The 144,179-nt window shown below is 33.2% G+C and overlaps 6 protein-coding genes across 6 annotated transcripts in view; 3 read left to right on the top strand and 3 right to left on the bottom strand.

The window, feature by feature from the left end:
* LOC123668641 (ras-specific guanine nucleotide-releasing factor RalGPS1) overlaps positions 1–10,432 on the bottom strand; it is a 17,240-nt gene extending 6,808 nt beyond the window's left edge. The window contains exons 1-8 of the mRNA XM_045602355.1: positions 10,303–10,432; positions 9,800–10,200; positions 9,439–9,575; positions 7,108–7,384; positions 6,859–7,022; positions 6,636–6,778; positions 4,609–4,825; positions 3,820–4,029 (exon numbers count right to left, since the gene is read on the bottom strand). Of these exons, the coding sequence (XP_045458311.1) occupies positions 3,820–4,029; positions 4,609–4,825; positions 6,636–6,778; positions 6,859–7,022; positions 7,108–7,384; positions 9,439–9,575; positions 9,800–9,850 (1,199 nt within the window). The 5' untranslated portion in view covers positions 9,851–10,200; positions 10,303–10,432. The remainder of the gene's footprint in view (positions 1–3,819; positions 4,030–4,608; positions 4,826–6,635; positions 6,779–6,858; positions 7,023–7,107; positions 7,385–9,438; positions 9,576–9,799; positions 10,201–10,302) is intronic.
* Positions 10,433–11,712: 1,280 nt separating this feature from the next.
* On the top strand, positions 11,713–28,536 carry LOC123668847. The gene is made up of 10 exons (XM_045602537.1): positions 11,713–11,835; positions 11,920–12,102; positions 12,186–12,311; positions 12,382–12,587; positions 13,177–13,512; positions 14,940–15,104; positions 20,908–21,174; positions 23,080–23,342; positions 23,742–23,939; positions 24,158–28,536. Exons 2-10 carry the CDS (start codon positions 11,992–11,994, stop codon positions 28,534–28,536), a joined length of 6,051 nt encoding a protein of 2,016 aa, XP_045458493.1. The 5' UTR covers positions 11,713–11,835; positions 11,920–11,991.
* Positions 28,537–35,074: 6,538 nt separating this feature from the next.
* On the bottom strand, positions 35,075–35,732 carry LOC123668399 (prefoldin subunit 1). Its single transcript, XM_045602131.1, has one exon. It carries the CDS (start codon positions 35,588–35,590, stop codon positions 35,204–35,206), a length of 387 nt encoding a protein of 128 aa, XP_045458087.1. The 5' UTR covers positions 35,591–35,732; the 3' UTR covers positions 35,075–35,203.
* A 491-nt stretch (positions 35,733–36,223) lies between these two features.
* On the top strand, positions 36,224–60,729 carry LOC123668846 (WW domain-containing adapter protein with coiled-coil homolog). Its single transcript, XM_045602536.1, has 10 exons — positions 36,224–36,440; positions 36,548–36,581; positions 37,174–37,441; positions 38,370–38,681; positions 54,161–54,328; positions 56,908–57,053; positions 57,418–57,637; positions 58,965–59,107; positions 60,268–60,395; positions 60,654–60,729. The coding sequence occupies exons 1-10, from the start codon at positions 36,400–36,402 to the stop codon at positions 60,727–60,729; spliced, it is 1,536 nt and encodes a 511-aa protein (XP_045458492.1). The 5' UTR covers positions 36,224–36,399.
* Positions 60,730–67,581: 6,852 nt separating this feature from the next.
* Positions 67,582–129,075, bottom strand: LOC123668425 (dynein axonemal heavy chain 6). The gene is made up of 68 exons (XM_045602157.1): positions 128,814–129,075; positions 128,517–128,601; positions 128,228–128,321; positions 126,710–126,935; positions 125,601–125,742; positions 124,962–125,201; positions 123,625–123,842; positions 123,141–123,324; positions 121,600–122,171; positions 120,942–121,174; positions 120,619–120,767; positions 120,359–120,487; positions 120,082–120,188; positions 119,857–120,007; positions 119,010–119,219; positions 118,283–118,495; positions 117,728–117,874; positions 117,295–117,471; positions 116,798–117,052; positions 116,398–116,544; positions 115,806–116,059; positions 114,667–114,785; positions 114,175–114,348; positions 113,288–113,447; positions 112,223–112,368; positions 110,392–110,543; positions 109,946–110,138; positions 109,493–109,632; positions 108,232–108,417; positions 107,606–107,761; positions 106,895–107,122; positions 106,510–106,730; positions 105,806–106,017; positions 105,558–105,670; positions 105,175–105,317; positions 103,066–103,258; positions 102,503–102,726; positions 102,087–102,342; positions 101,166–101,356; positions 100,497–100,669; positions 99,981–100,164; positions 99,648–99,813; positions 98,630–98,791; positions 98,110–98,196; positions 97,941–98,030; positions 97,364–97,560; positions 96,159–96,321; positions 93,290–93,372; positions 92,906–93,017; positions 92,268–92,393; positions 91,555–91,715; positions 91,167–91,308; positions 90,500–90,685; positions 89,939–90,111; positions 89,023–89,203; positions 88,063–88,242; positions 86,990–87,223; positions 86,268–86,414; positions 85,699–85,889; positions 77,638–77,839; positions 75,696–75,936; positions 74,588–74,788; positions 73,820–74,061; positions 73,227–73,517; positions 69,341–69,493; positions 68,862–69,059; positions 68,088–68,208; positions 67,582–67,852 (listed from the first exon to the last, which is right to left on the bottom strand). Exons 1-68 carry the CDS (start codon positions 128,900–128,902, stop codon positions 67,623–67,625), a joined length of 12,246 nt encoding a protein of 4,081 aa, XP_045458113.1. The 5' UTR covers positions 128,903–129,075; the 3' UTR covers positions 67,582–67,622.
* Positions 129,076–130,479: 1,404 nt separating this feature from the next.
* LOC123669003 (ras-GEF domain-containing family member 1B-like) lies at positions 130,480–139,178 on the top strand. Its single transcript, XM_045602680.1, has 12 exons — positions 130,480–130,542; positions 130,835–130,936; positions 131,575–131,694; positions 131,891–132,115; positions 132,562–132,707; positions 133,135–133,279; positions 133,459–133,710; positions 134,640–134,783; positions 135,383–135,462; positions 135,690–135,791; positions 136,783–136,964; positions 139,093–139,178. Exons 1-12 carry the CDS (start codon positions 130,480–130,482, stop codon positions 139,176–139,178), a joined length of 1,647 nt encoding a protein of 548 aa, XP_045458636.1.
* Positions 139,179–144,179: the final 5,001 nt, after the last annotated feature.

The following is a 144,179-nucleotide window of genomic DNA, read 5'->3' as shown; positions in this document are numbered from 1 at the left end:
AGAAATGTATTGCTAAAATAATAGTTTAATAATATAAAAGCAAAATACATCGTATTTATAGTTTCATATTATGGCAAATAATATGAAATAAAAATTTCTGTAAGTAGCTCAGCGCAAGTACCCTCTATATGTTCTTGAAGAAGGCATATTTTAAAGAATTCTGGTATCGAATAGTACATGATCAAAAGAACCGGGTTTTTATAGAGAATATGAATTATAAAAAAAAAACAAACGTAAAACGAAATTAATAAACATAATAATCATGCTCCACAAAATGGTATTTATAATTTATGGTATTTATAAAATATAAAATTTCTAAATCAGACAAAAGAATTAAGTAAAATTAAAACATAGATATACAGATTGCTCGACTCCTAAATACTATCCTTCAAATGGGAGGTTCTGTGGCTTTTACGCTTTAACTTTAACGCTGCAACGCTTCTTCCCGCCTCTAATTTGAAGTCGCCCTTAGGATACATGACCTACTTTGATATACTCGCTCTGCATGATACCTTTCGTGAGCAGGTAAACAAGTGTTTATAATTGTGTTTGCTCGCAAACGAAAAAAACCTACTTCATCGACCACTAACGAACGCACTAGTCGTCACTACGATTTTCGAGGGTTTCTCTCGATTTCTCTGGGATTCACCTGGATATCCCATTTCTAATAAAAAAAAGAATTATCAAAATCGGTTCATGAACGACGAAGTTATCCTCGAACATACATAAATATGTATATATATATATGTATATATATATATATATGTATATATATATATATATGTATATATATATATATATATATATATATGTATGTATAACGGCGCGTGCTATATTTTAAAGGAAATAATTAAATTTTGATTTGATTAATACTGTTGCCATGTGAAATTACTTACGTTAATACCGAATTACGTCCTTTATTGCGATTACTGTATTTTGGAGCGGGTAAACACCGGATGGAGTTGTCAGTCAGGTGTCAGTTCGGTCGCTGGTCACTTTTTGGATTGAGTGCGGACGTGTGACTTGTACCCGCAAACCCATCTGCTCCAAATCAGTTTGTTTCTTTGTAATCTTTTCAAGTTCAGTTTCTTAAATTATTTTGCCAATTAAAATTAGTTCGATAATATTTCGTAGTGGTGTAATTATTTGTTTTAAAATCTTTATAAAACAACATCCATGATGGACGATTCTGAGGAAGCACCCGCTATGAATAACCATGATGAAGAGAGTCCGGTCTATATATACCTCCTCATTTTTTGAAGTCGGTTAAAAGGGAAAATTATTACTAACTGACGAATACAGCAGTTGTACAGTAGAGAGTTATATAGTGTTACTAAAGAACTGCGTATTCGAAGGAATTCTTTTGCTCGTAGAATGTTATTTTATTAGGAGTCTATTGGAAGGTTCTGCAGAAATATGCCAGAAGTATGCCAGCGAAGCTTCTATATTAGGATTATATAGGATACTAGCGACCCGCTCCGGCTTCGCACGGGTATAAAATATAATTATAGCCTCTGTCATTCACTGAAAAAATGATTAAAATCGATCAGTAGTTTTGATTTATTCATTACTGCCCGTGACCCGCACGCGTTAACTTAGAGTAAAAGCCGGCCGGAACCGCCGCAAACGCTACGTACCGCGATTTTTAAATCTGTAATATCTTCGAAAATATTCATTTAAATCATTTGCTGTAAAGGGCCATATAGATCTATATTAAATAAAAAATATATTTAAGGTATTTAATTGGATAAGGATTAATGCTGTATTGGTTAAAATCGCTTCGAAAATTAGCCATTATTTGTCGTAAAAAGTAAATGACAAAAAAATGTTATTGTGGGATATCCATAAGAGATAGGTATATACCACCGCGGAGTTTTCTGTAGACCTTTTCAATGTGTACAATACTTAGTACATTATTTTGATAAATCTCGTAGGGTTCAGCCTGCGTTTGCAATTTAAGCGAAAAAAAAATAATTATTTACGACATAACATTAGAAAACTCAAAAATAACAGTATTTCTCCACTATTTAATGGATGTTATTATACATATAAACGTTCCTCTTGAATCAATCTATCTATTAAAAAGAACCGCATCAAAATTCGTTGCGTAGTTTTAAAGATTTAAGCGTACATACATGTGCAGGGACAGAGAAAGCGACTTTGTTTTATACTATGTAGTGATATATAGGATTTTTTTCCACGTGGAATGTATTACACCTACAGAACCCCCCATTTGAAGGAATGCAGTTAGGAGTCGAACAACTTTTATATTTGAAATAAAAAATAATTACCAGTTAGTTTATGTAATTAATTAAATAAATTACTAAAAGCGCGTTTTATATACGTTGTATTGTTTTATGACGTTTCCGGCTCTTTCTGTCATTTTAGTACATAATGAATTCAATCATGCAGGTTGCGATTAAATCTCTCATGTAAATACCTCCCTCATATCACGTGACGGGCATTAAGCATGCATTTACTATTTGTATTTTCATATCTACAATACAACATAATGCAAGCCGTCATTCAATTAATCGTTATTATTAATACAATGCACTCACCCAACACCAAAATTGACCTTGTGAAAATTTCTCGGTAAGCTCGCGCTTCGAAACCTATGATCCGATTGCCACTTTCAAATACCTCTATACATGTGTACAATTTTTGAAAAATGCTGTCCCGCTTCAAACAATTTAAAACTCTACGTAAAAAAATCAACTGTAATATTGTGAGTTCACATTAATATGTTTGAGTAGGACAACATCTAGAGCTATATTTTATTAACAAAAATCGCACACAGAACAAAAGCATATTAATTATGTTCGAATTAATCTCGCTGTGGTATTAGTCAAATAGTTATTATCGTTTTAATTTTAATGTAGTACAATAATGATTATGTCTCGGTCTATATAACCACAGAAATATCGATTTCATGCGTTGGAATTGATGGTGAATTTTTAGTTAAACCCATCAAGAACAACACCATGAAGTACCTAATGGGAAAAATTCGAAATGATATGTTTTAAGAGAAGCGAAGTTTACACAGTTGACTACATTTATTATTTGCAGTAAAACTGAAACTGTCAACTTTATTATTCTTGTTCAAATTATTATTATTATGCATGTAGGTATAACATATGGATGTTCAAAGCAATCATGCAATGTGCAGAACTCATAAACGCAAAGTAGTCAACTGTGCAAGTACCAGGAAAACAGAAGTACCAATGATCATTCTCACGCATTAAAAAGTTAAATAAATGGACTGAAAGTAACAAAATATAATTGGGCATTAATAGGTCAACAAGTAAGATATGAAAACAAATAAATTAAAATTATTTAAAAAGAAACATATATTTTTACTTGACCACTTTTTCAAATTTTAAAACAGTTTACAATGCTCTTACGTAATTTTCATCCAATTACTGAGCAATTTATTTAGTTTTGCTTGTGTTGACGACATATCATTTGAAAATAGAGCGACGGCCCTGAAGATACTGACGTGTAAACAAAGTTAACTACTATTTTATCGATCACGCTGCATTTGGTGTGTAAATAAACAATCGTAAACATTTATCAACCTTAGACAATCGAAACATTTAAATATCATTAATTTATTTATAAATGTGATTAATATTACTATTTACACAAATTAGACTTCTTCAATTCAATTCAATATAAGATCATAATTATCAATGTTGTATTGATATTTATAAAATAACTTGAAATACATTTTATATGACATATTTAAACATTCCTATTTAAAAACGAAAAAAATAATAATTAAAAACTTACACTATTTAAAATATCATTTATACTTACTTAGAACCGAGCGAACGACACTTCCTGTGAGTTGGTATAAATTTAGTTTGACTGTACGAGCCTTGGAGTCTCAGTGAACCTGAACCAAGACGGTGAGATGGAGACAGAGTAAAGGGAGTCGAAGAACCCGGCAATTGAGCTTCTTTAACTGACTCTTTAGATCCAACGCAACTACCTATAGGAGAGGGTGGTTCCAGTTTCTGAGACAATCTGAAAAATAAAAATATTTATATTACATATTGAAGGTTATTTGTTCGTTTAAACATATTAAATCAAGTAGTGTCTATACTAAACAAATATAAAAAGGTTAATTTAACTTGTTTCCTTAAGTTATTACTGACAGATTGGTCTAGGAACTACGCTAGACACAATCTTCACCCATGTATTATGGATAAAAATTAATAATTATTTTATACCTACTTTAGTATCTAAAAATTAGGCTGTAAACGGTTTGGCTAAAAATTTCCTAGCCTACTACATAAACTGATCACGATTCAATCAATCATTGGTCTTCATCCATCTATTGCAGACGATTTAGACAGTGTCAGAAAGACACTGTGTTGCCTAGGACACTCTTCAGGAAAACGAAGAGTTGCCTAAGCTCTGCGCCACTGATGATTTGGAGCCAGGTTTATCCATCGGTCGCCTTTTACGACCCCCACGGGAAGAAAGGGGGTGGTGCTATTCTACTCGGCCGACACCACACGGCAAGATCACGATTAGTTGTACAAATGTACAATAATCAATTAAAAAGCTTAAAGGGTTTTAGGTAAATATAAATGCTCTTACTTATATTGATCGTCTTCTAAAAATTTTTGCAATTCCTCGATATAACGCACGCTGTTGAGATAGTTAGCGACGTGAGGAAGCGGTTGTATGTCGTATTCGGAGGTCTGATAGCGTTCCAGGGCTTTCAAAACCACGGCCATTTTAGCAACACGGTGAGGCGAACCCGAGCCCGCTGGATGCGCCATATCGATGTACACTAGATCTGTGAGAAATATACCTGAAACATAATATACAAGATTACAAAAATTTCTTTGGAAATATAATACATTCTGTGAATTATACGACTTAAAAATACTAAAAATATTTCCTTTTCAGATTATACAAACCAATAACACCAATAATAAAAAAAGTTGTTTTAATTAAATTTATCATAGATGTATACCCTTTGTAAGCACGTAAGTAGTACTAATGACATGATTAAATTTCAATTATGACCATCTAATAGCCATCTATTAAAATCCTAGGCGGGGTTTAATTTGGGTTAAAACAATCTGCTATATTTTTTAAATTTGATTGCACGTATTTGATTTGACTCGAAAAACACCAATTCATTAATCATTTATAAATTCTAACGCAATGTTAAAAATGCAAAAGGGACAAAGCAGGGCGACTGATTCATATCATTCGTTCAATATTAATTATCTAATAAATATATAAATAAATAAGCCTAGTAAATGATGTTTTACCTAGCAAGGTATACTCAATTCAAAATATAGTCCATATTGTCCTTCTCATCGATTTCGACGACGGCGACCCAGGGAGTCATGACTTTATTTCTATGATGGGCCCTAATATGGCTCACTAATCCACATTTAGTTTTAAATATCCTAGAGCAAGTGCGGCAGTAAAGCTGACCCGAGAGGGGAGTTAAGAGGGTTTAGGTCTCTGTTTATTAACATGGCGTTTTGAATCAAGCGCTAGAAGTCGATTTTCTTCAAATGATGAATATATCCCTGAACAAGAATAAAAGAAACAGTTCCCACGGTTTTAAAGATTATGAATCTTTTTTGTATTAAAAAAACTTCAGCAACCTTGATAAGTAATTCCATTTTAGATAAACTATTGTTTAAATTTTTTTAAAAATCACGATATTAATTACTGTTATTATTACTAATTTATCGCTTCCGGCACATGAAAATTATGTATTCCTAATACCTAACAGAAAGAACAACAATTAATATCACTTAATCAGGGAAATAAAATTATAGTTGGAGTAATATAAAGAAAAATAATAGTAAAATTATTTAACTCGTAGACAAAGTATTTACGTACCCTTTAAGGAGACAAAATTTAATACGGTAAAAATTTTAAATATTTAAAATTGTTCAAGCTAAATATCTATAAAACATACTGTCATGTGCGTGAAATAATAATGTCATCTTGCTATAGCTATGTACACATAATATACGAGCGACCTGCCCCGGCTTCACACGGGTGAAATACTGATACTAAATATACTACAGAACGTCTTGATATATAAAGTTTACGGCTTTTTTGACATTAGACAATACAAACATGTTTTCTTTAGAGTTTACTCTTGAATTGATAAATTACGATTTTAATCTAATCCTATCCAATCTAATGCGGTTTAAAAATTAACCTTAGTGCCAACTAAAGTACAAATATACAATTTCGAAAAAATTGTCACACCGACCTTCCTATAATATTCACTTAAATTACATGCTGTAAAGGCCCTTAGCCTACCACGCAAAATAGGCGCACTGAGACGTCGAGTTGCGGAGAATAGCCCGTGAAAAATCAATCAAATCAAATACATGCTGTAAAGGGCCATACTGATCTATATTAAATACACAATGTATTTAAGTCTATTAATTGGATAATGATTAATGCTTAACATTGCTTCGTTAATAAGCCATTATTGTTCGTCAAAACTTTATACCGGTAACTTTATACACTTGAAGCTTATGGCATTCTTAGGAAACAAGATTAATTATCGTAATTAAACAGAAAAACCTGCAGATGTATAGCCTAAGAAGAAGACGAAGAAAAGAAATTAAAATACATACCAAGGTAAGGTATGCATGGTAGAGAGATTGTCCGCATATAATCTCTAAGTGCAGTCCAATTATCTTTCTCGCCGAATAGCTCTGCAAGCTTATCAAACTGCTGCTTATCCTTTTTAGACAAACATGCCCAAGTTTTTGTCAACCTGTAAATTAATTATGAAATACCAATATAAAATCACACTTAATTATAGTGTATTATACTAATGTAGCATTGATATATTACCTATAAATACTAGCACTATGCAAAGCTGAGATTACTGCAAAAAGTGAGTGGAGATTATTCAAATCATGCAACTTTTTTGCCACCTTTATGAAATGGGCCAGTGTCTCAGCACGAGCCTTTGGTGACTGGCCATTGAGTATTTCTTGCACGGTCCAGAAACTGACCTGCAAGTGTTTGAAAAGTATTAAATATAAGTCGGAGATAAGATTAGTAAAAAAAAAAAGAAAACAACTTTATTACAACAATTACCCTGTTAAATCTTTTTGTAAAAGCTACAACATTCGGGGCTACTGTGAGTTTGTTCAGTTTTGTCCAGCCACATGTGGTAAGCTCTTCTGGTTGAATTGATTTGAAACATGGCAAGTCAAGAAGTGATAGTTGGTTGGCAATATCTTCAGGAGCTATCCGCAATGCTGAGCACACTATTTCGTCCCAGGACTGATTGATCGATGAGGCAGCTGGAAGACTACTTGTCTTATATTGATATAGTGGATCACGCTGACGGTTGGCAGCACTGTCACCTAGACTATAAGAACATAAAGTATCAATCTATGGATCTTATCATATAAACTAAAGTTTGCTATATCACTGCATAAACCAAGGATCTTATGTATAAAAATAATAAACATAAATCTATTAAATATGTCTATCTATTTGAAAGGAATATAATATATCCTTTTTAACTACACATAAGGATTTTATATCAGACTATAAAAATGACATTATTAACATGGTTGCTATAAATTATTGTTTAATATTCTACGGTCTAGTTGAGTAATTTATATGAACACTAGCGACCCGCCCCGTATGCGCACGGGCGCAACGCTGATACTATCGTTAAATATACTACAGAATGTCTTTATTTATAGTGTGAAGCTAGCTTATAGCATGGTTATTAACATAATAACGACAACATTCAAATATGCGTTGTTAGATTACACATTGTTACAGAATGCGTTGAAGAAATAAAGGTTCACTGCTCGTTCCCCATAGCGTGATTATATGTAGCCTATATGTTGACCAGACTTCTTAATAAAATTCGTGCCAAATTTGAAGTAAATCCATGCAGTACTTTTTGAGTTTATCCCAGACATACATACAGACAAACAGACAAAAATTCTAAAAACTATATTTTTGGCTTCGGTATCGATTGTAGATCACATCTCGGTAAAGCTTTAGATTAGGTAAAACCGAATTTCGGGACCGTGGGGGGATGGGGGGGGAGAGGGTGGGGAACGCTACCCCTGGTACCACTGTCACACCTCGGAACCCCATAGTTATGGAGATATCCATGGTTAAAGTTTTGAGGTTAGAAGAAGAATTTCGAAAGTTAGAGGAACGCTTGGCTCCGGCGCTGCGGGAAGTGCAGCCCTTCCGCCCTTGCGTGCGAAAGCAAGCGTGCCCTCCCTTCGCGCCTCCGCGGCACAAAAAAAACACTCTAGGGGTAGGACAGACCAAGACCACGTGGACAGTGGGGTGCTCCGATTCGGTTTTGGGTATTTTTCGAATTTCTAAACCTATATTCTAGCACGCAATGTTACTAATTTTATTAGAATATTATGTCTGACGCGTTATTTTGTTTAAAAGTGTCGATTTGTCACACAATGCTAACACTACGAGCTCAAAGGTATTATAATAGCTTTAAATTCTTCTTCTAACCTCAAAACTTTAACCATGGATATCTCCATAACCATGGGGTTTTGAGGTATGACAGTGTTACCTTGTATAGATTCCCCTACACCCTCCACCCTCCACACCCAAAAACCCCATAATTCGGTTTTTTTTGTACGGAGCATGAGTGAGCGTGCTTTCGCACGCAAGGGCTGCACTTCCCGTAGCGCCGGAGCCAAGCGTTCCTCTAACTTTCGAAATTCTTCTTCTAACCTCAAAACTTTAACCATGGATATCTCCATAACCATGGGGTTCCGAGGTGTGACAGTGGTACCAGGGGTAGCGTTTCCCACCCTCTCCCCCCCCATCCCCCCACGGTCCCGAAATTCGGTTTTACCTAATTTAGATCTTAGCCCACATCTCAAGTATTCTTTTTAAAAAATATTCAATGTACAGTTTTGACTTTCCTACCATTTTATTATATGTATAGATATTAAAGTCAGAGCCATTTGTTATAGTGAGTTCATATGCAAAGTTATATGTAGGATTATATTTTTGATTTACTTAGTGACCAACTCTTCCTCAAACAGATTGTATAATTTTGGGATATTACTATAATCAATATGTTTATTGGTTATTTTAAAAGTGAAGAGTATACATTTTTCTATACTAAAACCAAGGAATGTTTAGTATATATATATATATATATTTTTTTTTTTTTTTTTTTTTTAATTATCCATATATGGTTTTTACAGCATAAATGTGATTTTCCTTGATTTATTAATAAAGTCATATATATATCAGTCCAAATATTTTACAGCTTAAAATAAGTTTGAAGTATCAGTTTGGAATAAATCCAAAATTGATTGGCAGTTGTAATAAATGCTTTGGTAGAGTATTCTAATATACTGATAAAAATATGTATGATTTCTATTTTTATTTTAGTAAGTATTCTTAACCAGTACTTACGCATAGTTATAATAACATGCACAGTCGTCTTTAGTATATGGTTGTATACTATGTGAGTTTATAGGAGCATTTGCTTTTTTACTATTCTGTTTGCACGATGACTTATCTTCTAGAGGCCAATTTTCTTCATCTTCGTGCTATAAGTAGTTTTTTTTAATATTACTTATTAAAGTAATTATATTATACTAAAGTCAAACAAGAAACTTTCAACAAATATACCAAATATGTAGCTATGACATCTTTTCGCAAGAACAAAAACTATACGAATTAAAAATGTATGCATTGCAGCTAAATTGAAATAAATGTTTCATTTCAATCCTAACAATAAAGTCCCAAAATTAATTTAAAGAAAATTTCATACCTCTACAATCCTAAGAACAGCCAAGCTATCGCTCAAAATATCCCGCGGCATTTCTGGCTATCGTAGATATGGCACATAATTTAATAGAAAGATTTTTCAACTTTTTTTAATGACATCTCAATAACTGTTGCATGTTACACTGACCACACACTGATACGCAATAACTACGTTGAAGGGTAAAATATACTGTTTACAATAGTAGATAGTTAAAAGTGGACGATGTGATAGCGAAGGAGAAAACGAATTTGTAAATACAATTCTGTAATGACAGCGATATGATAATCACTACGAAATTTATCACAGCAGACCAATTGTCAACTATTTATAGGTTTCTTTAACTGTAAATTTATTAAACAGTTTCAAAATTAAAAAGGAGCAAAAATAGCATCCGCAAGAGATTTCTGAAAATATATTTTTTTATCTTAATATTTATTGATTAATTCTTAAGTTACCACTTCTTAGCATAGATGAGGTAAAGGTATATTTAGTATTTTATTTTCAACCGTTTAAAACTAAAGGAATACATTATGATTATTGAAAACTACAAAATTGCATTATTAAAATTATTAAATTAAACCAAAGAGAATTTTATATCAAATTGCAAATTGAACTTAAACAGCTTCGTTCAGAAATAGAATCGATATTTTAGTACAATTGTATAATCTGTTATCTTATTAAGTATAGGAAAAATATAAACAATAATTTACACAAAATGTTTGAGCTATTATTTATTAAATATTTAACTTATTTCTGGAATATTAAAATTATCTAAAACCTATTTCATATTGTTGTTAATACTACTGTTGTTTTTCTAATGTAAAATTCAATGATATAATTAACCTAATAATAATTATAGAGGTGATAACATAATTATTATTTTTATGTCATCTCTACACTATTACAAAATTTATTGTTTTCTTACAACATTAGACATTAGATATAGCGTATGTTAGAAATTAGAACGGAGAACTATCGTTAAATTTTTTAATCTTATACTTTTACAGTGTAAGTCCTAAGTAATGAACACGGGAATCATGAACCCATTGGAAAAATAATATATTTTTTTTCCCTATGAGTGCAAGATATAAAAGAAGTCATTGATATAGAATAAATTAGTCACACTTTTGTATTATCAAAAGATATCAGTCCCGTAAACAATAAGTTAGTAAAATATCGGTATTGTCTTTTGGGCAGTTTAAAAGATAATACTTTACATGTTCATTTCGTTTTAAGCATTAGTACTAAATGCATTTGTTGTAACATTAAAGGCATGAAGTACATAATTTTTTCTCAGTAATAAAAAAAGAAAAAAAGTAGTGCCTATTTTAAAATTTTATAAAGTATTTTTTATGTTTGATACCTTATTACTATCTACCAATATACATTTTATTCTCTTCGAAAAACGTTAGAATGATCTCTGTATATTAGCAATATATGATGAATATTTTAAAATAGTGTATTGAGTGCATTTTAATGTGTTTTTATATATTTTTACTTTTTGTATTTTAGACAAATACTGACTGAATTTTAATAATAGTAAATAATATTGCTAAATTAAAATTCATTTCACTATTTAATTTTGAATAACCCGATACATCATAATAATACAAATATTCAAGTTCTCTTAATAAAAAACCAACTCAATCAATATTATTAGGCATAGATACCTATCTATATGAAAATAAATAGAGCAACGCAACAGCAACGGATAAAAAAAGTAATGGCCGAATAAACTTCCGTTGAAAGTAGTAACGTTTTCTTACGTTTTTATTTCAAAACTTTTAGAAAAGCATTATCTACAGTATATAACTAAATTTTTAATAATAATTTATTACCAAATTATTTAATAATAAATTAGTTTGGCTAATCAAACTGGATTAAAAAATATTTTTTTATAAAAGTTGTTCAGTTGTTCATTTTGTAAACTGTTATGGCGTTTGTGTTCTGATACACAACGCACATAGAGTTTTTTCGCGATTATTAAAAACGTAATCGGCTGTTAAATTAATATTTTTTTCGGAAGTGTTTTAACATGGGTATTTATTCAGCATTATAGTTAAATAATAGTAGTGGATTATTGAGATTTTAGGTTATCTTTTCGTATTATATAGATAGTTTAGGTGTGTTTCAGTGAATTGGAAGAACCAGTAGGCGTTTTTCTCCAGGCCAGTATCCATGAAAGTGATGTCTGAATGAATTTCTCACGGTTTTTAGACATTCAATCATGGTGGGAAGTCCCCAGCATTGCATACTTTTGTTCCTTATTCAGGACTGCGTTCAATCTTCTGGATTTTGACATCGAAGTTAGTAACATGAGATTTGTTCATTAAGTGTGGTTTTGACTTGCATGAAAAAGTGTGTAACGCAGTTGTTATTGGTGTTTTAGGAATTAGAAGAAGCTCTTCTGACAGATGGCACAGAAGAAACTGGTAATTCTCTTTTGACTGAACTGATAGTACGACTCTTGAACGGTTGCTTAGGCAACAATGACATCTCGGCTTTTAATTATCAGGTATTAAATGTTTACTAATAAATAAACCTTAGATTAATTTCTTTATCTCATCTGCATAATTAATTTTCAGATGTATTTGAGGCGTCTGTTTAGGAGAAAATGTCAAGAGCATGGACGATACAACCCTTTCAATACTGACATTGATTTTCAATTTTTGCCTCTTCGGACAAAAGTTGAGATATTGTATGCATTATGTGATTTTCGCTTAGATGCTGAAGATGTATTTGACTTGTTTAAGAACTTGGAAGCTGAAAGTCTACGTGTTGAGCCTCTAGGGTAAGCAATTTACTGTATTTATAATAAAAACTTAATTATTTACACCTGATAACAGATGGCACTATACGGTTCTATTTATAGAGTATTGTTGGAAGTATTGATTTTGTACTTGTCATCAATACTTGTACTGAACTTAAGCTAAAATTTTGCAATTCAGTTTGGAAATTTTAAATGAATGGTATTATAAACAGTTAATTAAAATAAATTTCAACTTTAATTAATGAATTTCTGTATACTTTTGACATTACATAAAGAAATGGTTGATTGTAAACTATTCATTTTTTTGTATTCAGCTAAAACATCTACAATGATTAAAATTTTGTATCAAGAAATGAAATGTATAATTAATTCTCAAATGTCATTCTTTACACAGTTTTTTTTATGAAATTATCATTTAAACTTTAGTCAATTATTAAGTATTTACAATCTTACAACAGTAACACTGCTTTAGTAAATAGAGCCTGCATGTATAGTGTAATAATGTTTTATTATTGCCTAACTTTTGTTATTATCACTTTTTCTATTACTATGGAAATATTCAATTTTTATAAGAATTTTCAATAATAATATTAATATTAAATATTTGCAGATGGGACAACAATGATTCAGCTTATTGGTATTTTTATGGCACAAGATTGTATAGAGAGGATATTATAAAGAAATCGAGGGCCAAAAATAAGAAAAAGAAAAAAGAAGAGAGCAGAAAGAGAGGGTGGTTTTATGGAGATGATTGGCTTGACGACGAAGATACAGATCGTGTTTGGCAAGTGGTGTGTTTTACGGAAGAAGATTGGACCCACCTGACAGAGAAGTTCTGCGATGCTTCCACCAAAGTTGAAAGGGAACTTTATAGGTCACTCTCACAGAATTTTCTACCAGAAATTCCAAGGCTATTTGAAGAAAAGGAGCGCTTACAAAGGAAAAGGTTAGTTTCTTATTAAAGCTATATATTTGTTTGAGCTTGAAGTATTGGGATTTGAACTTTGTTACTTGAAATACAACTGCAATTTGTTTTGTCTACTATTAATTGTTATTATTAATTTAGCACAATGCGAATGTTTCAATGATTCATATTGTAAACTTAGTAGAAATTTCTGATGTATTTATTTATTTATTAAGAAAACCAACAGCGTTTCAGTTAATACATACTATAACCAAATTACACAACAAATAAGGCCAATAACAGGTTTCCTTTATAATATTTATAAGTATAGTTACATTGTTGCATTTGGAGCGATGGGATGGCGCGCTTACAATAGTCACAGCTATGGATCAATTTTTTATTATTGTTCAATAAATTTATACGAGTATTATATATAAAGTACAGCGTGTTTGTCGATGTTTCAATATCATTATATTTATTATAATCACTAGATAATTAAATAGGTATTAGGCAGACATTTTATATGTGTCATCACATAGTGTGTTGTGTGGATTAGGAATTGACGCCCTAGCCCTACGATGTCAATATCTTGGGATCGGTACATGACCACTAGGGAGCTTTAGCTTGCAATAATGGTTATTATCTCGATAGCTAAAGATTCAAAAATATTTAGCGAGGGTCTTGTATTAAAAATAAAAATATACCACTGTTCATATTTTCAAATTTATTTCTTTTGAACTTAACATTATTAAATTGACTAGTTAATAAAATGTAAAAATAGTATATTTGTGCATAAATTTTGCAGTTTAGCTGAGCATAGTATTAAGTTTTATATAATTTGCTGCGAAGTTCATTGCATTTTTAATATTCTATTCTTTCTAATTAAATATAGTTAAATATTCATTTTTCTAAAGCACATTAAATTTTTTGAATGTTTTTAATAGTAATAATATGCTTAAATAAATGGACAATGTTTAGAAATTAAATTTTTCTTATCTTTCCTTTAAAAAAGCTTTGCAAGTCAATTGATATTAATAGCCATAAAAGAATTTCACTTCATGTTATTTGATGCTTTGTGGAAACATTAGAAATAAGAAATAAAATTAAACATTTTTCTGTAATTATTGAAAACTAGTGTAAATTTACATCTGTGACATTTGCGACTGCGAAATTTATTATAATCTAGCCGACTAGCAAACTTTATAACACCTATTTTTTTTTTGTGAATATTTTAGCTCTTTCTTTAATTTCTTTTTTTTTACTACAGTTACCCTGATAAACACAAATACAAAAATAAATTAAATTGGTGGTAATTATTTGCATTATGTAAAAAAAAAAAAAAGCATTTTGGACCTATTTGAAAATTATTAACATAAATGTCAAATAGCTCTCAATTGTTTATTTTAAATAAACTTGCTTTGTTGAATGAGAAAACAAACGGTAATATTTTAAAAACCATAACATTAAAGGTTACTAGAACTCGCACCCCGTCGTACGTCGAGTCGCGTGCTGCAGAAGATCAAGCAGAAGGAGGAAGACAGCAAACAGAGTGTTTATGACTCTAAGGACGAAGACAGCAAGGAATCACCGTCTGCCGCGCGAGATAATAGAGCAAAGCGACGTGAACAACTGAGGTATTTAATGCCTAAATCAATTCTAAAATGATTCCAAACCTAGTATATTATATATCTAACAAATTACTGTAGTAAATATCATCTTTTTTGATGTTGTTTGCTAAAAATTTGATTTATTGTTTATTGATTATCATTTTACTAATGAAGGATTATCCTTCATTAGTAAAATTATCAGCATGGGCTCTCCAATTTAAGCAAATTATATTTTTCTTAGTTAATTTCTGTTTTTCCACCATTTGAATAGAAATTCATTAATTTAATTTAAGGGTTGTTTTCAAACTTTTTTTGGTTTGAAAATGTGGTTGAAGAAGTATTTCTTATAAATAAGTAGATAAAAGATTAAGAACCTTGATTCATTACTTAATTTTTTTTATTTGAACTGCATATTATACTCAGTGCTCGTATATAATTTATTTTTTCTCACAAAAAGCTGTATTAAATTTACATTGATAAGTAATAAAATGAGAATACAATATACCCATTCTTAGGAACAACTCAAACACCACTCGTTAATGTCTAATCTTGCTCATTTCTTGTCTAAAGTAACAAACAAAATACATATCAAACTAATAGTATAAAACCAGTACAATAGGAAGTATACTAACTTGCAATATAATATAGTCTGTATGTAAAAAACAACTGAGTTAAATCTTGGGTTTCAATTACATCCATAGTGAACATAGAACTTGGTATCCGCATTGATCTTTATTCTTTTGTCTGTTAAGTTTGAGCATGTCTTTTTGGTTTCTAGTGCTCTCATAAAGACCCTTATTATTGATTTTTTAATAATTAATAAATGTCTTTCATGAAAAGACTTGTACTTCTTACAATATTTTTTATATATATAATTATATTTGTAGATTGTGTCATCATATGGACATGGAATAGTTCTTTAATTTTCTCTTAGCACATTCATTTCACTACTGTAAACTGTGTACCATACCAAAAACTTTAATGTGTATTTGTATTATTTGAGAGTATAGATAGTATAGTAGGAGTGATTTTAACCAATAAACAATAAGGTATGTAATTAAGTTGATGAAATAGCCTGTAAATTTTGGAAGATTTCTAGAACAAGTTTAGTTAATGTCTTTGTTACCTTGTATTTCACATAATTTCATGTGGCATTTTATTAATGCCGAAAAATAAATTTTATACTAATTCATGTGTATAATTTACTTCGTTTTTAAAACACAACGATGATATTTTATGAAAATACATGTCGTAATTGAGAATTCAATTAAAGTTTATCCTAGAACTTCAGAAAATGCGTGGGTTGTACCAGGTCAATTTTGGTATTTTTTTTATATCACTAAGTCGGCAAACAAGCCTACGGCTCACCTGATGATAAGCGATTACCGTAGCTTAGACGTCTGCATCACCAGAAGCATCGCAGGCGCGCTGCCGACCCTATACCCGATTTCCCCCAGGAGCTCTGGTCATCTTACTCACCAACAGGTACACAACACTGCTTGAAAGCAGTATTATTAGCTGTGATCTACTGTAAGGTCGAGGTACTTCCCTAGTCGGGCTGCTCCATATTCGAGCAGAATTTTTTTCTGTTGCGCCCTACCTCAGTTGATTAAAAACAATCTAATGTTGCAAACGTCTTCAGTCACGGGTCACCTGTAAAATATACCTGATGTAAATTTCATAGATTAGCATATTTAAAGAACGAAGGTCTTCTCACTTTCATTCCCGACTTCGCTCGAACCCTTGTTTACTCACTAACCAGTACTAATCAGGATTTTCAAGTTACGAGATCGTTTAACCCAGATTTTCCATAGTTATTTTGAAAGTTGCCGTTTGTTCGAAGTTCCTGGTTATCACATACATTATAGCAACTTTGTATTCGATTCTGAATTTCGTATCGTATGATCTTGCAGTAGAGATCGTTTTTACGAAAATTTGTCCGAAAATAACGTGTGAAAGTCGCGGAACGGAGCATGAGTGCACTTCCCGCAGCACCGGAATCAAGGTAGAGTCAGAAATAACAAAAAATTAACCTCCCATAATTTAATCACGGGCTATGTACATCATAGCCATAATTTTTTAATAACTCTCAAATTTCACTAATTTACCAAACGCATAAATCTAGTTTTGCATAATAATTGAAGACTTGTTGTGTTAATCCGTATTACGTATGGTCACATATTCGTATCAATACGTTTATAATAATACAGGAGACGAGGTATCTATATACACTAATTTAATTTATGTCGAAAAGTAATACGACGTAGCTAGTAGAAGAAATAATCAAATGAACAAGTCTTATTAGAAAACTCATAATAGTACTCGTCTCACCTCGAGCAAATTAAAATGAGTACCGAAAATTTTGTTTGCGTTGTTATTTGTCCACGCAATAAAAAAAAAGTCAGTTTTACATAAACTGTAGTTCGTTGCACACTCAGTTGACTCAGCGACTACCTGTGCGTAGCTACGTGTTTTAGTGGGTAAACCAGACGTCGTGGAGGATATGTTTACTTACATTAAGCATACTTAGCACCCTTATACAAACCCCCACACCCCTATACAATTTATTTAAATCACTTAAAAATTCTGATTGTAATAGATAACAAAGTAAAATTGCCTAGATAATATCAAGTTCAATAGGAATTTATGTCTCTACAGTGTAACAAGTTAAACATTTTTACTTAATTGAAAATAACATTATAATATTATAATTATTTATTATAAATAGATGAATTAATTAATAATAATTTTTTTTTTAAGATTTTTAGAAAAAACACCGAAAAAGAAAAGAAATCGCTTGAATAATAATATATCGCTTGTATAATAATAAACAAATAATTATGATGATTTTACCAAATACGTTCTTCGAAATTTGTGCACATTTTTTTTTTTTTTTTTCAAAATGAAATGCGTACAATTAGATAGAGATTAGATACAATCCTAAATATAATAAAGCAAGATTCTGATTTTTTCACGTATAAATCGACATTCTACGAAGCTCTAAAAATTTGGCTTTTTCCTATAATAAAAGAGGTAGAAATAGTATTTTAATAGAAAGGCCGGAAATAGTTCTATGGCAACGACAATATTTAGCTGAAGTAAAGGTAGACAGACAAAATGGAACTTTTATATGTTATTTAGATGATACGTGGATAATACATAAACAAAGTCTAGGTTGATAATACAGTGACTACATCGAGATCTGCATTCCTAGGTAGGCTATCAACTGGATTGGAAAATCTGTCAGGTAATATATTTATTATTGTGTTTAATTTTGTATTGTCTTTTTTTATATCTTGTATATAAAATTCTCGTGTCACAATGTTAGTTACCATACTCCTCCGAAACGGCTGATTATTATGAAATTTTGTGTGCATATGTGGTAGGTCTGAGAATCGGCCAACATCTATTTTTTATACCCGTAAGCTATAGGGGGGGGAGGGGTTAAGGGACTTATTAATATATATGGCAAAACAACGTTCGCGGGGTCAGTTAGTTTTTTTTTTTTTTTTTTTTTTTTTATAAATAATTCTACACATGCTATAAAAACACGTTATATACAGTCATTATAACAAACATTATTTCACTGACGGATACTTTATTATTATTGCAGGAAAAGGCAAGCGGATTATAATTGTAAATATTGGCAGTATTAATAGATTTATAGGAGGATTGAAATATTTTGTACTAGCTTCTGCGCGCGACTTCGTCCGCGTGGAACAGAGGCGCGCGCAATACTTGATCATTATTTTGCTGCGATGTTATTTTAAAACTGCGATATCTCCTGAGATACTCATTGAAATCGAATTATGTAAAGGGATTTTTTGTTTTAAATTAAATACTTGTGATGAATCATGTTAATAAAAACATCTTCGCAAATAATGCACTATTTTAGAACAAACTTGGTTAGCATAAAAAAGGGTTATTAGTGAGCCAACCTTAAAAGATAGATATATGCTGTTGCGGACTTTTTTAGAACTTTTAAAGAGAATCAATTCCGTCATATATAATTTTTGCGAAACTTTAACTGTTTTCACAGCGCACGCAGCGGAAGCTCTCCAAAGGAAAAAAGAACCCCCGATTTTGAAACATTCTTCATTGGTGCTTCGCTCTTTTTGGTTTTAGCGTGATTCGATAAATGGGCTAGCTAACACTAAAATAATTTTTCAAATCGGACCATTAGTTTCTGAAATTAGCGCGTTCAAACAAACAATCTCTTCAGCTTTATAATAGTATAGATGTAATAAAACTGGTGACTACCACCAATAAATAGACGCCTAAGTGTTTGAAATTGGTTCCAAGACGATTTACCAAAATTGGATGAAAATGCAGTTATTATTTTAGATAATGCATCGTATCATCCTCGAAAATTTGACAAAGAACCTACAACTTCATTTCGCAAACAAGACATTACTGAATGGCTACTAAAGATGCAACTTTAGGATTTAGTTTAGCAAAGCATAGATCGCTTTGAAAAATTTGTCGTAGACGAGATGGCTAAGACTTCATCGTCCCTTCATCGTGAGCTCAACCCAATTGAGCTTTTTTGAGCTCAAGTAAAGGGCATTGGGCAGAAAGTAACAAAAGTTGAGAAATTGATGAAATTCAAATAATTTTGTTCGAAGGAGTAGCTAAAGTGTAAAGTAGCCAAGAATGGTCATCATTTGTCAATCGTGTGATATAAACCTTTGTTTGAAACAAAAATTTACTAAGTTGACAATCATGTAGGAAATATGTTAGAGCAGTTCATCAGAAGATGACGATAGTTTATAAGATTACAAGAATTATATAACAATTTTATTATTAATAAGTTCATGTGCAATATATTTTATACTATATATCAATAATGTTTTATTGTTATTTATTTATTTATAAAAGTCATTCAATTTTAATATAATTCAATATGAAGGAGCCCTTACGATTTCAGAATAAAAAAAAGGGTGTTGGCCCCAGTGACCCATCTCACTCTGTCAGTATGGAAAAGTGAGCGAGAGACTTACTCAGTACTCGTTTGTTAAAAAAAACAGACTATAGCTTTCGATTGTATAAAGAATCGTCAAAATCGGTACACCGAGTAAAAAGTTACGAAGTAACACAAAAAAGTACAGAACCTCTCAGAATTAATCGAAAATAATTCGTCACATTTTTGTAATTGTTATTAAAATAATATTTGAGTTTAACTATGTTTACTAAATAGTGAAACAAAAAAAATCTTGCCTTTTTCATACCATTTTTTGTTTGTTAGTCATATTGTAAAAAAATAAAATGTAAATGTTTGGACAATCCAAAAGTGTATGCCTCCACGTACTCCTCCTTGTGGGTTCCCTTTAACACGATGCTTGTAGCTTATACATAGCAACGCCTGGTTGTTTAGGAACTACAACGATGATAAGTTCAATTAATTGAATTGGCTTAGATAATTACAAGTGGCTCTGATTCATTCACATTCAATTCTTCTTTTCTTAGTTTATAGTTTCCTGACAATAAAAAAAAATATCTCAAGTGGTTCTCACGTTATTTTGCTATCATGTGTGCGTCCAAAATTTGATGTCCAACATAATATTTATTTAATCGATTTTTTTACTATAATATTATTCAAAAAGTCTTCAAATGCTATTTAATTTATAGTTTGATGTGTATTCTGTATAAAAGTGTGTATTTTATAGCATATTAATGCATTGTTTTAAAAATGTAGAGGTTTAAGAATAAGTCTTTCCCGTACTTTTCATTTTGTGACAATAAAGCACAGCCTCTTGGAGGTGTATAATAATACTGTTATGGTTAATCAAGTATATATTAGTTTTTATTTAATATTTGAATATATTTTTAGATCAAAATCTGAAACATCAGATTCTTCAGACAGTTCATCTAGTGATCAAGAAGAAATGCCTCAGAAAGTCACTAGACCATCCAGATCGCGAGAAAAGAAATCAAAAAACTCATCTGCTACCGATAAAGGCGAGCCGCCACCAGAGCCTATTGTTAAAACCGGAAGAAAAACTAATAACTCACTAGCAGCTGCCACTGGCCAAATAGTTATACCAGACAACGATGAGCCGGTCAACAGTACCCGACGGAAACTCAAGACGTCACAAATGTAAGAATAGTGTTTGATTTTGCTTATTAACTTGCTACGCTTGACGTTAAATTATGTCGTCGCAGACAAAGATTTATTTATTGAACAATTACAATGTTGGTATGTTTATTTTATTATTACAAGGTACGCCATAAGTTTATAATAAAATTTTACCGTTTACATTTTATCGCCGACATTTGTTATAAATTTGAAACTACATCTAAATAACACACTCAACTGAAGACAACGATCGGCATGAGTTGCTTGTGTCCATGTTTGCGATTATGATTACGCGTGCAATAGGTGATATACCTGCTGCTGCTACGAAGCAAACCGATCGCATTCACCCGCATCGGATGGATATAAAGTTGTAATGTGTTTTCAGTTGCAATTTTTTTTTCTTTTTTTTTCAATTATTTTGCTATTTCAAAAAATATACATATTGGAATAATTAATTTAAATATTTAAAAAAATAATTATAATTGTACTTCAATCACAATCACATCAGCCTATCGCAGTCCACTACTGGACATAGGCCTCTAAAAGTTCGAGCCAAAAATGGCGTGAACTCATGTGTTTTGCCCATAGTCATCACGCTGGGCAGGCAGGTTGGTGACCGCAGGGCTGGCTTTGTCACCGAAGACGTTGCTGCCCGTCTTCGGCCTTTGTATTTCAAAGCTAGTAGTTGGATGGCTATCCCACCATCGCTTGGCTTTTTAAGTTCCAAGGTGGTAGTGGAACTGTGTTATTCTTTCGTCGCGTCTTAAGACAGTCAAGGGAAGAGAGGGGGTGGCTATATTCTTTAATGCTGTAACCACACAGCAATTAATAATTTTATTTAATTTTTTAAATATCTTAATATATATAAATTACGCGTCACGTTGTTTGTCTGCGATAGACTCCTACTACTAAACCGATTTTATTCACATTTGCACACCATGTGCAGTTTAATCTAACTTGAAAGATAGGGCTATATTTTATTTTGATATATGCTAGCTATACCCGTGCGAATAATTTGCACTAAATAAGTATAATAATTATCACTTTATAAAATTACAAAAAAGTATTACTATATGTGAGTTGATTTGAAATTGAACAATAAAAAAATTACCGACCGTCAATCATGTTGACGCTGTTTCAAATTTAAGCCGTCTTGTGTGAGTTATTGTGAGGTTTTACAAAAAAGGGAGGGAAACATCTTAAACCTTAGCATATTAATATATATCATTATTATATTTAAGAAAAAAAAATATAAGGCGATACGAAGTTCGCCAGGTCAGCTAGTAATTATATATAGCACTTATTTTTTATTTATAAGATAAAATTATACAAATAAATATTAATTTCTTTATTACAACATGCAGTATTAAATTTTTGTGATCATTCTTGTTGATTTGATATTAAAATAATATAGGTACTATGTTATAGAAACATTAATGTTGAGTAACGTAGCATATGTGTAATATTTCAAAATAGGTTTGATCAAAAGAAATATACCAGTCATCACACCTAGCTTGTTATAATTTTACACTAGCCTAAAAATTATTGTTTAGTGCTAAGTAAAATTGATTTGTAAACTTTTATTCAAACTGTGACAAAAGTTATGGTTGGGCACAGAAAGGATTGATAATGTTAAGTTAAATATAAACAATCACCATTGGCTAAAGGTCATGACAAAATATGTTAATAGTACTCCCGTACACTATAAAAATGCAAATATTTTATAACTATTATCTGTCTATGTATGAGTGATATTTCTTGATGATATATTTTTAAAATGTTAGTAAAATTTTAATAATTTTTATCTTATCTACGTCTTTTAAAACAAAGCTATATACTTCAAATATTTCTTAACTATAACATTTAGTTATTTAAAAAAAGTTAAGTACACCTTTTATGAACACGGAGAGTTCAATTTATTTTTAGTTTCAGTCAAACTGAAGAAGATGTCCAAACTGATATGTACAAAGTGCTGGAACAACTCACAGCACATGAAGATGCATGGCCGTTTATGGACCCCGTGGAAGAGGAGTATGCTCCTAATTACTATGCCGTAATTCGGCGCCCAATGGATCTCCGTAAAATGGAGGAACGTCTAGACAGTGGATATTACACAGATTTTTCTATGTTTAAGGCTGATTTTAAGCTAATTGTAAACAACTGCCGATTATACAATGGACAAGACAATGGTTAGTTGTATTTAGTTTTAGTCTAATGTTATTTATTTAAACTTAATTTTTTAAATTTTATTTAAAATAAATCAAAAAAATATACTAAAATAATTTAAAGTGGGATATTTACCATTTTTTTTATAATTATTTTGCGGAGTTCGATATTTCGACATTATCTACGAATGTTTTCTTCACGAGACTGAAGTTTACGAGTAGATGTTGAAGTGTCCACACTTCTAATGCCGTCAACTCCTCAACAACCAGACTACCTCCTTATACTGTTTGCTCCGCAAAATAAAAATAAAGACGTGGTAAATATCCCGTTTTAAATAATATTAGTAATAAAAATAACGATGTTATTTAAAATCAATAAAATATATTCATTACCTGACTTAAATTTACTTAAATTTTTTTCAGAGTATACGATTATGGTAGATAACTTACAAGTCGCATTTGATAGACTAACGGAGAAATATATACATCGGCTTTCTTCCTCTGATGAAGAAATTGCTGTAGAATATCAATTACCGACGCCGTCACGCAAACATAAATTAAAAAGTAGTGAATCTCCAACACGTCAACAAAGGAAAAAACGAAAATCACAATCTGATCCAGGTATGTTTTCAGTCTTTTTTTATTCAGAATTTTGATACTGTTTCATGTACAGAGAAAATATAAGAAGTAACTAACGTTCAATTTCTTGATCATGCTTGAGAATTCGTTCAATTTACTTTTTTTAATAATTATAATAGTTTAAGGTTTGGTTGAAATGCTTATGTATTATAGCTTGCTAAGTAAATTTCCTTTATCTAAAATTTCATGTAATGTTGCAGTTGAAGCTCAATCAAGTACATCAGAAATAAAACCAGAAGAGGAACATGAAACGCCGATTGAAGAAGAATGTGAAGAACCTGAAGTTGAAATAAGTAAAGAATCTCACAAAAGCAAACACGATAAAGTAAAGAAAAAACGTAAAGGTCATCGTCATGGTAAACATTCCAAAAATCACAAAAAAAATAAATCTGACTCTAAAAGACACAGTAAAAAACAAAAACATGGTAAAAACAAAGACAAAGAAGGAAAAAAATCAAAAAGGTCGAAAAAGAAAAATAAGCACCATGATGTTGAACCACCTGAAGAAATAAAAAGAAGTATATCTCAAGAATCTTTAGAAAGTTCAAACAGAAGTAGAAGTGCAAGTCCCCTGCCGTCCATACACACTCCATCGCCATCCCCTACAGATCTAGATAGACCCGAACCAAGTGATAAACTTACCGATCCAGACTTTTTAAAGGATAAATATGATAAAATTAAAGAAAGAAGACGACATGCTGCTAAGGATGCGTGGGAATCCCTTTTTGACTATAAACAAAAAGTTGATAAACAGAAACAAACTTTAAATTTACCAGAAAAGGATAAAAATCAAAAATTAAGGGAAACAATTGAGAAACTAAAGGCAAAAAATGAAAAGTATAAAGAGTCTTCACTTTTCAATAGTCTTTTTGCACCAGGAGGGTCAAACAGTGCCAAGTATAAGGAAAGTAAAAATAAGAATAGAGACGATGATGATGACTTCTCAGATGACGATACTATCGACAGTGTTAAGGAGAAATCTTCTAATAAAAAAGTTAAGAAGAGTTCAGCTAAAAATGCATCTGCTTCTGAAGCATTAGAACAAGCCGTTAAAGATATAAGTAAATGGCTTGATGAAGCACCCAAAGGATCAGCAGCTAGTTCGCCTTGTGATAGCCCTGCTCAAACTATCTCAACAGAAGAACAAGATAACAGTAGGTTAGATGATGAATCATCGCAAGGTGAAAAACCGATTTTATCTCGAAAAGAATTGTCTCGTAAACGACCGTCATCTCGTGAACCAAAAATTTTAAAACGGAGAGAAATTCAAAGAACTATTGATAGATTACAGCCCGGAAAAAGCAAGGGTAATTTGTTAACTAATATAAGTAACAAAAATACTGACAGAACTGAGGAAGTCTCCACTCTTGGTCCACTTAGTAAAGCTCGTGATATAACAAAATTAGATGAATGTAGTCCTAAACTCAGTTTAGGTTCTGTTTTACCATGTGTTGAGTTTTCTCTTGGAAATGATCACAACTTTAAAAATGGAGATATAAAAAGTGATAAGCCAAAAGAAATTAAAAAAGCTAAAGATCCTGTAAAAGACATTAAAAAGAACGAGACAGTGGTTCAAAATAAATCAGAAGAGAAAATCGCTCCAACTAAAAAAGATGCTGAAGTAGAAACAGATCTTTTGCCTATAATGAAACCAAGTCAAGAAAAAGCGACTCCAAATCTTAGTGCTTGGTTTAAAGCTTTTGGTGCACCAAAAACTACAAATGCTTCAAATAATATTAAAAAGAAAATTGATGAAACAGAAATTGACGATAAAGCTCTGGAAAATGCTAACACTGACACCAAAACAACGAGTCCACAGAATACAACCGCTAAATATGACTCTCCAAATGATCTTAACTCTCCAATTCTTGATGGAGGAGATAGCCCACACCCGAGTGTTACTGCAACGCCACGACAACGAAGAACCAGCACAGGAAGTTCAATTTCTGAAAGATCATCATTTAGTCAAGACTTAGACTCACCTAGACATCAAATGTCTCACACTTCACCACTCTTACGTTCGCCTGCTTCTCCAAGGACAGATGATTTCCAGAAAATTACTTATCCAATTATTAATGGCACTGTACGTGCTGGATTTTACCAAGACACTACTTCTCTTAAAAGTAGTCCTGAGAAAAGTTGTAGTCCTAGGGATGCGCCGCAGTCTCCTTACTCACCGTATTCCCAACACGTGTATGCTTCAAACAGTGCCACTGGTTCATCAACGCCTAATTATTTTATTGATCACAACACAAGCCTTTTGCCAACATATGGCCAAAATGCTCCGCCTTATTACGACTCATCTAAAGCACCTCTAGTCAGTAAACCTGCTCGAATTCATGACGACTACACACAATTAGGTCCTGATAATTTTCAAACAACTCATTTTAATGGACCTTTTTCACCAACGCCATCACCATATCCATCCACACAAACAAGTTATTCCCAACCTCAAGTATCTCCAGAGCCTACTATTACACAGCCGCAACCACCAAATGCAGGGCAACTTCCACCAGACTCAAAGACAACATTATTTCCAGTCAAAAAGCGTACATACAGTGAGCCTGAAACCTCGTTATCTTCAAAAAATGTCTCTGAAGAAAAAGAAGCTACACAGTCTTCAACGACAAAAAGTGAATTTATTAAAACTGCGCATTCTTCTAATTTACGTCCAGTGCAAACAATACCACCGAGTTCAGTAGATAATATAGCTTTAGCTTTAAGTGAAAAATCGGAAATATTAAAATTAAATAACATTCGTGATAAAAATAATACTCTTGATTACTCTGAAAGACGCATGTCAGAACCTAGAGAAAATGTTTCCTACGAAAGTAACGATTTATTACGTGACTATAAAAAAGAGCCTATTCACATAGATCTAACGAAATCTGAAAATTCGAAAAAAAAAGACAACATAGATATGATAAATATGGGTTACATGAATAACGAAGAAAAAAAAACGAATGGAGACACAAATAGTGTGGAATTTGTTAACCGAGAAACGAAACCTAATATAAATCTACAGCAAAAGGGATATGAGATAGAAGCAATTGCTATTAATTTAGGCATAAATAATCAACAATTACCAAAACCCATAACTAAACCGCCTGTTACTTGCAATTTAACACCAGCTCATACTCACGAAAGACCCCATGCTGATATTAATATTAATCAAACCATACCGCTTGCACACCATAATCAGTATGATACATTACCACCAGGACAGCATATAAGCAATTTCTCTCTGAATGACATTGAACTTGCTAATAAAAAACTCTACTCCTGTAATACCTCCACATCCACAGCAGCTATTGATTATGGCAATTGGAAGATGGGCCAAATACGTAAACCGGATATACTACCATCCGATTATTCTTCTAATGGTTATACAGCCACAAGTGATGACAAATTAAAAACAAGTGATTCAAATGCTACTGCTATTAACTATAACAAAAATGTACAACATCAACAATTTAACAACTATAGTGTAGTACCCCGAACAAGCATTACACGAAGCCAAGATATTCAACCAAGCCTTTCAGCAGAATTAAGGATACCTAATCCACGAAATCTTTTAAAATGCGATCCCACCAGCGTAAACACAACTGTTAGTGAGAGCAATCTCCCAAAAAATATGGATATGATACCTAAGTCGCAAAAATCAGAAAAACACGTTCAAAATCACCCTTTGGTTTCATCTTTACCTTACAAAACGCCATATAGTACGCATTCCTCGCTTCCAATTGAAACTTTGCGGAATTTACCAAATATTCCTCAAATGCTAGAGCGATATTCAAATGATGAAAGATATTTAACAAGCTTTGCAAATAGCACAAGTTCACTGTATCATGACAAAACTTTCCAAATGGCACAAATGTTTAACAAAAGTATAAGTTCGGAATCACATCCAGTTAGTACTTCAGTCAGTGTATATTCTCAACCATCAATCACTGCTATAAATAAAGATAATAGTGCTTATAAAAGTCCTGTGAGTATTGCGAGTACGCAAATGGATTCAAAGAAGAATAAGAGAAAGAGAACATCAGACATAAAACAGTCTGCAACAACAATTGGACAACCCTACCATACATCTACCTGCAGTAGCGACGTTTTGACATCAGTCAAAACAAGTATGATGCCAGGAAATCCCTTTAACTTTGGAACTTCCACTAACATGGGCCTAGGAGGAATGTACGGCGATAATGGCGGCTTTACAATAGAGGACTTTAGAAATAGTACAAATCAACTAATGGCCGCTAACTACATGGCGGCAGCTGTGGCTCATCAACAAAGAAGCAATGAAGCAAATGTAGAAAAATTGGTAAAACCAGCACATCAAAATTCAAATCACAGTACAAGTTCATTTCCGTTTATAGGGCATTCACAGGTTCGTGCTGGCTACCCATTTGTGAGCGCAGAGCAGTCTTCACCATTATATCAACAGTACTTGCAACGCTATCAAGAGGAACTGCATCGACAGACTGGAGCTCAAATTATGGGCCTTTACCCATCAGCCTATACAACTCCACTGGGAGTTCGACAACCATATGATGCCATAAATCGACCTTCCTGGCTTTAAAATTATTATCCTCCTCCCTATGACGTGAGGAACCAATTTTACAAATATTATCGATGTGACAATTGTTATTAAAAATAATTTATGTTGTCTGTAGAGTTATAGCATTTTTGTGAAATATTTATCAATATTCATATTAATCGCTGTTGTGAGTATTACATGACAAATTTAATGTTATTATAATCCACAAGTAAAGTATTCATCTTGTCAAACTCGTACAGTAATGTTTCTTAGCATGTTGTGAGAAAACACAATGTTGTGTTAACATTCATTAACTTTATTACTTGTTAGAAAAAAGAATATTACTTTTCTTGTGTCTATTTAAAACATTGCAACTAAATATGTTGCATTTAAATGTTTACAGTAAGTATTTCTCACTTGTTTCTCTCTGTATATTTTATACATATAAGATTGTAAAACTATATTTGCAATTTGTTCTTAAATATCAATCATTAGAGCAGGCCCTGCAAAAACATTAATAGGTTTTATTATTTAATTTTGATAATATATGTATAATAAGTGACTTTTGTCACTTCAAAGTTTATAGCTTTATTTTACTGCTTATTATGATCATAAGAAATTGTATTGTTATAATATAATTTTAAATTTTATATTAATTTCATAAATGACATTGTTGTGTAAATAATTTGATATTTTGTTTTTAAATTAATGTTTATTAGCATTAACTAAGTTTAATTAATTCTGCTAAAAATAATCTTAGACATGTATGTTTAATGAAATTAGGATTATATAAAAATATTATTATTATAAGAAATATTGAAAACAATTCTTTATGTGTAAAAAATGGAAATAAAGATTTTCAAAATATTTTTTTTATGATTTAGTAAATTTAAAATATATTTATAACTTTAAGAACATGTTGACCTCCCAAGTATCCTAAAAATATATTATGATTTCTTTTTTTCTTCGCGCTATTGAATGGCTTAGCTGTTTTACGAAAAATATCAGAACGAAATGTGTGGCTGCCTATTTAAGTATCTCTATATCTTCCTTTTTTGCTTCCTTGTTTAGTTTTGTATACACGTGAAATTTCCAATCTGAAAATAATAATAAGTGAAAACTACAATGAAACGTCGATATGAGTATATCGACCATATTGTACCTACATACAAAATATATTGTTAATGTTTATAGCAGTATTTTCCTGGTCCATTTTTCACAATTTTCCTGCCGATCTTGGCTAAATGCTAATACGGGTGTCTTGACATGCGGCGTGTATATCGACACACGACATGCGTATTGACATGTGATTATTTTTATGTATGTCGTCACATCATGGGTACACCAATTTGTCATATCATTCTGAACCTTGTGTTTTATAACTTAAGAACAATGATGTGAATGAAGAGAATTCTCTACATGAAAAATATCGGCTATTTTAGCAACTCGTTACGTTTTCGGGTGCAATAACCGTTATGGCGGGAAATTAAGTTAAAATGGCCGCTTATTTTTGGTATAAATAATAGGTCATAGGTCGCTTTAACAAATTTCCAAATATTAAATATCAAATGAAAGAAAGAAAGAGTTAAGTTAAATAAAATGTTCGTTTCCACTGCACACATTTCTTTACGATATCTAGACTACGCAAATAGGGTATGACTCAGCCGTTAAGACTGAGGAAGTCAGAAATCTTGGATGAATCCTGCACTATCCAGGAGTATCAGTACCGATGTTCAAGCTCAGATAAGCGCTGTTTGGGTCAAATAGCGAGAGGTCACAGGTCAGATCTGCTGCTACAGAATACCCGTTAAGCTCAAGGGACAGTTATAAAAGTGTGTTTTTCGACTGATACGGCAGCGAGTGTTGGCCAGCACTATTTCGGCACACTCATGAGTTTCAGGTCACGGAGATGAAAATGTTGAGATGGATGTACGGCGTAACGTGAGTTGTTGAATAGTCAACTTCATTCAATCAGTATCGGGATCTGTGACATAACAGATAAGCTCCAGCAGCGGCGATTCCGGTGCGATAGCAATGTCGGTTTGAGGACTGTGTTGGAAGAAAGTATCAAGAATATCCCTATCCCTGGAAAAAACAAGAAAATGATGGCTAGACGTCGTTAAGTGTATTATGAGAGCCAATCATCTAAAACCTAGTGATGCACAAGATCAAGCAAAGTGAAGAGCGTTAGAAGGTAGACAATGACAACATGCAATTAGGGATAATATTACAATTACAAGCCGAAGAAGAAGAAGTCGTTGCTTTATGATGTAAGCTTGTTACTGTACTCTAGAAGAACAGTGTCACTTTTTCAATTCTTACTTATTAGGTTACACTTAATGATATGGCCTCAAGTGAAGAAAAGAAGATTCCTGTTTCGCCTCTGGTCCTTTTGTAACTGATGCGTAAGCAACTGCCCTATGGAAAAAATCTCATAAACCTCATAAAAACATGGACAAAAGCTGACCAAATTCTCATAACTCTGTATGAGAGTTTGCTCTACATTTGTCTAAGTTTTTATCAGGTTTATGAGATATTTGCCATAGGGTGGTGTGGCGGCATCTATCTCGCGACATAAACTAGAGAAAAATGACGTATACAGAGCGTTTGAATATATATACAAGAACCAGACTACAACGGAGGATCTTCCATTTGCGATGGTGAATGAGGAACATTACAACCTGTTTCTCGCACCCCCAAAGTGGTATACAAAAACTGTAAAGTGAATTTAATCCAAATAATTTAAAAGACTGTCAGTCTTTGCGATACTAAAACAAAGGTTAACTGTGGCATTTATTTGAAAAACACAGCAGTTCGAGAACCCGTCTTGTTTTAGTTTTACTAGTTTGACATGGTAACTTTTTTAGCAAACTCTTATTTGGAATTTTTGCTACCTACCTCTTAGAATGGTCTTTTACTATGGGCGATGAATCGATGTTAGAAAGTTTTCTAACTAATGACCAAAAATGGTCAGAGAGTTCTTTACTCTTAAACCCTTTACTTTCTTAGTGTTATTTATCCATTTAAAAATACATCTCCTACTAAAACTCTTGTATTCAGCCTGTAACATCGAAATGCTGGGTATAGGCCTTTTTCTCCATGTAGAAGAAGGATCGGAGCTCAATCCACCATGCTGCATCACTGCAGATTGGCACATAAACATCATTGAGCTAGCTTTTTTATTTACTGCAAAAAGAGCTTCTTCATGTTGGATTTTAATTTCTACAATGTACCTTTCACGCTTTATTCTGTAAATGATGTCCTTCGGCTCAATACAACAGAGAGACATGCCAGTAGTAACTACCTGCCTATTACTGATTATCGTAAATAGTAAGTTATCTTTAAGTAATCATCGTGCATTCCATTCTTACGATACATTGAGCGTCAAGCTTAGGTAACAAACTGCTAACATTAAATTTATGGTTCCCTAGTTTGTAGTTGTTAAAGTATTGTGGTATTTTCTAACTAGGGTCAAAAGAGGTACGGCTCTGTGAAAATTACCATTATTAATCAGAACTGATATATCTGTCCAAGAATAATATCTTCAGACATAATATATCTAATAGCATCTCATTATATTTGAAAAAAAAAAGTATATGCATGAATTTTTACAATCTGTAATTATTAAAAAAAAATCTCGTCAAAGTTAGTACTACGAGAAGTACGAGATGAATTTAAAAATATACGGAATGAAAGTTATTATCTAGCTCAAAAAAGCATTATTTTGGGTTTTATCATTAGTTTTTACTCAGGCCGTTAGGCATTGACTAGTTGATTTCATGTTAACCGCGCGTTAAGTTTGACAGATGGTAACCCCAAAACGAAGTTCATAAAATATTTTTTTTTTGTACTAACTCAAAATTTAGAATAACTCAATACGAAGGAATTTCAAGAAATATTTACCGAATTATTTTAAATTATTTTACTATGCTTACTTGTTTTTAAATGTTTGCTTTTTTAAAATCTACTGCAACACGAAATTTTTGAGATCTGTCTTAAATTTATTGATTATTAGTAAGTATCATCCATAAGATAAAATAATAAACAAAACTGATCGAGAAAATCACAAACCTAGATTCAAAGATACTTTGTATCTAAGATTAATAATTTTGTAAGTAATATTTGTTTGTGTTAACCCACACTTGTGATTAAAAAAATAATTGATCTCATTCGTGGAAATATTTTGTTATTAGAAATTGAACCAAAACTAGGCGTTAGTAAAGCTAATAATAGAATCGGTCATTTCAAAAACCTCTTAAGTAATTTTTTTTTCAACATCATTTTTTGCTGAAAATGGTTCCTTAAAGGTAGATGCATATTCTGGGTAAAAACCACGTTATTCAATACATTCATTCCTCTTCCAATAATACCGTGTGAAAGTTGTTCATTGCTTAACAACATTAGTCAGTGACTTAAGAAGTATTTGCATGCACTACTATATGGCAGGAGTAGTTTATGACTAAGTTGAATGTTTTAAATTTGCTTTTGACATTTTACATGTATCACGAAAACGAGCTTTGTTCAATATTGATGCATAGGTATTAAGTATTAATATCTTTTTTGTCTATAGCTGCCCTGGTCAAAATAAAAATAATACATTGTGAAGATTTTTGTTGGTTTTTACTGACTCTTTAGATTTGAAAAAGTTTGTCAGTATTTTCATACACGTGGTCATTTGTTTTTAATAAATGAAATTTATTTTGGAGTCATAAAAAAAATGTTTGAAAGCATGATTGTATTTATGTCCCCTGAGAATACATTGATTTGATTTCGAATTCCAGCTCAAAATTTACAGTCACAGAGCTAAAAACTGAGTATGTTTTGGAATTTAAGAACTGGTGACCAAATTTGTACAAAAAAAAAATTTTATCCACTGAATCTTATGAACAAAAATTGCCCCGAAGGGCCAGAAAGGGTTATTCGCTCCCTTGAGATACACGAGTTTTCAGTATGATTCAGTTCGAAAAGGAACTATCATAGCCACTAGCTGAGAAATATATTGATGGATTGATTAAACATTCATTCTAGTTAATAAAAAATAATTACAACTTCTGTTTCACTTCCATCATCCAAAGCCTATGATTTGAAAGTGCCCAACAATACAAAATAGACGATTTAAAACAAGTTCAAGATAGCATTCTTTCTGGAAGAGCATATGGCATTTTGTAACAACATTTTTAGCTGATCAAATGCAAATGTTGAAGATAAACCAGATGAGAATGATGGAGAATATGTCTATGTACCATAAAGTTTTTTAATTGTGTTTGCTCACAAATGAAAAAAACCGACTTCAATTACATCGACAAGTAATACAACGTAAGTAGACGAAAAAAATTAAGAAATGCACTACGATTTTCGAGGGTTACCCTTGATTTATCTGGGATTCCGTCATCAATTCCTGGTTTACTTATTATGGTACCACCCTTGGGATATCTCTTTTCAAGCAAAATAAGAATTATCAAAATCGGTTCATAAACGAGGAAGTTATCCCCAAACATACATTAAAAATAGTCAATTTGAGTAACCTCCTCTTTTTTTGAAGTCGGTTAAAAAATCATGACAAATTAATATATGTAAAATGTTAATAAGATTATTTTTAATTGTAATTCTCAATAATAAGCAATAAAAATTATGATTACTACGATTTTTTTTTGGATAAATTATATACTACTAACCCTATTTCTTGCTAAAATAACATGTTTTTTTTTTTCATTATTTTTCTTAATAAACTGTAAAGGTTATTTGCTATTTTAATTTTTTTTTTACCACTCAAATAATAAATTAGACATAAGAAAGTCCTTTAAAACTCATATGATTGTGTATGAAACAGTTTTTATTGATTTCTAAAAAATTCTAATTGAGTGACTTACGAGGTTTTTGAAATGACCGTTTCAATTATGATTTTGACATATAAGAATAATATTTTTGCATCTACTTATTTACCAGATGTACAACATTGCATATAGGATATAAGATACTTTTGTTTATATGATTGTTTTTACTTTTAGGAGAGTGAAATATGTATATTTTTTAATAAAGGCCTATTTTTATTATTTTTAGTTTCAATTTTACACAATATTAATTTGTTCTTTTTCTGTCATTCAACATTATGTACAAATAAAATTTCTATTTAGGATCCTCAATAGCCAGCTGTTTTATTTAAAGACAACTGTAATAGTTGATGTAGCAAGATATTCAAGACACCATGGGTGACAATAACAGTAACGCACCATCCATACAATGGCATGCTAAGGTGTTTTGGATAGAGTAAGTACATTGCTTTAAATAAGCTACTTTTAAGTTGTAATTGATAAGCCTTATAATTCCTAAAAGAGTCATAATATTCTCACTACCGATTTTAATATAATATGATGTTTAAATATATAAACATTGAATCTTAACTTTTCCATTTTTTGTTATAATTTTTGTACTAAACATATTCTGTAAATTATAATATATTAAGGAATAGATATATAAAAAGTATTAGTTATGGGACAAAACCAAATAAGAAATAAAACTTTGGTAGTGCAAAATATTTTATTTTGAAATGAGAAAGGAGAAGAAATTAATAATACTAAGATCAATTACATACATATACAATTATTTATGAATATTCACTAGATAATTCAATGATTGTAATATTATTTCATATTGTTAAAAACTATTAGAAGTAGCTTAAAAAGGAAAATAAATTGTATTTAGCTGAATGTTAAGTGGACTTCATTTCATTTTGTTCCTTTCGTTGTTGTACCATTTCTCTGATGTTGTCTTCACTCTCTTTGAGATTTTTCTCTAAATACTGTTTATTATTCTCTAATTCTGAGGTGCGGTTTGTTAGAAGTGATATTCTGTTCTTCAAGTTGCCTTTTATTTCATCTAAATCTGTTAAAAGAAACATTCTGCCGACAGATTCATAAGTTTTAGTTCCAGATGGTAAAGTGCTTATTTCACGCTGAGTTACATCTGCGAGCTGCAAAACTCTCTTTAATACCCCGATTTGACTGTCAATTACTTGAATTTTTTTACTTGTCTCGACCATTTTTACTTGCAATTCCACGAAGGCTTTTTTTAATTCTAGATCCACGGGTTTAGACATAGTTCAAACTACAAAATCCTAACAATTCTAAATGCTGGGCGTGAGGTTATGTGTAAATTGTAACAAGATTTTACTTTTGACATATTGCAAGTGAAATTTCTTGGTTTATCTGTTGTGTACTTCTGTTTCTTATACAAACAGGGCTACCAGTATAAAAAAAATATATTTATGGTTTATATAATTTTAATGAAATGTAATTAAAATAAATAAAATAATATTTGTGACTATTTTATTTTCGTGTCGTAATTTAATTTTTTGATTATATTTATAAAAAAGTAGAACATAGAATGAATTTATTAAAAATGTAAGTAATGATTTTTCATATTTACATTTTAATCGAAAATTTTGACTATAAAAATCTACTGTTCCGTGTAATTTATAATTAGCAAACATTAAGTAAATGTACACCAAAAAAAGGGCTGTGTGTTTATGATTAATTATGAGAGTTCAGGCCCAAAAATGGACATTTAAGTTACGGTTTCAACGTGCAATTATTGATTAAATTTCGTTAAAAACAAATTATTTTTCTAAGATTTAAAAGTATATAAGATTTTAAAGTTGGTTGTTTTCGATAAATACGCATAGATAAAACGAAACAGTTGTCGGATATCCTCGTCGGTCCTCTACAGTATACGTTGTCGGTATAGTTTTTATCTCTTTCGCGTCTCTATCGACTCTCTCTTGAGTGACTCGAATGTGACATGGCGTCCATCAAGATATATCACGGCCTCCTGTAAAACTGTTTTAATGACAGTGGGCTTTTATTGCATTTTATTTCAGAGGCCGTAATAAATAGTACATTTGCATTGATGGTAATGCATGCAAGGAAACCTCAGCGAATAAGCGATGGGTACGATATATTTTGAGATGCTTCGGCTTCGCAATCTGTAGATGGCGGTCGGCAATTGAGTTTAACTGTAACTCTGAACTGAAGGACTAATAGTTTGTTTGTTTCAGGTACTTTGAGAAGCACCAGACCCATCCATATCAAGTAAGCTTAACCATGATAATCGTATAATCTATTTATGGGTTTTGGATTATGTATACGAGTTTATAAGTGAATATGGTTTTAAGTTGATTAATTTACTACTCTACGTATTAACACCTCACGACCATTATTTTCTCTTTGTTCTAATCGTTTTTATTCCTCTGTTTTTGTTTTAAAACCTACTTTTATACTAAGAAACACAAAATTTGTAACTTTTCCTAATTAAATTATTTAGTTAACTTAAGTTACAATTCATTAAGATTTGTACGTTAAAATGATAAAAATTTACAAAGAAAACATTGGTACAATGTTTTTATTGAAGTTTGATGATTTGTTTCATGTAAGTTATTTACTAGAGCCAGGTATCACAACAAAAACAGTTTTAAGTGTGAGCATAGCTACTTATAGCTGAGGTATATAAGTTTATAAAAGCAGATGTCAGTTTAAAATGTGATTTTGTTTTGGTATTGTCTTTTCATTAAGTAGATATTTGTTATGTTGAATTTTCTATAACTTTATTAAAAGAATTACTAGTTTATAAAGCCTAAGCGCAAGTTAATGTTACTTGAATTGTAATGTAAAATTTATTATGCAGAAGTACAATTCCAAGAGAACTGTTAATGACTACAGTACTTCTGACAACCGCTACACACCACTTAGATCCCCCAATGGCAATGTCTCGGGCCATGGGCATGGTGGTCATGCGGGACACACGGGCCATTCTGGGCATGGTCATCACCACTACAGTCACATGGCTGAAGAAAGAGAATATATTACACACACATCAAGAAATTCCTATATCCAGAAGGGTTCCGAAAAGGAGAGAGATAGAGACTACAAATCGTCTAGAAATAAGTATACAGGTGAGATAATAAAGATAGACTTTGCTAGACTTACACTACCTTATATACTACCTCAATAAAACTACTTTAAATTAGTAGTTTATAATAGCTGATAGCTAGGGCTGACATATAAGTGTTTGTAGTACTAATTATTATTATAATATTATATAATTAGTGTTAATATTGTTAGTGGCTAAGTGCATTGAAACACTTAGAAAAGTTTAGAAACAGTCTAAACTTTTTTTAGAAACAGTTTAAACTTTTCTAAGTGTTTTAATTGTGTTTTTGATTTTGTCATAACATTTTTGATATTTAATCATTGAAATTGTCATATAAGAAAACTTCAGTTAATGATTTTTTTTTGTTTCAACTACTATTCCATAATATTTATTACTTTTTTTCTGTATTTAGGTACAGAAAATGACAATTGTGATGTTAGATATAAGCTAAGATTAGTGTCAGATTATTCTGTATTATTTTCCTGTTTGTACTATGTAACATATTTTTGACTTAATTAGATTTATCTATTTGCAAGCAATTTCAATTGATACACATACAGCAAAATGTGTTTTATTACTTTATATTATTTATATTTTGACCAATAAACAAAATTAACTAACATCACATAGTTCATTTACTAATTTTGGCTTGCGTTATGCTTGCGTAAAAATTTTCAGGAAAACTTGTTTATTAAACAATAATTAAGTTGTAAAAAATAATGCTTAATTTAAATATAATCAAATAAGACAAAAGTATTTTAAAAAGTTATTATTATTCAGTAAAGATTGCGTTAAGAATACCAGCAAGCGAATTAAAAAATAACATTTTAGTTTGACATGTAAGAAAATAATTTTAAAATATCAACCATTATATCTGCGAATTGCTTATATTTGGATATATGATGTTAATCTATCTAAAGTTTAGCAGTTTTTTTGGTAAAAACTTGCAGATGTCAGATCCCCGAAGGAGAAACGTATCAAAGACAGTGAGAGGGAGAAAAATAACCATGAAAGATGTGAATCGGAGAAGAAAAGTAGGACTAGTGGCTTGAGTAGTAGTGTTAATAGAAGTAGTAAATATGACAAAAGAAGTGCCCCATGCTCGTCAAGCGTGCCTTCAGGCAGTGAATGGTCAGAACACATTAGTTCATCTGGAAAGAAGTATTATTATAATTGTATCAGTGAAGTGTCACAGTGGGAAAAGCCTAGGGAATGGGAAACTAGAAGAACATCATCCAAAGAAACTTATACAACAAGGAACAGTAAGTAGTAGATTTTTTATATTAGATTACCTTTATTCGTAAATAGTCCGATTAATTTAGACATTCAAAGCTACATAAATTTACAACAAGCTGAAAATCGGGGAAATCGTTCAAAATATAATTATAAATAAAATTTGAAAGTTCCCCATCTTTCCCCTGTATGGAAAATATTTTGTTCATGGTAATAAATAAAAAAAAAAGAAATTTTCGCGATTCTCAGCAAAACGGTAAATTTTGATATAGAAATACTTCAGACAAAAATTGTAGATCATAAAATTATCTTCAAAAAATGTATAAACACTTTTCCTACGAGCCACCGTTTCTGAGCTATAACGATTAAAAATTTTGTAAAAGTTGTAATCGTCATAATATGCACAGTATATTATCAAGTTCAAGTGTGGCTTGGTTAGCAAAGTTGTTAGTCTACAATACATTAGACCAGTTCAAACTTTACTTCCACCTGCGTCGGAAAAACTGCTGAACACACTTTTTCGTAACCGCAAAAAGGGATGCAGAGCTAAATGTGAAACTTTCAAAATTTATTTATAATTATATTTTGACCGATTTCACCAATTTTCAGCTTGTTGTAAATTTATGTAGCTTCATCTTATTTTTGGTTTAATTTGACCAGACTAAAATTAATCTAGTCTCAGTAAAGCATTTTGAGTTACAATTTTTATGATTTTGTTTAAAGATGCATGTATTGGGTTGCTTTTGTATATTAATTATAACATCAATTTAAGTATTGTGCAAAACTTAATTTTATTTAAATATGTATAGACATGCAATTAAGTTTATTATCCTTAATATTTAGTATATATATATCCATAAAAATTTTCTAAAATTGCAACTGTTTTATAGTCAACTTATAATATAATAATAATAATTAGATAAATAACATTAAACTAAAAAAAAAACAAGTATATATATGTACATAATATAATAATTAAAAAATATTATTAAAAGGAGTCCCTTTAGGCAAGGTTCCGAAGATACTGGCAGCGTTCCCCCTTTGAATAGCTAGACTAATTCTTTGTCCGAAGTAGCTGCCAGCTCTTCGGTCTCCTGTGACTTCGAATAACCTTTTCGATATTTCCTTAAAAAGTGTTATAGCACTAGGACCCCACGGACTAAGGGTCTCGACACCGAATGGGACAAAATCATATTCGGAGCCTAGACCCCTGTATTTGTCTGCTTTTGTTTTTTCCGCCGCTTCACAAGCCGCACCAGCTCTGTTGTTGGTTCCATGTAGATGGGAAGGGGCCAGCGTGTCTGAACAGGTTGCATCCCATACCAGCACCCGGCCCATCTTCCATGGAATCAAACTCATACCATCCGGTCTCTTGCCATCGTCTCTTGCAATACCAGTCGGCTCAAGTAGACTTGGCACGTTGACGGTGGCAAGGGACCGGCGTATGATATCGTTAAGTGCGGCATGTCTCGAGAAGCGGCCTGCACTTTTTAGGCATGACAGACCGTGATGTCCTAGCTTATCGCTTATCTTAGCATTTTATAGTTCTATGTATGTGGATAAGATTTCTCCTAAGTACCACAAAAATAGAACCAAAATCTACTTTGTAAAAAAAACTTTATTAAAATAACTTTTTATGACAAAGTTTTAGGTTTTTGTTACAGTTAATAATATACATTAGAACTGAAAAAAATGTGATACTAAAACAGTAAGAAAAATATATAACGGAAGTGACGTAATATCAGTTACGCGACTGTATAATAGACGTTTGTAAAACTAAAATATTACTAGTAAACTTTTTTTAAAATTATTTATGTAATTTAATACTGTCGACAAAAATAAATGAAGACATGTTTTTTATTTCACTTAATAGTTTGAATTATTATTATTATTTTTGATTTATTTTATTTTTCGGTATTTGTTTATTCTAACCTAGTCTTGCCCTAAATATTGTTACAAAGAAAAAAACATTTTTTTCTATTACACGTAACATTACTATTACAGTGTGTTAGTTTAATACATTCATATAAAAATAATAATTAAAAACATATAAAGCTTATTTGAAGTGATCTCTATTGGCTGCAATACAGTCCTTTAAACATTGAGACGAGTTATCAATAGAAGCACCTACTACTTCCATGGACAGAGTCTTCACTGCCAATTGTATGGATTGTTTTAGAGACTCCAAATTATCATGATATTTAGAGCAAGCCATACTCTCTAAAATTGACCATAAATCATAATCTAGCAGATTAAGATCATGATTAGATGATGGCGAGTCTTCAGCTCTGGTGAAGTCCGGAATGTTTGTTTCGAACCAAGAGTGGGTGAATCGAGCTTTATGACCCGGTACCAAGTCTTGGTGAAAGGATCATTCTTGGTATTTAACATGGTGTTGTTAAGGGGCTAACTACCTTCTCAAGAATGGTATCTTGATACTCTTGTGCCGATGTTTTGATACCTTTCCACAAAAATATGGATCAGTCACTCCTTCATAGTTAACACCCAGTTCCCACCAAACCATCACTGAAGTCGGATAATGTCCACGTTGTACTCTGCTGCTTTGAGCTTACAGTCATTTTGCTTGTTAAATTCAAAATTCAATGTTTGTCAATTGTAAAAATTTTCTCATCCGTAGACAAAAATTTTCTGTGACCTCTCTTTGTGTACTGCTTAAGTAGTTGTTTTGATTTTAGAACCCATTTCTTTTTTAAATTATCAGTTAAGAAATGACCAGTTTGTCTCTTATAGGCTGCAATTCCATAGTCATCTTTTAAAATACGCGACATGGTTCTAGGTGCAATCTTCATCTCCCGACATAAAATGTTTTCATTTCCGACAGGATTTCTTCAAATTCCTTCCCTTACTGCTTTGATTGCCTTTTTCGTACGAACACTATGTGGACGGCCAGATCTTTTTCTGTCACAAACATAAGAGGTTTTATTGTACCCATTAATGCTCGATATTAAGATTTTTAAAAATTGTATTGTAACTACTTGTTGTAATGCAATCACAGCAATTCGGTTGTTTTTATCACCCCACTATATTTAAATATCACAAAATATTTTATAATGTATGGGCGCGAAAATGAGAAAACAATGAAATACAAAAATGACGGCTTCCAAATTCAAATGTAATATTTTGTTTATTTTTAATTGTAACAGTACGTATTTATGGCCAGACTATGTATTTGGGCCAATCAACTTATAAGTGTACATCGATGATAAATTTTAATTTTGATATTTTGAATTAGGTCTTACGCGTGTGAAAAATATAGATTAAATAGAAGATATTTCACTTTAATTTACTACGATATATCAAATACTTACGTTTTTGTGCTGGTTGTCCCGTGGACACACAAAAAAGCCTCGCGCTTTCTCAAAACGCTCTCGGTCAAATGACGCCGTGGCAAAGATGAAATCAAAAAAATTGCGGCTGGATGAGTGTTGTCACCGAATCGATCGGCTTGTTCTCAATGCAATTGATCTTCATCTATATTTTGGTTTCGGAACCTTTTTACCGTTATCCGGTGGAAGTCAGCATAATAAAATATAATAGGGACCAAAATGAACATGCAAAAAAACTCGTTAAAATTATGAAGCAAACAAAAATTTATATGCTAGCAAAATAGTAGAAAAAAAAAAACATCGCGTTGGGGGACCGCTTCTACTTATTTATTTATTTTTTCATTAGTATCACATGCCTACCTAACTCTTTTACCCGAGCCTTATTATTTGGGCAGACGTCGTCGACGATCGTATCCGAAACGCAATATTTTGAAGTAATTTTATGAAAGTTTTCTTTTATTAATTTTATTTTTAAATTCATCTATGTTGCTTAGTTACGTTAGGTTAGTTTAGACTATTTGTCATTGAATTGTTAGGTTTGGAGCGGTCCCCCAACGCGATGTATTTTTTTTAGAATTATTAATACTCGTAAATACTTAGGTACTTTCAGATTGAGTTTCTTTAATAATTTTTTACTTTTTAAAGGCAACTCAGGTTATTGTGACGTTTTTTTTTTAATTTTTAATTTAATTTATATTTTATACTTTTTAATAAGTACACTTATTATAATGTAGATTTTTATCTTTAGCAGAATCACAAAGACTGAGATGTAGTAATTGATACTTTCACTTAACAATTGTATTTCCATGTCCCAATTTTCTGACACCATAACTATAACTTTAAACAGCTTTTCACTAATTTTCTTATCAAACGAAACTAAGAACACTTTCGATTAAGTCATTAATATTCTTTTTCAGTGCTCTATCATTTGATACAACATTAGGATAGATTCACAGGCATTCTGTTTTCCATCCCCACTTTTAGACCTATTAACTTCAAACGGCTCAATCGATTTTTTTTTCATTTTTTTTATTATTTATTTTGTAAAGTGCATATGATGCTATATCATTTGGTAATTTGGTAAATTTACTGATATTCGGATTTCCATCCTCATTTTCTCCCCACCACATATATTTGCAGATATTGGGTGTTTTCCCCACTTTTACCCCTAGAGTTTTTTAAGGGCTCGACCGATTTTCATTGAACACATTATTTTGTAATGTGCACGTGATACGCTTTCATTTGAGACCCCCCTAGATTATATTTGTAGACATTCGGTTATTCTTTCCCACTTTCACCCCCCACAACTTTTAAATGACTCAACCGATTTTTTATCAAACATATCTAAAAACACTCGCCCGTAACTCGTTTCATCCGTTCGCGAGCTATGGAGCCACAGACAGACAGACAGACAGACACGTCAAACTTATAACACCTCTCTCTTTGCGTCGGGGGTTAAAAAAGCGTCTAACACGCACCCGGCTGCTGCACGTGCGCCAGTCATGACCATGTCAGTGACGCGACCCCCATAAGATTTTCCCCTACCAAAAACTGCCCAACGCGGCTAAAGAAGTTTTCATTTTAAATTTTTTTCATAATCCCCTGATTATTATTAATAATAATCCGTCCGTTTTGAGCTGTAAAATCTCACGACATATTGGTGAGTTTAATATCTTGTCTGCAGCTCAGAACGGATATCGTGGAGGCGGTCGCGGTACAAAAGAGCTCCTTCTCATTGACTCTGTGGTGGGCCAGCTTATCAGACGCAACTGTCGGAACTTTTTGGCCGCCTGGATCGACTGCAAAAAGGCTTTCGACTCGGTACCTCAATCACGGCTCCAGAGAGTCCTCGAGCTGTACAAGATTAACGATGCAGTTCGAGACTTCTTCGGAGTGTGCATAGGGCAATGAAGTACGATCCTCTGTTTCCAGGGCGAGCGATTGAGCGATGATCCAATCAGGATACGGAGGGGTATCTTCCAGGGTTATTGTCTGAGCCCGCTATGGTTCTGTTTGTCCTTAAACCCTCTAAGCACCCTGCTGGAGCGTTCGGGAACAGTCTTTCAGTTTCGGAGAGGAGGTACTAAAGTCTGCCACCTTCTCTACATGGATGACTTCAAATTCTCAAATCTGCACACGTGCAGGAACTGCTGAAAATCACCTCGGAATTTAGCGGTTTCATCAGGATGCAGCTTGGAGGATAAGTGTGCGGTCGTGCATGTAGACAGGGGTTAGGTGACTCAGTCGGCACAACTTAGTCTCGAAATAACTTCCTTCATGACCCTTTCCCAAGCTGAATCTTACCGGTATCTGGGTATATCTCAATGCATAGGAGTGAAGGAGATGGACATGAAACACACAGTTTGCGAAGTCTTTTGGACGGCTGACAAAAGTTCTTCGGAGCTATTTGTCAGGCGCCAACAAGGTCCGAGCCTATAATGTCTGGGTCGCGCCCACTCTCTTCTACACCTTTGGCATATTCAGATGGACTCCGACCGATCTTGACACCCTGAACAGAACAGTCCGCACAACTATGAAGCTCGATCGCGCGCATCACCCTAAGTCGTCGGTCATAAGACTGTACATCCCGCGGAAGAGTGGTGGTGGTTGAGGCATGTAAAGCGCTAAGACCATGCATAACCGCGAGGTGTGCAGCCTCAGGACCTACTTTGAAACGAGACGGGACAGCGCTATGCATGGTGATGTTATAGTGTGTGACAAAGGACTAATCCCCCTATCCTTGGCCAAAGAGGAATGGCAGCAACCGGTCGTACTGAGCACCTCTGACCGGGAGACCGTATGGATGGAGAAAGAGCTGCATAGACGGTTTTACAAGGCGCTCCACGCGCCTCATGTAGACAATAAGGCCTCCGTGCAGTGACTGCGACTCGGCGACCTCTTTGGTGAAACCGAAGGTTTGGTCTGTGCAATACAAGATCAAGTAGTTAGGGCGAACAACTACCGAAAGCACATCCTGAAGGATGGCACTTCTGACGACTTCTGTCGAGCCTGTTGTCAATTTTTATTTTTTATTTTTGTTATATCACTGGGTCGGCAATCAAGCATACGGCTCACCTGATGGTAAAAAAATACTGTAGCTTAGAGACGCTTGCAACACCAGAAGCATCGCAAGCGCGTTGCTGACCCAATCCCCAATCCCCAACAGGAACACAATACTGCTTGAAAACAGTATTATTTAGCAGTGATCTTCTGTAAGGTTGAGGTACTACCCCAGTCGGGCTGCTCCATCTTTGAGCAGGAAATTCCTGCTGTGCCCTACCTCAGTTAGGAAAGTCAAAACTGTACATTGAATATTTTTTAAAGGAATGTTAATGCTATAAGCTAGCTTCACACTATAAATAAAGACATTCTGTAGTATATTTAGTATCACCGTTGCATCCGTCTGAAGCCGGGGCGGGTCGCTAGTCAAATATAATCTTTTTAGTTTTTCAATCACCTTCATCCAGTCATCTCTTGTGACTTTTTCGCAAGCTTCTTTTAAAAGCATCTTCATCTTTTTCAAAATCAAAGTAGTAAGTAATTTTATTTTCAATGTTTTTTTTTTAATTCATCTGACTGATATGACACTAATTTTCTTAAGTTTTGTTTTAACGTACCTTTATTATATTATTAACTAACTATTATGACGCCGCGTCGGTGCAACGGTCACAGCCATGGATTGTATCTGTTACGCTGGCGGTTGTGGGTTCGATCCTCGCACATGACAAACATTTGTATTGGTCATACAGGTGTTTGCCGTGGTCTGTTTGTGCAGTCCTTGTGGGTCTCCCCACCGTGCCTCGGAGAGCACGTTAAGCCGTCGGTCCCGTATTTATCAAGTACACCTGATAGCGATCGTTACTCATAGTAGGGAATATATCCGCATACCCGCATTGGAGCACCGTGGTGGATATTAAGCTCTGATCCTTCTCCAGTAGTGGGATATTGCATGCTGAAGCGTACTATTATATATTATAAAATTATTATAGTACGCTATTAAGTACCTCCTCCTTTTTTGGAAGTCAGTTAATAAAATAGTAATCTACTACATTTATTCTAGAATATGATCTGGTTCCCAGATATAGATAATAAAATTTGACGAAACGAATAATATATTTTCATTATGACAATAGGTATAATTATTCCTCTTTTTTAATAACTACAAAGAAAAAAAAAAAAGATTAGTAGTTTTTTAATGTTCATAATGCTTAATTCTTATGTAAGTATTTAACATGTATATTTATCTGAAGTTGGGGTATTTTTTTGTAACATATAATAAACATATGATGCCGTGACAAATTGATAAAAGTGCACATTTAAATAAACACTGCATATAACTCTGAGTCAATATGAAAATAAAATGATAGGTAAATGAAATTTTCTTTAGCAAACGTTTTTAATGAAGAAAATTTATATGCTAAATAGTTACTTTTTAATTTGAATGTAAATGTAACATATATTTTAACGCTTGTTTGTTAGTTGCTCTTTTTGGTTTATAAATCGCGCATTGAACGAAAAATAAATACCTACGCGTGATATCTCATTACTCCTCACCCTCCTTGTGATATTTCATGTTTTTTTCCGAATCTCTCCCCCCTCTCGAATTTCACGTGATTAATGGACAACCCCTAACTTGTTATGAAATATGTTTGGCGATTTATTTAAAACTAGCTGCCCGGACTGACTTCGTTCTGTAAAAAGTTAATAGTTAAAAAGAAAATCAATTTTTTTAAAAGTTTTTTTGTAGTATTAAATTTAAAAACTTCCGTGGGCCTTAAGGAACATACAAAAAAATGAATTAGCGGAATTGGTTGAGCCATTCTCGAGTTATGCGCTTAGCAACATTCATTTTGTGTCAGTTTTTTGTTCCTACCTATTTTATAGTCGGCGCAAAAAATTCTCCTGAACAGAACCGTCACCCTGATGATAGGGTGGTGTCTGAGGTTCAGCTCGGTTCGTCGGTGCTCGGAACTTTATTGAATAGCAATAAAGTTCAAATCGACTCTACATTTTAGTTAGAAAACGTTTGTATGGCAAAAAGAAAAGTGCTGTTTTTGGGTTTTCCCGGAAATTATTCGAATTTTTCTCGCCGTAAAAACCATCCCTGGACTTCAACGAACATTTAAAAAAAATAATTGTTAAAATTGGTCCAGGCGTTGTTGAGTTATGCACATACTAACACATTTTACGATTATTATTTTTTTATCTAAGATATAATATATATATATAAATATATAAGATTTCTTTATATTACTTCATTATTACGTTTCACCGCAAAAAAGCCTTCTACGTTTGCAACAATTGGGTCACACAATTTTTATCAGTTTTTCTTCGGGAATACTTCGTAAAATAACACTTTTTCTTGAAACAAGTTACTATATTTTTTATTTGTCTACTAATCTAAAGTACTTTACCAAATATTTTTGATTCTCGATGAGACAAGATCCACTTGTAAATGGTTTTATTTGCTTTATCGTTTAGAAAGTATTCCTGATAATAATGCGACCAAAAATAAATTAGCGTACCTCAAATATCTCAGGACTTCGTCACTTAGAGAGGACACTGATGACAATTTTTTTTTTTGTTTAGCGTAGCTTTCTGAAGTTGTTAGCTGCTTATTTTGCTTATCTCAGTGATTATATTCACTTTCTAGCCGTGCCCGCGAATTCTTCCGCGTGTAATTTAACAAAATAGTTATTGTTCTCTTTGCAGAGTTATAAAATAAATAAAAAAATCTGAAATAATAGTAGCCTATAGGTCTGTTCAACGAGAAGCGATACCAAACGTAAACAAAGCCCATCATTTTGTCGTAGCGACGACGGAACAAACCAAAATATAGTCCATCTCTTTCTATCTTGTTTGTTTGCTATCTGCTGCACGTCTCTCGGCAAGGTCGAACGATATTTTAACCTTTTGAACGCCACGGCCCAAATCCATTCCCGTGCCCTGTATGCTAAGGCCTAAAATAAACAAAAATACCCACGAAAAAAATAGTGTTGTCAAGAGTCGTTATCGAGTACCACACAGACTTATTTTTGTTGGTTTATATGCAATAAATTACTATTTATATAATCTAGGAAGGTTTATTTTTTCAATATTTTTCTTGTGTTATCTTGCACTCGTTATATATACTTACAATAACATAAATAAAAAACAAACATTACAAAAATAATCGTAGTAAAGCACAACACTTTTCCTTCGCCATGACGTCACTGTCACGACTGGACGACTACGGTGCAGCTGACCTACGGTTTTGAAACTTTCTTAGAGACGTGCTGTGCCGCACGCAAGGAAGCCGCACGCTATATCGAGTATATATCGAGTTCGAATCGAATCGATATTATATGAAAAGTAATTTAAAAAAAATTAACCAAATCCAAATTTGTAATTTTTCTTATTAGGTAATTAATAACTAAAAAGGGAGTAATAAAAGTTTCATATTAATAATTGTTTGCTGGCAAACGAAAAAAAAAACCGACTTCAATTACAGCGACAAGTAATACAACGTAGGTAGACGAAAAAATTGTCAAATAAATACGCATTATCACAGATTACTCCAAAATTTGTTATCAGATCTCGATGAAATTTAAGTGTGGCCACATGATTAACATCGGCTTTCGATTAAATTAAAAATCATCAAAATCGGTACACCCAGTAAAGAGTTATGCGGATTTTCGAGTTTCCCTCGATTTCTCTTGTATCCCATCATCAGATCCTAGTTTCCTTATCATGGTACAAACTAGGGATATCTCTTTTCGAAGTACTTTTTTTTTCGCTTAGGTAGCAAATAGTACTAAAACAATATTGAGTAATAGATCCCGCCATTTAATTACACGACACCAAAGCCGTGGGTCTGGCGCACACAAACATAGGCTTCCTTAAGCACAGAAGAAAAGCTTTTATTAGAGTAGGGGTTAGAGATGATGTTGATGCTACCAGATGATTTTGAGAATGAGAAAGAAAATCTTAATCTTCGCTCTTAACCTTAGATAAAAAATTAAATTTTTTTTTATTTGTAATTGTATATTATTAAAATCATCGATGCGACACATTCCAAAATGCGACGATGTTCTAAGGTATCGCTCATGTTGCCCTGCACTACTTTTCTCACTATTCTCTTATGACGTCACCACAGTGTCGTCTATGCTTGACAACGGCCTGTAGTAAACGGATTGATGGTGAAACGCTAGGGATGCGCCAGATTTGCGATATCCGATTTATTATGGTAATTTGATTGATTTTAGTTGATTTGATTTTTTTTTTATTCATTTGCTATTTATGTGTTAGCTGATAGTTTTATGTTTTTTACATTTTGTTTTATTCAAATATCAAATTATTTATAAAAAATATAACACATTTGAGTTCAATTTTGAATAGCTTAAAAAACATCTATACCATTTTGACTAGCCCGTTGGCGCAGTTTGTAGTGACCCTGCTTTCTGCTCCGGGGTTTTGTGGGTGTGGCTGGGTGTAATATATTTTTATTTATATATGTATTATTTATATGTATGTAAGATCAAAAAAAAAATGTAGCTATACCAGTCGGCTGTTATCTATAACACAAGCATTAAGTTGCTTACTTTAGGAATAGATGACGGTGTGTGTATATTATAAATATTTATTTATTTACTAGCTGCTGCCCGCGACGTCGTCTGCGTGAACGCTATACAGCACCTGAAGTACCTACGATTATACCTTTTAAAATAACATCCATTTACCCGTTTCTTCTTTACATTTCATATCTACAGAAAAATCTCATAGATGGCGCTGCTTTAAAATTGTCTTGTCTACTTATATTCATTTAATTATGTTTATCGGCTTAGTTACTTATATTGCGTGATTTTTATAGTATGAAGCTAGCTTATAGCATGGTTATTAACATAGCAACAACATTCAAATCGTCGTTAGATTACACGTTGTTACAGAATGCGTTGAAGAAATAAATGTTCACTGCTCGTTCCCCGTAGGTGATAGCGTGATAATTTGTAGCCTATATGTTGACCCGACTTCTTAATAATATTCGTGCCAAATTTGAAGTAAATTCATGCAGTACTTTTCGAGTTTATCCCGGACATATATACAGACAAACAGACAAAAATTCTAAAAACTATATTTTTGGCTTCGGTATCGATTGTATATCACACCCCAAGTATTCTTTTAAAAAAATATTCAATGTACATTTTTGACTTTCCTACCATTTTATTATATGTATAGATTATTTATTTATACCTCTTGCGTCACATCCCTAGCGGTCAACTATAGACGACTTCGGCGTTCTGGACATATCATTTACGTGGAATAAGAATGCATGTTTTTATTTCAATGTTTCTCAGTACGTGTAGCTCTAAAAGACTTGTTTTTTACACTCAAATGTTGCAGGGATATTCTATTTTCAGAAATGTTGAATTAAAACACTAGAAATATTTTTTAAATAATTTTATTTAATATTTTTGTGGTCCGGGTTTTTTGTCGCCCATAAACGTCGTTGGCGCACAGGACTCGCGAGCCCTTGTCAAGTATAGGTGACTATCGCCGAGTTGCACGAAAATAAATTAAAATTTAAGTAGTGATTAAACTAATTTAATCGCAAGATTTGTATGAAATTGTTGTGATTAAATTAGTTTAACCTCTACTTAAATTTTAATTTTGTTTCGTGCAACTCGGCGTATGGCGGTCAAAAGGTTAACTACTCACTAGTTTTCTAAGGCGTATTCTCTTGAGTTTCATTACATTTATCTTAATATATATAAATCTCGTGTCACAATGTTTGTCCTCAATGGACTCCTAAACCACTTAACCGATTATAATAAAATTCGCACACCATGTGCAGTTCGATCCAACTTGAAAGATAGGCTATATTTTATTTTGATATATTAATTATTATATTTAAGAAAAAAATAAAGAAGGCGGTACAAAGTTCGCCAGGTCAGCTAGTTATTATATAATATCAATTCGTGCAATGACCGGAAATGATCGCATTAGTTCACTGATCAGTGAATAAAAATCTCGTGATACATTATTCTCATAATATTTTTATAGCAGCAAAATAATAACAAAATAATTACAGAAAAACAGGTATCTGTTATAGTATAAACTCACTGCATATTAACTTCACTAAACGTATTACTGTTATAGAGAAGAAATTTAGTTTTGTTGTAGTGTCTGTCCGCCTGTTAGTTCCGGGTAATCTCTGAAACGGCTGAACCGATTTTGACAGGACTTCACTGGCGGATAGATGATAGACTGATGTAATAAGGTGTAACTTAGGCTATTTTAATTTTAAAAATTTGGTTATTTTATTACTCTGCGAACTGAAAAATAACAGACAGACAAAAATTGTAAAAAAATGTTATTTTATATGTACCGTGTTTTATTTGTACCGTGTGTACATCCATATGCATTTAGCAAAAAACGTTTATTTTAATTTGACACACAGACACTTCAATTTTATTTATTTGTATAGATTAATCTATATATTATAATACGTGAAGCGAAAACGTTGTACCCCTTTTTAAAAATTGCGCGGACGCAGATTTGGTACACTTATAGTTTACTAGCGACCCGCCCCGGCTTCGCACGGGTGATATGCTGATACTAAATATACTTTAAAGTTACTCTTAAATTGACAAATTATGGTTTCAGTCTAATCCTATCCAGCCTAATGTACATACTATAAATGCGGTTTAAAAAATTAACCTCGATACCGACTAAAGTACGAATAGACAATTTCGAAAAAATTGTCACGCCGACCCTCCCGCTGCAACCGTAATGTCTCTGCATTTTAAATCTGTAATATATCTTCGAAAATATTCATTTAAATTACATGCTATTAAGGGCCGTATTGATCTATATTAAATCCAAAATGCATTTATGGTATTTAATTGGATAAGGATTATTGCTGTATTGCTCAAAATCGCTTCGTAAATAAGATATTCCCGTAAAAAGTAAAGAATAAAAAAATGTTATTGTGGGTTATCCCTAAGAGATAGACATAATTATACCATCGGGGACTTTTGTAGACCTTTTTAAGGCGTACAATACCTACTGTAGTACATTATTTTGATCTATCTCGTAGGGTTTAGCCAACGTTTGCAATGTAATCTCAAAAAATGTGTTTATTTACGACATCACATTAGAAACCTCTAAAATTATTTATCAGTGTTGTTGCATGTATACATATAAACCTCCCTCTTGAATCACTCTATCTATTGAAAAAACCGCATCAAAATCCGTTGCGTAGTTTTAAATATCTAAGCATACATAGGGACAGAAATGTTTTTTATTTTCATAATTTTTTGGTTTTCTTTAATTTAAATTTTTAATTATGGTCGAATTTCCACCTCTGGGCGATCACTAGTAATAAATAATGACCTATAGTCTAATTAATAAAATCAAGTACATGTAAACATTGTTCTTTGTATCATCGCCGTGCTGTGGAATGTAAACAAAGGACTTATATTGTGTAGGTATTAACCTATCCTTATTTGACGCGTTGGCGCAAGACGACACGTTGGTACAACAACGCAACGGTCACAGCCTGGTTAGTGGCTGTTCTGCTAGCGGTTGCCGGTTCGATCCCCACACATAACAAACATTTGTATTGACCATACAGATTTTTAGCGTGATCTAGTTGTTTGTGCAGTCCTTATGAGTATCCCCACCGTGCCTCGGGGAGCACGTTAAGCCGTTGGTCCCATTTGTTATCATGTTCACCTGATAGCGATCTTTACTCATAATAGGGAATATATCCGCTAACCCGCACTGGAGGAGCGTGGTGGATTAAGCTTTGATCTTTCTCCTACATGGGGAAAGAGGCTTATGTCCAGGATTGGGATATTACAGGCTGAATCGAGCGCCTATTCTATTCAAAATGTAATTTCTCGTATATATACATAATATTTTTGTTTCTACTTTCTAACAATAAAGTAATGATCTTACATTATTTTTTTCAAATGGTACGGTACTCATATATAAAGTTACAAAAAATTATAATATAGAGTTATAGGTCTGTTTGCTCACAAACAAAAAAAAAACTGATTTCAGTTACATCGACAAGCAATACAACATAAGTAGACGAAAAAATTAACAAACACACTACTAAGATTTTCGAGGGCTTCCCTCAATTTCTCTTGGATTCCATTATCAGATCTTGGTTTCCTTAGCATGCTACTACACTTGAGATATCTCTATTCCAACAAAAAGGAATTATCAAAATCGGTTCATAAACGACGAAGTTATCGCCGAACATATATAATATATATATATATATAACCTATTTATTGTTATTGTACTGTATAACAAAAAAACCTTTTAAATTTAAGGAAATTATAACTTTTTGTTTCATGCGGCCTTTATAGGAACTTATGTATTTGCTGGAAAGTACAGAGGTAGGTATTAAATCTATTGCTTTTTTGTATAAGAAGATACTTACTTTTACTTAGATTTATAGAATGCTTGGTTGTTGCGAATGACCATCTTGGTTCATTATTTATTTTTTACAGTGTATAACAGAGTCAACAAAATACTTAATATATACCCTATGCAAAGTTATAAATGCAAAGGAAGATTAACTAGATGGTTGCAATCTCTCACTTTTGTGGAGGTTGAAAACCTTATTGCCAAAATCAGTTTATAATATATTTTTTCACTACCGCTGCTATTGGTCACAAGTCATACGACGTACAATGATCCTCTACTTAGCTTTACTTAAAAATCATAGATAAGACTGTGTATTCACACACACACACACACACACATACCCTCACACACACACACACACATATACAGTCACACATACCCACACACACACTCACACAGAACACTTACACTTAGTTTAATTTTAAAGTTTAAAATGTTAAAATGCTAAGTGTACTATAGTCTTAGTCGTCCGTAAGGGAGGTAGCGAGTCATTCCCAATACAAGTGTCTCTGACTACTTACTGGGAAGACTCGGTGATGATTTGTACTTAAGATTATAGAAATAAATGATTTTTTTTTTATTTTTTTTATTTTTATTAAGAAAAATACTAGCTTAAGTGATTGTATAAAAATGCTCATATCCTTTTAAAATAGCAACAAAACCACAGATATCACTACTTTACTTTAGCTATTAAAATTGTATTGAATTTATATCATCTTACTAAATAAAGTTAATATTTACAGATCGTGAACGAGACAAGAGATCGAGTTCGAGATCGGGGCGAAGAGAATCGGAAAAAACAAATAAACGGTCGAATAGTACGTCGGAAAGATATTGGAGCGGTGGCAGGGAGGAGGACGGGCACGAGAGAACGCGGCAGAAGCACGCGGCCTCGCAGCACGACGGCAAAGGCATGTTTAATATACAAAATAATATAAATTACATTATCTATTATCTGCATAAATAAAAATGAATGTTGCTAAGCGCATAACTCGAGAACGGCTCGACCAATTTGCCAAATTTATTTTTGTGTGTTTTTGTTCCTTCAAGGGTCACGGAAGGCATTAATACAAAAAATAATAATTAAATTGTTTTTGATTTGTTAGGGCAGCTAGTATATTAATACGTGAAGCAAAAACGCACGCATGTACGCCTTTTTACGAAAATTTTGTGGACGGAGTAGTATGAAATTTCGTGCACTTATAGTTTATGTAGAGGCGTGCAGAATGCTAATCTTTTTTTTTAATTATGCAAAAAATTATATTACATAAAATAATAATAAAAAAAAAACATTAAACACACTATAGTCGTCACAAAATAATAGGCCCGTTTTGACATTTGTCATCGGGACGTAAATAGTGAAGAATCTTACGACTCGGTATTCGATACTCACGATAAATCGATTCGAGTTAGTATGAAGTATTTGATACGTTTAGGTTTAAAGATTATTTATTCTCATAAAGACAATTACATCACTTACATGAGAATAAAATTAAAATAAATACAAACAACAGACACTCGTTGTCGTACTTAAATTTTCAATGGAGAAAATAACACGCAAATTATTAAACACAAACCAACCAGATAGCCCGGATCAAGTAAAAAAAAATATCACCACGATTTGAAAACCACTATTATTCCATTCTACCTACTCAGACAGATATTTTGGTAATAATATAAGTAACTGTCGCTTTTTGAATATATCGAACGAGTCAATATTTTTGATGTCTGAGGGTATGAGGATATCTTGTTATAAAGACGCGCACCGGACTCGCGCGTCTTTATAGACAGTATTATTTATAGTTTTACGTGCGAAAGTGCAGGTGCTGTAATTATATAATTGTTTTATGCTCATTAATTTAGTTTCGCGATAGATTTTTTTTTAGTTGATGTTCGAAATTTAAAATTGAATAACATTTTTATTATTTTATTTTGTAGGACTTGTAGTTTGTACAATCGTGGCAGTACTTCCCCAGATTTCGATTAAATATACTAAATGTGGTTTTATTAGGGAATTATAAATTGTGAAACGTAGTTTACGTGGTATGCACGGAACATTAAACCGTAAGGAGGCATGGAGTGATATTAATTTACTTATTAAGTGATTAATGTGAACGTTCCATGTTAAATAAGTATCCATGTGTAAGTCAAGATATCTTTCATGAGTTTTCTTGATCTTCTTTGACCGGATTGATTATGTAATGTAAAGTGAAATGGAATCAGAAATGTAACTTAAACTTTAATATTGTAGGTTTGAAATAATACAATGGTACAAAAGGTCAATTTGTCTTTATATTATATATATATGTATATCGTTTTCTGTTTACCCGAATTTTAATAATTATAATAGAGAGTTTTAACTAACAATAAAACTTACCTGTTACTAACTATATTCCGTTGTATGCTTACAAAATATTGCAAATGTTAATCTTTATGGTACTTTCGACTTTTTTTTTTTAGACACAGGCCTATTGTCATGTATGTCGCCATGTGTTGTAAATTTTCTTTCTGTCGTTTTTTATTATATTTATATTTATATTATTATATTATTTTATATATTTATTTTTTTTTTTTTCGTAATTCTGTACCTCTAATAATTCTTAGTAAAAATATTCAATATATTATCAGGTTTTCAAATAATTTTAGCAATATTATAGCGTTAAATATTTGAACATAAAATGAATTTTACTTTCGTCTATGGCTTATTAATATTGTTCATTCATTTGCTCTTTGTGTCACTTTACTAAGCCTATACTCTATTGTCTGTAGTCGGAAGTACGCCATATTTGTTTACTAAATAAGACTTTCAAAAAACAAGAATATACCTATGAAAAAATTATATATATATATATATATATATATATATATATATATATATATAATTTTCGTGTCGCGGTGTTTGTAGTTAAACTCTTCCGAAACGGTTTGACCGATTCTCATGAAATTTTGTGTGCATATTGGGTAGGTCTGAGAATCGAACAACATCTATTTTTCATACCCCTCAGTTATAAGGGGGCGGGGGGGATTTAGGGGGTTAATAAAATATTACGAAATTTTGTGTGCATATCGGGTAGGTCTGAGAATCGGCCAGCATCTATTTTCATATCCCTAAGTTATAAGGGGGGTCTCAAGGGGTTTAATAACATATATGGCAAAACAAAGTTTGCGGGGTCAGCTAGTATATATATATTAATGTGTGTTCGGGGATAACTTCGTCGTTTATGAACCGATTTTGATAATTATTTTTTTGTTGGAAAGGAGATATCCTAGTCCAATTGCAAATTTAAAAAAATCCTATTTTTTTTTAATTTAAATTTTTAATTATCGTCGAATTTCGACCGCTGGGCGATCACTAGTTTAAATAAATACAAGTAGGTAAATTGCCTAAGTAAAAATTGTAAATAACTTATCATTACATGTAATTATCTTTAAACTTTCTCTTAATTGCTACATCAACAATGAAGTAAACATTTTAAATTTTGATTTCTAGATGGACAATCTTTACAAGACATGGATATATCACCAGACAGGAGCACGCCATTGTCTGAGAATTCGTACGGCGCGCGAGAGAGCGCGAGTCGAAGTGATGGCAACGCCGTGCCTCCGGTCGTTGTTCTCGACAATTCGAACCAACCGGTAACTTTAAACTAATGTTAAATTAATATTATAATGTTAACTCGTATTTTTTATAAAACTAATTCGGCAGAACGAAATAAAAACAAAATTTGTTGTAAAAGAAAATATATGATAAGTCAAACTAGTGCTGCCATTAGTCTGTTTTCCCTGGTTTGTCTGATAGTGAGAGCATCTGAGGCGGTACTAATAGGTGATCGAGGATATTTATTCTGGGAAAACTATAATAACGTCTTCGAAGAATACTAGTTTAATATTTGTCTATATTCATAGAAATGGGCAATAAGTTTAGACAATAGCAGTTTTAAATTAAATCAATATCAAACGACAGTACGATAACAGTAACTCAAATAATACAAATGAACAGAGCGGATCACTGCTTGCCGCGGCGCTGCCTCGTATCGTGGGCACGGTCTTACCGAGCGCACCGGTGGCTTCTAACACGGCCGTGCCCAACAACGGCGGCTCGCCGGGTAGCGGGGGCGACACGCCGCAACGGGACGCGGGCCCGCCCACGCCTACACATTCGGAGAACATCGACCCCCATGCGCCGCCCATACATCTCGAAAATGCGCTTCCTAGAAAAAGTAAGTTATTAGAATATGGCTACATTTTTTTTTTTTTTTTTTTTAAGTTGTATTTGCCTTAGATATCGAAGTGAACAATACATTAGTATTATATTATGTTTTTATTGGGTACATGTTTTTATTTTTAAATAGTAAAATTTACGTGTCCGTTATATGTATGCACATCTATTTTATTAAATATCATATTTGACATTGTGTTGTTGTAATTAGTTGTTTTAGTTTTAATATAATGAAATTATTGTTAAAATTATTTATTTGTATTAGGTATTGTTTATTATTAATGTGATTTTATTATTGTATTTTACAAATTGTCGTGACATTCATTAATTTTTCTAGTTGTTATAAGAATTGTTTAAGAGGAATTGTTTTATGGGTCAATTGTTACCTGAAATAAAGAAATTATTATTATTTTTCGTAAATTGCCAATCGCGGTGGCTTAATTTTTTGATTAAATAAATAAATATCTTAAAACATACACAAACACACGGTCGTTTGTTCCTATGATAAGCAATTAAATGCTTTTGGTATAGGTAACAGCCGACTGTTGTATCAATTTTTTTTTCACAAATTTACATAAAACAATCCATATATAAATTTATAAATACGGATATTACACCTAGACTCGGGTGGAAATCGAACCCGCAACCAGCGGAGCAGAAAGTAAGGCGGCTACAAAGTGCGCCAACGGGCGAGTCATTGTTACCAGTTCATTTTGTTTGCTCTATAAAGTTGCGAAATGTGAGATTATTGGGTAAATTTGTCTCGCTTTTTTAGTAAACTCTCACGATTCAGTCTAACATCCCACAGCCAAGCAAAGGTTTCTTTCTTCGTGTAGGAGAAGGATCGTAGCTTAATCACCTTTGTACCACCGAACCGCAAGACATCGCATGAATCTGCACCGCTACGTGGTTGAAATCCCACGATCTCGCAATGAGCTGTTTGCTTCCTCGTTCCTAATACACACCGCAAAAATTTGAAATGCCCTTCTGGCTTCCTTTTTTCCAACTTACTATAACTTGGGTATCTTTAAGTCAACAGTGAATAGGCATCTTCTAGGCAAGCACGCACCACCTTAGGCTGCATTTTCACTTATCATCAGGTGAGATCGCCAGTCAAGCGCTAGTATATATATTAAAAAAAAAAAATGAATACACCACGCTGTTGTAATGTGGGTTTCATACTGAACGTGCTTTAAGAGGTACAGTGGGGAGACCCACCAGGACAGAAATCCAAATCAAAAATAACTATTTGTACAAATGCAAATATCCATCCCCTATGAAACACTCAAGTTTTCTGAATACATTGTCATGTTGTGTATCTCGCGCAGTGGAATGCCTCGGCAGCTATTCGTCGGTGGTGGGCGGGTCGCTGCAGGGTCCGCCCATGCTGACACCGTCGCTCGTTAACTACATGCGCGCTGACTTGACCGCTCACGTGAACGGCTGGGCCGCCGATATTCTTGAGAAACAGGTTAGTCAACATATGACTATCATTGAAAAAAGTTTTTTTTTTTTTTTGTTATCCTACAATATTTTACATATTCGTTTTAAGTTTGAGGGTGTAAACATAAACTCATTTCAGTTTTTCGATACACTGTTGGCCGTCGACAATGAGAAAAATAATAAGTAATACATAACACGCATTATGCAATTGTGAACTATATAACCAAAGTAAAAGAGATATTACATTATTGTTAGAAAGTAGAAACAATATATATCTTATATAAAATTCTCGTGTTTACAATGTTAGTTGCCATACTCCTCCGAAACAGGTGGACCGATTTTTATAAAATTGTGTGTGCATACGCTTCAGCCTGTAATATCCCACTACTGGGCATAGGCCTCTTTCCCCATGTAGGTGAAGGATCAGAGCTTAATCCACCACGCCACTCCAGTGCAGGTTGGCGGATATATTCTACTATGAGTAACGATCGCTATCAGTTGTACATGATAACAACCGGGACCGACGGTTTAACGTGCTCTCTGAGGCACGGTGGGGAGACCCACAACGACTGCACAAATACCCAGACTACGGCAAACACCTGTATGGCCAATACAAATGTTTGTCATGTGCGGGGATCGAACCCGCAACCGCCAGCGCAACAGATACAATCCATGGCTGTAACCGTTGCGCCAACGCGCGACCTCATTATTATACAAATTCTATTACTAAGTTTGAAAGACTCAGACCTCTGGTCTTATCTTGCCTTTCTGTCAGTTTTTTTAAAAGTTGTAATATTGACATAGATCGCGCCCATCTTGACATCAAGATGTATGTTTGTTAACGATTGTTGATGATATTTATCTCTCAGGTATATTTGATTTTAATCATTTTTATTAACCAGCAATATATATCAACCTAATTGCGTTTAAAATTTAAAATAAATGTAATAATATAGACTTGAGATGTAAATCTAGACCAGACTTCTAAATGCAGATTGGGATTCAATTATGGGTATAGATAAGTAATATTAATTGGAATTAATTGGAAATTCATGGAAACAAACAGTATAATATATTTTTATAAATAGCACTAGAAAATCATCACCAGAACAGTTTCCAAAGATTGTACTAATTGTATATAGACTAGCTTAGAGCTCGTAATAAACTTAACAATCCGGTTTATAACAGGCCAACAAATTTACCGAGGAAGCGTACCAGTTAGGCTGCCTACAATGCACGCGAGTTTCAGCTGAGCTCAAGTGCTCACGTTCCGTCGTACGACACACCGAGATACAAGCAACTCTGCAGGAACAAAAGTAAGTGTTTTATATAATAATCATCGTGCTGCAAGTCTATATATGTATTTTATTTATAACTAGCCGTGCCCGCGACTGCGTCCGCGTGGCATTTAAAAAAAATATTGTTTAGTTCGCAGATAAGAAATAAATAAATTTATTAGTATAGTATTTGTTATATATAGGTATATGACTGTATGATATCTAACAAAACATTTTTCAAATTCACTTAATGATTTCGTCTGTGTAGGATATTAATATGCTGGATATTTTTTCCAGGATAATGTACCTACGTCAACAGATTACGCGGCTGGAAGAGCTAAAGTCGCAGAACTCGTTTATGTCGGAAGACTAGGGTCCGCGGTGGGGGGCTCCCCCGGCGCCCCCCACCCGCTACTTCCTGACCTCACCCCTCTCGCCTTCTCGAGAAGATGATGTATATTGTTCATTCCGTTTTCTTTCTATGTAATGTAGATCGAATGACTACTGATTGTGTTGAGTGACTCAATATTAAATTGTAAGCAATCGTTCTCGTGATCATACGCCGGGGATGGTCAAATCGAACAGTGCGATTTGTTCTTAGCTAGGCGATTACCACAGATTCAATTAAGGATTCGCTCTATATTGAATTTAAGACATTTTTCAAGAAATAGTCTAATCAAAAGTGGATATCATTTAAGTAGGTAGGTTAAGTAGTGCATACGTTATTTGAACAGTGATCAGTGCACAATATGGGCGTTTAAGACTTCTTAAATTTTATAAAGAAGATTATTAATTGATGAGAAGTTATAGATAGTAGAGAAATATTTGTGTTTGAGTATGCGGAGCGCGGAAATTATTTGATAAGCTTTCCATTTTTATTAGAGGTTTAATTGACGATCTTCTTCCTTCAAGTGAAGGGATGCAGTTTTTTGTAATGTGTTTATTGTAAAGGATTAAATTATTTCAAATATGCATTCGTAATAATTATCGACTCGTTTTTTTTTTAATAATTATTGTGTTAACAATGCGACCACGCGTTCTAGACAGCGCGCGCTATGCGCCTGCTGTTTGTTTTGACCAATCAATGTATAAACTTTGTAAAAAACAAGTATTTTGTAATTATTTTTAAGTAACCTTCTTGTAGCTTATCTTAGTTGATTTTAATGAAAAGAATCATATAAGTTTTAAGTCACATCACATCTAGCTGCTCTCAAATGTACAATAAATATATAATAAAATACACTCTAAAACAGATCACTTGATCTTTTGCTTTGATGCTACAAAAAAATGACGAAAAAACGTAAAACTGATAACGAATTTTGATTGTAGCAACAAACAGTACATGTTGATAGAATCTTCAAATAAATATCTTCAGTTATATTTTGTAAGCTACGTTGATATTTTTTCCAATTCATAACTTAGTTACGTCATTTAGTCAAATACACTTTCGAAACCGTCAAACATTTATCATACTTATTAAGTACATAATAGTACCCAGCCTTTTGTATAATAGGGTATTTCTCTATGTTTGAAAAAGTACTTCAAATAGTTGATTTTCTAATAAGAACCCACTAAAAAAATATTTCACACAAACACGCTTTCATGCCATAAAATTAAATTACATTTTAAACTTTTTTTATTTCCGCGAAAACGCCATCAGTCATTTTGGTGACGGAATATGTTTAAAAACAAAAGTCGTGTATGACGTATGTACGACCGAACTCGTTGAATACGTCAAAAGTTCAATACCTTATACATATACTCTTTATCGTTCAACGTTAACAGCTACAAATATTTGGTGTTTTTTTTTTGTAAAATAATGAATTACAATAGCTATCGTTGGTGTGTAGTGTCCAGCTGTACAAATACTAGCATTAAAAAAACCTATTAAGTCTTAATTTGGCAGTAACATAAGGAATAAAACATAACCTAACACTTTCTAACATTATTTTTCAAATTAGTTATACCTGGCAAATAAATAAAAAAAAAAAAACCATTATAATATAACAAGTAATACTTACAAAGATGTTTTAACATTTCGAAATTCGACAGAACAGAAGTCTGGGTTACATGCATAAACTTTGCAACCATCATTGAATCACAATTTCTGGCAGATTCGTACGTCGTACGTCGTATCTGCTTTTACTTTTTCATTTTAATAAATAAATAGCTACAAATGAAACGCACTAACGAAAGAGCACAACTAAAACTTAAAGTTGAGAGATAATTATGAACCTAGCTGCTTACAGCACTGACAGAATTTTGTTTTTGTCCATATGACGTCATACCATGGCGGGTCGTGTTTTAGGTCACGTGATATACAGATTAAAATATACGACTTTTAATTATTATTTCAATACAATAAAACAATATCGGCTTTTATGGTTCCAAATCAGAATATTTAAGTGTATTTCATCATCATCTTCCTGCCCTTATCCCACTTATGAAGGGTCGGCACAACATGTTTTTCTCTTCCATTCCTCTCTATTTTTCGTCACTTCAGTGCTTACTCCTTTCTTTCTCATATCCTCACTCACACAATATTTAAGTGTATTTCTACATACATTTTAATTTTTATCAAATTTTATAATTTATTTTTTATTACCGAAAGTACGGTGAAGTTTGGTGAATTTTATTATATTTATTTGCATTTTGTTTTTATTTGGTATACCTTAAATTACTATTTATAGAAATAAATTAGTAATAAAATAGCCATTGTTATCTTCTTACTGTAAACAATCTAAATATTGTATAATATTTATAAATTAAAGAAAATACGAAAATTCCTTGTACAAATGTTCATGCAAGTGTCATGTATTCATAATGAGCCAATAGAAAAAATGTTAAGGTTTAACTGAAGCAGAGCAAGTGTGTAGATCACCGTTTGAAAATGTTGTGTTTTCTTTAAATTTTGTTATTAAAATAAACAAATTATTCGAAAAAAACTAACCTTGATTGATCATGCATATTAAATTAATTACAACTGAAATTATTGAAAACAGTAAGTAATTAGCATATTGATAAGTTAAAATTCACTGATATGTACACTGTAGTATATTGATGTAGAGGACAGTGGCTAGATGTGGTTTGGTCGTCATAGATACCGATCACACACGTACGGCGGTCCGAGCGCTAGCGTCAGATTGTAGCCACAGGGCGTCACTAACATTAGCGATAGGTAGGTAAAAAAACTCCGGTCTAGGTCTTTTTATTTTTCTAATATAGGCATATAATAAAGCAATTTTACGGCTGAATTGACACCAATCTATGTAATATAATGTCAGATTAACGGAAGTACTGTGATAATCATTCACGTTCACTCGTAATGATAGCGAATAATTGTACTTTGTAAATAGGTCTTTCTGAAGCAGTGCCTGTCGAGTTAGGCGCTTGCTGTGTTTATAGATCTATATTTATATGAGAAGCCTTGCGGCGCGGCCCGCCTCGGCTCTACTCACAGCTCGCCTATCTCAACGTATCCTTTACATAACATCGTAACATATGTTTTCTGATATTGTTCGAAATATAAAGATTTAACCAGTTTAAATAAATCAATTTCAAATAAAAATTATTCGTCTCAATTGTTTTCCCAATATCTATTTTATATATAAATAGCTTTTGCCCGCGGCTTCGCTCGCGCAGGAAACCTACCTAAGGAAGTAGCTAAGGGTTAAGACTATTTTTTCAGTCTATGCTGAAAGTACTTCTTTATATACTACATTAGAGGTTCTGCCGTCAGATGCTAACACGACCAAGTTGTTAGATGAGCTCACTCTCGAGCAGGCCACGTAAAACTGGCCGTGAGAGAGAAGCAATCCCCCTAAGTTCAATTCCTGCTGTTTTCAGTGACTGACCCTGAGACTTATTGATCGTCATTGCGAAAGAAAAATTATGGTACAAATTGTAGTAAGTATACTCCAGCACAAATAAAACACAAATTCAAATTAATATTATAATGATGTATTTGAAGTTTGAAAACTTATAATTACTTATTTTTTTTTATTGGAGTACACCTACGAAGGTTTGAATTGAATAGTCACCCCATAGTGGTGAGATGGCAGTTCAAAGTTTGTATTGGGAAATAATTTAATTAATTTTGTCTTGTCCACCGCCTCAGACTTCGAAATAACTGCCGTTGCCCCAAAAAACATAAATAACGACACCCATGTCGATTATTAGGTTTATTTACTCCGTTTCGCACGAAATTTATTTATGCATAGAAGTTGTAATAAGTACAACAAGTTGTTTCTGGACTGTGATATATTTAATCTTTCATTGACCAAATTTAATTCTCATATTAAAAATATTTTGTCTCTAAGGGTAATCGTACCTACTTGAAATTATAATTATAATTATTACTATCACTCTTAATATTTTTAATTTAAAATTTAAATTTTAGTTAACATGCTTATTTATCGATATAATTGTTTTATTTATTATATTTTTAATGTAATCTGTAAATTAAATAATTTCACACTCTAATCTCATTGACTCATGTAAGTTTGCTTCGTTTTAAGGCGCATTTACGCCACGTACTTATTATGTATTATTAGTCATTGGAAACTGTTCTGGCGATGATTTTCCAAATGTGTGCTTTTTTATAAAAATTATTATATACTGTTTGTTGCCATTAAAAATAAATAAATAATTACCATCGATATTTAAGGCAATGATTATTATATTTTTTTTAAAGAACACATCGTGATTGTAGTGAAAAAAATCCTTGAAAACAAATGATTACTAAGGAATCCTATCTGTCATACTGTTATCAGTATTTAAATCCCTGATTAACGAGTCTACTGAAAGGGATATTTTGTACACGTGTACACTAGAATTATTTGTTAATCAAAGCATGAGTAATCTCTTGCGCACAATCGTAATTATTACAGAAAATACAAAATTTCTTTATACAAATGTTAATGGGAGGATAGGAGTGTCATGTATATTGTATAGTCATACTTTAAAAAGCGTACTTAGGCTTAACATCTGCAGTGTTATCTAAAACCAAAGTCAATTTTCGTTTTATCACATGGCTTTGAAGCTTTAAATTAAAAAACTCATTATAACGGACCTAGTGCAATAACATTGTGTCATGGTTACAAAAACCCCAGACAGCAAAATATATATGCTATGAGTATAGTCTTACATGACGACTCAAACGAAGTTGCATAACATACTAGGCGTCGCCGATGCGTGATTTGACCACTCATCACTTCAGCCTATCGCAGTCCACTATTTGACATAAGTCTCCTCAAGTTCGCGCCAGACATGGTGCGAACTCATGTGTGTTGCCCATAGTCACCACGCTGGATAGGCGAGTTGGTGACCGCAGTACTGGCTTTGTCGCACCGAAGACGCTGCTGCCCGTCTTCGGCCTGTGTATTTGAAAGCCAGCAGTTGGATGGTTATCCCGCCATCGGTCGGCTTTATAAGTTCCAACCAGTGGTAGTGGAACTGTGTTATCCCTAAGTCGCCTCTTATGTCACCCACGGGAAGAGAGGAGGTGGCTATATTATTTACTGCCGTAACAGCAAAAAGTATTTAGGAAACTTTAATATGTTATTTTGTTTTATATAATGTTTCAGAGTAGACTTAAGAAAAATATTCGAAAACGTTTCTTGTATTTTTTTAGTAAACAATAATTTGTTGATTTATAAAAGTTTCGTAGATTATTTTTAAATCCAGCGACAAACTTACTTTTATTATATTGCAAAAATAACACAAATGATAAATAATTATTTTATTAAATACATAAGTCTGTGACACCAAATAAATATCCTAATTATTTTTAAAGTATTAAAAAAATTCTTAGTCTAACATAAAAACTTTAAGATCGTAAAATCTATGACTAATTTTCGGAAGCCGTGACATATTAAGGCTTCAAATGAAGTTAAACCGTTTTTATCTTGGAATAATTGGTTTAACGAAATGTAAATAATTATTACAATTAATTAGAATAGGAAATGCTCGGTTTATCTATTTGTTTTATGTTATTTTTATTTTTCAAATAAAAATATGTGGTATGAAACACAAATGTCGAGTTTTTTTGGAGTTACGAACTGTGGTATTAATTAAACTGGTAATAATTAAATAGCAACTGCAGCAAGTATTCTAGCAAGTAGGTGATGAACCCGTTTAGTGTTTGGCAGGTTACATTACCACTTGCAGCGCCTTTAATATGAAAAAAACGACTTGGTCTATGGTACCCCGTCGGAACGAACTTCCTTTCGCTTTTTGGTAGACGTTTAATGTACAGTTATAATTTAAACTGTAACATATCAAGTTAACAGAGTTAAATTGAAAAATTTCTATGAATATATATTTGTTTCTATATAATGATTTAATGTAAAGAGTATATGTAAAACGCACAAAGGAGTTCACAGAATAAATAATAAAATTAAAACAAAATTAAACACTGAATGATGTAGGATAATTCAGTCGCTAACAAATAAAAATTTAGGAACTGTATAATTTTTATTTAATTAATAATATTTTTTATTGTAGAAATTAACTTTATTTATCATTTACTATTAAAATAAAAAAGTTAAGATAGATGTAATCAACCATTTGAATGACAGTAATATTTGGTTTATGGTATATGTAGCTCATGTTTAATATGACACACATGTTAGAGATCTAATTTTAAACTACAGCAACAAGTGTCGAGAAAAAGTCTTGTTTCGCTTTTTTCGATCTCGCTCCCATCCCTCTCAGTGCGTGTACCGCGCGATAAGGAACTTCGTTCCCAAACATAAATCTGGGGTATCTAATATATAAAATTCTCGTGTCGCGGTGTTTGTAGTTAAACTCCTCCAAAACAGCTTCACCGATTCTCATGAAATTTTGTGTGCATATTGGGTAGGTCTGAGAATCGAACAACATCTATTTTTCATACCCCCAAATGTTAAGGGTAGTTCAACCCTAAATTTTTTTCTTTAATTTTTAGATAAATTATTAAATTTATATTTTATTATGATTTGGCGTTGAAAAATACATACGACACTAAATTTTCACCCTTCTACCACCAACCCCTATTTTTAAAAAGCGTTTAGCGGCAAAACAACGTTTGCCGAGTCAGCTAGTACCTATACATATAAAAATGGATCGCCGAAATGAATATCCAATATTACTTACGAACGACTGCATCAAATTTGAATTTCCGTTTTTCGTGTTCGTTGTTGCCAGGACAAGGTTTGTATAAACGATAATTAAAAAAAAATACACATTCACAAAAAATAGGAGGAGTATAATATAGAACAATAGATGTCAATCGGTGATCTGTGTGAGCAGTGCCGTACCGCGTACGATCCAGAAGTCTGCATGCATGTCAGAGGGAAGTCGTACGGGTAGCACGAAGTTAGTACTGTGGCCTGTTGTTGACAGTGTTCCGGCTCGTTCCGCTGTCTTGTACAGTGGGGCTTCGTACCGCAGGTCCGGCTTAGGAAGCGATAGAACCGGCTTGAACCATACCACTGGCAGCGGGGGATTCATTTGACCTAATACAAACACACGGGTGCTTTGATCACGCACAATCATAAATCTAATTGTATTCTTCAAAAACATTTAATATATGGCTGTTTCGTCGACGTTATACTATGGCTAGATTAATACGGCAGGTAGGTAAAAACAAAATGATTAAAAACAACTTATGTTTATGAACACAATAGTTAGTGTTTGGGTTGTTTTAAATTTAGTGGTTTGTGGAGTATAAATAGAATAACATATTTATACCTGGTAATGCATCGACTAGCAAGTTCTTTGCGGGATCCCAGCGTCCAGCGTCAATAAACAATCCGTGAATGTTGACACCGTCTTCGGGCTTTTCTAGCGAGTCGAAAACACTCGTCTCCTCCTAAATTTATTTACAAACGCTTTTTTTTAATATAACAATTTAACCAAGGACATTAAATAGATCTAATCTACAGCCAAGAATGTTTCGTGGTTTTGATTTATTTTTATTTGATAAATAATCCATAAAGTTTATCAAAATTTTACGCATACGTATTTAGCCTGTAACATCTTACTGTCGAGAACGATTGGGGCTTAATCTACCACGCTGTTTTAATGCGGGTTGGCGGATATGTTCCCGACTATGAGTAACGATCGCTATCAGGTATTTATGATAATACCTGGGACCGACGGCTTAATGTGCCCTCCAAGGCACGTTGGGAAGACCTACAAGGACATCCAAACCGGACAACATAGATAGATCTTGTACAAATAATCATCCTGAGCGGGAATCGAACTCGCAAACCGTCGGTGTTTTAGGCAACTACTCGTACCACTACACCAGAGCGGTTGTTGAATATATATATATATTTATAAATATATAATTGATAAAATTCTACTGAACACTAACTACAGAACGTGCTACACAAATAGTATGTATAATATTCTTGAAGAGTGGTAGGTACAATTGGTGCATGCGAATAGATACCGTTCGTAATACATTTGTTGGTGCCTATGTACTCGGGCTTGAATTGCCTACCATCAGTGGAAAATTACCTTCGTCTTCTTCTTGTTCTGCCGGTAAACATCTTCCTGCGAGAGGAAGCAGCGTAGAGGTACAAAGTCGAAGATTAGAGCGTCGATGGGTACTCGGTAACGACGGGCGTACGCTTGTAGCGCGCCAGTTAAGAGACCCTGCGGGAAGAACAGCCCCGACACCCAGCTACTGGCCTGCGCGCCCTCTGTGAGCCATTGCTGGAAATTATTACACAGACATTTTTTTTTAGTGTACGCATAATACAACTACAGCAACGTACACTATACTACATAATATAAGTAGGTCTGTAGGTATATGCTATTATCGTCAAAAATACAAAAAAAATTAATTGACCGAACGTCTTGATTATGGAATTATTTCAGTTGGGCGTCTGGGTGTACTAGTTTCATTTATCGGGATTTTATAGGATTTTACAGCAAACTACACAGTTAACAAATTTTACATATGGTAAGGATATATTTACACATTAAAGTCAGACCTCAATAAAATCGATACGAAGTGTTAAATCATGAATCCAGCTTCCGAGAGACTTGAGCGAGTTGTAACCGCGACGGTGCCACATCTCCGGCACCTTGTTATTGAGGAAGGAGTTGAAAACCTCTTCGTACGCTTCCGACATTACCACAATACCCTGGAAATTATTTGAGGCCTCAATTTTTACTAGCCAATTCTCTACTAACAACTATTTTTTTTAACTTATAAGTTTTCAAGCTTTCAAGGTCACTATGAACACTTGATTCAACGGGAATTACCGTTATTATCCATTTTGAAATTCACGATATTTCGGTAACTCTGAGTCCCATCGAATGCAAAGTTACGTGACCGATAATAATTTAATACTAGTGGTCGCCCAGAGGTCGAAATGCGACCATAATTAAGAATTTAAATTAAAGAAAACCAAAAAAAAAAAAAATGAAAATAAAGAACCTTTTCAAAAAATTTTCAATTTGACTACAGACTTTGACAATCAACAAAACAGCATGCATGTGTGCGTCAAATACACGGTAGTGTATGTAATGCTTTTTTTTAAAATGATTTAATATTTTTTTTTTGAATAATTATAAAAAAATATTAGCATTCTGCACTCCTTCTCTATATACACAACACATAAACTAAAGTATGCGAAATTTCATACTCCTCCGTCCACGCAATTTACGTCAAAAGCGGTACAAAGTTTATGCTTCACGTATTAATATATAGTTATTAAATTTATAAAAATTCCTAAAACATATTCAATTAATCATAAAATATTACAAGGTGGATTGGAGGATTTCATGTTTATAGTTTTGTTTTTATATCACTAAGTATATAAAAAAAAAACCTAAACTATTAGATATTGTATATCGAAACAGGACTGGAAATAGTTTAATTGAATTTGTAATAAAGCATATTTTCATGAGTCTTGACTAGTCAGTTGAATAGTTAATATTTATTTATTAAAAATTAAGTTAAAATGGCGGCGCGAGAGTAAATTGTGTATCTTACTATCGCGCCGCTAATGTGCATGAGTTCAGATAAAAAAAATTGGGAAGCAGATAGCGAGCCTTACATACGTCACCTCAAAATACATATTATATATTAGTTTTCGTCGTATTTTATAAAAAAAAGTTTGCAGAACTTTCTAGTAGAAGTATTCTAGTACGCATGCGTCGGGAAGCTGTGAGCGGTTGCATCCGTACAAGTATTGGCATATTGAAATTGCGTTTCACTTATATTTTTTATCTACCTAGTCGTAGTACATTCGAGAATCAGATAGAAATACGCATGCGCTCTGCAACAGGAGTAATGATTACTTATATTATATAGGTCATACCTACATACATCGGCAATAAAATAAGCTCTCAAACTATTAATGCAAGTGTGATGTCTCTTGTAGGTGTGTGGAGACTGTATTATGCATTAAAACATTTTGGTCATGTAGTACGTCGTATTGATTTGGATTTGGTCAGTGGTGGTGGTAGTATGGAATTATACAGGATATTTCTAGATTGTTTTAACGCATGCGCAGCACTGGATTAAGTCTGAGCTTAAAGCTACTATAGCAAATTTCAAAGTGGAGAACTAGATTTGCATTATATATGTATTATAAGTTAGTTTGTAAAAAAAACCTTAGACGCTCGATGACATGATCAATTGTAATTCACGATCTTAAATATGAATGGAACTTACATCTGTATACATCATTTACATCTGTAATACTACGTTTTGAAAGAAAATCTAAGTACACAGTAGGCCTTATTAAAGAAACTTACATGAACCTACAGATTTATAGATACCCAGATACCTTCACTTACTACCTTCACTTTTGAATCTTAGGTGGTAAGTAAGCAATATTTATTAGATATATATTTATAACATTTTTATTTGAACACAAATCTGTTATATACTATATTGAAGTAGGGCACATCGGGATATATCCTGCTCAAAGTCTAGACCAGTCCGCTTGGGGAAGAGCCTCATCCTTACAGAAGATCACAGCTAAATAGTGTTCCTGTGGTAAGAGGTCAGAGCTCCTGGGTAGGGTCGGCAACTCGCTTGCGATGCTTCTAGTATTGCAAGCGTCTATAGGCTATGCTAACCGTTTACCATCAGGTCACATCATGGCACGCTTGTCTGCCCGACCTAGTCATATTAAAAAAAATAGAGTGTGGGCTTAAGATCGCAAGGCAAAAGTGAAAATTTTTTCCTAACTCCCTTTTTAGGAAAAACATCACAATTACTTCACATAAATTATATATCACTTTATAGATCATTGCTTGCTGTGATCGTCGCACGGGTATTGCCCGTGTGAATTATTCGCACGGTTATTGCTACTTTATAATATAATAATAACTATTAAATTAATATTGACTATTATTACGTATTAATTGAAATTTATTACGTATTAATACTAAATACAGTGACACAACAGTGAAGAGCAGCTGACTGTATCTTTCTCGCTCGGGTATATTCGGCGGTCCCGAGTTCACCCGATTGAGCCTTTTACCTCAGAGCCTGACGGATCAGCCTAATTTACTACCTAGGAAAAAATGTGTCTGCGGTGTGCCAAAAGAAGTTTTCACTTCAAAAAAACTAGCAGAACTTTACTGGCAACATTCTTTATGGTTCAACTTTATTACACGTATTCGACAGCTTTAAACTTTATCTTTATTTTTGGAAAAAGGTAATCACCTAAAGTGTAACAGTCATTCATTTACGAAAAACATCTTTCAATCATATAAAAATTCAATTCCAAAACTCTAACTTTTGCCTCCATCTTCTTAAAATTAAGAAATAAATACATATTTTATTGAGAATTTATATCGGAGTTACTTCTTGCTTAAAATGTGGGGCAGTCCGACATAAGAAGTATCAATCACACATAAGATCACACTTAAATAATATAGCTATCAAGTGGTATTACATTCGTGGGGTAAGATAGTCTCGTGGAACTCGTGAAGAGGGTTGAGGGCAGGGTTGTATCGTGATTGTGATGCTCCTGATGTTGCAGGCGTCCATCGGCTGTGGGAACCGCTTACCATGAAAACGCCGTAGTTGTAAAAGTACAAAACAGCATTTAAAATAAAGATGAAAATTAAATTGATGGCAAGATACTGTTAAATTTTTAATATTATATTAATATTATGTGCAAAGTAACATAGAGAAACATAGCTCGACAATAAATATAGATAGCCTGTAGATTATTCAATAACTAAAACAAAGATTTTAACTGGTACGACGATACAAACCAGTTCATAGCTTGTCAATATTAATGTTTGGACCAGATTAAAACTTGGCAGTTTTGTATTAGATAGATTAAGAAGCAAAAAGCTTAAAATGATACGGTGACACCTCATACGTATTCTATGTATATTCTCGTATGTAGTGTGTTTAACCCATATAAGAGTTACTTTAAGTTGTATCGGTTTTTCTATTTATTTATTATATGGTTAGATTTGCTTGCCAACAGGCTTCAGAGACCTTATTTCAATGGCTATCACTCCCTGGTTTTGTTACTATCCAGAACTGTACATGTGTGTAGGAGGTCAAGGGCGTTTCATCTGGGCATTAAATATGCTGTTTACACAAACGATTGAGTGTGCAAACTTTGAATTTAACTTAAACTCTAAAGACCGGTCCAACCTCTTGCTGCTATTCAAATAGTTATACACAGTATAACGATATTTAAACAGATAAAAATTGTGACGTCCTTTTTTTAATTTCACCATCAAAATCTTTTCTGAACTAATTAGCAGATAATTTTAGGCAGCAGCCTGTTATTTTGGTGGAATACCAATTTGTGGTGACCGGTTTTGAAGGAGCTGCCCAATATTAGTTGAGCATTCAACGATAAGACCTATGCCCTGCAATTTTTCACAGCTTACCTTAATCGCTTTCTGTAGTTCGTTGAGCGAGGCGTGTATGAGAGCGAGTAGAGTGTTGAATCTATCAGTTTCGTGTAGTAATACAGTGGTGAGAGAGTGGAGCTGGCCAGCGTCATCTGGCGTCAGCAGATCAGGGTGGGCCTTTGTACGGTCCACTGATTGAACAACTGCAGCCCTTGTTTGTTCACAAATACGCCATACTATCTGATCGGGAGTGTCACCACCCCCCGTACTTCCAGACCTAGGTTGGACGTCTACTATCGTCTTTATTAATGTGCTTGTTTCTTTGTGCTGTAAAAAAATCATCACTTTTTCAAGACAAATTATATTCTATATAAACTTTAGTTTAAGGATATAACTATATCAACATATTTTTACTGTGAATGGGGACATCTATGATTTACTTAAGAATAATAAAAGAGCTGCTACAAGAAACAGCCGCGCAAAGAAGAGTTTTTTTAGTTAGGGACAGAAAATATATACTTTTAAACATTATTATAATCATATTCTCTTGCTAACTTTTTTGTTAGGACTACGGCCGAGTAGTGTATAAAATTATGAAAAAAGGAAAGAAAAAGTGAAAATAAGGAAACCTCATAAGCAATATTAGCGTTCTCGTGCATTCCGAATATTTCCGGGTCCTCGATGACAGGTAGCGTATCAATGTAGTCACGAACGGCGCTTAGTTTCTCCAACCGTGGGCAGTAATAGACGCCTGACGGGGAATAAGTGTAGCCCTCATCTAGCGTCGCCGGCGAGAAGAATTGCTTAAGGATGGTGGTCAAGCAACGTTGATCCCACATGTCAGTCACGCGACCGCCGTACGTTATCTGACCTTATCGACCAAAGCAAATTGAGTTGGCAATTTCTCATTTCAATTTTGTATAGATTCCGTATTAATAAAAAACGAGTGTGCTTTAGACCACAGAACTGAAGTAAAGAACTCAATATGTCGGTGTATATGAGAGAAAGAGAGAAAGAAAATGTGCGCCTCTCTTTTGCCCCTACAGTAGTATAAGAAACGTAACTCTTTCTGATATTCTCTGTATCTTCACTAACTTATATCTCCCTCTCAACTTCCGTTCACCTCGTCTGATCACACTTTCCGTAACGCTCTCGTCACGCATTCACTAGCTTACTCCCCAAGTATAGCGTAAATAAAGAAATTCTACTTCGAAAACCGTATCATAAAGAAAACTTATTTGTTTTAATTTTACCAATTTTATGGTCAACCTTATCTTTTCGTCTCACAGTTATTTGGATTATTATAAAAAAACATATATCCACTAAAATCAAGTTGTTTTGATTCAAAAAATGGATCAATATGTTATGAAGCAGTGTTATATGAATATTAAACTCACTAGTAATATATTCTAAGGCGTCCCAAGGCACGTGACCTGATTCGCAAAACATTTGTAGGTTGAGCATGGCGCACTCACGGTCGCTATTGTTAAACTCGTAAGTTATATTCCAACCGAGGGGACCAAACTTTTTTCTCTCTTGTATGATCGCGTGGAACATGCAAATACCGAACAGCATTGTTCGCCAGTCTTGGCCCAATACTGCAATAGTAAAAGCATACCAAAAAAGATAGATAAGCAGTTCAGAAATTAATAAAAAAAAAAAGAAAAAAAAAACGATAAAGAAAAACAGTTCAATAATAAAATAGCAACCCTTTAAAATTAAAAACATGAAGCGTTTGGGCGAATGATAAAATTATAATTATATTTTATTTCGAAAATGCCTTACATCATTTAGATAAGGCATTATTTTAATACTCTTCAAACTGCTGGATCGATTTTTACCAAACATAGCTTAGAACTATCCCAAGAAAATGTGTAGAAGGAGGTCTATTCGTTCGAGACCCACGATGCTACACAAACAGACGCACAGCCAGACATGTCATCAAATTTGTAACACCCCCAACATGTTTTTGCGCCGGGGGGGTTAAAAAGTAGTAAAAAAGATATTTCAGTTACATTTGGATGTAGCCGTTCGAGTACCGACAATCACCTAATTACATCCTCAATTGTGTGTCGACGAACTTCTATTAAAGCTATTATTGTCAATTATTGTTCTCAATCAATTTAGACGATAGCTTCTTTGACTTCACTCGTAAACAATCGATTGCACTGATCAATTGAAAAGTGCACTTTTAATTGCTACTTTTTCATAATATTAGAGTCAAATTAATATACATATACAATTTTCATCATTATATCAAACTATATTGATTTTGCAATAATCATTATATTATATTTTAGTATTTTTATTGGACGCTTTGGTGCAGAGGTCACAGCACTAGCTTGTACTGTTATGTACTGGCCATATAAAAGTTTGCCGACAGGTTGGCGAAAATCTTAGTTCCCCAACTAGGTTTTTCTCCAACCGTTGTTGCCGTTGAGTGTGAAGCGTTCATTAGTTTGTTTATTATTATATAAAGACAAATAAATGATAAACTGAATTTACCGTTATTTTCAAAGAAGTCATCCTCAATCTCTATAAGAGCTCTTTTAACATTTGCTTTGAGTCCTTTAGGTGGTTCATTAGTAACCTTGACAGAATTCTGAAGTACTGAAACTGGGAATTTTGGGGTCGGCATAGAGCTCAAAAACAATCTGAATTCTTCGTGGAGACTCGAGGGGTCACCGCTCATGTTGGCGACTATTAGTTCAAGACTTAACATCCATGACGCCGCTAAGTGACAGTTCTGTTAAAAATACCAATTAGATCCTTTATATCTATTTAGAAGAAATTAAACCTAACTAAATTATTATATTTAATTTATCAAACTTGAAGATACATATTTTTTATTAAAAATGTGAAAGACTATGGATAAGAAGTTCCTTATCGCGCGGTACACGCACTGAGAGGGATGGGAGCGAGATCGAAAAAAGCGAAACAAGACTTTTTCTCGACACTTGTTGCTGTAGTTTAAAATTAGATCTCTAACATGTGTGTCATATTAAACATGAGCTACATATACCATAAACCAAATATTACTGTCATTCAAATGGTTGATTACATCTATCTTAACTTGTTTATTTTAATAGTAAATGATAAATACAGTTAATTTTTACAATAAAAAAAATATTATTAATTAAATAAAAATTATACAGTTCCTAAATTTTTATTTGTTAGCGACTTAATTATCCTACATCATTCAGTGTTTAATTTTTTTTTAATTTTATTATTTATTTCGTGAACGTCTTTGTGCTTTTTACATATACTCTTTACATTAAATAATAATAATACTTGATATTTTACAATATAAATTATAACTGTACATTATACGTCTACAAAAAGCGAAAGGAAGTTAGTTCCGACGGGGGACCATAGACCCCTCACGCCGTTTAACGTACTTAAAATAGTTCTAGCGTAAATTTACACTAGGATCTATTATGTTAAAATTTACACAACATTCGTAACTCGTAATTCGTGTTCTCATCTCTTACTCTACACACGAACAATTTTTATAATACAATGATAATAAATAGCAACTGAGCTTTTAATTATGCACTACGGTTTCTGCGTCCGCAGGCAACGGTGTTGACAAGTGATAAGATACGACATTAAGATATATAAAAAGTTGTAAAAACGCAAACAAATTTTTGGTTATTGAAAAATATAGTTTAACCTACATACACGCTCATCCACTCTAAAGTCAGTACTTAATGCCGGTGTCGTAAGCTGATATTTTTAACCGACTTCCAAAAAAGGAGGAGGTTCTCAATTCGACTGTATTTTTTTTTTTTTTTAATGTATGTTACATCAGAACTTTTGACTGGGTGGACTGATTTCGACAAATTTTCTTTTAATCGAAAGGTGGTGTGTGCCAATTGGTCCCATTTAAATTTATTTGAGATCTAACAACTACTTTTCGAGCTATATCTAATAATGCGTTTTTACTTGACGCTTTTTTCGTCGACCTACGTTGTATTATACTGCATAACTTTCTACTGGATGTACCGATTTTAATAATTCTTTTTTTGTTGGAAAGGAGATATTCCTAGTTTAGTACCATGATAAGGAAACTAGGATCTGATGATGGGATCCCAGAGAAATCGAGGGAAACTGTTGAAAATCCGCAATAACTTTTTACTGGGTGTACCGATTTTAATAATTTTTAATTTAATCGAAAGCTGATGTTTGTCATGTAGTCACATATAAATTTCATTGAGATCAGATAACTACTTTTTGAGTAATCTTTGATAACGCGCAGTTACTTGAGTATTTTTTCGTCGATCTACGTTGTATTACTCGTCGATGTAATTGAAGTCGGTTTTTTTTCGTTTGCGAGCAAACACAATTATACATTTAAATATACATATACATAAGCTTATAAAAATTACACGCAGACTCGAGGCCGTAATCGAAAACTAGTCAAATAATTATTTTTAATAAAACATACCTGTAAGAAAACCCAATCGCCCTTCGGTTTAGCGTTATTTATCAATTTTTCCGCAACGGGACCTTGTCCTTGACCCAAAGATATAGAATGTACTCTGTCTCTCATGCCCATTTCAGTTGCGAACTTTTGGAAAGCGCCGAAAGGGTCCGACCCGGTACTCAGTACAAACACTAGAGGAATTGAACTAGCTGTATCAGCATACCTACAAATATATTTTTTACTTACCAGAAATACGATACGAATTTAATACTATTACTTACTACTATTCACTATTGAAGATGAACTGTTGAGTCCTTAGAATAACGGCCATTTTCAATAATCTGTCTGTGGTTTTGCCTACTAGTGATCGGTTTTTGATGCAATTTATATGGAGTTTACGTCACAATTCTATATCTAGTAATCAAAATCAGAGATAGAGTATTGAAAATAGCCGCCAAAGTATAAAAAGTAAATATTGTTCATTTCAAGTAAATAATAAAATATTTTGAATAATAATTGCTTATTTAGTTCAATTTGGAACCAATAGTCTACCTACTATCACATTTTATTTTGCGGTTACCAAATATGTTTAAAGCAAATACACTTCTCTACATAGTATAAAACAAAGTCGCTTTTTCTGTCCCTATGTCCCTATGTATGCATGCTTAAATCTTTAAAACTACGCAACGGATTTTGATGCGGGTTTTTTTAATAGATAGAGTGATTAAAGAGGAAGGTTTATATGTATAATAACATCCATTAAATAGTGGAGAAATACTGTTATTTTTGAGTTATCTAATGTGATGTCGTAAATAATTACATTTTTTGCGCTTACATTGCAAACGCAGCCTGAACCCTACGAGATTTATCAAAATAATGTACTAAGTACTGTACACATTGAAAAGGTCTACAGAAAACTCCGCTATGGTATATGTCTATCTCTTATGGATATCCCACAATAACATTTTTTTGTCATTTACTTTTTACAACAAATAATGGCTAATTTTCAAAGCGATTTTAACCAATACAGCATTAATCCTTATCTAATTAAATACCTTAAATACATTGTTGATTTAATATAGGTCTATACGGCCCTTTATAGCATATGATTTAAATGAATATTTTCGAAGATATTACAGATCTAAAAATTGCGGTACGTAGCGTTTGCAGCAGTTCCGATCGGCTTTTACTCTAAAGTAAACGCGTGCGGGCCACGGGCAGTGTAATGAATAAATCAAAAGTATTCGATCCATTTTAATCATTTTTTCAGTGAATGACATAGGCTATAATTATATTTTATATCTGTGCGAAGCCGGAGCGGGTCACTAGTAAATATATAAAATAATATATTTTTTAAAGATAACAAAATTAATGTAGGCAAGGAAACTTTGTTGGTGACATCGCAGTAACGTATTCATACAACTAAACATCCTTCGATTAGAAGATCATCGATGAAATAATAAAACTAAATTCAATACAATGAAATATTGCCCAATTTGCATTTGTAACTTTGTAGTATGCTATGTGGAGGGTGGGTTGTCAACTCGGGGTGCACCCTGCACCCTGCAACACCCCACCGATGCGATGTGGTAGACTCGTCCGATACAGATTTCAGTTCTCTCGCTGTACCGGCCGAAAAGGGTTGGTACGGCAAGAGACTCAATAAGCACCTAGCAGCTAGCTGACTTTATATGATATCTGGTATGCCGTATGCGATTGTTTTTAAAATGATTATTACAGCAATATCATTTAAAGCATATTCTTATATTTAAGCTGAAAATTATTTATTGAAAATCCAAAATATTAAGTGATTTGAGGTTAGTGTTTATATATTGTTTGTGTTTTCGTGTATTTCTATGCTACAAACATATAGTTTACATATTTAATTAAGACGGGTCGAGTTTAATTATGAAAGTAAAATATAATATTATTTATATGTATATATTAGAGCGTTCGTCTCCTAACTACGTTCCTTCAAATATATCTGTGTGTCTTATAGATCAGGTTCATAAATCATGAATAAAAATTTTGTGTAAAAAGTAACACGCGGAACAAGTATATTAAGTAGCTCGTCTATCAAATTTAAAAATGTTTTTGCATGCTTTGCATGCTGTCATTGTAACTACTTTTTGTTTAATTTTATTTCTGTTCTGTTGTTTTTTTTTTCTTTTTTTTTACTACGTAAAAGTGTTTGATTATATGTATGCAAGAAGTAATAAATAAATTAATAAATGTTCTAATTTTTTTTTTGGCGCTAAGCGTGATCTATTACACCAACAGAACCTCCCTTTTAAGGGAACGCAGTTAATTGTCATCGAACACCCTATAATGTTTCAAAATAAATAAATTAAAATGATTTTTATCAAACAATATAACGTATATTTAATAATTATCCCGATGTTAAGAAAATAATAATTTACTATTTTAATAAAATAATTATTACAAATTGTTACTAGCTCGTATGAAGTCGTTTGTTTCTTTACTAATAATTTTGTATTGTTAATTTTTATCAATATTTTATTATATTATTCTAAAATTAAAATTGGCTTTTTTAACCGTCTTTAATAAGTTGTTATCGAGTTGATTAAACCCGCGACGAGGTAAATCAATAACGCGTATCTCAGGTCCCTGATATTCTATTAATAGTCTAGACGGAGTGCGCGAATCGATACAGCCTTCCTAGCGTTCATAGGACCGGCTGCTGCATATTGCACTCACTCTTTGCACGGTTTCGGATGGCTCGGACGTCAGTTATTAAAGTGCACTTTGAAATTTTTACATAAAATAAATTGAGATTGAGATTTTTAGTTAATATTTCAAACGTTTCTTAGCTATTATCATTGCGAGTTTAGAAGATAAAAAATGGCTACAGGAGTGAATTATGGTGATATGCATTTCGCTTTAAAAAACGGTATAAACATGCCGGCCGTTGGGTGTAAGTATTATTGCATATATTTATGAACTATTTTTCTTTCCATCATTCATAAACGGAATTTAATTTCAGTGGGCACGTTTCGCCTTAGTAATCAAGAGCTCATGTATCAGACTATTGACCATGCTTTATCGGCCGGCTATCGTCTTTTCGGTAAGTGGTTAAACATCAAAAAAGATGTTTAAAATTCTAAAAGTTATGTTTTTGCCATATTTGTAGATACAGCCGCAGACTTCGGCAACGAAAAATTGATGCGTGAAGCATTTAAACAGCTGTTGCCTAAACATGGTCTGACGCGGGAAGACTTGTTCATAACAACAAAATTGCGTATGTATTCAACTATTATTTGTTATTTTATTTATAGCAAGGCTACAAATGTAATATAAATTTCACAGCTCTACATTCAAAGGGAGGCAAATTCGTTTCTAAGGCTTTCGAAAAGTCCTTAGAAAATTTGGGATTAGACTATATCGATATGTACCTAATCCATTTTCCCGGTCCTCCCAACTCTGATACGAGAAGCACAAAAAATGAAGCTCTTCGAGCGGAGACATGGATGGCGATCTCTAAGTTATATGACGAATCAAAAGTACATGCGATTGGCGTGTCGAACTTTACCCTCAGGCATTTAATGCAGCTAACTGAAGTTATGGCCGTTGGCCCCATGGTCAATCAGGTGGGTAACGGTTTATTTGTAAAACATATTTTGGTATATACAGAACCTAATTAACATATTATTTTAGATCGAATGGCACCCCTACTACTATCAACTGGAGATGCTACAGTACTGTTGCGAACATAACATCCGCCTTCAGGCGTATTGCTCCTTCGGCGGCTTATCGCGTGGCAACCGTAATCTGATGGAGGACGCTGTCGTGAAAAAGATTGCCAACTTCTACGATGTGACGTCTGCTCAAGTACTATTGGTGTGGGCACTACAACGTGGAGTTGCTGTTATTCCTAAATCATCAAAATTAACTCATCTCAACGAAAATAGGAATTTAAACTTCAGGCTCTCTGAGAAGGATCTCAACGCTCTCGACGCTCTGAGCCTTAAAAATAGAAAATATGCTTGGGATCCGACGGGTATCGCCTGAATGGCAAAGTTGTATCCTGACGTATATCTAAGCATGTCAGGGATACTAATATCTATAAAAAGTGTAACTAACTTTTCTCCGTGGTTTATGTTTACGGTACCACACTGTCCGGTAGTTATACCTATGTATTAATACATAAATTAGAGTTTCAATATTGCTTCACATTGTTTCACAAATTCGTTGCCGAGTTTAAACTTTGAAGACATAACTTTGAAACTATTATATCAAAGTAACTAACTAAATGCGATCATATTATGCTTGTTGTGTAGCCTCGATGTGTCAGTGTATAGGGTAAGATGGTACATTAATTTGTATTACATTTTGTTTTCGTAAGTTTACTGACTCATTCACTTTGTTAATCGTTTATTTGAAAGTTCATCTTGTTTCATTTATAATGTAATTTTTCTATTCCGCCTATTGCGACATTTCACATGTGATACTATGGATAATTTAAAAATTTATTCTTAGATATACTTAATTTTAAAATTCGACCAACTCTTTAAAAACCTGTTGGGTAATATTATTGCTATATTTTTTTAAAATCTTTACAGATTTCTAAACGTAACAAATTTAAGTGATATTGTTATTTATTTTATAAAGTTGCATTTGTTATTCGTATATTTATACAAACAGCAAAAACAAAATCTCTTCTTCATACCTACTTATTATATATGTTCTATTTATACTTTTTTAATTAAGAGTTATTTTACTTAGAGTAAAGTTTTAAACTAAATGTAATAGGTGTTGTGTGACAACTATCAATGTGATTATATTTAACCGAAATGTGTTAGTTTTAAGCAAATTATAATCGACTACAGAGCTCTCCCGCTCAGGGTAAAAGGATCGTCTCAACTATTATAAGAATGTAATCCTATTGATGTGTACCTCTCTATTTACTTCAATAAAACTGTATCCACGTGTTGTCGTTTTAGTTTTATTTCACCCGAATCCCTCATCCCGAATTCATTACAGCACTATAGCGAATTATTTTTTTATATTTTATTTGAAACAGCGATTGTTATTCGGCGAAAAATTGATAAAATTTGAAATGTACTGCCATGCGAAATAGTTATGATGTTGCATACTAAAAATTAGTTAAATATATTACTAGCCGTAGCTAGTGATGAAATTATGCTGATGATGATAGATAGCAAGCTAATCTGTGAAAGTGAATCTTGGGTTATATGTTTTATTTCTGATATATAAAAACATACATTATTAAAATGTCCCAATTTATATTATTACGAAATATCAAATAATTTTTAAATTTCAGTTTCAGTGATGCCACATTCTACAACTCACTATTTATTAGCTAACACTATACACATAAAAAATACACAATTTTTTATTAAATATAACGTTCCTAAATATTTAAGAACAGTTAAGATTTTTAATTTTACAAGCTCTAATAAATAAATTAAAATAACCGGTAATCCTCGTCCTATATGGAGAAAGAGGCCTATGCTCATCAGTTGGATGTTACAGGTTGAATGCGAACAAGTACCTAATTAGGAATAATGAATTAAATAATGAAAATAATTGCTGAATTCTGACGTCAAATATTTTTCATAATTATATCGAACCTTTTTTTTACAAATTTCAATACAAAGCTTGTCCTTACAACGACGAAAACAAAAAAATAATTCTCTAATTTTGTGCAATCTTTCGAAAGGTATGTCCGTTCATACATACATACATTAATTTTTAATATATATTTTTTACATGATAACAAATCAATACAAAATTGCAACATCATACACATTTTTAAATTTGCGTTTCAATGACAACCGAGCATAAAATTCAAATGAAATATAGTAAATAAATCTATATTATTAAACAATGGAGTATCCTCGGTGCCTTTCTATTTAAATGTATATAAATGATACCCACGATTGCGCCAACAATGACATCATATTATGCTATGCTATTGACACAGCTATAATCTTTTGTGGTATCTTATGGTCAGAGGTTTTTTCTGTAGCTGAGTTGAGGATGAAGGAGGTGTTATAATGGCCAAGTTATAACTTTATAGACTTTGAATATCATAAAAACAAAATTTATGCGTTTTTATAAGATCGCTGTTAGCGCTCCTAAAGGCTCTTTCAAAATTAAATCACAATGATGTAGTGCTGTGAATTATTACAAGTACTGTGATTGTCAATATATTAGAAAAACAGGAATATATTGAATAACTCGGTGCGGTAATCGAAAAAAAACTTTATTTTTTAAAGCACACATTTCGTGCTTGTCAAAAAGAGTTTATAAAACAGTAAATGTTATGAGGTAGCTCGGACCCTCAGCATTTTATTAACGCTGAGCGTCAGAGTATCCTTAAAACTATTCTACACTAAGCCAGTCCTTAATAATATATTGCATAAATTGCTGGAGAAGTGCTGTCGCGACTTTCATGATAAAGGTTGAAAGAGCATAGCGGTCTGTACTCAAAACTATGTATAAGAAACCTTTCAGAAAACCTACAAGACATCTATATAATGAATGCGAACTACTCAATGTTCGCCAGCTGTACATACTCGTATTAAGGGGGTGATAGACGTGCGAGTAAGTTCGCGAACTTGTGGCTCGACGACCTTTTTCGCTAGTGTACGCGTAAGTACCTTAAGTACGCGTACTTTAAAACCGCCAAGTAAGTTCGTTAGCGATCCGACAAATTTGAAATTTTGCTCGTAACTCCTTCGCTCGTGCGTGTGGCAGCACTGCGAGCCGCGAGCCGCCAATTTTAACTGACTTCCAAAAAAGAGGAGGTTCTCAATTCGATTAAGAACCTTAAAACTTTTGACTGGGTGGACCGATTTCCATGATTTTTTATGTCGTGTGTTCCCATTTAAATTTGATTGCGATCTAATAAGTAGTTTCTGGGTTATATATAATAATGCGTATTTACGTGACTGTTTTTTCGTCTACCTACGATGTGTTACTTGTCGATGTAATTGGAGTCGTTTTTTTTAAACACGTGTTTCACTAGTCCGTGGATGCGGAACGCTAGTAGGTAGTAGGTAGGTGTAGGTATTTGTTATTTTTATTACTTTTGATTAAGAAATTACTCAAAATGAATGGTTTTTAAAATGTAATGATAATGTAATAATAATAATAATTGTTTACTTGCAAGAACATGGTGTTGAAGTTGTACAAGATTCACATTAGTATAGTCCAAACACGTTCTACCATACGGTGTGCAAATATAAAATATCAATGTGGTTCGATACAATATATTTTTAACATTAAGTGTAGATTATTTATCATTGAATTATTTATACATTAATAAATTATTTATAGATTATCGATATATTTTATAATTTCGTCTTAAATATTTATACATTATTAATGGTATACAGCACAGAACAAATTATAAAACAAACAAGCATGAAATATAATCAAAGAGGCCAATTACGACCATCCATCCGTTTAAATTAACAAACGTGAAAAAAAATAGGAAAAACAAAAAAAAAAACAAACAAACTTATTTTCATATTATACCTATAAATACCCATAATTAATATGTTCCTTAGATGTTACGTTTAATTAACTATCTCTACGGTCATTAAATTAATATCCTAAATTCCGTAATACGATACAATTCGATAAGTGATACGATACAATTCCTAAGTAACACAAAGCTTCTCCTGTCGACGACATCGCAATACAGAATGAGTAAGCTTCACGTGTGTCACCGACGTCGAGCCCAGTAAGTTCGCGATATTAAAACCGCGTATTTAAGTTCGCACGTCTATCACCCCCTCTGTCAAACTTTACCAAAAAGTGATTCATTCCAAAGACCTCCTAAAAAACCGTATAATAGGTACACATAGTTGACCTACCTAAAGTCAAAACATCCTTCTCCTACCATATCTTGTTTAGTTAGAAAATTATCGTAAATTAACTTTATTGATTTTAGTTTATAATAGCGATTCGTTATTGTAACTGGTACCCACAGAACAGGCTTGCCTAGTTTCGGGCTGCCAGATATTGCAATAATTGTAAACGTTTTGTTTTCAATAGATATTAATAGTTTTTTTTCAATAAGACAATACTCACAAGGTATTAAGCTGAACTGTAGGACTCTCTATGAACACAGATCCCAAGCTCGTGCTCACGTACTGGGCGATGGCGAAGACAAGCTTTTCTTCTTTTAGACATTTTATTAACATTAACTTTTGGAACGGATCCAGTGCCTCGTCCCAATTTATCTTCGGAGATGATAAATCTTTTTTGTTTATATGAATGTCCTACAATTAAATTTCAAAACCGATTGTCGCTAACTCTATTATTTATATGTAATACGGGATATTTACCATGTTTAATGAGCTCCTACTTAAACTTCTACCGAAATATCGCAAAACAAAATTACCAACAACTGAGATGGTATATAAAAAGTTTATAATAATAGTGATACCAATTAGTTACATAAAAAAATGTACAAATACAAACGTATCGTCGGAACAGTGCAAAAAAAATGTAAATAAAACTTTATAGGCGTAGGTGTATAGAAAAGGGGCCGGGTAGGCAGTGGTGGGCACGGCCAATGTCTAAAATTGTAGTACTCCCGAATGTTGGGTTACCGATTAGATTTTAAAGGCTAGATACACTGTAATACGCCATATTACCAATGAAAAAGTGCCCAGCTTAATGGGAATCTTTTTGAGACAGTCTCCAGCTAGACCTGCGAAACTGCTATCACTGTCTTCCAAGTAATTAATCGTGAGCCACATTTGCTCCGTGAGAGCTTCTATCGCTGGTTTTTTAGGCGGCACCTTTAACGAAATATTTTAAAATAGAATATAGCTATGATTGTTAAGGTCACATAGAAAATTATCATTAAACCGTGTATTGTAGACATATTAAATATTTCAGCAACGGGCAGTATCTGTTTACATGTACAAAATGTAATTATTCTCCATAAAGCCACGACAAGAAAAGTAATTTATATTTCGGTGTCTTTTTATTTGAAAAATAAAGGTTCGAAACAATTCCGAAGTAGATAGAAACTTCCATTTATTAACATAAAGAACAAAAGTGCTGAACTTTGAAGAAAATATGAAAAATTAAGCTAACACACTATTTATGCTGATAATATGCGACGTTACTAAAATTACATACAGTTTTGAGTTTTAATATGGCCTATACTCATATAACTATTTTTTTTTTCACGAATCAACTCAATTTTAACACTAAATTTTCCAAATAGAACGTTTATGAACTAAAGTTGTTGGCTTTAGTTTTTTTTTTTTTTTTACTTTTTAGAAGCCAAAAATTTATCCGAGAAGCACTTTATCCCTTTATGAATTTTATTTATAAGATTATGGTTAGGTTATCAACAAGGACATACCACTTTAGCGCCAGCAGATCCTCGCAGGACAAAGTTCCACTGGTGCTGGGAGACGAGCCCACCGTGCAGGTATATCGCCACGTTCAACAGGAAACTGAACACAAGCTTGTGCCTCACGAACAACCCACGAGACACATTCCGGTATACAGACAGTGTGATCTCGCGATGGAGAATGTCCAACCTGTGTTCGAGGATGTCGCTCTTCTCACTCTTTTCTATCACTTGGTTGAAGACCTGAGACGATAAGGAAATGTATACATCTAACTAACCAATTGTTTTTTCTTTTATTCTACACACGGTCGTCTGTTCCTAAAGTAAGCAACTTAATGATTTTGTTTTAGGTAACAGGCGACTGATATATACAAATATACTACATTAAAATACAAGATTTAAAGTTCGCTTGTTCTGAATGCCTTTAAATTATAAGTACTTTAAATATAGGGTATATTCGGATGTAAAAACACCACTTTTTTCTTCTAAATCCACCATAATAGGACAAAGTCAATCTTAATTGTTAATGTATTGTTATTAAATTAAGAAAATCGGATAAGAGAACATTTTAGTGTTGGATTATTTAAATTAAGAAACCTTTCTCCATTCTACGTGACATTGGCGAAATCATCTGTGCTCATTTGCACCATCTAAAGCCATTAACCCTAAAGAAGAGACCTTTTTTAAAAACGCACACAAACTGACTCCCAGTAGGATGTGAGTCTTACGAATGAACATGGAAGCACTAAATACAAATACATAAACCTGATTTATCGCATGGCCTATACCGAAATTTGCCAAAAGTTACTGTGACCACTGCGCCAACCAGTGAATAAACATTACTCTGTCATTACAAAGTACTGACAATACGGAGATGTAAACTGAAATGTATGTCGATCACTGTATAAATAATTATAACAGCGTATCTTACTGGTGGTATGACTCTCTTGTCCTATGAGCAAAAGGGTATATTATATTCTAAAATCAATTCTTCCAAAGTCGAGTGTCGTGTGCGAGGGCACATAAATTTCTGGTCCCGCCAAACCTATTCCTAAAAGCTAAATTAAGAACAACTAACTTACCTGATTGAAATACTTCAACGAGAACTGGTACATAGGGTCGATGTCTGCCAGCTGTGCTACTGCAAAATACAGAACGGCGCCCCTCGTCGCCACCGTGCGATACTTCTCCCTGGCCGCCGATATCCTGATCTCCGTCGCTTCAGTTTCTTCTAGCCTGGCGTTTATTATCTCTGATGTTTCCTGGTCAACGAGATGTTTTGTTATAGAGTGTTGTATCTGTGGTTTTCATTAATTAAATATCTGATCAAAAATTAATTATTTTAAAATAGAATATTTTAATTATTCCAAGGGTTCGCTTTCTAATTAACATTCATAAACAACATTTCTAATTAAGTGTTGTTAAAGCAACTGTATTATTCTTATGGTAATCTCTCTCACAGGTTTCAAATTTAATATACACTATATTAACGTACTAAAAATTAATATTTTTTTCTTAATATTTATCCCTTACTATAATAAAATTATTTAAATATGTTCAGTTTTTTTTGTTATTATATTATTTTATAATATTTTTTTCATAATATTCCTATCTTTTTTAAGCATTAAGAATCTATTTAATATTTTTATTTGTAGCTCGCTAATGGAATCACAGTAGAGCAAAGATTCATGTCTCTGATAAATCTTTTATTTTAGCTTATTCACAATTGAGCAGTATGGTAAAAGACATTTTGTTACCAGCCCTTCTTGAGTGTTATTATAACGGTTACGTCTGTTTATTAAAAACAACTTTCTACGACTAACTGGTTCATGTTAAAAATAATAATAATAATAATCATCATCATCATCATCACTTCAGCCTATCGCAGTCCACTGCTGGACATAGGCCTCCTCAAGTTCAAAAATAATCACATTAATTTAAATACCTTATAGAAGAAAAATATAAAAACATAATGATCTTAACAACTTCACCGATTCAATACCATAATTATCAATGATTTACTCGTATTAATAATACTATACCTTGCTCTCGTTGAGGGTTTCTATCAGTTCCTCATCATCCAGGATGTTGCCGGACGACGCGTAAAGTAGCCGCAGTATCTTATCCTCTATTTCTAACAACGTCGCCTTGTCGGTATTTATGCGCACGATCAGTTCCGACCTCTGTAGCTCTAGATCTGGTCGTTCGAGGCGTACAACATCTCTGAAAAGTAATAATATTAATTATTAGTCCTTAATGGCTAAAACCAATAAAATATGAAATAGCATCTAATTACTTGTTTTGTATTTTTTTTATATAACTTGGTCGACAAACAAGCATACGGCTCACCTATTGTAAGCGATTACCATAGCTTATAGATGTCTGCAAAACCAAGAGCATCGCAAGCACGTTGTTGGCCCTATCCTCAACCTCCACCAGCTCGGTCACCTTACTAACCAACAGGAGAACAACATGGCTTGAAAGCAGTATTATTTGGCTGTAATCTTCTGTAAGGTACTCCGGTCGGGCTGCTCCAAAATGGAAATTTTCTGCTGTGTCCTACCCCAGTTAAATTGTAACTTGTGAGATATTAAAAAATTCAGGTAGATAGGTTTTTTATTTGTCATTATGTTTTAGATGAGGTAAGAATATTTGATTGGCCTTATACCACTAATTAAAATTATAACTGCCGACGTTGAAAACATCTTCATACCCCTAGATTTTTCTTTTTATTAATTTTTTAGTTTATTTGCTCAATATTCCCGTTTTTCGGCACAGTCGATTCTATAAGGTCGATGAAAACTCCTTTGTAGAGTGCCTTGCCCAACCTTGCTCCGATTGCTAATTCTATGTTTCAATTATTACACAAACGTACTTAGTTACTGTATCAGATAAATTGAACCACGTATATCTACAATTACTACATATTTCTTCAAACTAGGACAATAATTTATTTACGCAAGCAGCTGATCCTCGAGTCCAGAGAGCGTGACAGTAAAATTAACTAATGTGACTTGTATGCAGATCTCCGGTAAGTAGTGAGGGTTGGCCAGCTTCGTAGTCAGGTACAGCCGAAAGTTGGTGTCGTACTCGATGTCGCTATCGCCGAGGTGGATGAGCAGACGACCCGCCTTAAAACAATGATTATAATATATAATAATAACGATTTTCTTTTAGCCTGCTCAACCTTTTTAATAGTCGGGCCAAACGGGGGATTCATGTTTTTACGGCAGGCCACTGACAATTCCTATTTTAAGTGCCCTCAGGACATGCGCAATAAAACCCCGATGTTAGGAAATCAAATTAATAATTAATGTTTATTTATATTAGGTAATGTATACAATTGTTGTTATTATTATACCTGTGACCCTGAGCGTTCTAGCCGAGTAGACAAATATTAATTACTTTAAGATTTATTACTTATTATGTTAAAGATTAAATAATACATATGTCAAGTGACCGAATGATATTTCTAGCGCAGACTTTAATATATTTGGATATTGAACTGTAAAATTGTACCTGTAAAAATGTCTGTTTGAGAAGCACGGGCGCGAGGGTGGCTTCCAGCGTTTCACCCAAATCCTCTATGAGCATTGGCCAGCCCAGTCTAATGCAATTTTCTAACATTCGTAGGTATGCGGGATCGTTTAACTTCGTTATCTGTATACCGTTGTCGCGCTCCATGTTCTTTATCCATCTATTCGCCTGATATGTGAAGTATCATTTATTTATTATTTATGCTTTACTGCACAATACATTATTTATTCTTACAAAACTTGTGTCTTTCTCTAACAGTCAACCTAAGGACTTACAAGAACGGATGTTTGTAGGTGTGTAAAATTATTGAAAAAAAATTAAAATATCGTCAAGTTTAGACGACATACAAAAATAAATAAATTATCAAGTAAGTACAGTCTATTCGAGTTAAAGAAATAGTGGGAAACTGCTGTCATTTAAGTTAACCACGCCTACTGACCAATCAAATTGTAGTAAATTAGAACACATGTTCCAATTGGACATTTAAGGCTATTCCGACAGGTGCTCGAACTTAAAATTTAATTGGTCAAGGGCTTGTTTACGCAACAGCGTTAAGTCACTATATTTTTAACGCGAAAGGACTATACACTTGCAAAAATAACGGGTTGAAAGTTAATTTACAAAATAGAACTTTAGCGTATAAACTTACCTGTTCTTGTGGATCGATTGTGAGTGGCCATCTTCCGGCACGAGTTACCAGAATACCGTTCTCAGTAGAGACGGCGTCGCGCGGTAAGCCTTGAGCGTTCCAGGTACGCACCGTGTACGAGTCCGCCATTACAGTTATTAGACTGAAAATAAAAATATCTTGTACACTTATGTGTTTGAGTTTATCGTTGATTTTTTTTTTAATTATTAACAAGTAAAAGTACCTACATATCTATCAAATATTGTTGTTTGGACATAAATCAATTATTATAAACTAAAAGATTAAAATTTAATTGAAGATTATCCTCAAAGGTACATCACGTAACATATTTCTATTCTATTAGCGGACAGTTTCCTAAAATATTGTGAAACTTTCAAGCGATAGTTACTCAAAAGTATCTGACGAAGGTATTTCTAACTCCTGACACTGTTGAACCCATTTAGTTTCTAGTTCGCGACGGTAATGCGAAGGGAAGGCGCCAAAGTACGCAATACAGCCCGACGCTATTATGATATCACCCGTTGTGCATTTCAGTCTGAATGTTGCTGCCTGGAAATAATAAAAATCCCCAGTTACCTTTTGCATGTATAATTGTGTGTATATAGTAGTCTTCCTTCGTAGCAAAAATCAAATTTTATCAATCCATATAAATAAAAATTATTGGCATTATTGGAGGTACACGTGTAACTTCTAAACGACTGCATCAAATTGTATATATTTTTTGGACGTTTATTGTCAGGACAGGGTTTGTGTAAAATAAAATTAAAAGAAATAGCGATACGAATTATTGTTACGAAAGTGAGCAGCTTTCTCATCACACAAAAATACAAAAATATAGATATTGCTGTTACTACAACTACAGCTTCACTATTGTCAAATTAACGTTTTACATTTATTCAGACACAAACACAAACAGTACACAAATCGGTACTCGTGAAGGTTTACGATACGATATGATTCATCCTGTAACATGCCACTGCGGGGCGCCTCGAAGATAAGCCTCTTTCTCCGTGTAGTAGAAGGATCAGAGCTAATCTAAAGCGGAAAAAATATTTGTACAAATACAAATATCCACCCAAGAGCGGATTTAGTTAACTTTACCTTAACGCCTTCCTCCCAACGCGTTTTCTCATCTGCTAGAGCCTGAGTCAGTTTGCCTGCCCGCATTAGCCTAGCGGCAGCCAAGTCTACATCCGCCTGTAGCTTTATTCTCTCTTCTTCAACAACCTGTTACAAATTTATGAATAAATTAATTTGAAAACAGCTCTTCAAACATTAAAAGGGTTGGAGCTTAATCCTTCATGCTCTACTACTACGGGTTTGAGGATAATGTAAACTGTACTGTTAGATAAACATCTTGTAGGATTTGAAAATAATTTATTTGCATAAATTATATGACTAACGGTCAAGTTTTTATGATAACAACAAAGACCGACGGCTTTACGTGTACTTCGAGGCGCAGTGAGGAAACACATGAGGATATATAATATATAGGTACATCCCAGGAAGAAATGTTTTATACGCTGTAAAGAACTCACTATAGACGTCACCACGGTTCGCTTAAACGGAATATAGAAATCATCATATCAGAAATTTCGATCTAGCGGGAACATCGTTCCATAGCTTAATTGGCTAGAGTGCCGACACGGTCAGTCGGAGACGTGGTTCGATCAATTTTTGATATGATATTCAAAAATGTTTTATACGCACTAAATATGTATTCCGAACGGGTAATATACCTTTAATTCATTCATCATTTTCTCTAGCTGTGCTTCTATAGCCTCAACCTCTTTTTGCTTAGCTCGTAGTACCGCCATTACGCTCTTTAATATTCCCGCTGCTTCTTTGTGTCTAAAGATTGAAGTTAGAAACAAACAGTTTTTTTATTGAAATTAGCAAAAAATTTGTTATTTCTTGTCATAATGAAGTTTACGCATAAGACTTTTCGTTCATGATGACATATCTTAGTTGAATTTTGAAATATTTGCTCTACAACAAAATCTGAACGCATTAACTATTATCGTGTATTGAATAAGAATTTTTAAATTTAAAGATGAATTAACTTACTAGCTTGAATATTAAATTTTTAATTACAGAAAAACAACAGTTAAAATAAAACTTACTTTAAGATCTTTGGTTCTACAACTCTAAAGACTTTTGCATACATATCAATAGCTTGCACCCATAAGACCATAGAACGGCATACCTGAAAACATTTATAAAAGTCCCCGGTCATAAATAATGGTTGACATTGAGCTTTTTAAAGAGACAATCTGCTGATTTCTATCTAGTAAAGCTTTGTTTCTGACCCACATTACCTCTGTGACGGACTGTCAGTATTTCGTATGACAGATCTAAGAGTGTAAGATCCCAGGCTCTCCAGACCTTTTTTATTTTTTGAAGGAAAAAACATACAATAGAGTAGTTACGGCCTACCCAAGTTCGCGCCAGACATCCCTGTTTTCCGCAATCTTTATCTAGCCTACACTGACAACCTTACGCAGGTCCTCGGTCCAGCGGCCGGAGAATGTCCCACACTACGTTTGCTAACACGCGGTCTCCATTCCATGACATGTCTGCTCCAGCGGCCATCGGTCCTGCGACACAGGTGACCAGCTCACTGCCACTTGAACTTGCTAATTATGTCGGCTATGTCGGTTACTTTTGTTTTCCCGCGAATAGTCTTATTTGCAATCCTATCTTTGAGAGAAACCCCAAGCATAGTCCATTCCATTGCACGTTGCGCGACTTTAAACTTGTGGACTAGTCCCTTCGTCAGTGTCCGCGTCTCGGCTCCGTTTGTTAACACAGGCAGGACGCGTTGCTCGAAGACTTTTGTCTTCAAGCATTGCGGAAGCTTCGAAGTGAAGACTTGACAAAGCCTGCCAAATACCACCCAGCCCAACTGGATTCTCCAGTCGGCCTCCTTCTCGGAATTTTTGCGGCTTAGTTGGATGGTATCACCTAGGTTAACATAATCCTGAACAACTTCGAGAAGAGTACCATTTACGGATACCGGATAAGCCACCCAGCATTTAGTCTAGCTTATCCTACGTCTCCGTAAAGATAACGATATCGTCGGCAAAACGAAGGTGAGAGATGTATTCGCCGCTGACGTTGATACCTCGTCACCCCCAATTCAACGTCTTAAAGAGATCCTCCAGCGCAGTGGTAAACAGTTTCGGCAACATTACGCCCCCTTGTCTTATCCCGCGACGAAGGAAAATGGGTTCGCTGCTCGTTTCGTGTTCGTTCGCTGGTCCTGGATATGAACGGTCATTGTAACCGCGTCGTACATAAATCTCAGTACTTCGATATATCGCCAGTCGATATGACATCTCTCAGAGAATCCAGGACAGCATAAATCGCGACAGAGCCTTTCAGCCTTTTGTATAATTTGCCGAACAGTATGGATAGGATAGACCACACGGTGCTGTAGCCATTTTGAAACCCAGGCTGCTCCGGTGGTTGAAATTTGTCGAGTCTAGTGGCGAGACGATTCATAAAAACAACCGACCATAAAAACAATTTATAGACGTGGCGCAGAAGTGAGATGGGCCTGTAATTCTTCAAGAGAGATTTATCGCCTCTTTTGTAGAACAGAACCACCACACTCCTGGATGTATGACGTACCTTGTATCTTGGTGTATGACGGCGTTAAAGAGTTTCGCCAAGGCTTTTAGGACAGGTCGCCTTGCGGCCTTAAGGAGCTCAGTCGTAACTAAGTTATCCCCCGGGCTCTCCCGCTTTTAAGCTGCTCGAGCGCCGCATTGATCTCGCCAACTTCAATATCTGGGCTATCTCCCGAAAAAATGGCGCAACAATGGTGCACGTGGATTTTCAGTGTTCTAAGTCCCGGGCTTGTGTGCGCTCGACGAATACAGCTGTCTATAAAATTTCTCGACTTCATTCAATAGAATCTCATTAATAGAATATTGTATAAATATTTAATGGCTCCCATACGACAAACGCGATTTTTTTGCCCCTTTTTTTACTCGATATTAATAATGGCAACAGGTAGGTATTTGAAATATTCAATAATTGTGTTTGTAGGCAAACGACGAAAAACCGACTTCAATTATATCGACAAGTAATACAACGTAGATCGACGAAAAAATAGTCAAGTAACTACGCGTTATCAAAGATTACTCAAAAAGTAGTTATCAGATCTCGATGAAATTTAAATATGACTACATGATAAACATCGGCTTTCGATTAAATTAAAAATCATCGAAAACGGTACACCCAGTAAAAAGTTATGCAGATTTTCAAGAGTTTCCCTCGATTTCTGTGGGATCCCATCATCAGACCCTGGTTTCCTTATCATGGTACTAAACTAGGGATATTTCCTTTCCAACAAAAAAAGAATTATCGAAATCGGTCCATAAACGACAGAGTTCTCCCCGAACATACATTAAAAAAAAACATAATAACGGTCGAATTGAGTAACCTCCTCAATCCTTTTTTGAAGTCGGTTAAAAAACAATTTGAAACCCATACTGCCAGACACCTTCTGTGGGCAGTATTTATTACAAGACACTTATTAGATTATATTTTAAAATCCGTACAAAACATTTTAGCAACTCTTTATAATACTATATTGTAAAAAAAAATGTCAATCAGAGATAAGGAAGGTCTGGGGTCTAGGATCTTGGACTATAACGCGCTACGAAGTACAAATTAGCCGATTGTCTTTTTGCAAAGTTCGATTACAAGTACTTGTATTATAAAATATATTATATATACAGATTAACACTTAAAACGATTAGGGACCGAAAATATACCCCACTTTGTAGTAGAGAAATAAAACAACGCGCCACATTTTTGGCACATAGTTTTTGCAGTTACATTTAGGCCAATCAAACATTAAGCAAGTAGGTAAATAGTATTATTTTTTCAAAAAAAGAAACGCATTATCATTTTAATTTTTGCAATATCAGTTTTTCAATTCAATTAGGAATAAGTTATATTAAAATATTTTTTTAATCTTACCTTTGAAACTTTAACGACGGTATCTGGATTAAAGTCTTTGTGTGTCAAATACACTTTTATTTTCTTGAGCATCGCATCAGGGATATGATCCTTGTCGTATTCCTCTAAGTTACGAATGAAGTTCACATCCGCAAGTAATTTTTTCGTTGAATCCCAATCAGGTCTATAAGTTTTATTTTTAATAGCTATTAACTGTCGATTATTTATATAATCAAAATGACGTAACTATTGTAAAAAATCTGACATCAAAGTAGAAATTAGGTAAAAAATACACTGCGTGATTGCTTATGAGAATATGCTGACAACCATTTTGGTGCAGTCGTACACCATAAGAAAAAATTCTAGACCTAGTAGGTCTTCCCACCGTGCCTCAAAAAATACGATAAGTTATTAGTCCCGGTTGTTATCGTATCTGATAGGTTAGCGGATATATGTATATACTACTATGAGAAACGACCACTATTAGTTGTCTACGGTCTCCACGGGACCATCTACTTAACGCGTTTATATATCTAATACTATTAAACGACCATTTCTTGTGTATATTTATATACATAATCTGAATCTCGAAAACGGCTCCAACGATTTTCATGAAATTTAGTGTGCAGGGGATTTTTTTTTAAAGACACCTTTTGGCTATTGTTGTTAGGTAGTGTAGGATTTTTACCCACTAAAACCCTCCTCTCTTGCTTTAGTAACCAACACCCCGGAACCGCGTTAGTATTACTTCGAGGTGTTTGGTACTCCACCCTGCCGGTTTTAGTGTGCAGGGGATTTGGGAAGCGATAAATCGACATAGCTAAGATTCATTTTTAGAAAATGTCGTTTTATCCCTATTTTTAGACAATGAAAAAAACGGCTACAATATCGTTAGAATACGAAGGTAAATTTCTCAATTGTCAATAAAGTTGTAATAGCTCAGGTGGGAAATCAGCCGGTCGGGATCGATCGAGAAGACCACGGTTCAAATCCCCATGTCCCAATCGATTATTTTTTTTCCTTTTTTTATTAATTGCACTCATGATTTTTTATTTAAATAACCAGTTCATATTTTTTATTATTATGTCGGTAAAATTGGAAAATATTATTGATTTTTATCAATATGTAATTCGTATTTAAATATGATTTCCAAAAAACACGATTTACTAAAATTACCGAGCTAAGCTTGTCACCCAGGAACTATGTATTAAATGAATTCCACTAACTTAGCTCCTAGCAGTATGCACACAGGTTCCATAACAAATCGGACAAGCGGCGGCGGTTTCTGGAAGGCCTTCAGTTCGTTTATGTCCGCCTTGTTCAGTGCTTTGAGAGCATTTTGAGCAGCTTCCATGGCAGGCATCGCAAGCGCTAAATCGGCTTTTGCTTCGTCCGCTATTTGTTTCACCTCCTCTGCTTTTATCTTAAATTTTATTAATTAATTAATTATCAGTCCTTATCATATTCATAACGCGTATCAGTCACAACACTAAGTACTACGCTGGTGGTCGTAGATTTGGTCAAGTCAAAAATTTGTATAGGCCATGCAGGTGTTTGTATTTAGTGTTTATTATTATTAATATAAAACACCGTACATCCTAATTCACGGAAATGTCAGTCGTAAAAGTAGCCAAAGTGTTAAACTGAGTCTTCAACTCTGTAGTACTAAATGAAATAATAGAATACTAAATGTTATTAAATGCAACCAAATTCATCAACCACAACAACAAACAAAACGAAAGAAGATATTCACTTAATTAATATCAGTTTAATTTAACGATACATTTGTAGTATTGAATAAACCTTAGCTTCCGCTTCGTCTTTCATAACAGCTTGCTTTACTTCGTCCGCAGCTTTCTGTTCGACTTTGAGTCGAGCTACGAGCGCCATCCCCTATTATTAAAACAATGTAAATTATAGACAATAATAGTTACGCATTAGGATGATTATTAAAATCTGATTAGTTTGGTACCTCTTCGGCTTTTTTTGCTAGAATAGGTTCCATTTCACGTACTTGCTGTTCCATCACACCGACCACCTCGTAGGTTTCATACAGTTTCTGCATTTGTAAAATTAAGAATTGAGACAGTTGGTTTTTTTTAATATTATCAATGATGTTGATTGAATTTTATTGATAACAAAATTAAAAAAATCAATAACATAGAAAACTAATTTTAAATGTATGTCATGTGTTACACTTTAGAGATGATTAGCTGAAGTTGGTAAACTTATTTCTTTTAACGGAAAACCGAAATTCTTTCTAAAGTTTAAGTAAACACTTTCTACTTCAACCTATGAACACACCAATAGGATAAAGGTTTACAATGACTTAACAAAAAATTGATTTGGTCGTTTTTTTCCTTTGTTACTTATATTAATGTTTTACTTTTAAACTTCCTACCGTTTCTTGTATTATACTCTAGTTGAGCCACCGTTTGCCTAAGTGCCTTATCGCATAGTAATAGTTTATACAAATACTGCACATAGTGTACCTGTAGTCCACAAGAAATGCGATCTCGTCCCCTTATGATTTCCTGTTGCTTTTTGTCGAGTAAATTGAGATAGAGCTTGAGTAGGTCGAGGTAGCTGCTTGGTGTCGTGTAGAAGTATCTGCGCATTTCTTCGTACAGACGCTCCGTCATCACGTCTACATCCTGATAAAATTCGTAACAAAATATAAAGCCCGGTACCTATATTGTATTAAACGATGATATTGACGTTCAACATGTTGTTTTCTGAATACATACCGCGTGTTAGAGATATAGGATATGGTTATTAGCTTGGTTTACGCCACCGTTGGGCGGAAACTCTTGAATTCAATAAGCTTGGAGTCCAGAGTAAAAGAGTGTAATGTCTAGCGAACTGGGCACGTGTTAACTAATTTTCTATGATGTTTAGTCATTGAAAAAGTTAATTATACCGCGCTTTGAAGCAATTCGGCTTATTAGATATTAGCTGACCCAGCAAATGTTGTTTTGTCATATATATATTATTAACCCCCTTGTAGCTTGGGGGTAAGAAAAATAAATGTTGGCCGATTCTCAGATCTACTCGATATGCACACAAAATTTCATAAAAAACGGTCCAGCCGTTTCGGAGTTGTATGATAACTAGCATTGTGACACGAGCATTTTATATATATGATTGTTCACTGAAAATTTTGTTTAATCACAATAAAATAGAGCCTATGTTACTCCTGCATAGTGTAGCTTTCTGTTAGTGATCGGATTTCTGCGATCGGATCAGTATTTGCGAAGATTACCCCCTACAAAAAAGTTAGAAACTTTACCTCTTTATAATATTAGTATAGATAAAACCTGGATTACCAGAAGCTTGTTGAATTATTCCCAGGGTTCGAACTTTGGGGTTTTATTTTTCAATTTGGCTTCTCTTTTATATCTTGTGCAAAAAACAAACTACAAATGTACAAGTGGTAGTATCTATACCACAAACACACAGAGTACAAAGTGACTAAAGAATATTTATGTTGCTGATGTCATTAAAATTAACCTGATGCATTGACACAGCGAGAGTAGAGATCTTTTCAACGATGACGTCATTTTCCAGCGGTTGCAAACATTGTTTGGCCACAGACCGTAGGGCCTCCGGTGGCCATTTCGTGAACCAATCGATCGTACAACAATTGACTAGCGACGGAAACATGCGGCATCGACGTCTAAGCAACAACACACACACATAATAATAGATTTAAATTGGACTGACACACAAATGTACAAAAGATGAAATAGGATGAAAAGGAACACGAAAAGAAACATGGCATGAAAAACAAATGAAAATAATTACTTTTTTATCTGAATTTTGATTTTTATTTTACATTATTACCTGAACGCTTCCCCTACAGGGCTCATACAAATACAAAGATGCAGTTTACTGCGAACACGGTTGATAAAGTAGTAATACACTGCATCTCGGTCGCTCGGATTAATGCCCACTTTGGCTGCTTCGTTGCGACAACCCGACTGTACTTGCTCATATGAATCACCTTCGAAGAGATTTGGTACTTCTCCTAAAGTAAAAAATATAAAATTAACACACTAACATCGATACTTTATATTGCGTGATTAAAATTAAAAGGTACTAATTTATTTTGTGCATTAAAGGGTCGAATCGTCGTTGTTTCAAATATAGACAAGAGTCTAAGGAAGGATTTGAAAAAAAGACTACTCATATCTTTTTCCAAAATTCAAATAGGTTTAAAGAAGATCTTGCAGGCAGATGTATTGCGGAATTGTTACAAAAATTAACGACTGCCCATTCATAAAAACTTCATATAAAACATGCAGGTGTCTTTATTTTCTTCCTTCACCATCGAAAATCCTGAAATATAGAATTCTCAACCTGAATTAAGCATGTTGTTGATGTCTTCGAGGAACTCCTCCTTGGTGATCTGCGTGTCGGTGAAGAGGAACACGGTATCCTCACCGGCGACTCCAGCACGCATGTACATGTTTCGAAGATCATCGTGAAACTCAGGCGTGTCGTAATTCCTCTTCAGCTCCATGCCCATGCACCTAATTAAGATTTACTTTCATTTTCGAAATATATTAATTCATAATCAGCAGTCTGACAGTATTGAACTGATTAAAGATTTTCAACATGATATAGCTGCATAATTACGCTTAATATTTAACTATAAGTTATAGTAATTAAAAAGAAACAATGGTAAATAAGTTTTTGAAATTTTCTATCTTTGCTAAGAAATACCTACTAAAATCTAAAAAAAAAAGAAACTGGAGTAATTTAATTAATTTAGACAATTTATCCTAAACGCTTAGTTTGTAGTACGTTTCAATCCCTATTTTATAGTTACTAATTTTAATAGGCGTGTTTAAAATTTGATCCAGTATACTATAACAGAAGCCCTTAATTATCAATATAACTCGTATGTAACTGTCTACCATCCTCGACTATTATCAAACTTTCTGACTTGTTAAATTTTTAATTTTTATGTGGCGACATTTTTACCCCATACATCATAAAAAAGATCCAAGTCATGCAACATCTCACTTGCACTCATTAACGTGTCCAGCAAGCGTTGCAACGGATCGCCGACCGGAGCCTCCCGGCCCTACCATGAGACAATGTCCTCTTTCTGCACGGAAAACTCTTGCTACTCTAACCACGTGCTCCACAGCATCACGGAACAACACCAGATGCATTTCCGCACGAGCTGTCGAGTTGTATTCTTCTAGGTATTCCTGGAATATGAACACTTGAGTTTTATCGACGAATTAATGTGATATGTGCTACAACTCATGAATGGTATCAGCAAATTCTGATATGTTAAGTTGGTGAAATTATCCGCACTGTTGGGCATTTATGGAAGCCATTAACCCAAATGAACCAATGAGTTGAAGTTCATGTATATTGTAGTGGTGTCGTGTGTTGTCTGTCGGGTAGAATAGCACCACCCCCTTCCCGTAGGGGTCGTAAAAGGCGACCGAGGGATAAATCTGGCTCAAAATCAACAGGGTCCTCGAGAAGGAAAACTTCTTTTGAAATCCGAAATGGGGTCTCCGTCAAGCATCCGTGGTATAGCTCTAAAATTCGAAAGACTCCTGCAGCCGAACTGGCTCCACACGTATCGACTCGTCGTTCCTGTGGGCCTAGCCAGTGACGTCGAGATAGTGGCGCAGAGCTTAGGCAACTCTGACACGGTGTCTGTCTGACACTGTCTAAATCGTCTGCAAAAGACGGACTAAGGCCAATGATGATGATGATGATGATATTGAAGTGGTGTTATCCAATAAAATAAGGTAGAAATTAGATAAGCACTAAAATTTTTGATTCGACATAGATCTGCTCTGACACGTATGATGTGAGTATTCTGTTAAGAGTATGCTTATTGTGAATGTGTATCGCAAGAATATTTTGCCTTAAACGATTAAATGATAAAAACAAGCGAAAACTATTCCTCCGATACTATACCCTTAATACAATCATCAATTTTTCCATATCAGGTATTTCCTGGTATATTCTATTTTCTTTAGGGGCGGCTGAATTCAAGAAATCGCCAAAGAGAAGTAAAGGTGGTTGTTCAATAATCGGATCATCTGGTATTTCGAGAATCGGCTGTTGGAAGTTCTTCTGGCAGACGGTGTTCATAAGATGATAGAAATAGCTTTTATCTTCAATATTTATCAATCGGTCGTGAAAAACACGGAGACATTCGTGATAGAATAATCTAAAAAAAGATGCGTAAAATAGTTTTTGCAACCATACGAAGCCGAGGTGGGTCGCTAGTAAATATTAAAAATAAATACAATATATTCACGAAAAAAACATATGGCCGTACGAAATTTACACGGTCAGATATTAGATTATACATATGACTTAATTTGTACCGTAGCATTGCTTGTGGCGATCTCATATAAGCAGCGTTGGCCTGCAATACTCCCTGCATGGATTTAGACAAATCTCGCAGATTAAACACGTAATGGGATTTGGCAGGCGTGGGCAACAGTTCCGAACAAATTTTGAGATATACTTCCACAGCAGCGTTCACTATTGAATCGCCGAGGACGGATACTTCGGTAACAAAGTCTTCCATGTGACCGGATAGAATAGCCTGCAATATAACATACGCATATTGCTAAACTAAAAAATTATGTGTTCTTCATGAATTCGCAATTATTGTGTCTATGACTTTCTTTCATTTAAAACCCATTTTTATATGAATAATCCACTGGAATTGGTCCAACCGTTTAAATAAAGTAATACATAAAAATACAGTCAAATATTTTTTTAAATTATTCATATTTTTATATTTTCTCCTAAGTTCAGGTATAAGGTTTAGGTTAAGATATATTATATATTAAAGATAATCAATGGTTTCATCATAAGAGTCAACAGTTTTCAACTTTGTAGCCGCAAATTTTAATAAAATACTGTAAATTTAAATACATACCTTGAATATTGTCTTCATAGCATCAGCGTTGGGCGCCGATATATAAAACATAGCAAAGTGTCTCACGAATCGGCCAGTAAGAGGATTCCTTCCTCCACCGGGAGGTGCACATGCGCATGACAATACCACGTCCAAAATCTCTTTCCAGTATAGCTTATCACGATCGTAAAGACCGCCAAAATCAAGAAACTGCCTACAAAATTAATTAATATCTTTAATAAGACACAAATTCACAATTATACATTTGTAGTAAAGTATTTCTAAAACAATATAAATATTGTCGAAATTTGTTAAAAAAAAGTCCATTCATTTACTTTAACGTTTGTTATTAACCGAATTCAAAAAAGGAGGAGGTTTCTCAATTCGATCGTATATATATATTTTAATGTACGTTCGGGGATAACACCGTCGTTTATGAACCGATTTTGATATATTTTTTTTTTTTTGTTGGAAAGGAGATATTCCTAGTTTGGTACCATGATAAGGACACCAGGATCTGATGATGGGATCCCAGAGAAATCGAGGGAAATCCGCATAACTTTTTACTGGGTGTACTGATTTTGATACCGATTTTTAATCGAAAGCCAATGTTTATCATGTGGTCACATTTAAATTTCATTGAGATCTGATTACAACTTTTGGAGTAATCTTTGATAATGTGTATTTACTTGACTATTTTTTCGTCTACCTACGTTGTATTACTTGTCGATATAGGAAATTGAAGTCGGTTTTTTTTTCGGTCTCAAATAAATTAAAATTTTCATAATAAATTCTAGAAATACAGGCATGATTCGATTTATTTTGGAAAATTAAACGTCGTGAAAAAAATGTTCAGACATACATTAGCGTTGCAGGGTGTTAGCTGGTTGTTTTATTTAGAAATCTCGCGTTTAACGAAAAATAAATACACGTGAGAGCTCGTGATATACCTATCACGTGTATTTATTTTTGACCACCTTGTGTGACCTGTATTTAAATTTTAATTAATTTTGAGAATTATTGTAAGGTTTTTGTTATTTTCTTAAGTATTAGCTTAACGCTTACTTTAAGAAAAAATCTTGATTATGAGTACTTTATTAACCGACTTCCAAAAAAGGAGGAGGTTCTCAATTCGACTGTATTTTTTTTTGTTTTTTTTTTTTTTTTTTTTTTTTTTTTATGTATGTTACATCAGAACTTTTGATCGGGTAGACCGATTTCGACAAATTTTGTTTTAATCGAAAGGTGGTGTGTGCCAATTGGTCCCATTTAAATTTATTTGAGATCTAACAACTACTTTTCGAGTTATATGTAATAATGCGTTTTTACTTGACGCTTTTTTCGTCGAACTACGTTGTATTATACCGCATAACTTTCTACTGGATGTACCGATTTTGATAATTCTTTTTTTGTTGGAAAGGAGATATCCCTAGTTTGGTACCGTGATAAGGAAACCAGGATCTGATGATGGAATCCTAGAGAAATCGAGGGAAACTCTCGAAAATCCGTAATAACTTTTTACTGGGTGTACCGATTTTGATAATTTTTAATTTAATCGAAAGCTGATGTTTATCATGTAGTCACATATAAATTTTATCGAGATCTGATAACTACTTTTTGAGTAATCTTTGATAACGCGTAGTTGCTTGACTGTTTTTTCGTCGATCTACGTTGTATTACTTGTCGATGTAATTGAAGTCGGTTTTTTTTTTCGTTTGCGAGCAAACACAATTATACCACATAACCTTTTACTGGATGTACCGATTTTGATAATTCTTTTTTTGTTGGAAAGGACATATCCCTAGTTTTGTACCATGATAAGAAAACCAGGATTTGATGATGGGATCCCAGAGAAATCGAGGAAAAGTCTCGAAAATCCGCATAACTTTTTACTGGGTGTACCGATTTTGATAATCTTTAAGTTAATCAAAAGCTGATATTTATCATGTGGTTACATTAAAATTTTATCGAGATCTGATAACTACTTTTTGAATCATCTTTGATAACGCGTAGTTACTTGACTATTTTTTTCGTCGACCTACGTTTATTACTTGTCGATGTAATTGAATTCGGTTTTTTTTTTCGTTTGCCTGCAAACACAATTATAGATTATATTCTTATCTTATTTACCGAAGCAATTCAATGGTAGGCTGGGCTCCGTATACATCGAGACGAGGCATGTTCACATCGTCAATAAATATAATAACTTTTTTTCCAAGCGGCGCTCCGATCGCTTTCCTCGGCCTCTTGTCCAAGCGCAACTCTATTACCTCCTGTTTTAACCATTTTATCCTTTAGGTTTAAATAATCATTACATAATTTATATATGTTAAGATAAGTACATGACTATGACTATGACCATTATGTAGAAATAAGTTTAGATTCTAAATTAGATCCAACTAATTTCTTTCTTATTGTAGTAGTTTTTATGAACATTTTTATTTTACAATGACAAAGTTATGCAGTAGTTTTCAAATTAAACAAAGTCAACCCTAGCAATAGTAAAAAGCAACCTGTGTTCTTGGACTGCTAGTTTGTGCAGAAAAGTTCAATATCATCGGAATGTATATACCGGTAGCAGCCATCTTTTTTAGAATTTCAGCCGCAATACAAGTTTTGCCCACACCTAAAAAAACAAAATTAATAAATGTATATGATTTTCTTTCAGAACTATCATCAGCTTAATAATAGGGGTGGGAATAAAAGTAGGTGATGAATTATTGATGCTAATGATTATATTAATTAGTTTTTGTCATATTACCAGTATTTCCCGTAAACATGACAGGCTTTCCAGCAGACAGTAGCTTCTCGAAGAGGTAACCGTATCGAACCGTGTCTACAGTCGGTACTAGCGTCTCGAAGAACGGTTGGTTGCAGTCGTATATGAACTCCGGTATTATCTCTGCCCACACCTTCAACTTGCGATGTTTAGTGTCCATAAACATATCAAAGAAATTGAAGCCTTGAGGGAAACTGGAAAAATGTATATTTTACAGAATTAATCTGCAAAAGTGTATTACAGTATTTCTTCTAAGATCATAATAAGTAACAAGAGAGAAAATATAGACCTTAATCAACAAAGTAACAGGCTGTAGATGGCATTGACGTATGTCTCGGAATTCTTTCGAAAATAACGTTTAAATAATGAAATAATATTACTGCTTAAACGTGACAAAATTAAAGCGAATTAAAAAGTTTCTCATGATTAGTTTTATATAGTCTTAGAGAAGTGAGTAAGCGCATCGCGCGCAGACACCTGCAAAACGATTTTATTTATTTATATTAAGCGATGAACATCGCTCACCCACCACAGAAATGTAACACTATTTGAGAGCAGTATGATTTGGCTGTGATGATATGTAAGGTTGAACTACTTACCAAGTCTGGTTACTCCAAATTTTGGTAATATATTTATTAATGTAATTATTGAACAGAACGAACTACTTACGATGAAGGTTTACTTACTATTCTGCTTCCTCGAAAGCCTCGAACTGCCTTTTAATTACTTCTTCAAACGTCTTCCTGTTAACTTCGAGGATGTTGCTACCGATGCACCAAACGTAGCAGAATATAAATGTGTGAGCGATATACACTTTGACAGCGGACTTTTCTGTGAACCTGTCTCCCGGCTCCGATAGCAAAGCGCCGAGGAGGCAGCACAAAGCCATCACCTTACTTATGTCAACCTAGTACATACAGAATTTAATATAATCGTAATATTGATCAAAGTTCTCATTGTATCTTACACTTATAAACTTACATATAAACAATTTTAATAGAATCAAAAAGAACTTTTGTTCTGAAAAGGCTACATAATGTTCTACTAATAAACAATGGGGTCATATCATACCTGTTTGATTCCAACACTGCACTTTGTATTTACATGCACAAAACCAATTTCGATCATCTTGAACAGTTCATAGAGGAAGTCCACGTTCTCCTGGTGAACGATGTTCTTCTCTACCGCACTTTCAAGCCAGGAGCGGACATACGGTAGGTAACCCAGCTCGTTAGGGTCGATGTAGACCATGCCACAGCGAGACACGGTCGCGGGTGAGGCTTGGGCTAGATCAGCTACCTTGTGGGTCAGGCCAAAGTCAGGAGAATTATTAGTCTAGTCTCGATTTCGTGAAGGCGTGTTTTACTTCACGCATATTTATTTTCACATGAAAACCAACATTTTATCGACCAATTAATTTATGTTTTTAGTAAATAACAGTTTATTTATTATTTAATTTTAGTTATATTTGACATATTATGAAAAACACAAATGCGCACATTTCAGTATCATAATTATTAAACATAGAAGCGTCTAAAAGCAAGGTGGCATTTATCGAAATTTCATAGGTAACAAATTTGGCATATTTTCGATATATGTGATAAAAATAGTCATGGTATTGCATACCACAACCATACTATTCACAAATACTTTAACACTATCGGGAAAAGTACAGTTTCCAATAAAAATCGAAAATAGTCCTACAACTACGATTTTTTTTACCAGCTCCTCTTTTAGATCATCATCATCATATATCAGTGTGAAAATACCTATAAATTTTACCTCAAAAACCATATGAACATAGGGCGTTAGTTTTATGCGTTCGGAATTGGAGAGACACAGCATTTTGTTATCATCGAGGACAGTGTTCATGTTTTCGATCCACACCGCGTCCACGGGACCGTCGCATATCAGCCACTGATGGTCGGGATCTTCGCACTAAAGTCGTACATAATTACATTAAATACAATACCACTAATGCTTTTTTTTTACAAATAAATGTCTGAAGTTCTAAAGTGTTAATATTTACTTTAGTCGAGAAGATAATTTTCGAAATTAATCGTCTAAATTTCTTTGTAGTAGATATTTTATGTTTTTTGAGGTAGGGCATAGCAAGAAATGTCTCACACTTTGGAGAATCGGGGAAGAATCTCAAACTTAAAGAAGATCACAGCTAAATACTGATCTCAAATATTTTGGTATTCGTGTGGTAAGGTTCCTGGGTAGGGTCAGAAATAGAATCGGAAATGCGCTTGTAATGCTCCTGATGCAGCAGGCGTTTGTAGGCTACGATATCCATTTATCTACCCCCAGATGGACCATATCCTTTTTTAATTTACTAGTATCGTAAAAGAAAAAAATTAAAGGGTTTAACGTACCAGATTAAATATGACGCAAGTAAACTTTACCTGAACAGCAGTTCTTAACGACAATGGGAGTATGCCGTCGTGCCATTCCAAGGTCTGTAGATTGACTTCACCGTACAACTCGCCAATGCTTAGACTTTTAGGATTCATTATATACTTGTGAACAATCTGGTACTGCGAACCGACCACGCCGTTCTCACATAATCTTGTGTACGTATCACCTAGCACCTAATGAAAAATATAAAAATGTCTAGTATCAGGTTACTATTTGATACTGTAATAAAATGTAGTGACATTTTCATTAATAGAAAGAGCATAAATTTTCTACTTTCGATTAGCAGACACTCATGTCTAGGAATTCCTTCCGACATATCAGATGTTTTCAAGGAACTATTAATTGAAGTATCTGAACCATTTTAATTCAACAACATACTAAAAAAAAAAAAAAAATTATAATTAAATAAAGTTAACGCTAATGTAATTTCATTTTTATTATAACCTTTGATATTGAATAATTAAAACACTTTTGACCAAATTCGTTACTAAAATAATGGTGTTTGTTCGAAAACGAAAAAAAAAACGACTTCAATTACATCGACATTAATACAACGTGAGTAGACGAAAGAATAGTCAAGTAAATACGCGTTATTATGGATAAATCAGTAAGTATTCATCAGTTCTCGACTAAATATGAATAATAAATCATCGAAATCGATCCATTCTGTAAAAGTTATGAGGCATATACGTTATTAGAGATAACTCAATAAGAACTTATCAGGTCACGATTAAATTTTAACACGAGACCTCATGACAAGTACCACTTTTCGATTAAAAAAATAACCATCAAAATCACTCTATCCAGTACTTCTGAGATAATACACACAAAAAATATAGTTGAATTTAGAAACTTCTCATTTTTCGAAGTCGATTAAAATCATGTTCAATATATGTATAACTAGCTGACCCGGCGAACTTCGTATCGCCTAACACAAACTTTATCGTATGGTATTAAAGTTCAAATTGACTTTTAAGTATTATCACAAATCTTTTGTATGGGAGTATAGAAAAGTGTTGTTTTTAGACTTTTTCAGGAAATTTTAAATTTTTTTTTTTAGAATTTTTCTCTCCGTAAGAACCATCCTCGTACTTCAAGGAATATTCTAAAAAAAGAATTAGCGAAATCGGTCCAACCGTTCTCGAGTTTTGCGCTTAGCAACACATTCAGCGACTCATTTTTATATTATAGATTATCGTTTATACGAGACGTGTTAGGTACACAAAGTAATAAGCAATACAAGCTCACGTGTAACACAACAGTTTTGCCGCCCCCAGTAGGTCCTACAAGCATCACGCCCCAGCGCACAATCATCGTTTCATGTAATTGAATCACTTTGCGTATTTGACATTCCATTATTTGTAGTTTTCTCTCCAGCAAAATAATTTCTGTTAAATGCAATTTAAGTTTATTATGAGTATTACTTTTCCTCAAAATAAATTGCTCAGATTTGTAAAAGTATTTAAGATGTATTACTAGAAAAAAATATAATTCTTAACCAATCAAGCAAGGGATGAAGATCAGAAGAAGCGTCGCGATACCTTATAACATATAATGTGGAATAGATAACGCATATATGTATTATTATATTGTAGAAACATCAAGTATTTGATATTATCGATGACCGTATTTGATTTTGTCCGTCAATAATTACTAGTAGTCGAGCATAGGCTAGGGCTAGGAATAATTCATACAACTTACTAATTACTTCCTCCATAACCGCATAGTCGCGTTCTGGTAAATCGACCCCAGGAAACAGATCTGAGAGAATACCAGCAAAGAGTATAGCATCGGCCGCCAAGAATTTGGGCAAGTTGCTATCATTTAGCGCGCAAAGCAGCGTTTTTTCTTCGTGCTGATCTGGACTTGCTCGTTTTAATGCTCCAGCCATTACCTTTCATGAAAAATTTTGATATTATTTTAATTGTACACTATTTCACTGAAAAATTCTAGTCGTTTCAGTCAAGTTCCAAACGACCAAAACTTTTAATTATATCGCGTCATTATTGTTATCAAGGAAACTATGTTCCACTTTATTACTTTAATTTTAGAAATTGTAACATAACATTTTATATAATCATATCTAGTATTATTTATAATTAGCCTTAGTTCATAATATTGATTAAAATCTAAATGACTTGACTTACAAGTACACTCTTAACGGCGCGCATTCCGAAGTCGTAATGATCCTGCTTGGACAGTTGTTCACTCGACAATTTGTACATCTGCACCATTTTCTTAGCAAGACCCTTAGAAGATTCAAAGCCCTCGGAGTATAGAATAACTTCAGCGATTAATGCTACATAAAAAAAAAAATAAGTTAATAATCGTAGTTCGAAAATATCTAAACAGATGTTATTTTCGTAACCCTCAAGATATTGATTGATCACTGAAAAAATCTGTAACTTAAAATGCAATCCTCCAATTTTTAGAATTTCGATACCAGGTCGTGTGGAATAAACCAATAGCAACAAAATTATTTAATATACGGCTTACTTATCGAACTCAAAAATTAGATTGAAACATTTCCCTCAAATAAGCAAATAATTGTGTTTGCGCGCAAACGAAAAAAAAACCGACTTCAATTACATCGACGAGTAATACAATGTAGATCGACGAAAAAATAGTCAAGTAATTACGCGTTATCAAAGATTACTCAAAAAGTAGTTATCAGATCTCGATAAAATTTATATGTGACCACATAATAAACATCAGCTTTCGATTAAATTAAAAATTATCAAAATCGGTACACCCAGTAAAAAGTTATTGCGGATTTTCAAGAGATTCCCTCGATTTCTCTGAGATCCCATCATCAGATCCTGGTTTTCTTTTCACGGTACTAAACTAGGGATATCCTCTTTCCAGCAAAAAAAGAATTATTAAAATCGGTATATCCAGTAGAAAGTTATGCGGTATAATACAACGTAGGTCGACGAAAAAAGCGTCGAGTAAAAACGCATTATTAGATATAACTCGAAAAGTAGCTGTTAGATCTCAAATAAATTTAAATGGGACCAATTGGCACACACCACCTTTCGATTAAAACAAAATTTGTCGAAATCGGTCTACCCGGTCAAAAGTTCTGATGTAACATACATAAAAATAAAAAAAAAATAAAAAAATAATTGTGTTTGCTCGCAAACGAAAAAAAAACCGACTTCAATTACATCGACAAGTAATACAACGTAGATCGACGAAAAAATAGTCAAGCAAGTACGCTTTATCAAAGATTACTCAAAAAGTAGTTATCTGATCTCGATAAAATTTATATGTGACCATATGATAAACATGAGCTTTCGATTAAATTAAAAATTATCAAAATCGGTACACCCAGTAAAAAGTTATTACGGATTTTCGAGAGTTTCCCTCGATTTCTCTGGGATCCCATCATCAGATCCTGGTTTCCTTATCACGGTACTAAACTAGGGATATCCCCTTTCCAACAAAAAAAGAATTATCAAAATCGGTACATCCAGTAGAAAGGTATGCGGTATAATACAACGTAGGTCGACGAAAAAAGCGTCAAGTAAAAACGCATTATTAGATATAACTCGAAAAGTAGTTGTTAGATCTCAAATAAATTTAAATGGGACCAATTGGCACACACCACCTTTCGATTAAAACAAAATTTGTCGAAATCGGTCTACCCGGTCAAAAGTTCTGATGTAACATACATAAAAAAAAAAATACAGTCGAATTGAGAACCTCCTCCTTTTTTGGAAGTCGGTTAAAAATACAGTCGAATTGAGAACCTCCTCCTTTTTTGGAAGTCGGTTAAAAACTACACTCTGGAGACACCTAAATGCTAGGACATACACACATACATTTTATATATGTGGATAAAATCTTCATATTTATTATCATTCCAAGTAAAACGTACAAATTGAACAAATTGTGAAACTTAGTAGTTCAAAAAAATGCTGAGACTTGATCACTTCTAATATATCAGAGAAAAAGTAAATAATGAAATATATTCACCATAATCCGGTACCATCATGGATATAGGTCGAAACAAGGCCTTCAAGTTATCAGGCAGTTCTGTGCGGCCCGCGTAGCCTGGGTTCATCGTTATGAAAGCGGCACACGTTCGCACTAGCTTAATCTCCCGACCCTCGAACATAAACCTGTTCCATTCATTATGTCAGCTTATTATTCGGTGCAGGATTACATAAATGATAAAGATGTTTGGATTTATTGACGAAGTATGTCATGCTAAATATTACCAATTTTATATTAAAACACAGTATTTTTAACGGGTAGTTTATTGAAATTTCCCGCCGATTCCCCTCTGCAGAATTTACATTTCGAATCGGTGGTCGATTCACTTTTAACGAAAGTTAAAACTTAGATTTGTGAAATGACGATTCAAAGGTGCTTTTGAAGCCTGTTTGAATAAAGATCTAAAATCTAAAGATTTCGATTTACACTATATCAGAGGTGCTCCAACGCAAAAATCGCATGTTTCTAAGTTGTTAATTCCTATCTATTATACTAACTCAACGGCTCTAGTGGAGCGGTGCTTGTGGTCACCAAAACAACGACAATCGCGGAGGAGATAGTTGTAATTTTACAAATGTAATAATAATAATAAATATCTACACAATACACACATGGTCGTCTGTTCCTAAAGTAAGCAACTTAATGCTTTTGTTATAGGTAATAGCCGACTGGTATATTTGATAAACATACTTATAAATAATACATATATAAATAAATATATACATTACACCCAGACTCAGGGTGGGAATCGAACCCACAACCCCCGGAGCAGAAAGCAGGGTCACTACAAACTGCGCCAACGGACTAGTCACTATTATTGAGTGTATATATTTATTTGTGGGTTTCTCCACAGTTCCTCGAAGATCAGGCTAAGCTGTCGCTCTCAGTTATCAAAGACACCTGATAGCAGTTGCAGTTGATCAGTGGGGTGGATTTAGCTCGGATCCTCGTTCTTTTTTTCCTCCGCTTGTATTTCCGATGAAATAGTTTAACAAGTAGGCTCCTAGCTAGGAACCGATAATGTTATAAGTACATTTTACATACCGAGACTGCCGAGCAACCTTCGCGTTTCTGATGGTAATAAGTTGCTGAGCGATCACTGATAGCACCTCGATGTCGATACGATTGAACTCGTCGAAACAGCACCAAGCACCGGAGGTCGCCAAGCCCGAAAAGAATCTCCCCATCATTTTGTAGTCCAGACCTTTTATATACATCATTTATAATTACGTATCTATAAATGTATTGTGTTTTCACTCGCGTTAGTTTGTAAAAGTAAGTAGCCAGTAAGTAAAGCCCTATTAAAGAACGATTTTGACGACGCGTTGGCGCAGCGGTAATAGTACCGGCTGTTGCGCTGGCGGTCGCGGGTTCGATTCCCGCTCACGATAGACATTTATATCGACCATATAGATGTTAGTCGTGGTCTGGGCGTTGTGTTTGTGTATTGTGTGTTTCGGGACCCTCAAAACAGGAGAAAATCCTACTGGGGGATCCGTTGAGTGTGAAGCGTTTATTAATTATTAATTTATTAAAGAAAATGAAATAAACCTAAAGATTCATAGATACCTTCACTTTTGAATCTTAGGTGGTAACTACGAAATATTTGTGCCCCGCGGTTTCAATCGCATTCGTTTGAGAAAAAATGAATGATGATGAGAAAAAAATTAGCTTTCATCGTTAAATGGGCTATCCAACACAAAAATAATTTTTAATTAAAATAATTCGAACCAGTATTTCCTGAGATTAGCGCGTTTAATCAAACAAACTTTTCAGTTTTGTGATATTAGTATAAATGTGCATATTTTTAAAGAGTAAACTCCAACATTAGGTGTGTAATCATTGTAAACTATCATAATATGTAATTAAGTATAAAAGTAGCAAAAAATTCTAAAATATTTTATTTACTACTTTAATTGTTTTATTTATACCTTCCGAGCAATTAAATACGACGCATTGAATGGCAAGTGCCTTCGCAAGATCCTTCGTAGTTTCCGTCTTGCCAGTGCCGGCGGGGCCCGCGGGTGCGCCTCCAAGATCGAGTTGCAGGGCGCCCATAAGGCATAAGTAGCATCGATCAGTTAGCGGTGTTATTACTAGGACACCTAAAATGTTTGATATCATTGAAAATTTAAAAAAAATCTCGACAATTTATTTTTCTATTCGTGTATTGTATAAATACTACACAGCTAATTTAGTACCGAGATGTTTTTTACGTGATAATGCAAAAACATTGTGTAGAAAAAAAAACAAAAAAAAAGAACTGTCCACTTTGGAACAGTCGTTCGGAATTTAAGCGTGCACGTACATTTCAGAGATTATTTTATTATTTTTTAAGATTTTAGACAATATTGATTGGATTTTTACCTAATAGTTTATTAAATTGAAATTTATATGTATAAGATCGTGAAAAAAGTTCAAACCTCCAGCGCCAAGATATTCGTGTCCGTAGATGTACATAGCGCTGGACATTCTCGCCACACAGTTGTCGATTTCTTCCTCCCAGTAGTAGCGGATCATCTTCAACCACTCAAAATCGTCTCTACAATTCAAAAGAGAGATGTAACAATACTGATTTATTAAAATAGTTGTTAAAATAACATCTTAAGAAAACGAATTATTTGATTCGTATTTATAACTCCGCAGGGTACAGGATCATAACGAACAGGAGCGAAGCAATAAACAAAGCACGAGAGAACTGCGCGTATCGCCTAGTTAAAAATACAGAATAGAAAATATTTATCAATATGATAGTATGTGGGTAGTGAGAGATGATAAAGTAGGAAATTGTTACATTAGAGAGGCTTACAATTAACATATGTGACTAACATGTCTAATACTTACAATTAAATGAGCAATTCTTATATATATATAATCTGAATGTCGGAAACGACTCTTACGATTTTCATGAAATTTAGTATGCTGGGGGTTTCGGGGGCGATAAATCGATCTATCGGATTCATTTTTAGAAAATGTCGTTTTATCCGTGTTTTTAGGCAATGATAAATTGGCTACAATATCGTTAGAATGAGAAGGTAAATTTCGCAATTGACTTTATAGTTGTCATAGCTCAGGTGGGAAATCGGCCGGTCGGGATCGACCGAGAAGACCACGGTTCAAATCTGATATCACCAGATCGATTATTTTTTTCCTTTTTTTTCTAATTGCGCTCATGATTTTTTAATTAAATTAACAGTATATATTTTTATTATTATGTCGGTACAATCGGAAAATATTATTCACATTTTATCAATATGTAATTCGCATTTAAATATGATTTTCAGAAAATACGATTTACTTAAAATACCGAGCTAAGCTTGGTTACCCAGGTACTTAAATTGTATAAAGCATTATCCTATTAAAACTTCGTCTAATGCCTTTTGTTCGTGAGCAAGATAGCCAATTGTATGGCAATGTGTGTATAGTAATTTACATCAATAGGTATTTTACGAAGGTCAACCAAATAACTGATTAATGTAACAATGTGATATAAGAAGCGAAAAGAGCAGAACGTGATAAGAATTAGTAAAGGCAAATAAATAATGAAAGAAGACAGTCTTACGCCTTTTGTACATGCTTCTCAACCATATGCGTGATAGTATCCCGAGCATGGACATCGACTGTGATGAGAGCGCACAGAACTTTCCGGAACAGAGGACTGAGGTCTTTCCGCGTTAAAGCCGCTAGGTCGTTCAAATCCGAAATACACTTCTTCTCGTAGTTCAAAAGACCGGTGTCAATGCGCAATGGCAGATCCAGAGCGAATATTTCGTGGACGCCCTTTGCCCACATTATTTGAGATACGGCTAGGACAACCTAAAAAAAAAAAGGTTTAAATAATATTTAACAAGTAATTGTATACTTTCTAATATTATTTCGTGTATAGTATATAGATTTTTTTTTTTTCATTTTTAAATGGTACAAAACACTATAGTTATTTTTATTTAAAATTACGCATACAATTCTTGTTCTTAGAGAATTTCTTATCATTTTAGACAAGTTACTTAAATATTTGTGTGTGTGTGCATGTGCGTGTGCGTGTGCGTGCATTTTTGTGTGACTAGTATGCCAAAATAGCGTAATCGCCAATATATCGGCAAAGAATGATAATATTTTAATACCTTACACTAGTTTATAGTATTAGATGTTTATACCTGGTTAGCATGGAGAGTAACCCAGTCGACTCGTGGACGCTGCATATAGTCACGCAAAGCAAATTTCATACAGCGCTTCACCGATGCAAACATCGCTTCTTCTACTTTACCCAACCAATCTTCCACATTCCCTCGAGCTTTTAGACCCTATAAATAAAATTATTATTACATCGCTATTGACCGCGATTTTAAATGCATAATTCCCAATCCTGTTACAATTTTGAGACAAAATCAGCCCAGTGTTTCATCAACTTTCGCAAGTTTTTTTTTGTTTTTGTAATTTAGCAGAAAAAGTAAAAAACATTCGTCCAGGTCTCTTAATTAAACTTTGCAGATGTAATAATTTGCGTTATTATCATTTCAAACTAGTTTCGTATACTATTATAAACTATTAGTCAACCTTGCCCAAATTAACTCTTTCTCCTTCCGGCGAAAGCATGGCTATTATATCGGTTGTCAAATCTTCAGGCTTAGCCGTTTTGGCTAACTTAGCTTGTAAGGCATCTCTCGTATTGAACGACATCTCCTTTTCGACCAATGTGCCATCTTCTGTTATCTCCATTTCGCTTTCAGGTAAACGCACTCCAAACTCAAGTTTAGCAATCGCATCGAAACACTTGCGAAGATGCGGTTGTACTGCATGCGGGTTGCGGGTCTATTTGCGGGACAAACGTACGACTTTTTAAACATAAAATATAAAGAAACTTATTAAACCGTCTTATAAAAAAAAATTGATGTCTAGAGCCCGGTTTCTACAATATACTCAAAAAACGAATCGGTTTTGATTATAGGGCCAGACTTATCCGTAGTTTATTAGTAAATTAGCGTTTGATATTTTATGTTTTGTATTCCATAGAATTATTTCTAAAATAGCTTTTACTGTAAATTAAGTAATACCTGCGCCAATATTTCCAGCAGTTCATCGTTAGAGAGGAAAAAGAAACGTGGAAATGCGACGCGTTTAGTTTCCAAGTACGCCTCTAAGCACTTCATGATTTGATCCAGCATTTCGTTATTTCGCACAAATTCTTCATAAAGCTTGGGTTGTGTTGCAGCCGGCATTGCTAGTGGTACCTATAAATAAAAACATAAGACACGAAAAATGTAATCAAAATATTTTAACTAGCGAGATTCGAAAATGTCATAATAATGTTTTGATATGGTATTAAAATACTCGTATGCTACTTACTGATTAATTGATTGCTAAAATTATCGTTAATACAATTGTAAAGATCGTAAAGATCATAGTCGGATACGAAACTCAAAAGTCAGCATAGTGTTCTATTATTTATTACACAGTAATTGTTACAGCTGATAGCTGATGGGTTACCTTCGCTAGTTTGCGCATAATGTCCTTCCAAGATTTATCAACGATTGTAAATAGTCTCGTTTCATTAGGAAGCTGTCGCTGAATGTCTGGAGCGGAAAAGATAACTTCCAGGTAGATCCAGGTTTGTTGACATATGTACCACTCCTCCTATTTGCAGGAAAATTAATTTTATTTAAATATACTTGCCCTAAAAACATTCAATTTATCTACCTAATTTATTTTTTAATATTTTAACTTGTACGTTGATTGTTTTTAAATATTAAAATAATCTATATATCGGATGAAGGTAGATCTCTCTCGCTCATCGTCTCAGAGTACTCGGTCTACTATGGGCTTCAGTGGTCAATGTTGGGAGAAGTAAACACAATTTATGATATCTCCAATTTATTATGACATATACACATAAGTTAAAAATATTTTAAAAGATAGATTGTCAGTCTGATCTTACCGGTACCAATAAACCAAGTAGGCTTTAGTTATACAATTTATTTGGACTATTTTACAAATTAAAAAAATCCTCCAGATTTATAATAGCAATGTCGAATACAAGCTTACCAAAGTTTTAGCGAACAGCTCCAAGTTCTTCGCCCACTCCTCGACCCTGCTGCGGATCGGTCCACAGTTTCTCGAGCTCAGTATTGTGCTCACGTGTATGTTGCTCTCGTCCACACTAGCTTGTATCTCATCCAAGCCTCCCAACACGTAGACATCTCGAGCGTCCTTGTGTAATACTACGGGGAACTCAAGCGTCGCCCATATTTCTTCCACCTTTGATATGAAATGTTATTACTTTATGGTCCGCAACAACAAGAACATCAAGAGTATTGCCAACCCTTTCCCCGACCCTCCCCAGAAGCTCTAGCCGCGTTACTTACCATTGGAACATAACATTACTTGAGAGCAGTATTGCTTCGTTGTGATTATCTGTAAAGTTGAATGACTCCCCACTTCGGGCCGCTCCAAATTTTGAGCTAAATGTTTTCTGCTATGCCTTACCTCAATGATAGTTTATCATATTTTTGTAATTGCTGTCTTCTTCGCGTAAGTTTTTTAAGAGCGATATTTGGATCATATTGAAAATATATTTAAAAATTTAGAAACAACAACAAAAGCTGGCTACAAACGTGATTCGAACAGTTACAGTTAGTACTAGAAAAAATTTCGCAAAAATGCACCAACCGTGACTCACCAATTCAACTATTCCAAAATCATACGCCAAAAGATTCTTATGGAAAATAAAAATATGATATACACAACACTGATAGACAATCCTAAATCATACCTTCTTTAATAAAGCCTCGAGACCGGCCTCTGAGCTTGCTTGTCCTGCGACCTCCATCAATTCCTCTGCATGCTGGAATGCCTGGAGTTCTTCTAGCATGCCTAGCGTCACTACTGTGTCAGGTGTAATACGAGTGTGTAGTATCTCCTCAATTTTTATCCAATGACGTGGCTTCAAGGCCGGGTTTCGGAGATACGACATAACTGGCAGCTGATCATAATTTATATAGTTAATTATTTTCATTTTTTGATTAGTCAAATCTTTTGGAATAGTATTAAAACTAATGACGGTTGCTGGTTAGAGTTCCATCAGAGTTGCTTATTGTATTTACACCTATATATGTTTCAAGATAGGGGCCAGGCTTTAATAGGATTTTATTTATACATACATAATTATCACTATATCCTCTCTTTCTCCTAAATGAAAAAAAGAGGCCTACGCTCAACGGTGGGAAGTTACAGGCTGCATCAAGTAATTAATCAATACTAATTTCGATAATGATACGATAATATATTTGACTGTTACTGTAGGCTGTGTGGCAACGGCATTAAAGAATATAGCCACCCAATGTCTTTCCGTGGGTGTCGTAAAAGGTGACTAAAGGATGATGATGAGTGTCAAAATGATGGTTTTTATGATGCTAGTCTAACACTTAGTGTTAAAATTGTTCTATTTCACAATTTTTAGTTTGCATCAAGATTGAGGAGATTGAAAGGCAATGTAAGTAAACTTTGATATAAATAAATAAAAAAAGTGATAACATACAATTTTGCTACGATGGTACTTATTATGAATATAATTTATGACATTGTTTGCATTACGATAAAAAATTCGCTTATTCAACTACCTTTTCTTTGATGATATCGATTGTCTCCTTACATCTGGGTACTATTTTATTAGGCGGCAGTCCCTTGTCGAGTTGATTGAATATCTTTCCGAAGTTGATCGTTGTTGACTGTATCTCGTCCATATCCAAAGTATTGAAAGGCACTTCATACCTTGATTATGAATAAATTATCTTAGTAAAGTTTATATAAAGTAGTCGCTATTATGACGTTTATGATTATGTTACCATGTTTTGTATGCGTCGTTCCACTCCTTTGCAGATTTCCAAAGCATTTGCCTCAACTTGACGTCATTAATGGCTTCATCAAGTTGTTCTAGTCTAGCCGGTGGAATCTAAGATTTTAATTTTAAGAGAGCAAAAAAATGTTTATCAAAATGTTATACGGAAAGTGATCTAAAAATCGGCTAGATTCGCCTGATTAAGCTAATGTTAATATCTGAAGTTATTGAAAGATAATATAACGTTATTGAAATATAATCATGTCATTTTAATACTTTATTACCTTGAATATCTTCTGCCATTCGCGTATCTGTTTATCCCTCGCTGAGTAGCTCATTAGTTTTTCCATTAAATCGTTTAAAACTTCCATAACTTTCTCCATATCCGATTTCTCCTCATAGAGCCATGGTTGCTAAAATTAAACCATTATTTTTACTAATGTTTTGTTTGATCACTTCCTAAGCATTTATATAAAATTATCACTACAATGATTATTATTGATACATAAATAATATGGCAAAGTGTTGATGTCTAGTATCGTACCGCTATTTCATCCCTCAGTTTGTTAATATCGACAATCAACTCCATTATATCTTTCCCGACTTGGCTCGCGAACATACCGGCAAGTTTGCTGCGTGTTTCCAGTCGCGCATCGACATTTGTACGTAATGTGCCCAGAACCACACTTAAACCTAATAAAATTCAATAAAAACCTTAAATTTAGATTTAATATCGATATCACAAAGAAAAATACCATAAATATAAACTACAAAAGTGACTGTAGTGAAACTTGGTTATTGGAGATCTAGAATAACACTTAGGCTACTGTTACCAACAACAACTGTAAAATATGCAAAAACGATTACCTAGAAATTCGTTCATATCATCCGGTGGTATTCCGATACTGAATTCACCCATAAGATCATAAAGCTCTCGTAAATATTCAAGTCTTTCTTCAAGAACCGCCACTCGACTCTCGAGGCCGTCTAACAAGTAATTAAAGGCGACCAACTCTCCGGCACTTTCCGGCTCCTTTGATACATCATTATTAATGGATTCGATACCAGACAGGATCTCTTCTATACAGTCGTGACCAATACTATAAATATAACGTTTAAGTTAAACAAATCGTAATTGTGTCCTGATAAAGCACTTGTATGTGAATGTACATTTTTATCTTTAGTTAATTATATTATTCGTATTGACATATTAAAAGTTATAGCGGGATAAAGTTGAGCACGTTGGAACCATATTAAATTTCACATTGGAGGTATGCAAGTGTTTGACGAATGACGATACTAGCGGGCGTAAATTCGATCCCTGCACACCACAAATGTTTGTAGAGGGCATACAAATGTTTACGTGGGCTCGGCAACAAACGTTTATGAAATGTGTGAAATGTTTTGTTTTTCCCAACCCCGTAACAAAGTATTCTCACCGGGATATGTGGAATACAAAAATCATATATGCCAAATTTTGCAATATATTTACATTTTTAATCTTATTAATTTTTAATTTACTTACTCAGGTGTAACATTGTTAACAACATCAAATAATCTTCTGGGTTGCGGTCTAAATAACTCTTGGAAAGGACAAAGGTTAAGAAACAGTAATCCTAATGGTTGGTAACTAACGACTTCTTCAATTTCATCCATTTGTCTCACTAGCTCCGTACATAATTTTCGAAACTCATTTACGTCTCTTTCATTTTTAATCAGGTCAGTGTCCATTTCGCAAGCGTCTTTAAAGTTCTGCATGAAAGCATTCATCCTTTGCAAGAAAGTCCATACATTTTCAAATGACTGGTGAAGAGAATTTGGTATGAATTGAATATCACTTATCATTGCTTTGTCTTGGTTCATTAAAAAGTACAGATTAGGTGACTGTCCCGCCGACCAGTCCATTTGCTTTCCCATCACAGTGGGCTGCACAAATATCTGCAATGTTTCCTCGTTCAGGAAATTATGAAAAGTGCGTACGTATTCGTCCCAGTAATTAGTTATTTTTTCCATGTAACCGGAAACTATTTTTTCGCTTGGATTGAGCTGAACCTCTCCAGACGGTAGAACGTATGCATCGATTTGAAAAAGAGCCCACTGGAAGAAATAAATACTTTATTGTAAAGGAAAATCCTATCGCATACAGTTTAGCCTACGACCTCAAACTAGAAACGTTCACGATTACTCATATTAAGTTAGACAAATGCAAACAAAGTCTCGCAAACAAACAATATCGAGCTAACCTTAACACTAGTACCTGGATGACCGAGCTTAGCTCGGTTTTGACATGGACTTGTTATTTAGATAAAAAAACACTAATGCAATTAGGATAAAAATGGAAAAAGATTATCAATCTGATGACATGTGGATTTGAAGCGGGGTCATCACATTTCGCCTGATTTTCCACCTGGGCTATTATAAGATGATAGGTGACGGCGAAATTTACTTTCCTATTCTAATAATATTGTAGCCATTTTTCATTGCCTGAAAACACGGATAAAACGACATTTTTTAAAAATGAATCCTAGCTAGATCGATTTATCGCCTCCGAAACCCCCAGCATACTAAATTTCATGAAAATCGTTGGAGCTGTTTCCGAGATTTAGATTATATGTACAAGAATTGTTGTCGTTTAAAGATATTAGATATACCAAATTGCGGAGTTTGCTCGATGGTCTAAGCTCGGCTGCTATATAAAGATATTTTTTGCTTACGAATCGTTAAATTTCGAATAAGACATGTCTTAAGTTTTCTACCGTTTGCTAAATACAGAAACCGTTAATAATAACATTTTTTGATAAATACTAAAGAGTGCCACTATATTTATGACTGCTCTATATATGTATTGTCATTGATTGTCACCACTGAGTTAAGAAAAAAAAGTTTATATATTAACTTTAAAAAACCATCTTGAGAGTCCGTGGCTAAATTTTGTAGCCTCTGGCACAGCGCCCTCTATCTCGTTTCTCGCTTCCCGGTTGTTTGAGCCGCGTCGATACACCGATTGTATCTCCGATAAAATAGCCTTTCAAATAACGGCATCGGTACAATGATATATAAACCTACCTTGCAAGTCTCAGTCTGCCGCGGCAAGACCTCTAAGACCTCATCGACATCAGTACCAGCGAGTAATTCCGGCGAAGGGGTGAATCGCATGTGTGTTCGCAGCATATTTGCCATCATCATGTTAGACTTTTTCGTGAGACGATGTAGCATGTAGTTTGTCATATAATCCACCAGCTTTATGAAACTATAAATTAAACAATAGTTCACACGCCACTTATAACTATTACATATATTGCTCAAAATATGAAGAAGCCTGACTGGGGAAGTACGTCGATCTTACAGAAGAGAGTTGTGTTCCTGTGGTGAGTAAGATCGCTAAGCTCCAAGAGTTCGTTAGGGTGGTGTTGGCAGCGCGTTTGCGAAGCATCTGGTGTTGCAGACGTTTATAAGGTAACCACTCACCATCAGGTTTGTCGTACTCTTGTTTGCCGACCTAGTTGTATAAAAAAAAATATCTGTAATTACAATTATAATTCTTACTAACCAAGCAAGTCTTTCACAATACTTCCTCTTATTTGCTTTCTCGGTGTAAGACATGCCTCCAGTAGGCTTGCCTCGTATTATTTGGAAGGGCGGGACATTTCTATCGTCGAATGTAAAACCTTGCTGATACAGTGCCGCATGGCAAGCTGCTGTAACCACTTCTAGTACTATCGACCGAAAAGCCGACAACTTTTCACGAATATACTCAACGCGTTTCATCTATTGTTTGAGATAACAAATATAAATAAATATCTAATATATAAAATTCTCGTGTCGCGGTGTTTGTAGTTAAACTCCTCCGAAAAGGCTTGACCGATTATCATAAAATTTTGTGTGCATATTGGGTAGGTCTGAGAATCGAACAACATCTATTTTTCATCCCCCTAAATGTTAAGGGTAGTCCACGCCTAATTTTTTTTTTAATTTTTAGACAAAATATTTATTTTGTATTTTATTATGATTTGGCGTTGAAAAATACATACAACCCTAAATTTTCACCCTTCTACCACAAACCCCTATTTTTAAATACCGTTTAGCGGCAAGACAAAGTTTGCCGAGTCAGCTAGTATATTTATATATTTATGACTTATGAAACTAATAATCTTAAAATATCTTAACTGGTAACTTAATGCTTATATTATAGGTAACGATCGACTAATATCATCATATCATTTTTTTTATTTAACACAAATACAAATAAATATACATATTAGACCGAAACTCGGGGCGGGATTCAACACAAAAACCCTTGAAGTAGAAAGCGGACTCACTGCAAACTACTTAAACTGCTTAGCGAGAAAATTTACCTAAATAATTACAAAAAAAAAAATTATGTGGTGTCATGGGACACCAGGTAGGAACGAAGTTCCTTCGGATAGTACAGAAGCAACACAATTTGAAAAAATAATAATAATTAATTTTGAATAAATAATTTTTTTGGTTTTTTATTTTTTATATATTTTTTACTTAAGTAAATAAAAGTATTTAGGAAATTTAGTATTTTAGAAAATAACAAATACCGTAAAATAAAATAAATCAAACAAAATAATAATAATAATAATAATTCAAACTATTAAGTGAAATAAAAAAAAAACATGTGTTTTTATTTATTTTTGTCGACAGTGTAAAATTACATGAATAATTTAAAAAAAGTTTACTAGTAATATTTTAGATTTACAAACGTCATATTATACAGTCGTGTGACTGATATTACGTCACTTCCGTTATATATTTTTCTCACGGTTTTAGTATCACATTTTTTTCAGTTCGGTCGCCCAGCCAAATGTCAAGCGTGCCGTAAGGAACTTCGTTCCAAAATATTAGCTACCCCAGACTTACCTGAACTTCAATGAAATAAAAGAACGCGGTATCCATATCTCGAGACACATCGGCAAAACTCTTCATGTACATATCGCAACACATAGCCTGTATACTCAGCAGAGCTTTCCCCAATACTGGCGTCAAGATAAATAATTTTTTAGCGATCTTCGTTCGTGTTTTATTGTACTTACGGAACAATATCGATTTACGCCAAACATAATATGCTTTCCAATAACGATATAGGCGGAAAAATTTTATCTGAAAATTTATTTTAAATTAAAGAGTTATTCTATAGTAGATTAAGGAATGAAGACAAACTTTATTTATGGCTTACATATCTGCTACATGTAAACAAAAATCAGTCAATAGAAGTAGTAAATAGCTTACATTTTTACAACCGAACTTAAAGACCCCATGTACTCGTATATGTAGATATCTTAATATATATAAATCTCGTGTCACAATGTTTGTCCGCGATGAACTCTTAAACTACTTAACCGATTTTAATCAAATTTGCAATATTTTGTTTTGATATATGTAATTATTATATTTAAGAAAAAAAAAAATAAGGCGATACGAAGTTTGCCAGGTCAGTTAGTATTTTATATAAATTAAACAACACGACTAATTAATTAATAATATTATAAATTAACTCACGTCTGTAAGTTTAACAAATATTGTGTACTCTTGCTCCCATTCAGACAATTTAGTGAAGACCATTTCATTTGTGTAATGCGTTACGCCACATGGACTGATGGTGAGGTAATTCGCTTTATCGATCTCATCGTAAGGGACAACTCTGTACATAATTTGTTACGAAGCTTAATAATAAAAAAAATATATAATTTTACGTAATATGGGGAGGGTACGAGGTGGAAAACTGACTTTGAGATGAGACTCTAATTAAAAAATAAATTAAAAGTAAAAAACCTTTTTAAAAAACAAGATTTTATTTGAATGCGTTAAACGAAAAAAAATATTTTTTAATTTTAAACTTTCCTTAGTTACCTACACATCTATTGATAATGTAATGGATCAAGAAGATGCGGTCCATTACCCACAGGAGTTTCTCAATTCTTTGAACCCGAGTGGCCTCCCCCACACGTTAAAAATAGGTGACCCAATAATTTTAATTAGAAATCTTAAACCACGGTTTATGTAACAGGACTCGACTTCAAGTCAAATTTCTGCGCAACAACGTGATCGTAGCAATAGTTTTGACTGGTCCAGTAGTTGGTCAAACAGTGCTTATACCTCGCATCCCAATGATTCCAAATGATTTACCTTGTAATTTTAAAATAATCCAATTTTCCGTTTTATTTATTTTTTGCCGTAACAATTAATAAATCACAAGGGCAAACATTTAAATATGTAGGAATCGATTTACGTCAAGACTGCTTTTCACACGGTCAACTACCTATATATCGCGTTGTCAAGATCGGTTTGCAGAGAAAATTAGTATGTTCTTCTGCCACAAGAAAATAAAACTAAAAATATCATTTACGCAGAAGTACTTCAAAATATATTCTTTTAAAAACTTCTTAATTGCGATCATAATAATAGAAAATGACGCGGACGAAGTCGCGGGCAACAGCTAGTAAATTAAAAACCTATAGAAATTAGGGCTTACATTAGAGCTTACGTACAAAAAAAAATTACAAAGCCCAATTTACAGATTATCTTTAAATTACTAAATTATAATAAGTGATGTATTTATATTATTTAGAAGCACAAAATTAAAATATGAAAAAAAAAATCATTCTCACTTGAGATAATACGGTGTAAAGTAAACATTCTGTGGGTGTACAGCGTATATCATATATAGAAAACCACACGAGGGGTTTTTGCGAACTTGTTCTATAACTTCCTTCTGCGAAGCCACTTCAGGCTTAACCTTTAACGGGTCACTAGTACATATATCCGTTTTCCTTATTTCAGAGCTGCTACTTGAATCACGTATTTTAAGCGTCTTTTTCTTTTTCTCTTTTGTTACTGTAAGTGAATATCATTTCAACAAGTGTTAGTCACACACCCACACACTCACACACATACACACACACATATCAGCCTGTAGCAGTCCACTGCTGGACACAGGCCTCCACAAGTTCGCACCAAAAATGGCGTGAACTCATGTGGTTTGCCCATAGTCACCACGCTGGACAGGCAGGTTAGCGACCGCAGGGCTGGCTTTGTCACACCGAAGACGCTGTTGCCTGTCTTCAGTCTGTGTATTTCAAAGCCAGCAGTCGGATAGTTTAAGTTCCAAGGTGATATAGTGGAACGGTTATTATGTACAATATAGGTAGATTTTTTTATCGGAGGTTAAATTTTTGTTAAATCCCGCTGTAACCTTTAAGGTTAGAGGAACGCTTGGCTCCGGCGCTGCGGGAAGTGCAGCCCTTCCGCCCTTGCGTGCGAAAGCACGCTCACTCATGCTCCGTTCCGCAGCCGCTCCTCTACGCATTCGTTCGCGCGCTTTCGCACGGCGGGCGAGGGCTGCCCTCCCTCCGCGCCTCCGGCTTAAAAAAACACTCTAGGGGTAGGGCAGACCAAGCCCACGTGGACAGTGGGGTGCTCCGATTCAGTTTTGGGTATTTTTCGAATTTCTAAACCTATATTCTAGCACGCAATGTTACTAATTTTATTAGAATATTATGTCTGACACCTTAATTTGTTTAAAAGTGTCGATTTGTCAGTCGTTAAAGGTCAGTTCGTAGCGTATTTTGATCTTGCAGTAAAGATCGTTTTTACGTAAATTTGTTCGAAAATAACGCGTGATAGTCGCAGTACGGAGCATGAGTACACTTACCGCAGCACCGGAATTAAGGTAAAGTCAGAAATAACAAAAATTTAATTATTTAATATTAATTTAATTGTACATAATAGCCAAAAAAAACAAATTGGTTGTATTTTAACTATTATATAAATATTAGACCCAGGTTCGGGCCCAAGTAGGATCACTTTCTAAATAGGTCACCAAGCGAATGGGTCTGTTAAAACTATATCTTAGAAAAATTAAATGAGTATCCTATTTCCACCCTTGCTGTTTGGCCATAGTAAAGTACACGTTTTTTAAATTTCAAGTGTCTCTGGCAAAAAAATATTGATGACATGTTATAGTCTGAATAGAATTTAACTAGCCTGTTTGTGCATTACTTATATTTATTTGTAGATAATAATTTCTGACAAAACAACAAACAAATGCTTCATCTCCAATAATTAATTAGTAAATTGAAACTAATTTTATACCAAATATAATATAATATAATAATAATAGTAAAAACACCTACCATTATCAAACTTAATAGGTTCTAAATGAAGTTTTCCAACTTTTCTTTCCCTTTTAAACCTTTCTTCTTGTGCAACCGCAAACCCAGTCTAAAGAAGGTATTCAAAACTTTTTATTTTATTTTTTAATTATCTAGTAATAATTTAAGCAAATAGAAATCATTTTAACATTAATAAGACAAAAACTAAATAAATTAAAAATATATGAAACTTATAAATTATCAAATCTATACTATTTATTAAATGACTACAGCCACAAAAATATATATTTAAATAATTGTTTACCAAAGGTTCTGGTTCCTTCTCTACAAATTCTATCCTTTCCATTAATTTTTTATGTGGTATATGAAAGGGTATATCTCGAGATTTTCTAAAATATAGACAAAAATAATTGTTATTATATAGCTTTACTATATTATCCATACAAATATATAAAATTATTTATTAAAGGTTTGGCTGGTTGTTGGGTGGTTTTTGTTGTGTATTATTTATTTTTTCGGTTTAATCACCTTTTAGGGAATATATTGTTGTGAATAGAAGTATATACTTTAAAAGTACATAAAATATGTATAATAAATCTACCTTTTATAGCAAGCAGGAGTTTTTCTAACATTTCGTTGTAAAGTTTCTATAGCAGGTAGGGTTGTAATTGTTGATCTGCGTTTTTCCATAATTGTTATTCTTAGATATAAGGCAATTCAGAGTATTAGTTGGTGTACTATATAGTATTATTAATTGATAATTACACATAAGTATACATTTTAAACTGTATGTTATCATTAATATGAATGTATCCATGGAAACGAGACACATTTTACACTTAGTTACTGTTCTAAATTCAAAATAAATACAAAAACGCGGGCAGCAACGTCAGTCAATATTTTTTTTTAAATATGAATTACCAACTTAACAAAGGCTTGCGTTGCGCAACCATAAGCAAAAATCAATAACAATGATATTAACATGTTATTGCAAGAACAGTGTAAAAACAAAACATTTTAAATAAAATTTGCCTAAATTGCATTTATTGCTGAAGTTGGAGTTTAAAATAAATGAGCTAAAAGATATTAAGACAATAAAGAAGCGATTTCACTTCAACTTTCAAGTCGTTGCAAAGTCGAGTAGATTTTAAAATTTTTGTTTTTGTTATTAAAAATAAAATATATCACATATATCAATTTTACTTGTTTATTTTGTAAACATTTAAATCATTTCGTAAAATGTTAACTATTTTATTCGGTTTTATTGAGACATAGACAAATAGCTAGCTACGAACTAATGGAATATAAAAGTAATGCCAACCAGAGTTAGGTGATAGGTGGTTAGAATTGTGTTAGCATTGGCGGTACTTTATTTGATAAAATCGTATTTATAATTTTTATTGAATTAAATATGCGCTTGTTTTTTAATGTAAATTTTCAGTTGTAAATATTGTGTTTGTTATATGAATTTCTATAAAGGTAAATACAATATATTTGCTTCCAACGTAACTTTCTCTGCGTCCAGATGTAACATTATACGTTTTATCAATAAAGCAACACCTTTTGAGCCGTTTTATAGAATAAATAATATTCAATGAAAAATTTATCCACAATGTGCATTGCTTGCAAATATTATTTTCTATGAACTTTTGTAAGCTTTTCCCTACGTTACTTAAATATCAAACTGTAAAAACGTATCAATAATGTTTAAATTATAATAAACTATTTAAATCATTAAAGTTTTTTATGGGTTCTTTGTACTTATGCAGAATATTTAATTGTTTTAAGCACTTTTATATAAATCAATGTTTCGGCCCTGTCCAAGTTACGATTCGGTATATATATGTACCTATTAAAATCAATTTTGGAACTATGTACTCTTTTTGTATCGTTTTGTATTGTAATAATGTAAATAATGAATTGTTTAGTCGCTATTGATTATTCAAATATAAATAAGATGACTAGTTTTTCTTATTCAAATGTAATTAAATTAAAATTTATGAGGTTGTAGTTATTTTAAGCTATTATCAATTAGTTAAGTAAAAACTAAAATGCTATTTAACTACTTTAACGTTTTTTTTTAATACTTTATCTCGGAAATATAATTATAGTATGTTTATTTTTTAATATAGTTGTATATTTCATGAAATTTAACAAATCATCTAAAATAGTGTAATTTATTGTCAGATATTCAAATGGAATATTTAACTTAAAAGATACCTGGGCTTCGTAAGAAGCACATATATTGCTTGGTCATTTATTATTGAATGGCTATGTATTACTACGCAAGTAAATTGAATGAGGCGTCATGTAGTGGATGTAATGTGAAGGTGAGAATATTGCCAAAATTCTTTCTATTATACTTAAATGATTTTATGATAAGATAGAGTTTTTATATAATGAATAATTTTGTTTTTTGAACTTAATATATTTATTGGTCTTTTTTACTTTGGAAGCATTTTTGTAATCAGAAAGCCTGTTTTTACCAAGATTTAAATGTTTCCAGACTTGCAAACATTTTGGCTGAGTAATGAAAGTAAAGCATAATTGGGTTACTGTTATCATTGCAATTACTATTTTAAAGTACATAAATAATTCTAAAACAATTTAAATGTTTCACAGTTGCCCCCTCCTCCAACCGAGCCTGCTCCGCCACCACCTGATCATCCATCGATGACCCCGGACACCACTCTGCTTCATGGCTCTGGTCTTTCTTATTACGATGTAAGTCTACTATATTGTGTTTTAAATTTAATTTTTTTTAATTTTTTATGATGTTGTAATTTTAATATATCATAGAAATGTCAGTACTTACAAAAATAAACTTTCATTACTTGATATTTGAATTTGAAACTTAAAATTTGAACACTGTAAATTCTGGTGATATCAGCAAGTATAATTAAGAAAATATCTCTTCTATTAAAATTCGAGATTTTATACGTAAATCCTATTACCATCTCTTGAGAATAATAATCGGTTAAAAAAGGAATCATCATCGAAATCCGTCCACCCAGTAAAAGTTCTGAACTTAACATACATAGCAAAAATGTATATATATACAGTTGAATTGTTAACCTCATCCTTTTTTGAAGTCGGTGAAAATGCTTATTTCCGGTTTTGATACTGCATTGTTAGTATTTATTATGTTGTTCTATCTAAATAAATTAAAAAATCCAATCCAATCCACTGTCCAATATTAATAACATATTTATACATATCAATGCTGTAACTTTAGTAGTAATATAAACTCAGCTTTGGCTAATTAAGTTTGATACATTACAGAAACTTGTTAGTGCAAAGTTATTAGATTTGAATATTATAAGAATAAAGAAAGTCTGAAACAGATCTTTTTTTTTTTGCAGAATGATGACTACTATTCAATGGTAAGAGGGAATAAATTCATGTCTGAAAATAGCTGTAAACACACAGTGATGAACGGTGGTATCAATTTTGTCAGTGCCCAAACTGTTGAAGCACCCCAGGTAAAGAAATTTTGTCTCAATTTACTGAAAATATTTATTGTTTTCTGGTCTTAAAATTTTAGTATACTTGAGATTATATTTGAGACTACTTGCACAAAAAAAAAATGCACAAATCAAATAGTTGTTAATTTGTACATGATTTTTTTATTATATTGATATATATTATGTTGACGTTTTACATGAGTTATTGTTATAGTTGGCAGCAGTATTGGCTCCTGCTGTGCTTGTTGAGAAAACAGATGTAGAGTATAAAGATGGGCAACTAGTGAGTGCAACATTCGATACCCTTGTGGACATGTTACGTCCTGGCGCTAGCAAGTCCTTCACGTTTACATTCCTACTCTGCTCTCGACTATTTGTCAAACCTCACGAGTTGCTGTCTAAACTATCAAAGAGATATTTCAAGAACTATGACAAAGTGGTATGTTATACTATTTAGTAACTTGTTCTATAGTATTCATGAAATTAGAGATATAATTATTTTATTATAGCATGACAAATAATGTATAGTTTGATGTATATATTATCTTGCAAAGCGAAAAATTAAACTTAATTAACTATGTGCAATTTCATATTTTTGTTATATTATCTCGATGTCTCGATGCTTTTAATGCTAACCGATGCTCTATTTTAGACTGCACAAGCCACCTTTTTCTTAAATGTAACAAAAAAAAAATTATACTTAAACACTGTAATTTAAAATAGTTGAATTTTGATTTGAAATAAAGCCTGATCTTTAAACAATCTCAATCTTATACTATTTTTATGTAATGAAAAATAAGGTTATTAATCAGACAACGTAATATTATAATCACTGGTAACTTTTTTAAATAATAAGCTAGAGTCAAACAAATTCGCAATTTGTAGGGTAAAGGAGAGATGAAGGAGCTAATAGAAAAAGAGGTGACTGATATGACTGCCTTAGTGCGGGTACTCAGTCAGTGGACAGCTATGTTTCCGTATGATTTCCGCGACGATAGGGTCATGGCACTTGTTAGAAGCATTACCCAAAGGTATTATTTGCAATAAAATGACTTCTAAGACGGGCATAAAGAATATGTGACAATTTTTTTTTTATGTCACTAGGTCGGCAAACAAGCGTATGGCTCACCTGATGGTAAGCGATTACCGTAGCTTATAGACACCTGCAACACCAGAAGCATCGCAAGCGCGTTGCCGACCCAATCCCCAATCCCCCAAGGAGCTCTGGTCACCTTACTCACCAACAGGAACACAATACTGCTTGAAAACGGTATTATTTTGCTGTGATCTTCTGTAAGGTCGAGTTACTACCCCAGTCGGGCTGCTCCCTATTTTGAGCAGGAAATTCCTGCTGTGCCCTACCTCAGTTGTTAACATAAATTAAAAAATTAAGCAATCTTATTTGTTTTGAGTGGAAGCATAGAACATAATTAAAATGCTGCTTTCATTGTGCTTTAGATGTGCAGCAGAACATATGTCATCTATTAGATCTGAAGTATCTAGCATGCTGGAGAGGCTGCTAGATAAATTGACGGCTCTTGAGCAATATGAGGAGACGTTAGTTGATGTTGCACAGGTCAATAGCGTGGATCAATTGCCACAGGTTTGTTACTAATTTATAAAAATTAAAAAAAAGGATTTATAGACTTATAATTTATAAAAAGTGATCCGTGCGATTTTATACTTATTTATGTTCACTGCTATGATGGTATGCATTATAAATTAAACTGTAACTTTCTCTGCTCAGAATTTATTATTTAATGTAATATTTTGCCTGTCTAGGGTGATATTTTGACATTGGGTCTGACACCGGTAGAACTTGCAAATCAACTCACTGTTGTGGAACTCCATCGGCTATCATTTGTCGGACCTGAAGAGTTTGTACAAACATTTGCTCCTCCCCAACCGGGGCAATCGACGTCTAAAAAGAATATCAGCTTACATCACGTGGAAACTAAGAGCACAAAGAATCTGGAGGCCTATGCTGACTGGTTTAATAGGCTGAGCTACCTAGTCGCTTCAGATATTTTGAAGGTATGGGATTATAATATTTATTTATTTTATTTATTTATTTACACATTTTTCGGCACCAACACAAAAGTAACATAAATTTAATTAGGTAAACAAAAATAATAAAGTTGCATTAGTTGCAACAGGGGCCTTATCGCTAAAGCAGCGATTTCTTCCAGTCAACCTTTGGGCAGAGGACTAGAATTGATTGTTAATGGGAATAGGGGCGCAAAATATCTACTATCAAACATAAACATAAGTACATATTATCTATATTCATACATACACATATACATACAAATACACCTACATAAATACATACATATTCACATACACAAATATCTACATAAACACATAATATTTCGGTTTTAAGGTTCTGAGCTCAAAAGGATCAGTCAAAATCAATAAGATATAACTATCTACCATATTTTGTGCTGAATTTACAAATTTTCCAAACTGTCAACACACTTTCTGTAATGAAAGAGGTGCTTAAATGTTATACATCCTAAAATAACCAATTCTTGTGAGTGTGTACACTATCTATGCCATTATAACTGTACAATAATTAATAATAATAAAAATAGTGTATAATTTATTATAGTGTCGATAATTCAAGTTTTGGTACATTCTAAGAACATTATCTTTTTAAGTAACCTTTTAAGAGTGACAATACTTGTGTCTTTATTTATATTTTTTATAAAATCTGTAATGTCATACGTAAATGAAAGATGTTTATTTACTGCCTAATTCTCTGTCCATAATATTTATTTCTAAGCAGAAACTTGAAATTTTGAATGAAATACTAGTTGAATAACTGAAATACTTGCTTTGTCAACATTAAGTATAAAAGTTATTGCATATTTTTGTTGTACCAGCCCTTTTTTGTGTAAGCATATTAAGGGAAAATAATAAAACCTAAACTAATTATTATTATGTTATTGATATTCTCACAGGCAGTAAAAAGCAAGTATCGCGCTCGCATTATGGAGCAATGGGTGATGACCGCACGAGAATGTTTCAACTTGGGCAATTTCAATTCACTAATGGCTATTATAAGTGCCCTCAATATGGCGCCCATTAGTCGTCTTAAGAAAACGGTAATTTTACATTCAATATTAAAGTTATTATTTTTTTGGGTGTCAAAAATCATACACTCTGTCTAATGATAAGTTGTTATTACTATTATTATACCTACACAATGTTACTTGAGATTATTATTATGAGGCTGTGATTTTCTGTAAGGTTGAGAGAGACAGCCTAATAGCATTCCATGGATTCGCCGTGCGGGTGCCAGGTCCATCATGTGGCAGAAGGAGAAACTCAGAGCAGTTCCCAGGACTTGCGGCCTAGGTGTAGGTTTAAGAAGGCCCCCTTTGAGATGCGCATCAACGCTCACCTTCACTGCTCGAGTCTTTCGCCCTGCCTGCCAAATTTGGTAGGAATCTGTCAGTGCAGCCTTAGACAGTCGTTCTAAAATAGAACTTACTGCAGTTCAGCCAAGGTCTTTCAGAAAATTATAGGGAGATTATTATTCATTAGGAGGGTTCACGTAAACCCCAGTGGGCAGTGCCAGATATGACTAATAAACTTTGGAATAAGACCATGGAGTCTTTTTCCAAAGTTTTCGTGTTCTATTAAATAACATAAATTGTTAATAAAATGTTTTGTTTGTAATATTCTATGTTTATGCACACAGTGGAGTCGTACCAGTGCAGTATGTGGACAGCAGTTGAGACAATTGGAACTATGTGTGGAACCCAGTGGAAATCATGCTAGGTGAGATTTTCTTAATAAGCTTCTTAAAAATTTATTTATTATTTATAAGTTGAGAGTTGGAGTCTTGCAAACAGAATTTGCATTTTTTTAAATGACATTTTTGGCCATTAATTAATATCTTTAAAAGATAAAATATCTGTAGTAATTTTTACACTTGTATTTGACAAAACCGTTAGTATTCTTATAGGAAAATAATATTTAATAATACTATTTTACCATCCATCAAGGTACCGAGCAGCGCTGGCCGCGGCCCCCACGGAGACGGCAGTTCCTCTGTTATCTGTAACGTGCAGGGATTTGCATTTCGCCAACCAGGGATCGCCTACGAAGTTTGTACACTTTCTGTTTTTATAACTTTTTTATAATGTTTATAATCAGAGAAGTCATAATCGTGTTTTTTTGTTTAATTCTTAGAAGTTGTATTTATTCATGTCACATTTACTTGATAAAGAGAATGTAAAGTCAACCATCCTGTCTTTTTTAAATATGATAAACTCTTTTATGTTTATGCTAAATGCGAGTACTGAAAGATAATGCAATTCAATCTTATAAACAGAAAGTTAAAGTTTAATCTGTCGCACTGCTCCATTGCGAATTTGCGGACTTAATTAAAAGAGCATTGTGTTAACTCATACTGAAACAAAAGACTGCATTAGGCTTTTGCTATGTTAATTATTATGTGTTTCTTACACACAAATTCTTCACGCACTTTTTCAAATTCATTCCAGTGCTTTGCGCTCCGTTTACTCTAGTTGTCAAGGGAACGCTCGATAAGGATGGTTTTTAGCACGAATATCTTTGAGCACTGATCTTCAAACTTACTTCAACATTTTGAGCATATCGGGTGGATGTTAAAATGAAAATAAAAATAAGCTCTGTGTCTTTGAACTGTTAGGTCATTTGGATTATGTACGGGTGTTGGTCAAAGGCCAGACGCAAAATTCGTCAAGTTGAAATCTTTGAAAGCCAGAGTTCATGAATATTATTTACTAAGTTCGTCGTCTCAAATTTGGCCAACAAACATTAAAGAGTCGACTGTCAACACGCAAATTTTGCGTTAGCGAACAATCATCAATACATATAATAAAATTGTGAATGTAATATGTTTGAGCACACTAATCTCAGAAACGGCTTATCGGATTAAGATGCGGTTTTCATTAATATATTGTGGTAAGCTTCACTTTTTTTTCACTTTTTCTTTTTTCGTGTTTGTTTTATGTCAATCGGTTCATAAATAAAAGAGTTATGCCAATTTAAAGAATCGCGGTGAACGTGTTAATATGACCAGCGGTAAAAAAATAAAAAAATAAATAATTCCAGACTGGCCGGGAACCGAGTGAACTTCGAGAAGTGTTCGCTGCTGGCGCGGCACGTGAGCGCGCAGCTGGCGTCGCGGCGGCTGCTGGGCGAGGGCCCCGCCGCCGCGCAGGCGCCCCCCGCGCCCCCGCCGCGCCCGCCCGCCTGGCGCTTCCTCAGCGACCGGCCCACGCTCACCGAGCAAGGTATTGTATTATTTATTATTTTATTAGACTACTCCCCAACAAACCATTTCGACACCAACAATTTATACTACGCCAACTCGAATTTTCGATAAGTTGGTTTTCTTAATGCAACTTGAATAAATGTGTTTTTTTTTTTTGTAATAATAAAAATTGTGAAATTGCAATGAATAAATTAACTATTAAAGATACCAAATTTCAAATAAGTTTCTTAATTAATATAAAAGGTATCACGTTTTTCCCTTTTATAAGCCTCTATTGTAAAGTTCACTTTTATGAGTTAGCTTAGTATAAATTGCTGGTGTCGATTTAAGACACGAACTGTATAACTTCCGAAAGGGGGGTCAACTGTATCCAATCGCAGAAAACTCCTCTACGCGGTCGACTTCACTTCATCAAGTCTCCACGGCGACCATACATCTACATTGAATCTCTTATTTTAAGTTTGTATATTACCTTAAATTTTTCTCTTTTTACTAATTTATCTTGTCGTCATCACTAGCCGGAGCGTCCCCTTTACTACTCATCACCTTTGTACACTCATTTTTATATTTTTCACCCCATTCTAAATAAAAACCCCACTTGTTGTGCAAATTTATTTAAAAAAAAAAACTGTACTAACTTGACTATTTTTTTTTTAACTTAAAACGGATCATCGGACTTTGTTTCGGCTCGAAACGGAACTATGGTCCGGCCGCTCAAAGAATGCGTTTCTGACACCTGTCAATTCGTCATGACTAGTGATGTACGAATAAATAACATTAATAATATTTAGTAACGTTATTTATTTCATTCATTATGCATATTTATTCAATTTAATTTATATGTTGTTATTTTTTATAGGAATTATATTTCAATATATTTATTCAATAATTCACAATGTAAATATTTTTTTAATAAGTCAATTAATTGAATAGATGTAATTTCTGAATGTAACAAAGGAAAAAAATACTTCATTTATTGGAAAATATTGTGAAATACATAGCCTTAAACAATGGAGATTATGTCAATCGGGGGAATTCGGAGAACGCGATGACCGTACTCCAGAGCCAACTCATCTATTTCATATCGAACATTATGATAATTGACTAATTTCATCAGCTCTGCTTTTAGCATTGACATATTTGCATTATTGCCACTTTTTGCAGCCAACCATCAATTCTTCTTTTCTGTTAGCTTGGGTAGGTGCTTTATTTTTTTTGAACCGAATGATAAGGGGCGTTATCCATTAATATAACTAAAGGCTCTAGCAGGCCATGTAGCACACCTGGTAGCAGGTAGAACATCCTGGAACCACTCCTTAAAATGAAGTCGCATTCATTTTTTCGTGGTTATCAGTAGTGGTTTTGACTCAAATGCAAATCAAATCAAAAAATTATAACGTTTTATTTTATATTATATCGACAGATTATATTAAAATTACAAAAATATTCGATTACAATTGCCTCGTTATTTTGTCACATCAGAACAAAAACAAACAGTTGACATAACCTTGAAACAGCGCCGTTAGACGTGGTTTGACTTTTAGAAGCTATTGTTTTTATATTTTTAATTAAGTAATTGTAATAATTTTAGCCCGAAATTAATACATTTATTGTAAGTTAGCATAATTATTCGAAATTTAATGTTATCACTCGTTAATAAGGTAAATTAAAATATTATATTTAAAAAGTTTGCCAAGTCATATCGCCGAGTCGATCACGATCTCTCAGAAACGCATTCTTTAAGCGGCCGGACTATACGAGTTTTTTTTTAAATCAGTAGGTTTATTTTTTATCCGATTTCAAAAAAGGAGAAGGTTCTAAATTTGACTGATTTTTTTTATGTTAGCCTAAGATCCTGCTGCATAATCATTACGTTCATCATGTAGATAATCAAACTATAGTTACTCAGCGACCGACCCGCACCCTCCTACTGGGTATGCGAAACAAGTTTATTCACATAATTTCGTTCTACACCACTTCATTAAAAGGCAAGTGACTCAGTAACGAATCCAGGGCCATATCTCTGCTTTGCTTAATCTACCTTCTATTATAGCATCATTTATTTTTAATAAAAAAAAGGACAAGTATTTTTCACGTAATATGATTATGGATAAACATCGTCTTTAGTTAAAACAATTCTATTACAGCGCTAGAACTAATATCGTTTGAACGTGAACCACCCGTAGATCACCTAGAGAAGGAGAGGCTGAAGCGTTTACGAGGCGCCACGTAAGGGACCTACCGGTAAATTTATAAGATAATATATTTTATTTTTTGTCAAATTGTTGAAAATCAAATAAAACTATATTTCGTTCATTTCTAACATGACGTGCAAATATTTATCGATTGTTTATGATTGTCTCCATTTACAGCATATGGTGTACAGTAAAGCACATTAAAAGCTTTAAAAATTATGTTGTCTTTAACACACATTAAAAATATAAAATGAAAAATTGCTTTATGCTACGAGGCCTTCTTTTGTTCTTTATCTTGTTTTTGTAAATTATTTTAATATTTTTCAGTTGTACAATAAAGAATATTAATACTATTATTAAAATTAAACAAATAAAAAATAAATACATTTTTTCTTCAGATAGTCTCACCAACCTTTATTACAACATGTATGTCATGTTTGAGTTATCTTTTTATATTATAAATATAATATTAAAAATATTATAACAATTGAAGATTAAATGTGCATGTACATCTTAGAAATGAACGTAATATATTATGTGTGGTTTTAACTATTCACTACTTTCTCTATTATGATATGAAACGTAGGTAAGATTCAATTCATATTTTACAAGAGTAAATCTTAAAAAATGGTAAAATCTTATAAAATGATACATACACTTTTTTTTGTGGTAAAACAATTCAAGTTTAATATTTTCACTCAAACTTGATTTTATTATTGTTCTAGCAGAAATTGTAAAAGATTTTTAATATCTTCGCATTTGCTTATCTGTATACAGTTCATATTAGTTATATTTATTCTCAAGATTGTGTACAGTTGATACGGATTTTAAAGGCTATCTATATTATTAACATAATTTGACTTAAGTTAATAGAGAATATTGAATAGTAACAAATTCTTGCCCTTTTATAAATAAGAATTATAATTTTGTTTAGAAACGAAGTTATTTGTTTGTATTCAAACACACGGGATGTAATCCTAATAATTGTGTGAAAATTTCACAATTTAAAATTTAATATATTTAAAGCCTCCTTAAAGTACAAAAGTATAGTAACGGCACTTATTAAATAATAACTAAAATTCTCGTATACTTTGATGGTATTATGAGAAGTTGGTACAGAGGCCGATATTGAGTGCCAATTTGTTAATTATTTTAAAATAGTACACATCAGTATTTGAAAGGTGCATCTGAATTTACCGACTTTATCGTTTAAAACTTAATGGTTAAATCCCGACTCGAAGAGTTATTAATATTATTTATTAATATACAGTCATGATTTTGTAGTAGTTCATGAAATCACTTAGATTAATTTATTATTATCTCAGTAAGTTCGAGGCAGTATTTAATTTCGAAGAGAAAACATACAGATTGAACGTGATCTCATATTATATACATATTAAAATTTAAAGTTAATTTATAGAAATTATATATAACGATTTTCTTATAAAACAGTTACAAGAAAAAATTAAAATAAGAAAAACACTAACAAAGACATTACAGAGGAAGTTATAACATTTATGTAATTGAAAATGTAGCAAGTATTAGAAACAAATTTTGTATTTCAGGGTACTTATTGGGTAAATGAATTTTAATTGATAAAATAGCGAATAATGGTCTATTTATAAAGGTTTCATTACATATAGTTTGAAATTAAAGATCGTTGTCATGATCGTATTCCCCATTACATCGTTTGAAATGTTTATACAAATACAGAACATAATTTTTAAACTTCTAGTACCTTATTAGATTTTTCAACTATTTAAAAAAAATATTTTATTTATTTATATAACAGCTACTAATAAATTTTAGTACTGATATTAGAGTAGGAAGTTTATTCACTTATTATTTAAAGAAGTTATTGATCAACTCTGTAGCAGCCATCTTTGTAATTCCAAGTTCCTCCATACATCAGTATTTATTAAATGTGTCATTTTAAGAACTTCAAAATTTATTCGTATGGTTTGTACTTAATATTGATCTCAATAAGGAATATGTAATCACCGAGTGTATCTCAGGTTGTGGTGTGTAATGATTGATTGATTGTGTGTTGTGTTTATGAATATTTTTCATGGATTAATTATTGGGTTGGAAAAAAGAGTGAACATGATTTTATTTGAGAGATGATGATGATTGATTTTATTGAGAACTTAATATATAAGTTTGCATGATAAGTTTATAAAATAATTCCAGTTACGAAAAATTAATATTTTTAGTAATACAGTAAAATATCTTGAATAATTAAATATCAATGATGTTCTTTAATTTTGAAGCCCTGGAGGTCTAAATTGCATGTTGAAACAGAATAGTTTCACATGTAAATAGTGATTTTCAATAGAATATGTGCACTTCGGACGGTTGCAGTCTATTGATCGAATCATTTATACTAGTGTTAAACATTCGCAGACTTTATTGTGTTCAGGGAACATAGTAAACACAAAAGAAACGTTTTTAGAGAATATTTATCAGACTGGATATACCGTGTTCATTTTATTAATAACTATCTGCTAGTGAAAGTCCCGTCAAAATCAGTCCAGCCGTTTCAGAGATTAGCCGGAAAAAAAACAGACAGAACAGACAGACAGACAAAAATTATAAAAAATGTTATTTTGGTTTATGTGCCGTGTCCATATGCATTTAGTAAAAAGCGGTTACTTTAATATTGAAAACAGATTTTTTTTATTTGTATAGATAAATCATAAGGAAAATATCGCTCAAATAATGAAATAAAAACTTTGTGCTCAATGTTTAAGTTTGCCTTTACTTGTGAGCTCTATGTGCGGTCAGTCGTTTTAACGATCGATTAATTGAGTTCTGTTTTTCTTTATGATATTTAAATTTATAGTGATGAGATATCATTATATGTCTCCTTGAATCTGATGTACTATGATACTGTCATTTTTCTGTCGCTTTAAATGTTTACTACCTCTCGAAAATTACGCTTATAAATATATCTTTTTTCATTCAAAAAAAAATTAGTATGAATTTCTTTGGGAACGTTAAACACATTATCATAAGACGGAAAATGAGTCAAATAAAGTAATCTTATGCAGTAGACAAATAATTTGTTTCGAATAAAATATATCTATAATATTGTGTATGATTTAATTTATATAAAATCACACACACTGAAATAAACTACATATACATATAAAAAAGGGAAGTAATCTCTGTCTATTTAAAATAACATTGAATATACTCGTATATTAAGAATCTTCGAAAATTCTTCGGTGAACCTCTTTAATGATATTATAATTTTAAGGTGATTGCCATGTTAGAAGTATGTAAATTAAATTAAACAAACTCTTAAACATATTGAATTGTTATGATATCCTAGGGTTATCGTGATATCATTTATTTCTAGCGCTTTAAGTTTTTATTTTTATTTTATATAAATTTATTTTGATATAAATTGAGCCTGGATGCCCACCAACTCTTAATAGTGCTTGATATTTTGGTCAAGTTTTATTTCTAACGCACTTAATTAATTTAGCTAGTAGTTATTTATTATTATTTCATAATTTAGTAACTTAAAAATATTTTAGTACTTTAGTAGCAAAAAAAAAATCATTATCTCCAAAAAAACAAATAAATAATTTGCAAAGTGAGCAAATTATTAAGAAAATAATTTAAATAATAATTTAAATAGATTATAATTGCAGTTGATAAGAATTAATGTTTTTTTCCTGAACGAAACATTCCATAATCAGACTGATTTCTTGTACCAGGTTTTATGCTATTTAATATTATCTTATTTTTCATTTTGTTATAACAATAAATACGTTAAGACTTCTTTATATTAATTTCCTTTGAATCAAGAAGTACCTATCAATACCAGTTATTGTCTGAAGATCATAATTTTGTATGTAGACAGCGAAAGTGGAACGTTCAATTGTTCACATACTTTTTAGTATTATATTTTAATTTTAGTTTAGAAATTTCTTCTATTTTAATAGAACATGCATATGCTTTAATTTTAAATTGTGTGAACATGACAAGAAATTCATTTTTTTAATGTTAATATTTGAAGTATCTACATTACTGATCTGATTTATGTAACATCCTTATATTTAATATAATCTTTACATCATTGTAATAATCGATGTATAAAAATAAAACAAATAATATATCGATTAGGAACAATGAGTGATTTTATTTTTGTGATCTTATAACTGTATACACTATTAAAATTAGACTGAAATAAAATAAAGTCTAAACACCCAGTTACTAATAATTTGCCCGTAATCTATTTAATTTTTTCTTCATTAAATCACGCACTGACCATGAATTATAGATTCGATATCGATATCACAATTTTATATATATGTCAATGTTTTAAAATTCATTCTTGGATAAAAATTTAGTATATTTCTGCACCTAAATTGTGCATTATTTTAACTCATTCAATGAAATAAAATCTATTTATCGTAACTGGGTTTCGAGACTAAAATCGGATCACACGTGACTGTCAATTTTGAAATGTTTATTATAATATACTAAAGTAAATAGTGTTTTATTACTTATGCGCACACTTACTCGGACTTAATCGGCACTGTAATCAAAAATTGTAAACCGTTCTTCAGTTTCTTTTATCCCAGTATTTATATAAATGAGTAGTATTATATATATTCAATTTTAATTTTGTTATATATGCAGTAATATCACATTTGTAAAAGTAAAGTAAACCTTTGCATAAAATGATATAACATATAATAAATATGTTTAATTCGATGCATCAATCGTCAATGTTTTTAATTTCCTTTTTGAAATATATTTCATCACTTGTAATTTTTGTCTTAAATATTCTATTATAAATGTGGTTTTTGAAATTTGTTCGTGTTTATAGTGTGTAATAAATTTTATTAATTTAACATTCCTGTGAAATTAGTACATATTTTAATGGATAGATATATTTAACAGATTATGAAATATTTTGTTCGAATAAGTAATATTTATTAAAATATTTGAAATCTGATTTAATTTATACTCGTAGATTGTACTATCATTAGCCCGAATTTATTGGCACTTGTAACAAAACGTAG

Source organism: Melitaea cinxia, chromosome Z (assembly GCF_905220565.1).
Source record: "Melitaea cinxia chromosome Z, ilMelCinx1.1, whole genome shotgun sequence".
Classification (NCBI taxonomy): domain Eukaryota; kingdom Metazoa; phylum Arthropoda; class Insecta; order Lepidoptera; family Nymphalidae; genus Melitaea; species Melitaea cinxia.
Note: the sequence above shows the minus strand (reverse complement) of the source record. Positions and strands in the feature narration are given on the sequence as shown.

Bases quoted from the DNA above. Each gene is read 5' to 3' on its own strand.
- LOC123668847 (XM_045602537.1), top strand. From the start codon at position 11,992: ATGAATTTCTCACGGTTTTTAGACATTCAATCATGGTGGGAAGTCCCC. The intron at 12,103-12,185 runs GTTAGTAACATG...TTGGTGTTTTAG, and splicing joins TTCTGGATTTTGACATCGAA to GAATTAGAAGAAGCTCTTCT. The intron at 12,312-12,381 runs GTATTAAATGTT...ATTAATTTTCAG, and splicing joins TCTCGGCTTTTAATTATCAG to ATGTATTTGAGGCGTCTGTT.
- LOC123668399 (XM_045602131.1), bottom strand. From the start codon at position 35,590: ATGTCTAAACCCGTGGATCTAGAATTAAAAAAAGCCTTCGTGGAATTG.
- LOC123668846 (XM_045602536.1), top strand. From the start codon at position 36,400: ATGGTAATGCATGCAAGGAAACCTCAGCGAATAAGCGATGG. The intron at 54,329-56,907 runs GCATGTTTAATA...TTTGATTTCTAG, and splicing joins CTCGCAGCACGACGGCAAAG to ATGGACAATCTTTACAAGAC. The intron at 57,054-57,417 runs GTAACTTTAAAC...ACAAATGAACAG, and splicing joins TCGACAATTCGAACCAACCG to AGCGGATCACTGCTTGCCGC.
- LOC123668425 (XM_045602157.1), bottom strand. From the start codon at position 128,902: ATGGAAAAACGCAGATCAACAATTACAACCCTACCTGCTATAGAAACT. The intron at 114,786-115,805 runs GTAAGACTGTCT...TTTGAATTGTAG, and splicing joins GAGAAGCATGTACAAAAGGC to AGACGATTTTGAGTGGTTGA. The intron at 93,373-96,158 runs GTAAGATTAAAA...AAATGTTTTCAG, and splicing joins CCGTCGTTAAAGTTTCAAAG to GTATGCCGTTCTATGGTCTT.
- LOC123669003 (XM_045602680.1), top strand. From the start codon at position 130,480: ATGGCTATGTATTACTACGCAAGTAAATTGAATGAGGCGTCATGTAGT. The intron at 130,543-130,834 runs GTGAGAATATTG...AATGTTTCACAG, and splicing joins GTAGTGGATGTAATGTGAAG to TTGCCCCCTCCTCCAACCGA. The intron at 135,463-135,689 runs GTGAGATTTTCT...CCATCCATCAAG, and splicing joins CCCAGTGGAAATCATGCTAG to GTACCGAGCAGCGCTGGCCG.